The sequence below is a fragment of the Camellia sinensis genome, chromosome 15 (genome assembly GCF_055761805.1).
Source record: "Camellia sinensis isolate YWXY chromosome 15, ASM5576180v1, whole genome shotgun sequence".
NCBI classification, from domain to species: domain Eukaryota; kingdom Viridiplantae; phylum Streptophyta; class Magnoliopsida; order Ericales; family Theaceae; genus Camellia; species Camellia sinensis.
Window position 1 is genome coordinate 21,854,737 of NC_138975.1, and position 144,179 is coordinate 21,998,915.

Sequence of the window (144,179 nt, forward strand, 5' to 3'; positions counted from 1 at the left end):
AAATTTCTCTGATCCATCATAATGTTTATATGATGATAATTTTCATAGAATCCCATTGATTTATCTGTAAATTTCTCTGTTATTTAAAAATTATTTTTTTGCAGCAAGATTATGTGGAGAATTTTTTGAAAGTTTGCATTGAAAGAGAGGCTCAATCACAACCCTCTTTCAAATTAATAAACTCACAAAACACAAGTTACGACTTTGAGTATGTCAACAATGCTCCACAACAAGACAGTGATTCGTAAGTTTCATACAACATCTATAAATAAGATAATCTGATTTGCATATTTCTTAAAACTAACCATACCTATAATTTGTTTGCAGTCTGGATTGTGGCCTCTTTGTCTGCTATATAATGAAACAATATAGCAAGCATGAAACTATCAGCTCCAAATTGTCCACACAAGACATAAGGTTGATGAGGGCAGAACTCATGAGAGATTTGTGACCGAAGTTGGCCGGTCATGGACTGAACCAATTGAAATACCTCCATAAAAGGAACCAAAAATGTATTAGTGAAACTAGTGAAAGGAGGACAATGTACACATCCACATAGAGAAAATTGTCTCACATATATGTATATATCCACACAGTATTAAACATTCAATTCTTTGTTCATACATTGAAGGAGTGATGATGCTTGACATATATGTATATATCCTTTTTTGACTAATGTAAATTTCATACCTATCAATGGTTAAATATATATATATTTTTATTGTGATTGTCAACACAATCCACATAGAGAACAGAAAATAGAATTTCTGAGTTGTGAATTTCTCTGGGTTGAGTGATTTGGAGAAGGGAATTTCTCTAGGTTGGTGAGAAAAATTTCTCTAGCTTTGAGAAAAAATTCTGAGTTGAAGTGATTCTACGTAAATTCTTCCCTGGTCTAGAGAAATTTCAAAAGAGCTTAATTTTGTTTCTTGGTTATACTCAGTGTAATAATTTTGTGTATGCTCTGTCTGGTGTGCACATTTCTTGAAGTGAGTCCAGAAAAATTCTTCCCTGGTAAGAATTTCTCTGTGAAGTCTAGAGAAATTCTCTAGATTTCTCTACTTTAAACTTAGAGAAATTTCAACAAACACAATGCACACTGTAATTTTCAATGCTATTGGCAAATTTCTCTGGATGAATTGGACCTCACAAAACACGATGCAGATTTCAACAAACACAATGCCTATTGTAAATTTCTCTTCTACTGGCAAGCTTCTATGGATAAATTTGACAGATATGAAGTTACCAGAAATTCACAGAGAAATTTAACTCGTATTGTGCCAAAGAATGTGCCTATATGATCATGCAATCTGTAATGCACTTTGTTAGTACAAAACAATTATCAAATTCAAAAAACACAATCCACACAATACTTTCCTCTGCCATTATCAAATTTATGTGGATGAATTTAAAGTTTCAAAACACAATGCACAGAGAATTTTCTCTGCCATAAGAAAATTTCTCTGGATGAATTTGACAGGTATTACAAACCCACTGCCTATAGTATATATCAACAAACACAATGCACACTTTAACTAATATTGAAAAATTTCTCTGGATGATTTTGATTGATATTATTATATACACTGTCTAAAAAATATATTTCACAAAACAAAATACACAAAGTAATCATCAAATGTATTATTCAATCAATAAAATGTATTATCCTCAACTATTTAACAAAGGTTCCTTGCATGTCTTCTTATTATGGTGACCAATACTCTCACAACGACTACACTTAATCACCATTTTAAACTCTCCAGTAGAAGCAATTATGTTCTTCTTTGGCCTCCCAACTGGTCTCTTGCTCAATGGAGGTAAAATCATAGCATCTTCAATGCTACACACAGGTTATTCAGCAGTTGGAACTGGGCCAATCGAAAACGAGTATTCTTGACGATACATATTAGCATGAAAAAATGGTTCAATAAATGAATTCAAATTCTTTCCACTTCTAAAAATTGCAGCAACAGCATGTTAACATGGATACCCATTTATTTCCCATTTTCGACATGAACAAGTTCTCAACCCAAGATCAACCATAACTGAAGGAAAACAATGCACTTCAAAGACATTATTAGATGATAAACTCACATTCCATGTCCTCCCATCCAAGAAAGACTTCTCCAATACACTATCCATACGAGGACAGAGAACTTTATTCCATTTACTAGAGAGCAGCCTCCTATCAGACCTCATATTCATGATTTTCAACCATATCATGTCTACCAAATTTGTTATTGACAAGTGCCGAGCTTCTCGTATCCATGAATTGAATGACTCAGCAACATTTGAATACATTTCACCATAACGTTTCCTCTCAAAATATGCATCACTCCAATTTTCATACGGTAAACTTCTCAAGAAAACACTCGCAGTGTCTCATCCGTCACTTTTTAATTCATTTAACTTGAAATGAAATGATGCCTTTGTTGGCGCATATGCACATTCTAAAAACTTGGACACAATCGTCTTCCTAACCAAATTTGTGTTTCCACATGACAACTTATCCCTCAAATTTCTCTTTAGATGTTTAAGAAAAAATCCATGAAATCAGTTAGGGAAAAACCTAGCAATTCCTTCCACAATACCGCAATGTCGATCTGATATGAAACTTATCACCCTTTCTGATCCCAATACTCTACATCAATGTTTAAGGAACCAACACCAATTGTCTTTATTTTCAGCATCAACAACAGCAAAAACTAGAGGAAAAAAACCTACAAAACAAATAGGAACAAGCATATTAGATATACACATGCAGAGAAAATTAGAACAATAAACAACCAGAGAAATTTGACACTGCCAACATCCAGAGAAAATTCACTTAGTGACCAACTCTAGAGAAAATTCACACATTGGCAACATCTAGAGAAAATTGACTTAGTGACCAACTCCAGAGAAAATTCACACATTGGCAACATCCAGAGAAAATTGACTTAGTGACCAACTACAGAGAAAATTCACACAATCAGAATATCTAGAGAAAATACACTTAGTGACCAACTACAGAAATAATTCACACAATGATAACATCCAGAGAAAATTCACATACTGACCAAAATTCAGTGAAAATTTTCACTATGGCCACAACCACAGAAAATCCACACAGTGGCCAAAACCATAGAAAATTCAAGGTGTCAGAGAAAAATCGCATTCACTCAATTCTTACATGTATAGAAAATTCACATACTTAGATAAAATTAGATATATTTACAATTACCTTCATTTCCAACTTTTCCCGTTGCAGCAAGCATAACTCCTTTGTATCGTCCTTTCAAAAATGTTCCATCAAGAAAAAGCAATGACCGACAATATTTGAAACCAACAATGCATGCATGAAAAGCCACAAACACTCTTTTGAAACGCTTGTTATCTTCAAAATCTAACTCAAAACGACTACATGGATTGTTCTTCAATGCCTCATCAAAATACCACCGTAATTGATCGAATGACAAACAAGAATCTCCATATGTACTACGTTTTGCTTTTTCAACCCCCAACCAACCACAGTTATAACTGATTGAGACCCCATACTTGCTTTTCATTTCTTTGACAACATCCACTGGACGAGGTAAAGGTTTTGCACTTACCTCTTCAAGTATCAGTCCAGAAACTAAACTGGATGTCATCCTAGCATGTTTACAAGTACGAACCGCCACACCACATGTATGTTCATTGTTCAAAGTTCTTATGTAAAAGAACCCATTTGTTTTTTCAACTGAAGCATGTACACGCCACATATATCCCCTTGATTCTTTATATGCACATTCTGTCGTAACCCTCAGCTTTTCATTTTTAACATATGTAAACTGAAAGCCAACCTCAATAGCATACTTGCATAAAACAGTATGGAACTCAACCACACCACCCTCAAACTTTTGTCCAACACTTGTAATATTATTTCGTCAACCAGCTGACAATAACACCTTTTCTTGGTGAGAACAAAACTTAGAGAGTGAATTCCTTTCAATATCTACCAGCCTATCACATTCACCATCCACAACATCTACCCAATTAGATCTCACTTCATCCTCTTGATCAGAAGCACTACATCTAGTAACTGAAACATCAACTATATTGATGGGCCGTTGAACACACCAAAATTAAATACTAAACAACACCAAATTTAATCAGAATAATGGCAAGTTCAGATATCGATCCACAAGGACTATTGTGAAATTAAACTAATTTAATTGTCAAATTTTTAAATTAATTTTGAATAAAAGATTGATTGTTTATAACCTAATTTAATAACGAATAAATCAAACTAAGGAATTAAATTATCAATAATAAATGAAATTGAGTTTACTAAATTGGGGAAAAATCTTAGAGTAGAGAATTCACCACTAACCACATAATTAGGGTTTCCAATTGAAATCAATTATGCTATGGTTTGAACGGATTAATGCTTCGCAACTACAAGCTCAAAACATTTAACAAAAAGATCATCACATTCAATGTACGAGCACGAACCATCTCAAGTAATACGAATCGTTCACTCTAAACTAATGTAGTGATACGACTCATTCCTCGTAGCATGGTTCGTCTCATACCTTGAATGTGAAAGAATAGAAAACTCATGTATGGATAACATTCAACAATCACAGAAAGTCAAATATTTGAAGAGATAATGAAAAATATATATATGAACTTCTAAATCACCATACAATTGTTCAAATCTTTACATAGTTAAAAAAAAAAAAAAAACAAAATAATTACATGGCTAGGGTTTCATCAAAACCCTAAAAAATGAGACTAGCCACTCATGGAGGGGTGGAAGGAGGTAGATGGAGAAGAAACCACCATGGGAGACATCCTTGAAGCTTTGTGTTTCTCTTTCCTTCCAAACCCTAGCCTCTCTTTTTAGGTCAAAACAAGTTTCGAACCCTACCAAAGCCTTTTCCCTGCCTTTTTATACTTCTACTCACTGCCAAACAGATTTAAAACGTCGGTTTGACTTTTCCAGAAAAAGTCAACGCACATGCGGAAAAGTCAACTCTATCCAAATTCTGTCTTTTTGCCCATTTTATGCTCCGACGATGTACAACCTGATTGACATTCAACACACATAAAGTATACAGTTCGACCAGCAAGTGAAGTTAAGAGATTCTAATTAACGGCCTCAATAATGTACATTTCGGCCTTAATCACATCCCCCAACTTACTACTTGTTAGTCCTCAAGCAAGTAAAATTAAACAAAATTAAACAAAATCTATCTATTTCCTCTTTCGTGGGAAAACGGTTGCATTTAGCATGTGTAACAAGCCTTTAAACCACAAGGTTATCCCAAGTAGACGAGTAAAGTCTCGTGGAGGTTTCCAGAAATGATACCCACAAACATTAACATATTCATATATACTCAACAACAAATGACCACACTACTCCACCTAACAATCAACTTATGTGCCACTACAGTGTGATATTGAGACATCATGAGTCATTAAAGGCACAGTGGACAAGCATGAAGGAACCTATTGAGTCGAAACCACAATTCAGTTAATACAAAAGTAAAGTTTCCTATACTTGTGTATACTAGTAGACAAGTCATGAGTACCCTCGGTGTAAAGTGCAATCTCCATATTAGTTAACTATCCACTATAATAGCCCAGTGTAACTCATAATAACACCCAACATATACAGAAAAACTAACCTGTTGCAGCCACGATTCTCAATCTTTTTTTTTTCTTTTTTTCTTTTTATGACTGCAATGTCCTGATCCATTAATCAACCCATGTAGCAAGTTTTGGGCCAATGACTCCCAAATCAGACGGTTTTAGGGCATTAGGTGTAGAGACACCCCTACGGGCTTAATAACTCGAGTTGAAAACGCTACGAATCCGAACTAGTCATTCTTCTTATTTTTCCTTAACTGTGCAATATCCAAGTCCCTTAAGCTTCTAATTAACTCATGTAGCAAGTTTTGGGCCAATGACTCCCAAACCAGACGATTTTAGGGTATTAGGTGTAGAGACACCCCTACGAGGTTAATAACTCGAGTTAAAAAGGCTACGAACCCAAACAAGTCAAGTGGTTTTTTTTTTTTTTTTAAGAATCTTGGCTCCTCATTTATTCTTTTCTGCAACTCTAGCTATTATCAATGATGTACACCAGGGATTATAATAAAAAGATCACCGCTATGATAGTGTGTTCATGTGAATTAAGGCATACTCATGACAAATGTACTAATACCACAAACATAGACAACTCTCCTCGTGCAAACATGGCATGCAAGTATCTACCCAATAAACCTTTTTCATACAAGTGTGCTATGCTCTCTAATTAACATATGCAAATATCATCACTCTACTAGCAAAAAGTTACATCAAGTGAAGTAATGTAATCAAGTGAAACATGTATAAGCATGAATTATGAGCCAAATAGAAATGCACAAAAGAAAATATAGCCTTCATCCCCCAACTTAAATATGACATTGGCCTCAATGGAAAAGGAAAGAGAAATAAGAGAATATTACCAGAATTGTAGGTGCACATCCAGGTAGGCAGAGAGTAACATATGCATACTTCACACTTTGTTGTTGTTGTTGTTTTTTTTTTTTTTTTTTTTTGAAGAAAAGAAAGAACTAAAAATAAAAATAAAAATAAAAATAAAAGAGACAAAGCAATATACAGGCGGGTACTACGGAGAAGCTGGTGGTGGTGGTGCCGGGAAATGCTGGGCAAACAAGGCTTGCATCAAAGGGCGCATCTCGAAGGTGTCATCCTGACCCTATTGCCGGATGGCGAGGTTGTCAACGTGTAGCTGATCGAAGCGCGCCTGAGAATAGTCGCGATGCGCCTGAAAATCCGTGCGCAACTCCATGAGACTCTGGTGGTGATCACGAAGAGTACAGTGGACCTGATCCACAGAGTGCTGAAGCTGTAAGTACTCCTCGCGAGTCATGCAGAGTCGGTTCCCTTGGAGAGGCACGGGGGAACAGGATGAGCTGGGTGGTCATGTACGGGGTCCTGGGCCTCATCAACTGGGGCACCAACCGGCTGCGGGATACGAGATATGCTGTGCTGCCATTCCTGCTGGCCAAAAGTCGGATACCCTCTATCAATCTCCTCTTCCTCAGCAATGGGGAAGTGGTTCAGCTCAAACACAAGTGTCAACAAATTGGCGAAAGGTAGTGGCCAAGTCAGGTTCTGCATAGGATCAGGCCGAACTGCCTCACATAGAAATTCTGCAAATGTATCAAAATGAAATGCTCTAGTAGGACCTGATAGCCAAGCTGATACCCGTGTAAAACTCGCACAAACTCCAAACGGCATTCAGCTCGATGCCCAAGTGGAAAGACATTCTTATGGACCACGGAATCAAGGAAAAGCAAGCGGCTAGGTAGCTTGCTCCGCCGCAAGCATGTGAAAATGTTGTCACCGTGGACTCCCAGGAAGTATTGCTGGATGAGGCAATGTATGGATTATCGATCCTCAACTTCCGGGAAGGGCTGATATTCTGGTTTGGCGAAAAACTTTAACACTGTGGCAATCATGGATGAGGTGATGTGGACAACATGACCATCAATGTTAGAGAGCAGTCCAACCGCGGTGGGTGTCTCATGCAGGTTCTGGTAGAATAGTCGTACCAGATGAGGATAAGTGGGCGCTGTCACAGCGCAAATGCTCAACTGTTGCCGGAGTCGAAGCTGCTCAACGGCCCAAGTAGTGTCCTCGTCATGCTGGAAAAATTGCAAGTTGAACTGTGTGAGCTTGTAAAGAGGGCGTGAAGCCCACTCCGGCCGTGGCAAGTCACCCGGTGGTGGTAGCGAGGATGGTGGTGACGGTGGTGGTGGTAGTGCCGAAGAGGAGGCACCCCTGGCTTTTTTGGAGGCCCGAGCAGAGACACGGCGACTCATATCCTGCACACACCAACAATAAATACAGATACCCGTGAAATCAGCATGAGAATCAAATAAAATATGAAAGCACAACTTTGCCCACTAATGTACCACATGCAATTCACACTGTTTGTTTGTTTGTTTTTTTTTTTTTAATATATAAAAACGAAATTAATTAAATAAATGAAGTAAAATGACATTAAATTAAATTAACTAAACTATAAAATAAACTAAACTAAACTAAACTATAAAATAACTAAATTACAAAATAGACTAAAGTATAGAATAAAACAACCAAAACAAACATTTTATTTATTTATTTATTTTTTTAATTGAAGAGAAGAAAATTAAATAAAACTTCAGAAAATAAAATAAAATAAAAACTAAACTACTTAGTAATTATATGAACAATGACATCATAGAATAAGATAAAAATAAAATCACTAACTACACAAGTATAAGAAAAATAAAAATAAAACCAAATTTCACTAACTAATTAAACTAACCAGAATCACTACAAAGCAATTTAAACTAAACAAATATAACAAATAAAAAAAAAAAACTAAATTAGGATTATTGTTAGTACCATTATTTATGAGGTTTTTTTTTTTTTTTTGCCCGCACGTGCGCCATAAAGGGCCGCACGTGCGGTGCTCATCTTCCTCCTATGCCAAGTTGGGTTCTGGTTTTTTTTTTTTTTTTTTTGAACAAACTAATAAACATGCATTCTACAACTAAAGGAACACAAATAAAATTAAAAAATCATAATGACCACTAAAAATACTAAAAAGAAGTAAATTAGTCATGGCTAAGCATTTTTTTTTTTTTTAAGGATGAACACTAGATCAAAATAAAAAATAAAAACAAAATCAAAAACTTCACAAATTGATTCCTACATTCACAAATCTACGCAAAAGAAAAAATTACCTTGAAAAAATGGAGAAAGAGAGAAAAAGAATGGAGGTTCGCCGGAAAAAATGGTGGTCGCCGGAGTTTCATCGGACGGAGAGGGAAGTGGTGCCGGCGGTGAGATGATGGTGGTAAGGAAGAAGAAAGAAGAAGAAAAGGGAAGAAGAACAAGAAGAAGGAAGTGGGTTTGTGGGGTTAAGAGAGAGAGAGAGAGAGAGAGAGAGAGAGAGAGAGAGTGAGAGTGATTGGGAGAGAGTGAGTTGTGTTAGATAAGGTTTGTGTTTTTTTTTTTTTTTGGTGCACGAAAATAGAAAAAATAAATAAATGAAAATAAAAATAAATACTAAATAATAATAATAATAATAATAATAATAATAATAATAATAATAATAATAAGAAAACAAAACAATTTTTTTTTTTCGCACCATCCACGCACCTGCTTATTAAGCAGTGTGCAAACTCACAAATTCACAATTTCCTGCACGTGCGGGGCCCAGGCTGCACGTGCGGCGATACTCCTCCTCGCAGATTTATTTATTTATTTTTTATTTTTGAAAAATCGGCGTCCCGCACGTGCGAGAGTCAAGCCGCACGTGCGGCTTGGTCAACGCCCTTGCCCCCACACCTGCTTATTAAGCAGTATGCAAAGTTGTGTTTCACCAAAAGTCCCGCATGTGCGGCGATTTCTCCCCTTTTTTTTCTTTTTTTTTTTAAGTATAACCATTTTTTTCATTATTATTTATTTATTTTAAATTGAACAAGTATAACACTTTTTTTTTTTTAAACACAGAAAATAAACATGAAAGCATGCTTTTAAACACAGAAAATAAACATTTCTACCTTCAATTGACATCTGGAATAAATATAGCACAAAAGAACATACGGAATGCTCACTAAAGGTATAATCTTCACGCAAAAACCACGGGTACTACTTTTCTCCCTAATTGTGTTTGTAACTTTCCCTATTCTCCAACAGGGTGACAGACTAGGTTAATTCAGTATCCAAAATCGAGGCGCATAAAGCTACCTCAACCTATGGAGCTGTCATACAGAGTTCAAGCCGAGGTAATTTTGAAGCAATCTCCACACCCCTAGGTATTTAAACTAGACTCTAGTCTCGAAAATCCCAAACTTTTGTGTTCTAAGCTTTGCCATTCGAACTCTAGTTTCCACCGTCTCAGTTGGTCTCCTATGAACTCACTACAAACACAGTTAGGTGGCTATACCAAACTGTCAGATGCCGTTCGGGCACGGAAAACACCAAAGGAATTACACCTGTAGAGGATTTAAAGTCTCCTAAACGCAAGTAAAGCATAATGAGAATAAAGAAAAACATAATAGCATAGAAGGGAAAGAAAAGAAAACCAGAAATCAATCTATCAATCATAGTAAAATGGGTCCATCAAAGCAATGGACTTAATCATATCCCCATTCTCAATCCCCTTTATATATGGTTTCAATCTTTGGCCATTCACTTTGGATCTCGCACCACCCTCAAACTTTTGTCCAACACTTGTAATATTATTTCGCCAACCAGCTGACAATAACACATTTTCTTGGTGAGAACAAAACTTAGAGAGTGAATTCCTTTCAACATCTACCAGCCTATCACACTCACCATCCACAACATCTACCCAATTAGATCCCACTTAATCCTCTTGATCAGAAGTACTACATCTAGTAACTGAAACATCGACTATATCAACACCACGTGCACAAACAACCCTCAACATATTCAGAAAATCAGTATCATTTCGAACCATACAATTCGGATGGCCCACAATAGAATATGAAATACAAATCGTCTCAGGTTGCAAATTCTCCCATGTTTTACACAGAATGCCAACCAATTCCTCGAAATTCAATTCGTATGAAACATTAATGACAATAGTATCATTCACATATTTGCATAGCAACAACACTGCACTGTCCATCAAAACTGAAAGAAAAAAATAAGAAAAATAATTTATTCAACATAAAAACACTTCACAAGAACAACATAAAAGTCCAGAGAAATTTCTAATAATTATAATTTTCTCTAGATTCAAATAAAAGTCCAGGAACATTTACAAACTTATATTCACCTTCAAGATAACAAAAACAAAATCACAGAAAAATTAATGAATCCAGATAGAATCACAGAGAAACTTACTGCTAACTATTAAACACAATCATAGACAAAAAAACACACAGAAAATCTATTATAAAATTATAAGTTTCTTTGTGATTTTCACTGAAGTACAAGCTTACAATTTTCTTTGCGTCATTCTGCAATATTACACTCATATCAAAATTCAGAGAAATTTACAAACTCATATACACCTTCAAGATTCCCTAAAAACAGTGCACTGCCCATCTAAACTGAAAGAAAAAACACAAAAAATAACTTTTGCTCAGAGAAACAAAAATTTATATTCATTTTATACAAACTTATAATTTTCTCTGAACTATAAACTGAAAGTGAATAACAAACTTATAATTTTCTCTCAACTACAAATAAAAGTCCAGAAAAATTTAAGAACTTATATTCACTTTCTCAGATTCTATCTGCACTAGAAACTAATACTATGTCCATATGAACTTATAATTTTCTCTGTCATTTTTGTTCGATTATAATAACCAACTTACAATTTTTTCTGGACTATACCAACAAAAGTGCAGAGAATGAAATTTCTCTGGTTTAAACAAATTTTTCTGGTTTGAAAAAATACAGAACAAAACTTATCATTGATCAGCATGTTTATGAAAAACAGAGCACGAAAAATGAACTCTGATCAGCATGTTGATGAAAAACAGAGCATGAAAAATAAACTCTAAACATCAAAATCAACCACACTGTCAACACTCTTTGAAATTGATCAAAAAACAGAGAATGAAAAATTAATTCTAAAAATAAAAATCAACTCTATCAAGCTGGCCTCTGTCTAAAATTGATCAATAACAGCAAATGAAAAATCAACTCCAAAAATTATAAACAACTTCACTGAGCTAGTCTCTCTTTTAAATTGATCAAAACTGAAAACAAAAACCTAATGCAAAAATACACTCGAAAAACTAATATGAAATTAAAATCCTTACATAAAATTCAAAACAAAAATAAAAAATTCATGTGGAATCCTGTCACGACCCAAACCCGCCCTTGTAGGTTTAGTATCGTAACCGGCCAGTAATCCGTGGATTATCAAAGGCCTCTAAATAGATAAGCACAAGATAAGGGGCTGCGAAAGCAATTATACAAAACATATAGGGTCCAATGAGCTGTGATGACATACATGGGACAGAAGATTTCGAAACTTATATATATATGCACAAGCGTGTCGGTCGGAGGACCTCAATATTTACAAAACATTTACATAAGTGGAGTTCCCAAGACCTGACTTTACAAACATTCAGAAACTAGCATAGGTACAAAAACAGCCATGCAACTAGACTTCGATCGGAACCTCCTCGGGAGGCACAACGGTTGGCTGACAAAAACAGAAATGAAGGCCGTCAACTCTGGCCTTGGTCACGCGCTGACTCACCTACATACAAAATATAAACTGTGAGCTAAAGCCCAATAAATAATAACAGAGTAAAGGATTTAATGAATGATGTCCATCACAAAGTTAGAAATCAAATTCTTATCAGAAACAGATTTATAACCATCTTCATATTTAGATTTTGCATATAATCATACGTGGCACATCCATTAGCATTAACAAATCCGATGACCCATAAAGGGACAGCCTTGAAGGTATTCTGATAACTCGTGTGCACAGAGACGTTTTTGATGACCCATAAACGGACCTGATGACCCATAAAGGGACGCATATCATATGATGCTAAGGATGCCACGAATAACTTTTAGAATCTTGGATAACCATTCATTCATTTCAAACATAGCATGGCATTTCAGAGAACTAATCACTCCGTATCATAATATTCAGAAAATACTTAACATTAAATATAACTTTACAAAGTTATTACTCACAGATGATTGGTAGCCCTAACTAGATGGTAAGGCGACCCTTCACTTGTTCTGAGGTGCGTGACCTACATGAACACACATACGAACACACACTTGAAACACACGTTCGAATTGTACATAATTTATGTCGTTTGCTCTTAGTGTGTTTCTAACCCTTAACCCTCATTATGGAGTCTTAAACATGGCTTAGAATGCCTAGGATAGAATAAGGATGCAGGAATGCGTTGGAAAACATTTCTCAAGATTTGCTGAAAATAAGGTCCACGCTCGAGCGTGTCTTTCCTCGCTCGAGCGGACATGCAGACAACGAAGCTTCGCGCGAGCGCGAATTTCCTCGCTTGAGCATACTGTAAACTCATGAAAAGTGCTGAATGCATGATTTTCACGCTCGACGGGCGCTCGACCAACGCTCGAGCGTAAGACTCAGACCCTTGCTCGAGCTTGAATTCCCTCGCTCGAGCGGACTGCAAAACACAAGAACTTCTGGGTATATGCATTTCACGCTCGAGCATAAACATCGTCGCTCGAGTGGAGTGCACATACTCAGAGTGCACGCTCGAGCGTAGAGTTCGACGCTCGAGCGTGGATCAAATTTCTGAAAATTCCAGATTTGATCACCAAGCTCAAATTCGACCTTTGAAGCATCAAACTCAATTTTCTGGGCCCAAAACTTTGGAAAACACTTAAAAACTCATAGAACAACATGTTTAAAAGATCATTTCATGAAATCATGGCCCAAAAAGATATCAATTTTGCACAAACTCAACTTAAATTCAAAATCAATTTATGAACATCACATGCAAGAACCTCATTGAATCCAAACCCTCCAAAACATGACCAAACTTGATAATTTGATGGACAACAAGATGAATGACCATAATGTGAGTGAAATTAACACATGCATGGAGAAATTCCTGAAATAAATCTCTAAAATTCCATGAAACATGCATGCATGCATGAATTCATTCTTAATTCCCAACCTTTAATTCAATTCATACGTTAATTTGCCTACATAACTGATTTCAAGCATTAATCAACTAAATTACAAGGCTAGAGACTAACATTCTTACCTAAAGTTCTCAATTCCTTATGGTTAGAGATGTTCTTGAGCAAACCACCAAGGTCTCCTAGCAATTTCTCCCAATCCTCAAGCTTGATCCCAATTCCTTCCCTCTCTCACTCTCTTCCACATTTTCTTCCTCTCAAAGCTCAAGTGTGATGAAGAATGACTAAAGGAGGTGAGTAGGGCTCAATTAGCCTAATAAATGGTAATGGCTCACAAATAAACAAATGTCGTTATTTTAATCAAATTTAATCGTTCCGAACCGAATTTTAATTAAGCCTACCATAAAATTCTATAAATTCTAACTAGCACATAAATCAAGTCAATTTATGATTCGAATGCCGATAAAACTTTCAATTTGCAAACCGAAACTAAATCGTGAACAGATCTTTCTACACCTAACAGATATAAACACAACAATGCAACACACACACATGCATTTTAATTCAAGATTCAACTAAATTTCTAATTAGGCATAATTAACCATGGATTAGCGTTAATCAGAGGTTGGGGTTGTTACAGTTCCCTATCAAAACCATACATGATTCAACTCTACTGAAAAACCTACGCGATTAACATACTATAACACCTACACGATCGTCATAATCTCTATCGTAAAGTCTACTGCAACACTTGCAAAATCCCTACAAAATCTCCGACAAAATCTCTACCGTGAAATCAGTTTCCAAAATCTTACCGTGAAGTCAGCAGTTTGCCAAAATCCAAATGATCTTATGTTATCACGAGGGTAAATTAAGTATTTTATAACATAAAATAAAGTTGAGGGACCTTAGCCATCATAACATATTATTGTGTACCTCTCCTCCTATTAAAAGTTAGGGAGGGACCTTAGGCCAATTTTCCCTTAAAAAAATGTAAAATTAGTGTATAGAAAAATATTAGGAGTCTAAGCTGTACGGCCATACTATTTGCGCAACTGAATTGATGACAGTGTTGTTCGGCTCGTGGCGGCCATCACGGGTCCTGTGTTGATAATCTGAATCGTTCAATGTGTAGAACTCATTGAGTACTATATATCTGTAAGAAATCATGTTGATCGGATATCGATAGCTATTTGATCAGATTTTTTTTTTCAACTGTTAACTATAACACCATCCATTTTTTTATACAAATTGATTGATCATATAGTTAGCGATATCCGATCAATGTGATTTCTTACAGACATATAGTACTCGACAAGTTTTACACATTGAACGGTTCAGATTATTAAAACGGGACCCGTGATTGGCCCCCACGGGCCAAACAACAGTGTGTTAAAATTGTACCCCAACTGTGCAATTTTTCTAAAAAAACGCTGCCACAAACTCTGAACCGGTCAGACTGAGTTGTAATTTTATGGGTAAATTTTTTATTTATTATTTTTTTGATGAATAGTAATGACTTTTTAACTTTTTGAGTAACTTTTTGACTTTTTGACTTTTTTTGAATATCCCAAACCAGCCCCAAATTTAATTGTTAAAATATTTTTAGTAAATTTTACATAACGAAAATAAATAAATAATTTATATTAAAAATACGTTAAAAAGTTAATTTGTAAATTAAAAAAATTAAAATTTTGATATTTATTTTATTACAAGGATAAAATTCTAATATTTTTTACTAATTGTCTCCAAAAAAAATTATATTATATTTTTCACTAGTTTTATTCAAAATTTACTAATTGTTTAAAAATTAAAAAATCAATTTACATTCCAAATGAAATCTTAACAGGAAAATTGACGGATATTTTAAATTGAAACAAATTTAAATATTAAAATTTAAATTAAAAATATTAAAAATCCAATATTTATTTTGTTAAAATCATCAAACCAGTTATTCGAGAGGTTGTTCACCCGATTGCCGACTAATAATCATTTTTGATGAAATATTGGGGTCTTTTGGGAAGAAATTTTTTTTTTTACCTATTTTAGGTCACATTAACTCTTACATTTTTTACCTACAAAAAGACAAAATAGACTAAAAAAATCAAAAAAAATAACTTTTTATCAACTTCCCAAAACACCACATTAAGGCCTTGTTTGTCATAACTAAAAAAAATTAAAAAGTCAAAAAGTCACTATTATATTTAAGTTACATCATCTTATTTAAATCACATCACTTCAAACTCAATCCATACCCAATCCATATTTCATAAAAAGTCAAAAAATATACTTATTTAGACCATCCCAAACAAAAATATTTCTCTCAATTTGATGAAAAGTTTGTTGGACAATCTTCACTGTATTTAAATAGATTAAATTTTATTGTGTACTAAACAACAACAAGAATATAAAGAAATAAAGGAAATGAGAGAATTTGTTTGATTACAAAAATCAAACTAGAAATAAATAAATAAAAACAGATTTTATTTTGTTACAAAAACAAAATTAAAATCTGATTTAATAAACAAATAAAACAAAATAATAAATTAAACAACTTACTTGATTAATTTCTTCTAATAAATATCTGATCAAGTCCAGTGTTTGACACTGTATCCTTAAGACAGATTCGTCCTCTCCACGATGCTTTCAAAATGTGGACGTCTATCTCCCAGGATGAAATGATCAACTACAAACAATAGCAGCACTACAAATTGTTTGTCTAACGAACACACTAAGTGTTTATACTCTTTCTTTCAGAAATTAATGCAGCAATATAAAGAGAATGTTTGCAGAATTATGAAGGACGAAAATTAGAGATACAAAATCCAAATGAAGGATGTCCTATTTATAGATGGGTTGGTGGCTGCAGGTTTTGAATTAAACAGGTGCAAACCTGTTTGAACAGGTATGAAACCTGTTTGGTTTTGAATTTAAACAGATTTGAATCTGTTGGGTTCACAATTCAAACAGATAACAAAAACGGTAAGGGCCTTATTTGGATGTACAGTAAAAAACCGAACCAGTTTATGTCCGGATTAATTTGAATTCTGGATTTTATTTTACCAAAAAATAAAATTAAATTCAAATGTTTTTGACCCAAAAAGATAGGTATTGGGCCGAACAAGCCCAACCCAACCACACACCACGCACCCGCGCCCAAGCCCAGCCCAGCCCGCCCAGGCGGACGGCAGCGCGCACGTGTGTGGTGATTTTTGGGTCCAATGGGTCTAGACCATTTTGCCCATAACCTCCCTCTCTAAAACACTTGGGTACCCCTTGGGGCACATCCTAAGTTCCAATCCCATGCCTTATAAACTCACTCAAAACTTCCCACCAAATCGATGTGGGACAAGCCTTATTCAAACCTTTAAGGATTTTCCACCAAAACTCCATTTTCATGGAGCATACTTTGGCTTCAATTTTCCATTCACTCGGTAATAGTTTTGAGCAACCAAATATACCACGTGAATCACAACGCGGCATAGAACGCGTTACCACCTTGACCCGCGAAAATCGACGCACGGGGCCCACTTAAAAAATAGACCAAACTAAGGAAAAAATTCTGATTTTACCCAAAATTTTATAACCATTTCCAACAATCCCCCACATGAATGGAATTTGATGACAACGAAAATGCAACAATATACAGACTTTATCGAAAGAGTATAAGTCGAAAATATCTTGCATCAGGATAGGTAGCTTTCAGCCTTGAACCTTCCTTAGTGATAACCTATCGGATTTACTAGCTAACCAATTGGCGCGGTGCCTTGAATTGTTCAGCCATTTGTGTAAGCCAAGACAATAGATTTCACACAAAATATCTTCTAACACATTGTGGTTCTCACTGTTGTGTTTATTTTGGCCTTGAACACTCCTAATTTTCATGAGTGTTTCTAGAGAATTTAGCCTCTTCATTCTCATAGGATTGGCCCCAGTTCGACACTCATATAGGTGATTCTTATTGTAAGTATCTCTTTATACTTGTCTTGATTTTTATACCTAAATCAAGATATAAGTAATCATTAAAAGCAAAGTTTATCCTTATATCCCTGCATACAACATATGTTGCAGATATCACTCTCACCACAGGAATGGGTAGGGAATTTAAATCTCTTGGTGATTTCTGGCGAGCCATACATAACTTAGTTGTCCCTTTGAACTTAGTTCTTGGGATCTCCAGTCATAAAAGTAGGATTACCATTATGACGACTCTTATGTAATAGGCTTTAATCACATCCCCTTCGATGAACTATACACTAGCTCTTTTGTCAAACCTTTTGTTAAGGGATCCGCAATATTCTCTTTAGATTTTATATAATCTATTGAGATTATTCCATTTGACAACAACTGCCTAATGGTATTATGTCGACGACGAATATGTCGTGACTTACCGTTATACATATGATTTTGTGCCCTGCCTATTACAGATTGACTATCACAATGAATGAAAATAGTTGGCACAGGTTTTGGCCACATTAGAATGTCTTCTAAGAAGTGACGAAGCCATTCTGCTTCTTTTCCTGCTTTTTCTAAAGCAATGAACTCGAATTCCATTGTGGATCGCGCAATGCATGTTTGTTTCGTGGATTTCCAAGAAACAGCAGCGCCTCCTAGAGTAAAGACATATCCACTTGTGGATTTTGAATCTTTGGTATCCGATATCCAATTGGCATCACAATAGCCTTCGAGTACTGCTAGATATCGAGTAAAGTTTAAGCCATGATCACGGGTAAATCTTAGATATCTAAGAACCCGAATGATCGCTTTCCAATGGTCTTCTCCGGAGTTACTAGTGTACCTACTCAATTTACTGACAGTATAAGCTATATTAGGACGAGTGCAATTCATTAGGTACATTAGGCTTCCAATGATTTTGGAATATTTTAGCTGCGACACCGCATCACCTTTATTTTTCGATAAATAAAGACTGATGTCTGCAGGTGTTCTAACTACATTCATATCATCCTTGATAAATTTACCAAGAATTTCCTCAATATAATGAGATTGAGATAACGCATATTCGTCAGATGTTTTAGTAATTTTCATTCCTAATATAACATCTGCGACCCCCATATCTTTCATATCAAATCTTTTGTTAAGCATTTGCTTAGTTCATTTGATCATGTTTTGACTGCTTCTAATGATAAGCATGTCATTCACATAAAGACAAACTATGACATATCCTTGGTCGGTGTTTTTAACATAGACGCATTTGTCACATTCGTTTATCTTAAACCCATTAGTAAGCATAGCACGATCAAATTTTTCATGCCATTGCTTAGGCGCTTGTTTTAATCCATAAAGAGACTTTACAAGCCGACAAACTTTCTTTTCTTGCCCCGACACTACAAACCCTTCTGGTTGCTCCATATAGATCTCTTCATTTAGATCACCATTTAAGAAAGCTGTCTTAACATCCATTTGATGTATTTCTAAATTAAATAACGCTGCTATAGAAATAAGCATGCGAATGGAAGTTATTCTTGTCACAGGGGAATATGTGTCAAAATAGTCCAAACCTTCCTTTTGTCTGTAACCTTTAACTACAAGTCTTGCTTTATACTTGTCAATTGAACCATCTGCTTTCATTTTTCTCTTGAATATCCATTTATATCCAAGAGGTTTAGAACCTGGTGGAAGATCCACCAATTCCCACGTATGATTTTGCATAATGGATTCAATTTCATTATTAACAGCCTCTTTCCACAAAGGTGCTTCAGGACCTGTCATTGCTGCCTTAAAGCTTCAAGGTACATTTTCTAACAAGTATGTCAGAAAATCTGGACCAAAGGATTTTGATGTTCTCGCTCTCTTACTTCGTCTTGGTTCATCATCAGTTAAATCCTGTTGGTCGAAACCATTACTAGTCTCTTGTGTTTGATTGTCATTCGTCTCTTGACTTTGTGTACAATCATAAGTTCTTTTATGTGAACTTAATTCATATCCTTTCTTATAAGGAAAAACATGTTCAAAAAACACAGCATTCCTTGACTCTATAATAGTGTTCACATTTATATAAGGTGTTTTTAATTTATAAGTCAGAAACCGATATGCACTACTATTTTGAGCATAACCAATAAACACACAGTCCATTGTTTTTGGTTCTATTTTAGTCTTTTTCGGAACCGGAACTTCAACTTTTTTCAAACACCCCCACACTTTTAAATATTTGTAGAAAAGTGGTCGACCTTTTCACAATTCATAAGTAGTGTTGTTGGTTTTCTTGTGGGATATTCTGTTAAGAACATAATTAACAGACAATATTGATTCCCCTCACAAGTTCTGCGGTAAGTCTGAACTTAGTAACATGCATTCATCATTTCTTTAAAGGTTCTATTCTTTCTTTCAACGATTCTATTTTGCTATGGAGAATAAGGTGCTGTAATTTAGTGAATAATGCTATGTTATGCATAAAATTCATTTAAAGGTGCATCATATTCACCACCCCTATCACTTCTAACCGTTTTAATGGTTTTATGAAGTTGATTTTCAATTTCAGTTTTGTATAGTTTAAACATTTCCAAGGCTTCATCTTTACTTCTAAGTAAGTATACATAATAATATCTTGTGCAATCATCGATAAATGTTATGAAAGATTTCTTGTCTCCTCTAGTTTGAATAAATTTAAGATCACACACATCAGTATGAATTAATTCTAGAGGTTTGATTTTTCTTTCAACCGATTTAAATAGAGCCTTAGTTAGTTTCGCTTCTACACAAATCTCACATTTGTGATTAGGATCAACTTCAAACTTTGGTATATAATCTAAACTAATTAATTTACGCAAAGTATCAAAATTTACATGTCTTAATCTACCATGTCATAAATTTGACTCAAGAATATAAGCAAAAGATGTGTTATTCTTATTAATATCAAGTTTTGGTACAACCGTCATTACATTCAATTTGAAGAGACCATTACTTATGTATCCCTTACTAACATACATACCACTCTTTGTTAATACAAATTTATCAAACTCAAATATAAGCCTAAAACCATTTTTACTTAACAAAGAACCAGAAACTAAATTCTTTCGGATGTCTGGTACATGCAGCACGTTGTTAAGGGTCAGTTCCTTCCCCGATGTCATCTTCAAGACTACTTTCCCTTGTCCAGCCACAGCAGAAGTAGATGAATTTCTCATAAATAATTGCTCACCATTTGCAGCCTCATTATATGTAGTGAACATCTTCTTGTCCGCACAAACGTGACTAGTTGCTCCTGTGTCAACCCACCATTCCTTGTGATTTCCAACTAAATTAGCCTCAGACACCACAGCAGAGAAATTGATGTCATTTATCCCATCAAAGATGTAATCAAGTTCTGCCATATTGGCTTGATTGGTAGTCTTCTTGCTTGTACTTCCGCGATCCTTCTTAGGGTAGCGGCAATCAGAGGCTCGATGTCTAGTCTTGCCACAGTTATAGCATTTTCCTTTGAAATTCTTATTGTCATTGTTGTCGCCTTGTTTAGAACCATCTCCAGCAAACTTCCTCTTTTTGTTATGTGGTTTGGGCACATGTTCAACCGCATTAGCTTTGGACTCAATGAGATTTTTACCATTTCTCCTTTCAGCCTTACGGTTATCTTCCTCAATTCTTAGTCTTACAATCAATTCATCCATGGTCATCTCCTTGCGTTTATGTTTTAAATAATCTTTGAAATCTGTCCAAGCCGGTGGTAATTTTTTCACTAACGCAGCGACTTGGAAAGACTCGCTCAAAGACATACCCTCAGCATGAATATCATGCAAAATTAATTGAAAATTTTGAACTTGAGAAATTACTGTTTGGGAGTCTACCATAACGAAGTCCAGAAATTTACTGACAACAAATTTCTTTGTGCCAACATCCTCTATCTTGTAGTTTTTCTCCAAAGAATCCCACAATTCTTTTGTTGTTTTTAGAGGGTTGTAAACATTATACAGCATGTTGTCAAGGCCATTAAGGATGTAGTTTCTGCACAAAAAATCAGAATGTTTCCAAGCATCTATAACGGTAACAACTTGCCAATCACTTTCATCCTCTCTAAATACTGGAACCTCTTCACGGAGAAATCAGGCAAGATTCAGAGTTAAAAGATAAAACAGCATTTTCTACTGCCATCTCTTGAACTCGGTGCCATTAAATTTTTCTAATTTTTCTCCATGATTTATAGGAACTTGAACATGATGCTGGATAGGGGCTAGAGTCGTTGTAACAATCGGATTTGGAGTACTACTTTCAGCAACCATAATATCTAATTGAAAAAAATCAGAAAAAACCAAAACCAAATTAATTTTCTAGTTACTAAAACCAGAAAATAAATTATAACACAAAATAATTTTACTTTTCTTGTTATTAAAACTAGAAAAATAAAATACCACAATAATTTTCTATATCACAAATTAATATTTTGAAATTATTAATGACAGCAATATATTACTACTAATTGTCAAAGAAAATAAACAGTATATTACTACTATTTGTCAAACAGTATATGATTACTATTTGTATTTTTCAACCAGAATATCATTTTGTAAAAAGCACAGAAAATAAATACAATGAAGACACCAGAAAAAAAAAATATTTTGTCTTAAGATTGTTGGACAATCTTCGTTGTATTAAAAATAAATAATGTTTGTGTACTTAACAACAAACAGAAGAAATAAAGAAATGAGAGAGATTGTTTGATTACAAAAATCAAACCAGTAAAGAAAATAAAATAAAACAATTGATTCTTATTTTGTTACAAAAACAAAATCAAAATCTGATAAAAATAAATAAATAAAATAGAAAGTAAATTAATTACTAACCTTATGTATTTATTGAACAAAATTCTGATCAAGTCTAGTGTTTAACACTGTATCCTTAAGACAGATTCGTCCTCTCCACGATACTTTCAAATTACGGACGTCTATCTCTCAGGATAAAACGATCAACAGCGAATAATAGCAGCACTACAAATTATTCACACAACGAACACACTTAATATTTACACTCTTTCTCACAGGAAAAATTATGCAGCAAAATGCTAAGAGCAATAACATAATTTAGTACGAAAATATTGACTAAAAAACCAAATGAAGGACTAGTCTATTTATAAGTGTAACAACCCTCACTTTGCCTTAGTCATACTCACATGCATTTATATGATTTTGTCTTGTTAATTTGCATTCGTGAAATCCTGTTTTGTTTTATCTAAGTGTTGTTGCATGCTTTGTTCCTTGTTTGGTGTGTGTTTAGCCGAGGCCATGATAAGCCTAGGTCACACCTTTGAACCTCTTACACCTAGGACCATCCTAAATCTTTGATCCCTGCACCTGGTGATCTTGTTCCTAGACTGGTATGACCTAGACCGAGGTGTGGCACATCTAGGCCGAGGTGTGGCATAGTTAGGCCAAGTGTTATCCTTCCTAGCCAAGATCATTGAGACCTTACTTGCCGAAGCCTATGTCTTGATCCAAGGGCATTACCTGTCGGAGTGCCCATGTCACCTTACTTGTTATATACACTTTGTCTTACACATGTCTTGTCTTTCAATCACCTTTTTGAGGAAACCCAATCCGGAGGTGCCACGTGTCCCAGCAGAGGGTTAAGTCTGCTGGCAGTAGAGAAAACATATCATTTTGTCATATCTTTTGCATGGTAGAGAGAGAAGCTCTAGGAAGAGAGGAAGAAGAGTTCTTGAGAGAGAAGTAGATTTCTAAGCTTGATCCTTAGAGTCTAAACCGTTTGATCCGAGTGTTGAGGTTAGATTATTGATTCACTCTTGTTAATCTTTATGTTTATTCGATCGCATTGCATGATCTAGCATGATTCATGAGCCATGCATTGGTTTAAAGTTGTTTTAGAAAGAGAAAATGGTGTTCTTGTGTTCTTGAAGAAAAACCATGTTTTGATCCGAAAGTTTGTATCAAGATCCATGTTTTTATATTTGTTTTCATAAGATCTTCAAGTATGGGTACCCAGGTCCATGTTTTTGAACTCATAGCATGAAATCTCAAATTTTGTGGTAACAAGTTATGATTTTAGCATTCATGTTTTTTATGTTCTTCATGTGCTTTAAGGAAGGAAATCCAGATTTCCAGACTTCACCTTTCCCTAGGTGTGGTCACTTAGACCACTCTTGCCTAGATCTCACACTTAAGCCAAGCATCGTATCTCACCTTGGCCTACCTTGCATGATCACTTGCACCATTAGTCTATCTTGCATGAACACCTCGGCAGACAGCCGTTCGCCGAAGTCTTAGTAACCACACCTCGGCCAAGAGGTGTGGGACCTCGGCAAAGACCTGGTTGGTACCCAGCATGTTTTTCCTGAGATGAAAAACAGTGTTTTAACTTCCAGCATGTTTTGTTTTGACTTGACCTAGTCTTGAAGGAAATGTCGGGATCATTTGCATTCATGTAAGGCTTGTCTTGAGAGTGCATTTCATATCCATCTTTGAGCATTCTTTCTTGTTTTCTTGAAGTGCATTCAGTAGACTTTGTCATGTGTTTGTAGGACTTGGACCTTTGCTTTAACCCCGACGTCTGAAGAGCTATGTGAGTGGTATTTTTAATAAAGTTATGTTATAAAGTTTTGATAAAGCCTTGATTCGTTTTGGAAAAAGTATTTGATCAAGTATGAATGATTGTCCCTAGTTTTGTATCACGTATTATATTTGTTTTGATGACATTCTGGGAAAGTCCTTAGTGCCAGGGGATTATAATGCAACTGCATCCTTGTTTTCTCGCTGACGGTTTTCCGCGTGGGTTTGTTTGTCCGGAATGTCATCCTTTGGTATTATGTAGATATTATTAACATCCAAGAAGCTTTGAAGATTTGATAGATGAACTTGATTCATTCCTTTGATTTGTAAAGTTATGATATGTATTGTTTTGGAAAAGATCCCGGACATTATTCATTCAAACCTTTATTACTTATACCATTCACTGAGTATCCAAGCTCACCCTCTCCTTATATATATGTAGGTGTCAAGCAAGAGGGTGGTGATGCCTAGATGTGTTTTGCAAGTTGTATTCGGATTCATTTTTCTAGCATCTTGAAGATTATGCTTCTTAACTTTGTATTTCATGTATTTTGTATATGTCGGCTTGAGAAGCCTTTTGATCAAAATATGTACCTTATTTTATTTGTGTTCAAGTTATAAAACTATGTTAAGATGTATGTCATTTCCTTTGATCTATGCACAGCTCTTATGGACTACTTAGATTTAAATTTATTGCTTCCGCACATGTAAGTCCCATATATATACTCTGATTGTGTGTGAATCTTTGTAAGTTGGCCTTTGGTAATCTCGGATTACTGGCCATCACGGCACCATTCTACTAGGGGCGGAATGGGATCGTGACAATAAGTGCGATGGTGCCTTTTAGATTTGAATTCAACAGGTATAGAACATGTTCGGTTTAAATTAAACAGATACATATCTGTTTGAATTTAAATTAAACAGGTAAGGGTTTTGAACTGAATCTGTTCAGACATATTTGAAATCTGTACAGAAATATGCAAATTTTTCAACCAAAATTTGAATTTAAACGGTCAGAATTTATTTTCCAAAAAATTAAAAAATAAATTCAAATATTTTTTGCCCAAAAAGATAAGTATTGGGCCAGACAAGCCCAGGCCCAACCCAGCCCGCCCAGACAGATGATAGCGGCGGCGTGCGCATGTGTATATTTTTGGGTCCAATGGGTCTAGCCCATAACCTCTCCCTTCTACAAACTTGTGGTGCCCATTGGGGCCCTCCCCAAGTTGCAAACTCAAGTTTTATAAACCCACAATAGTTTTCCCACCAAACCAATGTGGGACAAACCTTTAATTTAAACATTTAAGGAATTTCCACCAAAACTCCATTTCTATGGAGCTCACTTTGACTTCAATTTCTCATTCACTCGATAATGGTTTTGAGCAACCAAATATACTACGTGAATCACAACGTGATATAGAACGCGTTACCACTTAGACCCGCCAACTTTGACACAGGGATCCCACCTAAAAATAGACCAAAGTTAAGGAAGAATCTGTTTTTACAAAACCATTTCTAACAATAACAACATTGAGGCTTCAACTAAGTAAAATAGTTCATTAACCTTTTTTCTCTTCATCATTTTCCGTCTTATCTTTGTCTTCTCCAATCTTCAATCCTTCAACACAACCCTCCTCCTCTCTTATCTCCGCAACTTCCGCCTTCTTTTCCGTATCACCGCCGCCCTTCTTAGCTACACATTCCTTGATCGCCACCACCATATCGAACGATTCGCCACCATTTGGCCACAAATCATCATCTGTAGATGAAATTGAGGCAGCGTGTGAGCCCACTTCAGAGGCAAGTTTGAGGAATGCTTCGCGGATGGATTCAGGTGGAAGCACAGAGTCTTCGAGGACGGCATCCTCCAAGCGTGGTGGTTGAATCTTATCTAACAAACCCTCTTCAACCTCCCTTGTTGCCTCCATCAACTCAAAACCCTAACGCTAACCAAATAGCGAACATGATAGAGAAGATGAACTACAATGTCACCACCATAGACTTGTGTTGTGTTATTATATTATACAGTAAATTACATTTTGCCCCTTGTTTCATACTTTCTATCGCCTTGGATTTCTAATTTTTTGAGTTAATTACACTTCTTATCTATATAGTTTGACTTAAATTTCATTTTTGTTCTTATAATTTCAATTTGAACAATTTGATGCATTTTAAATCTAGTTTCAATTTGGCTGTTTTGTCTAAATTATAACTTAAAATTAATAATTTTATAACACTTGTCAATTTTCTAAAGTATACACATAGATAAAATTCATAAAAATTTAGACATAATGACCAAATTAAATCTAAATTTAAAGTATAAAGATCAAATTGTTCAATTTAAAATTATACGGATTAAAATGAAATTTAACTCAAATTAAAGATGGTGAAAAGTGTAATTAACCTTCTTTTTTTTTTTTTTCTTAACTAAAAATGTCACATGACATAAAATACATATATTAAAATTTTATCACTCAAAATTCAAAATTTAAAATTCTATGTGGGCTAAGATTATTTTTTGCACTGTGTCGATGCTTGTGAAATACTCGCGCAACCAAGCAAATTTTCAATAAAGTTCATACTACTGTTGCTGATTTTTCTAAAAGTTGCATGTCCTTGTTCAAGATTTTCGTCAAATAAATCGAAGGGTGGGTTTGCAACCTGGTGAATTTGGTAAAATGGATTGCATCAATGAATGGTTATTTTAAGGTGAATTTTGTTGGGGGCGATTTTTGGTCAACATCGGATGATTGGGGCTAGTATAGTTGTTCGGGACCATGTGGACGCGGTGATTGCATCTTTTTCTGAGAAACTTCTGTAATGGACGGAGGTTGAAGGTGCTGAGGCATATGCGCTCTTGAAGGTGGTGATTTTTGCAGCAGAATTAGGAGTATGGGATGTCTATAAAGCCCCTTAAGACAGGTGAGTTTTCTTTCTCCGCTTTTGGACACATTCTGCTAGAGGCTTCTAAGAAATGTGGATTTCACCGAGTGTGCTTCACACATATAAACTGACTTGGGAATAAGGTATCTCATCATTTGGCTCGAATGACTGTCACGCTACCTGGTTTGACTGTTTGGATGGAAGACGTTCCGCCAGCTCTGTCCTGCTCATTGTTTTTGAATTGTTATCTTGAGTTTGTTATGGCGCCGTTTGAAAACCCAGGTTTGGGGCTAAAATAGTGTCAAATACCAAAAAAGCCAAATAACCCCACGGCCTCAACAGGTGATAAATGATAATTTTGCCCCTACCAATTTTGAGAAAACATGAATGTCTTAGGTTAAGGACAAATTTGTCATTTTAGTCTTAAACATGTTTTTCAATACAACAATCAACCAAACATTTAACCTAACTTTCCAAATACAAAAACTAAAATAACTTATTAAAATAATTAAATAGCCAAACAAGGCCTATTACACATTCAAAAAAAAAAAAAGCATAAACCAAAATCCATAATTTAAAACTCAAATTTTAATCTCTCTATCACTCCTCTGCAGCAATTGGATGTTTGTAATTTTAAATATATTTTTTCCTTAAGTAGATAATATGGTTGGTGGATCCACATATTTCACTTCTCACGTAATTTTAAATATATTTTTTCTTTGATGATGTATTTGGTTAGGAGATTTAAGAATGAATTTGGAAAAAAAAATAGAAAAGGTGAGTGAAATGTGAATAAAATATATCTAAATTTCACCTAATTTCACACATATTTTTTCTTTTCCTTTCTAAATTCCCTAACTAAACACAGCATAAATAGATAATATTGTTGATTAGATTAAGCACATGCACGATCACAATAATCCATGCAGGTAGCCTTTTAAAGGATTGAACATGAAAACTCACTTTTTTTTCTGTTTTTTTTTTCTTTGGAGGATTCATGTTCAATTCTCACAAGAAACAAAATGTGAGCTTATGACACTAATTCAAAATTTATTCAAAAAGCCTTATACACAATGACAGTGAGGCCTGTCGTAAAAATATATATGTATGATCATAGCATTGTGGTAATGCTATTATTGCAGAATTTACATGAGTGCACAACAAAAGACTACAGTGGAGTATCATGTGCCATTTCCAGAATTGAGCACAAGTTCAGTTAACATTCTGCAATATATATCATAAAAAAGAGACCAATTACCAATAACATTCTAAAGATTGAATCTATCATTGAAGAGGAGGTCAACAAATAATACCAACAAAATTAGGACACAAAACCACCTTCCAAATAAAATCACATTTTCAAATAAATCACAATTTGACAAGTACACACGGGAAATGAAACAATCACAACTTCAATGGGGTTAAAAACAAATCAAATATAGATCTTTTTGATGCACTAATAATACACATATTGGAGCTGAATAACCCTCCTTAAATAATAATTATTTGTTATAACTACTGCATAATGAATGGGGAGATGTTAAATGACAACTGTATCTGCAATCCAAGTAACAGAGTAGAGTAGCTTCCTTAGCATTCACAACCTGTAGATCTCGGCTGCCGTCCTCCACCAGCGACATCAATGGTGTCAGGAAGATATCTTTCACAATCCCCCCCCCCCCCAAAAAAAAAAAAAAGAAAAAAAAATTAGTATTCCATAAATAAATTGTGCATCTCACAAAACATTATACCTGTGGGGAATTTTTTAACATGTTCAGACTTGCACCAAAGAGCTATGCAAAATGGTCACTATTGAAACTTGAAGATTCACTTGTGCTCATGCTAATCGATATGTTCTCATGAAGGACACTCAATTGTAAATATGTTAGGACCTAAGGTTTTTTTTTTTTTTTTCTTTTTCCTTTTTTTTCGAGTTCCAAGTGCCTAAGAACTCGTAAAAATCAAAAGAAGTTTCCCATTGTAACTCATAATTCCCCATAGGTTTAAAAAGCATACAGTGAAGGCACAAAAAAACTAGTGTTCTAACCAGAACAAAAAAAACACATGTTTCAAACTGTTTATAGGATTCAGAAATGCAGAGAACAATTTCTACAAGAACAAATTGTTGACCAAAAATTTGCAATAAACATCAACTGCAAAGTTGCTGACAGACGATAAAGTAGCTGCAATGCACAACGGGCAGGCTACACAACTTTGGTACACTGCAACCCCACCCCGTGTGTGCGCACATGCACGCATGCATGCATGACACTCTGACTTCAAAGACTACAACATTCTGCTGAAATCACTGTTCTGCTTGTGCTGAGTCCCAATAACGAAGGGCAAGATTGGTTTCTCAATAATTTCACTCAAAATGTGCATAAAACAGATCGAACAATTAGGTTGCACAAGAATACTCACAGTTCTTCTTCAGGTTCATTCTTAAGAGCATTTTTGGCTATACACTGGAAAGCAGCATCCACATTGAACCCTTCTTTTGCAGAGGTCTCAAAGTAGGGTATGTTTCCCTTGGAGGCACACCATGCCCTTGCTTTCTTTTCAGAAACCTGAAATCAAAAAGAAGGCCCATATGCACACAGGATTAGTAGCAAGAACAGTTATTACATACATCTCAAAAAACCAACAGAGAAGCCTCCCTCTAATGAGAGAATAAAAGCATGCCAAAAGGGAGAGAGAAATCAACTTACCACCCGACTATTGCCACTATCAACATCTATCTTATTCCCCAATACAACAAAGGGAAAGTTCTCAGGGTCAGATGGGCTGGCCTGAACATCAAAGCATAGAAAAAGACAAAAATGAAAATAAAAAAGGCAAAGAAAGAAGAAGTCAAAAACAAAACAAAAAGAAGAAAAAAGTCAGTCACTGGTTCTGTAAAATTTGAAATAATCTCAGTAGCCAGCAGAGCAAAAATTACCTGAATCAGAAACTCCTCCCGCCAGTTGTTGAGATTGTCAAAGGATTTCATGACATTAACATCATACACGAGGACACAACAGTCTGCCCCACGGTAAAAAGCCACACCAAGGCTTTGGAACCTTTCTTGTCCAGCTGTATCCCATATCTGAAAAAATAAAGACAAGGTGCCAGCTTGAAAAGATTATGAGTGAACACATCCCCACATCTAACCTCAAGAACAAAAAACTTGCCAGGTCTTTCAAGCATCTTTGCACGTAGCACATCTACTAAATGTGTTCATTCACGTATTGCCATTTTAAATACAAAACATGAAATGAATTAAAAGTTCAGCTAAATGGCATCTAAGTCATCCTCTCCTTTTCTTTTCTTTTTTACTATTGCATCCATGTAGAACTTGAAGAAATCTATCACAAACACAAAAAGCCTATACAGCAGGCTCAACTATTTTAATTGATGATATGAAAAACATGATTGCTAGACATCATTCATTGTGATAAACAGCAGATGCATTCATTGGTCAACTTGCAAAGGAAATTAAGGAAATTATACAAAATGATCCATGAATCCTAAGATGTAAAGTCGCACCTGTAATGTGAACAACCTATCTTCAAACTGAACTTCTTTTGTCAAGAAATCAGCTCCAATTGTAGCCTTGTACTGATTGCTAAACTTACGATTCACATACCTAATCACAAAAATTAAAATTACAATACACCAAACAAATCATTCATTTAAAAATAAAAATTACTTAAGATAAAGAGATTCGAGAATACTGGTTCATCAGAGATGTCTTTCCAACCCTATCAAAACATCCCAAAAAAAATCCAGTTAGTACAGAATTCTATGCGCTTTACCAAACAAAGAAATATATCAGAATTCATTAAAATTTAAGGGTTTAGCATTCGGAAATTAATCCCATTGCTTTTGAGATCAAAATGCCATTTATTTTTCACTCAAAATAAACATAAACAACCATTTAATCTGAGGTATTCAGTGTTAGCATATTCGGGGAACAAAATTTCTCTTACAAAATGAAATTTTTCTCAAAATTCAAGGCAGAAACCACATTGATTTTTCCTTTCAAGCCAAACGACGCTTAGATTCCTAAAATTGCTCCGTTTCCGACGAATGGATAGAATAGACGCATTTTTCAGAACCTCAGATATCATCATCATGTTTGGGACTCGAGAAAACCAAAACCACCACTCTCAATTGATACCAAAAAGAAATAGAATTTTGATTATAATTTTCCAAAATACATTACAGTTTTTTTTCTTTTTTGTTAATTTTCTTTTCGTTTTCTGAGCAACCAAACGGACGGAGATCGGAAAACTTACCCGCTGTCGCCGAGGATTATGACCTTGAGAAGCATACGTCTTCGAGAAGCCATAATTGATTGATAGAGAGATGGATCAGAAAGAGAAAAGCTAAAAGCTAAGAAAATTTTTGAAATTTTAGGGATTTTGAAAGATGAGAAAAGGCCTCCCTTTTAAGAGAGACAGAGAAATTCTCTTTCCAGTTTCTGCGGGGGGAGGAGAATCAAACGACAGCGGACCGCCGGCCCAACCCGAATATCATTTTATAGTATCAAAGGGCCATGACTGTTCTGCCCCTTCGCTTTGGCTCAAATTTGCAGTTGAGCCCTCGTCGTCACACACTCTTTCCCTTATGAAAAATTCTGCATACATAAAATTCATACAAAAAAAACTTAATAAGAATGATATGAGAATAATTCATCCTCTATGGTATTTAGAGAAGAAAAAGATCGCCATTATAACTTTGATGGGTTATTTACATGAAAACTCTTTAAATTATTAAAAAATATTATTTTGACTCTTGGATTATAAAAGCGTACAAATGGATCCCTTATATTATTGAGAACTATCGCTTTATTCTTTAAACTATAAAAACATACAAGTAAATTCCTAAACTATTGACGTGTTTTATTTTGACCACTTCCAATAGGAGTGTCAAATTAGTACGTTTCCAATAATTTATGGGACCTATTTATACGCTTTTATAGTTTAGAGAGTGAAGTGATACTTTTCAATAATTTCGGAGATCCATTTGTACACTTTCATAATTTAAGAAATCAAAATAATACTTTTCAATAGTTTAAGAAGTTTTCATGTAAATAACCCTGACGAAACGTAATAAAATGATCATACATTATTATAACATATATTTTTATATTTATCATTATTAAAAAATGATCATTTAATAAGAGAACTTAAAAAATTATTATTTCATATCATTTTAGAATTATTTTGAAAATTAGTTATTTTAGTTTTCTTTTTAACTTATACGAAAAGACATGCGAAAAAGTAAAGAAAATAATTAATTTTTTAATAATAATTTTTTAACTAAAATAGCCCATTGCCAAATTTACCCATAATGAACCAAATAAAACATTGGTGTTGTGTACAAATCAACAAACATTACAAATCAATAACAAAAATTTTGTACTTTTAACTTTTTGTAATATTATATGCACAAAAAAATATTATATCTGATGAATCCACAAAGAATAAAAGATTACACGTTAATTTTTCTGTGCATTTTCTCTTTACATGTAATTTTTATTTATTTATTTACGTTAAGTATACACATTTTGTTCATTCAAGAAGTCAAATAAATATGTAATGTAAATTTAAATTTAACCATACGCATTTTATTTATTACTATGATATTTTCAAACTCCATAATATTATCCTTTTGCTTAATGGTTTTGCCCATGATGCATAAATATTATTGACATTCGTAGCAATGTCACAATCACATGTTGACCCCCTTAAATATGAAAATTGCACGATTACATCCCCTTTTAAAAAAGATTTGCAAAGGTGAAAATTATACATGTTTATAGTTGAGGGCATAAAATATATACATTCATAAATGAGTGGAGTAAAATAATGTTCGCTAATAGTTGAGGGATCTTGGTGTAAATAACCCTGGGGACTAATAATAGTGAATATGACAAATATTTTATATTTCGTTATGCATAATAAGATGATCTGTGATGCTCTAGCGATGACAATTCCTGGAAAATTGAAAGAATTCAACAATCCAGCCTTGCATGTTGCAAACACAAGTAATGTTGGTGACAGCCTGGATTTGGTCAAACACATGATCAATCACAAAGTCAGTCACTACCATTCTGTAATTATTTTAGCCTTTGAAATAGAATCCATCCCAGATCTACAAAATTTGAAATCATCAAATACAACTTTACAAAAATAATAATAATCATGGTGTCAACCATTGAACTGAATTCTTTACAAGGACGTATACACAATACTAGAACATGAAAAGTGGGAAAGAACAACAACATAGCATGATAGCAAGCGGGAAAAATAGGTTCAAATCCAATTGGACACAATATTTCCGTATTTTTTTAGATTTCTATGTGAAGAAAGACATTTTGAATGATTTGAATCAGGGACACTTGATCGCTTACTCCCCCTTTCGAAAGGGGGGCAGCTTTTCAAGAAGAGATGGCAAAGAATCTTTAAATAATCTTTTTACCTCGTTGAGTTCATTGTTTTCGAGAATTTCAAGCATGATATTCTTCCTTTTCTTCCATTTTCCATCTCATGAAATTTGATGATGTTCATTGCTTCAGCTTTTCTCTCGAGTGGTTTGTAGAACTTCACTGCTCGAGACAGATTGGCGAAGATCATTATCACTGGTAGGTCCACTGCTTTCACAATTGTTGTGTCTCTGGCTTTCTAGTGCCAACCTTTCGAATTTCTTCAAATCGTCTTTGTAATTGGAATTGGAATTGGAAATAGAATTGTCATAATCTGAGCTTTCATGGGATTCGTAGAAACTGCTCTCTCCAGGTGTCATACCATCATTTAGATCATCCAGAGGCATGTTTCCTTCTAAAGCTCGGACTACCTGCATCAAGGATATTAACATGAAGATTTCAGTTTCATAAAAAACTTCAAATTCTGAAAACATATTTCAACACTCGTTGAACCTTTGAAATCACTAGAAATCAAATGCAACATTTTATCCAAAACCAACAGAAGAACAGAAGCATGTCTGGACATCTCAAAGAAATTGGATTTTCCAATTGCATTTTCTATAACTCTATGTACAAACCCGATAAGATGAGTGGGACTGTTTGGGAGACAGAAAGCCATCCTTAAAATCATAGACCAAAAATGTAATTTGAGGATTTCAAAGAATCCTCAACCTCTATACCATGAAATTTAAAAGCTTCAAGTTTGTCTAATTGTGTCATTTCAGCTGATAGAAATGTAGCTTTCAGTACTATGTAAAACACAATAAAGTCATTTAATTCTCACCGAGCATCCAACCCAGCCTTATGCAATTACGAATAGTATATGCGAGAGCCCTAGAGATCATGCTAAAAAATGGCAATCTGTTTAAATGTTAAATTGGGTTATATGTAATTGAAGAGAGAAACATTGTTTCAAATAGGAATAGCGGAGATACCTGGCTCATTCGTGGACGGCGTCGTGAAAAATGACGCACACAAACAGCAGCACAAGCAACCATGCGAGTCATCTCATTGGAGTCATAGTCTTTCTCCAACCTTGGATCAACAATAATATCGAAGTTCCCACCCTCCAAAGCTTGTCTGAGCAAAGGCCTTGCCTGGAATTGTCATACAAAAATGTTTGCATTCACAAAAAGCCAATTATTGGGAGAAAAAGAAGTCAAATTGTAACTGTTAAGTCACCAATTATCCCCAAAAGTTAGGTTGTTAGGAAATGAGCCCAACAATGTATATCAAGCTATCCAACACAACACCCTCCCTCCCAACAATGTATATCAAGCTATCCAATATCCTCCCTCACGTGCTATCCTGTCTGGCACGTAAAGAGACAAACAAAGAACCAAACAGAAGAAGTAAATAACCAAACAGGGACAGAATACAAAATGACAACGAAGAGACTTGAACCCAAGAGACCTCTCTCAACTTGAGCTCTGATACCACGTTTAGTCACCAATTATCCCAAAAGCTTATGTTGCTAGGAAATGGGCCCAACAATATATACATCAAGCTATCCTACATCCAACATTCATGCACAAACCTAGAACTAGAAAAATGAATCTTGATATCCTTTCCTTTTCACGTGCAAGCATGTGGACAAATGACTTCATCAAGTCGTGTTTTTAGACACTTTCCTCTCTTTTTTTTTAACTCCAAGCTAATATAGCCAGATGTTAGTCTATACCCAATTATCCTTCCCAGATTTTAATTGACTTGTTAGCTTTGGGCAATGGTTTTCATAGACGGGGGGAAAATCTGATGCCAAACAATCATATATTCCCAACTAAACATATCCCAACCACATCCATCAGCAACACAATCTTATTGTTCCTCTCAGTTATCTTTCTTTGAATTATTGCCAATCATGTCTTCTCTCTCAACAATGTGCATTCCAGAATATATCATAAGATCCAAATACAGCAATAATATATATATATATACATAAGGTTGTTCTTGTTCCAATTGACCCTTCACTAACATTCAAGTAAATGTTCAATTGCTAGAAAGTATTTCACTAGTGATGAAAAGAAACTCACCCAGTCAACAATGTTATCATCATCCACAAACTGAGCTTTATCAATAGGTCGTTTTCCAGTGATCAACTCTAGAAGCACGACTCCAAAGGAGAACACATCTGACTTGTCAGTGAGTTTTCCAGAAAGAGCATACTCTGGAGCTAAATAACTGCAAGTGGTGAGTACGCATGTGAATCAGAAGAAATGTAGGATCAAATGAAGATACTATGATACTCACAAGAAATAATAAATAAAAAGAAGTTGCTGCTCAAGACCATTTTCACTTATTGAAACATCAAAATCCCCAGAACTACACAGCATGGCAGATAAACATTTCCAGTGGACATGTATTAGTCAAATGTCTTACCCAAAAGTTCCCATGATACGTGTGGAAATATGAGTACCAGCTTCAAGATTTAACCTTGCAAGTCCAAAATCGGCAACCTGAAAAAAAGATTTGAGTAAACAAATTAAATGTACCTTGAGTAAAAAAGATTAAAATGTAGTGTGACCACTGAACACCACATTGAAAAGAATTATTCTAAATTTTCAAATATGACCACATTAGAGAATAAAACAATAAATTGTAGCTTTTTCCATGTCCAGTGGAATTAACAGCAAACTATGCTCCATTGAATACAAAGACCATTATAAGTCACCTCAGGCAGGAGGTTTTGGTTTTCAAGTCAGCTGAGCGGCAGAATAGTTGCCCTTCACAGTTGTAATGTTTCATTGTTCTTAGCTATGTAAAAGAGAAAATAGAAACGTGTCCCTTTTCTTATGGAATTCAGAATGAGGGTTCACTTCTTTCAAAGTGCACTAGCATCAGGCAAAAATCCAGATCTAAGATGTTCTGAAACATTGATGTATCAATTTGATGAAGAAAGCCAACCCTGGTGATTGGATTAAGGTTTGCAATACAGATATTCAATCCTGTAATACATGTAGATTTATTTATAATCACACAAAGTTTTATAAGTTGGAACTTCAATTTTAAAATGCCACCATTTTCAACAATTACATGCACCTGCCATCAAATGGATATTAAGAACCAAATGAAATGATCTAAGTTTTCAAAATTCGTGATGCAGTCAAGAGCCCCAGTTCAGTTTAATCAAAAGCCTCTGCTTCAACAACAACAGGAGTATATTTACTGGTGTGAATCAGAGATGAGCAGATTGAAGGAGGAAGTATCCAAGTACAAAACAGAACTTGAAGATTTGCGACTCGTCATACAATTGGAAAAAGATGCAAATGAACTCAAGCAAAAGGGGAAGTTCAAAGATGACGAAAAGGAAACTCTTCAACAAGAAGCTAAAGAAACAGAACAAAGCACATTTGAAGAACATTTATCTGAGGAGCATTTACATGCCTTTACCATCGCTCAGGGAGAAGTAAAGGAAAAGAAGAAAAATATGCTCTACAACATTACGGTGGAAATTGAGATTCCTGGATCAAAACGAACAACATTAAATGCAATCCTTGATACCGGAGCCACCACCTGTGTTGTTGATTCAGATTCAGTACCAGAAGATGCTTTGGAAGACAATTCTTACACCGTGGAATTCAATGGAATTAATTCACGGTCTAAAGCAAACAAGAAACTCAAGGGAGGCAAGATGTATATTGGGGATAACTGGTTTCGTATTCCTTATACATACAGTTTTCCCTTTCATCTTGGAGGACGTATTCAAATGATTATAGGCTGCAACTTCATTCGATCTATGTATGGTGGTGTCAGGATTGAAGGCGATAGTGTCACATTCTATAAGAATGTTATTACCATACAAACTCGGCAGTCTGTCAACCTCCTTGAAGAAGCCCAATATGAAGATGATGAGTTAATCATAGATCACTACTATGATCATCCCGAAGAATGGATTTTTCATTCAGTACCAGGATCCAGTTTCAAAGAAAGATACCCCAAGGTGATAAAGCAATTACACACTGGAGGAATCATAGGAGAAGACCCTATGAAGTTATGGGGACAGAATCATATCACCTGCAAATTGGATCTGAAAAATCCAGATTTTATCATTGATGATAAACCGATGAAACATATCACACCAGCAATGAAGCAAAGCTTTCAGAAGCACATCAATCAATTACTGGAATTAAAAGTGATTCGGCCAAGTAAAAGCAGACACAGGACTACAGCTTTCATAGTCCAGTCAGGTACATATGTTGATCCTATAACCAAAGAAGAAAAACGAGGGAAGGAGAGGATGGTTTGTAATTACAAACGTCTTAACGATAACACCCACAAGGATCAATATAGTCTGCCCGGGATAAATACGATTATGGCAAAAATTGGCCATAATAATATTTATTCTAAATTTGATCTCAAGAGTGGATTCCATCAAGTGGCCATGCATCCAGATTCCATTGATTGGACTGCATTCTGGACCCCTCTTGGTCTCTATGAATGGCTAGTCATGCCATTTGGCCTGAAGAACGCTCCTGCCGTTTTTCAGAGAAAAATGGATAATTGCTTCAAAGGCACGGAAGAATACATCGCAGTCTATATTGATGATATATTAGTATTCTCCCCTGATGAAAAGAGTCATGCTAATCACATACAGACAATGATAAGTATTTGCCAGAAGCATGGGCTCATTCTAAGCCCAACGAAGATGAAGATAGCCGAAGCCCAAATGGACTTCTTGGGCTCAACAATAGGCCATGGTGAAATAAAACTCCAGCCTCATATAATTTCCAAAGTGGCTGATTTTTCTGAGGAAACTTTGAAAGAAACAAAGGGCCTAAGATCATGGTTAGGTCTATTAAATTATGCGCGGGCTTATATTAAGGATATGGGCCGACTTCTCAGCCCCTTATATTCGAAGGTAAGTCCAAAAGGAGAAAGGAGATTAAATTCTCAAGATTGGGCCTTGATCCGACAAATAAAAGCCCAAATTCGTAAGCTTCCAAGCCTGTCTATTCCCCCTGAAGATTGTGTAATCGTTCTTGAAGTTGATGGATGTATGGAAGGATGGGGTGGCATATGCAAGTGGAAGGCAGCATCAAAGGACCCTCACTCTACTGAACGCATATGTTCCTATGCAAGTGGAAAATTCAACCCAATCAAATCAACCATTGATGCAGAAATCCATGCTTGCATTAATTCTCTGGAAGCATTCAAGATATTCTATCTTGATAAGAAGCAGTTAACATTAAGAACAGATTGTCAAGCTATTATTAGCTTCTTCAACAAAACTGCTAACCATAAGCCGTCTAGGTCTAGGTGGCTTGTTTTTACTGATTACATTACTGGTCTTGGTATTGATGTAAAATTAGAACATATTAGTGGCTCTGATAATGTTCTTGCAGATGCACTATCAAGATTAGTTTTCTCACTCTGTTATGCAACAGAATGGCCAGCCGAGGAGGATATGGAAGGTATGGGGGTTCAAGCAGGCCTTCTGCAACTCGAAGAACTTATCCTCCAATGTCAGGAGAAGAAAGGAGCAGACTCGCACAGACTGAACCATCTAACCGATGGATTGATCCAGCGTTTCATCCCCTTGCTGCAGACTATCAAGCAACCTTGCAGAGATATGAAGATCATCTCACCTATGATTCTGGCATGTCCTTCAATGAATTCACAACCATACAAGGAGACCTCGCAAGCGCAGAGGATGAGGCTATCCAACAAGCAAGAGTGGCCATACAACAACTTGTTAAGATCCAACAGTTCAAACTCGAGGCATTTGCTCGAATGGCCGTCAGTGACAACACCTACAGTGACAACTTCCCCGCTGTCCATCAACAAACACAAGAGCTCAAAGAAATTGACGGGGAGTTATTCGACCTTATCCTACTAATGCGTCACTATCGCATTTAGGAAGTCATGGTGGGCCCCTCCTGTAAATTATTATGAATAATAATGTCAAAACCTCTCTCTCACTTCAATCACTACTCGGATTCCCGAGAAAAGCTGTTGAGAAAAAGGTTTGTCGTCTAGTGTTTGTAATAAAATATTTGAGTCTTTTTATCTCGAATATGGGAGTTGTCCATATCTTGATAAAAGTAGTTTGTCGTTTATTTGCATTATTGAGTCTTTTTATCTCGAATATGGGAGTTGTCCATATCTTGATAAAAGAAGTTTGCATTATTGAGTCTTTTTATCTCGAATATGGGAATTGTCCATATCTTGATAAAAGTGGTAAACGTGGCATGTTTGAATAATGTGATGATGAGGCCCCCTTGTGCACTCAGCATTATTAACAAGCCCCTTTACCTCACCTATAAATAAGTAGTGAAGTCTGAAGCTCAAATCATCAAGAGAAGTTCGAAAAACTAAACTTGAGAATTTGAGAAGTTTGAAGATAGCTTTCCGCATTTGTACTCTGCAAAGTTTGTAACTATACCAACGCAACACCAACACCACCCGTCAGATATGATTCAAATAACAACGAGGTCATGCACGACTCTGATGATGACAGTTCCGTCCAAAATGAACTGACAAATCGACAGGAAACTATTGCTGCTGGATGGGAAGAAGATTCCCTTTCTTCTCTTTCTCCCTGTACATTTCGACTCATTACCGATGATGACGGAGCAGATAGTGAAGCTGATGATAATCAGATTCTTTACCCTTTAGGGTATAATCCTGATTATGAACCTGACCCTCAAACACCCACTGATTACCCACAGTCTACCTGGGTCAATCCGTTTGCCGCCCAACCAGCAAAACCATCCATTTTTACTGGTTTAACGGAAGGTGGTGAGATACCTGAAGAATTCAGGAAAGTTGCCACAACTTTTCCCAAATTTGCAGAAGCGACAAAAATTCAACAGGATACCATGGAAGCTATTGAATTCGCTGCCGCTTATGAGATGATGACAGAAGATTTTGGCAACACTGAATTACAAGAGGATTCTTCTGAATCTTCTCAAGACAGGCAAAAACAGAAGAAAAAGCAAAAGAAGGAGAAGCAAAATTCAACCCAATCAAATCAACCATTGATGCAGAAATCCATGCTTGCATTAATTCTCTGGAAGCATTCAAGATATTCTATCATTTTTCTCTGAAAAACGGCAGGAGCGTTCTTCAGGCCAAATGGCATGACTAGCCATTCATAGAGACCAAGAGTGGGCCTTGATCCGACAAATAAAAGCCCAAATTCGTAAGCTTCCAAGCCTGTCTATTCCCCCTGAAGATTGTGTAATTGTTCTTGAAGTTGATGGATGTATGGAAGGATGGGGTGGCATATGCAAGTGGAAGGCAGCATCAAAGGACCCTCACTCTACTGAACGCATATGTTCCTATGCAAGTGGAAAATTCAACCCAATCAAATCAACCATTGATGCAGAAATCCATGCTTGCATTAATTCTCTGGAAGCATTCAAGATATTCTATCTTGATAAGAAGCAGTTAACATTAAGAACAGATTGTCAAGCTATTATTAGCTTCTTCAACAAAACTGCTAACCATAAGCCGTCTAGGTCTAGGTGGCTTGTTTTTACTGATTACATTACTGGTCTTGGTATTGATGTAAAAAAAATTGCACCTGTCTGATGCATTGCAGAGGGTAAGTTCCACCATTCATTCTTTGGATCTCTTCGAAAATTGCTGAACCTTGGTACTCCATTCCCATATGCCGGTCTTTGGGAAATAGAAATAGCAGTCTGACCAGTAGCTGGTGGGTAACCTGGAGGACCCATCATAGAATCTTGAGGGGGTTGATAGTTGGACACAGCCGTTGAAGAAGATGAAAGCAGATATTCTGACTTGTTTCTTTTGGAATGTTTTTCAATTATCTGTTCAATCTTCCGGATTTGAGGGTACTCTGTTTCCAACTCCTGTTCTTCCAACATCGCGATAACACCCACAAGGATCAATATAGTCTGCCCGGGATAAATACGATTATGGCAAAAATTGGCCATAGTAATATTTATGATAAATAGCAGGCACATATGGTCGGATAGCCCCAAGATCTGGATTAGCTCTACACCATGGAATTGATGTCGGTGCAGGAGTAATCGATCCAGATTACAGAGATGAGGTAAAGGTCCTTTTATTTAATCATGATAAAAGTGAACCTTTTGTTATTCAACCTGGTGACCGAATTGCACAAATAATTTTTGAAGAAGTAGCGTACCCACGCATGGTTCAAAAGGATGCTCGCAACCTTCGTGATATTCGCAATTTACGTGGAAAATATCATCAAGGTTTTGGAAGTACTGGTAAGGGAGTTGCTTTGGAGCAACAAGGTTGGGATTCTGATCCTGATCTTACCCAACCCAGTCATACAATCGCGATGTTGGAAGAACAGGAGTTGGAAACAGAGTACCCTCAAATCCGGAAGATTGAACAGATAATTGAAAAACATTCCAAAAGAAACAAGTCAGAATATCTGCTTTCATCTTCTTCAACGGCTGTGTCCAACTATCAACCCCCTCAAGATTCTATGATGGGTCCTCCAGGTTACCCACCAGCTACTGGTCAGACTGCTATTTCTATTTCCCAAAGACCGGCATATGGGAATGGAGTACCAAGGTTCAGCAATTTTCGAAGAGATCCAAAGAATGAATGGTGGAACTTACCCTCTGCAATGCATCAGACAGGTGCAATTTTTGTAATTCCACACCCTCTTGGAAAATTCGACGACGTTTTCATGCGATGGGAATCAATTACAAAGATTCATGTAGCCATGCAAGGTTTTACGGAGGTTCGAAATAAAATTATGTTTATCGAAAATCTCCTCGGAGAAACGGAGAAGCTCATGTGGACTCAATGGCGTATGGCTTACACAACGGAGTATGAAGCCCTTGTTGCCTCAGGAGATGGAGATGAAGGAACGCAAAATATCATCTCTCAAATGCGCACTGTATTTACCCTTGAAGACCCTTATCAAGGTTCTACTTTGATGCAAGAAGAAGCATATAGAGACCTTGAAAGACTTTCGTGTAAAGATGTTAAGGATATCATAAAATTTCTGAATGATTACCTACATCTGGCCACACGAACAGGAAGGTTATTTGTCCGAGAAGAATTATCAGAAAAGCTATGGACAAAAATGCCAGGAGATCTTGGAGAAAGAATAAAGAAGGCGTTCAGTGAGCGATACCCTGGAAACATCATTGGTGTCGGTCCAAGAATTCTTTTCTCCTACAAATACTTGGAAGCCGAATGCAAGAATGCGGCTTTCCAGAAGAGTCTTCGGAATCTTGATTTTTGTAAAGAGATTCCTATTCCAGGATACTACAAGGAAACTGAGAAGAAGAAGTATGGACTTCGAAAGGCCACCACATACAAGGGAAAACCACATCCTTCCCATGTAAGGATTGATAAAAGAAAATATTTGCAAAAGACGAAAAGCTGCAAATGTTATCTTTGTGGAGAAGAAGGCCACTACGCTCGTGATTGTGATAAAGAAAAGAAGAATGTCAAACCATCCTCTCCTTCCCTCGTTTTTCTTCTTTGGTTATAGGATCAACATATGTACCTGACTGGACTATGAAAGCTGTAGTCCTGTGTCTGCTTTTACTTGGCCGAATCACTTTTAATTCCAGTAATTGATTGATGTGCTTCCTAAATGCGATAGTGACGCATTAGTAGGATAAGGTCGAATAACTCCCCGTCAATTTCTTTGAGCTCTTGTGTTTGTTGATGGACAGCGGGGAAGTTGTCACTGTAGGTGTTGTCACTGACGGCCATTCGAGCAAATGCCTCGAGTTTGAACTGTTGGATCTTAACAAGTTGTTGTATGGCCACTCTTGCTTGTTGGATAGCCTCATCCTCTGCTCTTGCGAGGTCTCCTTGTATGGTTGTGAATTCATTGAAGGACATGCCAGAATCATAGGTGAGATGATCTTCATATCTCTGCAAGGTTGCTTGATAGTCTGCAGCAAGGGGATGAAACGCTGGATCAATCCATCGGTTAGATGGTTCAGTCTGTGCGAGTCTGCTCCTTTCTTCTCCTGACATTGGAGGATAAGTTCTTCGAGTTGCAGAAGGCCTGCTTGAACCCCCATACCTTCCATATCCTCCTCGGCTGGCCATTCTGACTGGACTATGAAAGCTGTAGTCCTGTGTCTGCTTTTACTTGGCCGAATCACTTTTAATTCCAGTAATTGATTGATGTGCTTCTGAAAGCTTTGCTTCATTGCTGGTGTGATATGTTTCATCGGTTTATCATCAATGATAAAACTAATCTTGATAGTGCATCTGCAAGAACATTATCAGAGCCACTAATATGTTCTAATTTTACATCAATACCAAGACCAGTAATGTAATCAGTGCTTCATTGCTGGTGTGATATGTTTCATCGGTTTATCATCAATGATAAAATCTGGATTTTTCAGATCCAATTTGCAGGTGATATGATTCTGTCCCCATAACTTCATAGGGTCTTCTCCTATGATTCCTCCAGTGTGTAATTGCTTTATCACCTTGGGGTATCTTTCTTTGAAACTGGATCCTGGTACTGAATGAAAAATCCATTCTTCGGGATGATCATAGTAGTGATCTATGATTAACTCATCATCTTCATATTGGGCTTCTTCAAGGAGGTTGACAGACTGCCGAGTTTGTATGGTAATAACATTCTTATAGAATGTGACACTATCGCCTTCAATCCTGACACCACCATACATAGATCGAATGAAGTTGCAGCCTATAATCATTTGAATACGTCCTCCAAGATGAAAGGGAAAACTGTATGTATAAGGAATACGAAACCAGTTATCCCCAATATACATCTTGCCTCCCTTGAGTTTCTTGTTTGCTTTAGACCGTGAATTAATTCCATTGAATTCCACGGTGTAAGAATTGTCTTCCAAAGCATCTTCTGGTACTGAATCTGAATCAACAACACAGGTGGTGGCTCCGGTATCAAGGATTGCATTTAATGTTGTTCGTTTTGATCCAACTATCCTCTATAGCCAAAACTTGAAAAGCTCACTCTTGGCCCGAAGGAAAAATCAAAAGAACCTAAAGGAGTTCTTAAGGTTCACCGGAATCCTTATAAACTCTTGCAAGAAGAAATTGACAAGGCCAAGCTAAAATGATGTCCAGAAGTGGCTCATCCAGGACAGTTACTCTTCCCAGAGTAACAGATCGACCCCAGCAAACAGCAGCAACCCCAGGAGCACCTCTCGTTGAAGATCAAATCCGCGAATACCGACAAAGCCAAAGAGCAAGATTTGTGCGAGAAAGGAAGGCGAAGAAACTATTCCAAAGATTTCGAGGAAGACAGCCAACCTCAAACAGTAGCTGGTGGGTAACCTGGAGGACCCATCATAGAATCTTGAGGGGGTTGATAGTTGGACACAGCCGTTGAAGAAGATGAAAGCAGATATTCTGACTTGTTTCTTTTGGAATGTTTTTCAATTATCTGTTCAATCTTCCGGATTTGAGGGTACTCTGTTTCCAACTCCTGTTCTTCCAACATCGCGATTGTATGACTGGGTTGGGTAAGATCAGGATCAGAATCCCAACCTTGTTGCTCCAAAGCAACTCCCTTACCAGTACTTCCAAAACCTTGATGATATTTTCCACGTAAATTGCGAATATCACGAAGGTTGCGAGCATCCTTTTGAACCATGCGTGGGTACGCTACTTCTTCAAAAATTATTTGTGCAATTCGGTCACCAGGTTGAATAACAAAAGGTTCACTTTTATCATGATTAAATAAAAGGACCTTTACCTCATCTCTGTAATCTGGATCGATTACTCCTGCACCGACATCAATTCCATGGTGTAGAGCTGTCGTCTAGTGTTTGTAATAAAATATTTGAGTCTTTTTATCTCGAATATGGGAGTTGTCCATATCTTGATAAAAGTAGTTTGTCGTTTATTTGCATTATTGAGTCTTTTTATCTCGAATATGGGAGTTGTCCATATCTTGATAAAAGTAGTTTGTCGTTTATTTGCATTATTGAGTCTTTTTATCTCGAATATGGGAGTTGTCCATATCTTGATAAAAGAAGTTTGCATTATTGAGTCTTTTTATCTCGAATATGGGAATTGTCCATATCTTGATAAAAGTGGTAAACGTGGCATGTTTGAATAATGTGATGATGAGGCCCCCTTGTGCACTCAGCATTATTAACAAGCCCCTTTACCTCACCTATAAATAAGTAGACCCATACCTTCCATATCCTCCTCGGCTGGCCATTCTGTTTCTTTAGCTTCTTGTTGAAGAGTTTCCTTTTCGTCATCTTTGAACTTCCCCTTTTGCTTGAGTTCATTTGCATCTTTTTCCAATTGTATGACGAGTCGCAAATCTTCAAGTTCTGTTTTGTACTTGGATACTTCCTCCTTCAATCTGCTCATCTCTGATTCACACCAGTAAATATACTCCTGTTGTTGTTGAAGCAGAGGCTTTTGATTAAACTGAACTGGGGCTCTTGACTGCATCACGAATTTTGAAAATTTGAAATATGGAACAGCACATAGAGCACATGTAATTGCATTACATTTTGGACAGAATGCTCTTGACTGAGCTGTCAGATCTCTTCGGCATGTTGTGCAGTCAGGTCTTCTATCTGGTGGCAGGGGTTTTTCTTGCTCCCAAGTATGTATACAATGATATACTTCTGGAGAGACTTGCTTTTGTGCACGAAATCCGCCTGCTTCTCCAAGCAAATATTTACTAGAGTCTTCATGAAGCATATATATTGTTTCAATACTTCCACCAATTTGTTCTGTGTCATCGATGCCTTCTGAGACAGAATAGATGGCATCTGTTCATCCTCTTTGTAATTCCACACCCTCTTGGAAAATTCGACGACGTTTTCATGCGATGGGAATCAATTACAAAGATTCATGTAGCCATGCAAGGTTTTATCATGTCCAACTTGTACTACAAACCAGAGGCTATGAAGCATGGCAGAACGGTGAGGCAAACCTTCTTGTTACAAGAGGCATGGTGGGTTGTCATTTGAATCATATCTGACGGGTGGTGTTGGTGTTGCGTTGGTATAGTTACCAAAATGATAAATAGCTCAGACTAGTTAGTATATTTTTATTTCGAACCTCCGTAAAACCTTGCATGGCTACATGAATCTTTGTAATTGATTCCCATCGCATGAAAACGTCGTCGAATTTTCCAAGAGGGTGTGGAATTGCCCAACCAGCAAAACCATCCATTTTTACTGGTTTAACGGAAGGTGGTGAGATATCTGATTATCATCAGCTTCACTATCTGCTCCGTCTTCATCGGTAATGAGTCGAAATGTACAGGGAGAAAGAGAAGAAAGGGGATTGATGAGTGAGTTCTGCTACAAGATCTCGGACTTCCTGTTTTGTTAAAGGCTTTTGGGCTAGAAGAAAAGAAGTGAGATTTACAACTTCCTTTTGTTATTCAACCTGGTGACCGAATTGCACAAATAATTTTTGAAGAAGTAGCGTACCCACGCATGGTTCAAAAAAATTTGAGAAGTTTGAAGATAGCTTTCCGCATTTGTACTCTGCAAAGTTTGTAATATAAGGTCTGAATTTTCTTTAGTTCTTAATTCTTATCCTTGTATTTGAACTTTTAATTACGATCCTATTTTGGTATCAGAGCTAGTTGATATGGCTATTGTAGCGTAAACCACTAATCAGGGTAGTAAGGCCTCTGTTGTTTATGATTAATTATGCTTTCTTGAAAATTTTACTTATATATTTGAAAATTATCTGTATGCCAGGGCAAAAGTAACCGTATATTAACCAAGGCAAAGGCTATTGATGACTTGAACAGCTTCAAATTCCTTATATTCTTCCTCAGGGTAGCAATTTTTGCAAATTACTCGCTTCTCCTTCTTTTGCTTTTTCTTCTGTTTTTGCCTGTCTTGAGAAGATTCAGAAGAATCCTCTTGTAATTTTCGATAAACATAATTTTATTTCGAACCTCCGTAAAACCTTGCATGGCTACATGAATCTTTGTAATTGATTCCCATCGCATGAAAACGTCGTCGAATTTTCCAAGAGGGTGTGGAATTACAAAAATTGCACCTGTCTGATGCATTGCAGAGGGTAAGTTCCACCATTCATTCTTTGGATCTCTTCGAAAATTGCTGAACCTTGGTACTCCATTCCCATATGCCGGTCTTTGGGAAATAGAAATAGCAGTCTGACCAGTAGCTGGTGGGTAACCTGGAGGACCCATCATAGAATCTTGAGGGGGTTGATAGTTGGACACAGCCGTTGAAGAAGATGAAAGCAGATATTCTGACTTGTTTCTTTTGGAATGTTTTTCAATTATCTGTTCAATCTTCCGGATTTGAGGGTACTCTGTTTCCAACTCCTGTTCTTCCAACATCGCGATTGTATGACTGGGTTGGGTAAGATCAGGATCAGAATCCCAACCTTGTTGCTCCAAAGCAACTCCCTTACCAGTACTTCCAAAACCTTGATGATATTTTCCACGTAAATTGCGAATATCACGAAGGTTGCGAGCATCCTTTTGAACCATGCGTGGGTACGCTACTTCTTCAAAAATTATTTGTGCAATTCGGTCACTTGATTGGATAATCGAACACAAAGTTCAATTATGGTGTTGTTCTGTCGGATTAGAACTCGGTTGCTTTCTGAGATTCCTGCTGCTTTGCCCGTGGATTGTGATAATCCAATCGCGGGTTCCTCGATCTCTTCTGTTGCCTTTAGTGCTGTGAGGTAGAAAAGATTATCTTTGCTGCTGGTCATCCAAGCACAACCTGCTTGAGTTGCTGGAGTATAGCTTCTACGGAATCAATCTTTTCTTGCACCTTCTGTAGTAGTTCAATAGCTTGTTTTTCAGCGTTTCGGGATTGATGAGTGAGTTCTGCTACAAGATCTCGGACTTCCTGTTTTGTTAAAGGCTTTTGGGCTAGAAGAAAAGAAGTGAGATTTACAACTTCCTTTTCAAGCCGAATAACCTTTGTCTGAAGTTTCTCTAAGGAACTTTTTAGTAATTGGTTTTCAGTTACAAGATTACGAGATTCTTTCAAAGAGACTTTACTTAACAAACAGACTCTATCATAAATTACAGCAATATTATGAGCTAGTTCTTTGGAAGATGGCTTTTCAATTGATGCAAGATCAAGGTAGTTCAGGCGTGAAGTTTCAGATTTCTCATACCATTCTTTAATGTTTTGTTCCCATATATTTGTCATAATCTATATACTGGTCTGGGTAAAAATATACTAACTAGTCTGAGCTAGAAACTGAGACACTTGATTGGATAATCGAACACAAAGTTCAATTATGGTGTTGTTCTGTCGGATTAGAACTCGGTTGCTTTCTGAGATTCCTGCTGCTTTGCCCGTGGATTGTGATAATCCAATCGCGGGTTCCTCGATCTCTTCTGTTGCCTTTAGTGCTGTGAGGTAGAAAAGATTATCTTTGCTGCTGGTCATCCAAGCACAACCTGCTTGAGTTGCTGGAGTATAGCTTCTACGGAGTCAATCTCATCTTGCCTCCCTTGAGTTTCTTGTTTGCTTTAGACCGTGAATTAATTCCATTGAATTCCACGGTGTAAGAATTGTCTTCCAAAGCATCTTCTGGTACTGAATCTGAATCAACAACACAGGTGGTGGCTCCGGTATCAAGGATTGCATTTAATGTTGTTCGTTTTGATCCAGGAATCTCAATTTCCATCGTAATGTTGTAGAGCATATTTTTCTTCTTTTCCTTTACTTCTCCCTGAGCGATGGTAAAGGCATGTAAATGCTCCTCAGATAAATGTTAGGAATAGCAGTCTGACCAGTAGCTGGTGGGTAACCTGGAGGACCCATCATAGAATCTTGAGGGGGTTGATAGTTGGACACAGCCGTTGAAGAAGATGAAAGCAGATATTCTGACTAGTCATGCCATTTGGCCTGAAGAACGCTCCTGCCGTTTTTCAGAGAAAAATGGATAATTGCTTCAAAGGCACGGAAGAATACATCGCAGTCTATATTGATGATATATTAGTATTCTCCCCTGATGAAAAGAGTCATGCTAATCACATACAGACAATGATAAGTATTTGCCAGAAGCATGGGCTCATTCTAAGCCCAACGAAGATGAAGATAGCCCAAGCCCAAATGGACTTCTTGGGCTCAACAATAGGCCATGGTGAAATAAAACTCCAGCCTCATATAATTTCTTTTATCTCGAATATGGGAATTGTCCATATCTTGATAAAAGTGGTAAACGTGGCATGTTTGAATAATGTGATGATGAGGCCCCCTTGTGCACTCAGCATTATTAACAAGCCCCTTTACCTCACCTATAAATAAGTAGTGAAGTCTGAAGCTCAAATCATCAAGAGAAGTTCGAAAAACTAAACTTGAGAATTTGAGAAGTTTGAAGATAGCTTTCCGCATTTGTACTCTGCAAAGTTTGGCCCAATCTTGAGAATTTAATCTCCTTTCTCCTTTTGGACTTACCTTCGAATATAAGGGGCTGAGAAGTCGGCCCATATCCCATCACATACAGACAATGATAAGTATTTGCCAGAAGCATGGGCTCATTCTAAGCCCAACGAAGATGAAGATAGCCCAAGCCCAAATGGACTTCTTGGGCTCAACAATAGGCCATGGTGAAATAAAACTCCAGCCTCATATAATTTCCAAAGCAAATTTGGGAAAAGTTGTGGCAACTTTCCTGAATTCTTCGGGTATCTCACCACCTTCCGTTAAACCAGTAAAAATGGATGGTTTTGCTGGTTGGGCGGCAAACGGATTGACCCAGGTAGACTGTGGGTAATCAGTGGGTGTTTGAGGGTCAGGTTCATAATCAGGATTATACCCTAAAGGGTAAAGAATCTGATTATCATCAGCTTCACTATCTGCTCCGTCTTCATCGGTAATGAGTCGAAATGTACAGGGAGAAAGAGAAGAAAGGGAATCTTCTTCCCATCCAGCAGCAATAGTTTCCTGTCGATTTGTCAGTTCATTTTGGACGGAATTGTCATCATCAGAGTCGTGCATGACCTCGTTGTCATTTGAATCATATCTGACGGGTGGTGTTGGTGTTGCGTTGGTATAGCCGAATGCAATATATACATCTTGGTGTTGTCCAAATACGGCTCCAGGTCCTCCATCGAATAGAACAAGGAACTATGGCATTAGTTGTTCTACGAGACACACGATGGCGAGGAGACCAATCTACTTTTGCCTCTATGGAAGTGGATTTAACAAAAGGAATCCAAATGGTGTATATAGTCCCTAACACCATGATGACAATTGCGGATTTCTATAATCATGTCCAACTTGTACTACAAACCAGAGGCTATGAAGCATGGCAGAACGGTGAGGCAAACCTTCTTGTTACAAGAGGCATGGTGGGAAGATTATCAAATACTCCTAATGTCGGCTTTGCATATGAAATCCAAGGAGTAACGGATTTTCTTACCTCCAAGGGTGTAAAAGCAATTGCTGGTGAACGAGTTTCAACAGAAGGATTAAGAGGTTTAAACTGGGTTGTTAAGCCTCCAGTTCGAAGGATTATTGCTCAACAACCAACAACAGTGCAAACACGGAACCTGCCAGGAGGAAATGTAAGTTATCATTTTGGTAACTATACCAACGCAACACCAACACCACCCGTCAGATATGATTCAAATGACAACGAGGTCATGCACGACTCTGATGATGACAATTCCGTCCAAAATGAACTGACAAATCGACAGGAAACTATTGCTGCTGGATGGGAAGAAGATTCCCTTTCTTCTCTTTCTCCCTGTACATTTCGACTCATTACCGATGAAGACGGAGCAGATAGTGAAGCTGATGATAATCAGATTCTTTACCCTTTAGGGTATAATCCTGATTATGAACCTGACCCTCAAACACCCACTGATTACCCACAGTCTACCTGGGTCAATCCGTTTGCCGCCCAACCAGCAAAACCATCCATTTTTACTGGTTTAACGGAAGGTGGTGAGATACCCGAAGAATTCAGGAAAGTTGCCACAACTTTTCCCAAATTTGCAGAAGCGACAAAAATTCAACAGGATACCATGGAAGCTATTGAATTCGCTGCCGCTTATGAGATGATGACAGAAGATTTTGGCAACACTGAATTACAAGAGGATTCTTCTGAATCTTCTCAAGACAGGCAAAAACAGAAGAAAAAGCAAAAGAAGGAGAAGCGAGTAATTTGCAAAAATTGCTACCCTGAGGAAGAATATAAGGAATTTGAAGCTGTTCAAGTCATCAAGCTTTTACCACATGCTCGTATTCCTTTCAGAGCAACAGTTGGATCAGTTGGCTATGATCTATCCTCTATAGCCAAATATGTCATACCACCCCAGGAAAGATTACTAATCTCTACCGGAATCGCCCTGGAAATATTACCAGGCACATATGGTCGGATAGCCCCAAGATCTGGATTAGCTCTACACCATGGAATTGATGTCGGTGCAGGAGTAATCGATCCAGATTACAGAGATGAGGTAAAGGTCCTTTTATTTAATCATGATAAAAGTGAACCTTTTGTTATTCAACCTGGTGACCGAATTGCACAAATAATTTTTGAAGAAGTAGCGTACCCACGCATGGTTCAAAAGGATGCTCGCAACCTTCGTGATATTCGCAATTTACGTGGAAAATATCATCAAGGTTTTGGAAGTACTGGTAAGGGAGTTGCTTTGGAGCAACAAGGTTGGGATTCTGATCCTGATCTTACCCAACCCAGTCATACAATCGCGATGTTGGAAGAACAGGAGTTGGAAACAGAGTACCCTCAAATCCGGAAGATTGAACAGATAATTGAAAAACATTCCAAAAGAAACAAGTCAGAATATCTGCTTTCATCTTCTTCAACGGCTGTGTCCAACTATCAACCCCCTCAAGATTCTATGATGGGTCCTCCAGGTTACCCACCAGCTACTGGTCAGACTGCTATTTCTATTTCCCAAAGACCGGCATATGGGAATGGAGTACCAAGGTTCAGCAATTTTCGAAGAGATCCAAAGAATGAATGGTGGAACTTACCCTCTGCAATGCATCAGACAGGTGCAATTTTTGTAATTCCACACCCTCTTGGAAAATTCGACGACGTTTTCATGCGATGGGAATCAATTACAAAGATTCATGTAGCCATGCAAGGTTTTACGGAGGTTCGAAATAAAATTATGTTTATCGAAAATCTCCTCGGAGAAACGGAGAAGCTCATGTGGACTCAATGGCGTATGGCTTACACAACGGAGTATGAAGCCCTTGTTGCCTCAGGAGATGGAGATGAAGGAACGCAAAATATCATCTCTCAAATGCGCACTGTATTTACCCTTGAAGACCCTTATCAAGGTTCTACTTTGATGCAAGAAGAAGCATATAGAGACCTTGAAAGACTTTCGTGTAAAGATGTTAAGGATATCATAAAATTTCTGAATGATTACCTACATCTGGCCACACGAACAGGAAGGTTATTTGTCCGAGAAGAATTATCAGAAAAGCTATGGACAAAAATGCCAGGAGATCTTGGAGAAAGAATAAAGAAGGCGTTCAGTGAGCGATACCCTGGAAACATCATTGGTGTCGGTCCAAGAATTCTTTTCTCCTACAAATACTTGGAAGCCGAATGCAAGAATGCGGCTTTCCAGAAGAGTCTTCGGAATCTTGATTTTTGTAAAGAGATTCCTATTCCAGGATACTACAAGGAAACTGAGAAGAAGAAGTATGGACTTCGAAAGGCCACCACATACAAGGGAAAACCACATCCTTCCCATGTAAGGATTGATAAAAGAAAATATTTGCAAAAGACGAAAAGCTGCAAATGTTATCTTTGTGGAGAAGAAGGCCACTACGCTCGTGATTGTGATAAAGAAAAGAAGAATGTTAAACGAGTGGCTCTGTTTGAAAACATTGAAGTCCCAGAAGATTATGAAGTTGTTTCTGTTCATCCAGAAGAAGAAGATTCAGATGCCATCTATTCTGTCTCAGAAGGCATCGATGACACAGAACAAATTGGTGGAAGTATTGAAACAATATATATGCTTCATGAAGACTCTAGTAAATATTTGCTTGGAGAAGCAGGCGGATTTCGTGCACAAAAGCAAGTCTCTCCAGAAGTATATCATTGTATACATACTTGGGAGCAAGAAAAACCCCTGCCACCAGATAGAAGACCTGACTGCACAACATGCCGAAGAGATCTGACAGCCCAGTCAAGAGCATTCTGTCCAAAATGTAATGCAATTACATGTGCTCTATGTGCTGTTCCATATTTCAAATTTTCAAAATTCGTGATGCAGTCAAGAGCCCCAGTTCAGTTTAATCAAAAGCCTCTGCTTCAACAACAACAGGAGTATATTTACTGGTGTGAATCAGAGATGAGCAGATTGAAGGAGGAAGTATCCAAGTACAAAACAGAACTTGAAGATTTGCGACTCGTCATACAATTGGAAAAAGATGCAAATGAACTCAAGCAAAAGGGGAAGTTCAAAGATGACGAAAAGGAAACTCTTCAACAAGAAGCTAAAGAAACAGAACAAAGCACATTTGAAGAACATTTATCTGAGGAGCATTTACATGCCTTTACCATCGCTCAGGGAGAAGTAAAGGAAAAGAAGAAAAATATGCTCTACAACATTACGGTGGAAATTGAGATTCCTGGATCAAAACGAACAACATTAAATGCAATCCTTGATACCGGAGCCACCACCTGTGTTGTTGATTCAGATTCAGTACCAGAAGATGCTTTGGAAGACAATTCTTACACCGTGGAATTCAATGGAATTAATTCACGGTCTAAAGCAAACAAGAAACTCAAGGGAGGCAAGATGTATATTGGGGATAACTGGTTTCGTATTCCTTATACATACAGTTTTCCCTTTCATCTTGGAGGACGTATTCAAATGATTATAGGCTGCAACTTCATTCGATCTATGTATGGTGGTGTCAGGATTGAAGGCGATAGTGTCACATTCTATAAGAATGTTATTACCATACAAACTCGGCAGTCTGTCAACCTCCTTGAAGAAGCCCAATATGAAGATGATGAGTTAATCATAGATCACTACTATGATCATCCCGAAGAATGGATTTTTCATTCAGTACCAGGATCCAGTTTCAAAGAAAGATACCCCAAGGTGATAAAGCAATTACACACTGGAGGAATCATAGGAGAAGACCCTATGAAGTTATGGGGACAGAATCATATCACCTGCAAATTGGATCTGAAAAATCCAGATTTTATCATTGATGATAAACCGATGAAACATATCACACCAGCAATGAAGCAAAGCTTTCAGAAGCACATCAATCAATTACTGGAATTAAAAGTGATTCGGCCAAGTAAAAGCAGACACAGGACTACAGCTTTCATAGTCCAGTCAGAATGGCCAGCCGAGGAGGATATGGAAGGTATGGGGGTTCAAGCAGGCCTTCTGCAACTCGAAGAACTTATCCTCCAATGTCAGGAGAAGAAAGGAGCAGACTCGCACAGACTGAACCATCTAACCGATGGATTGATCCAGCGTTTCATCCCCTTGCTGCAGACTATCAAGCAACCTTGCAGAGATATGAAGATCATCTCACCTATGATTCTGGCATGTCCTTCAATGAATTCACAACCATACAAGGAGACCTCGCAAGAGCAGAGGATGAGGCTATCCAACAAGCAAGAGTGGCCATACAACAACTTGTTAAGATCCAACAGTTCAAACTCGAGGCATTTGCTCGAATGGCCGTCAGTGACAACACCTACAGTGACAACTTCCCCGCTGTCCATCAACAAACACAAGAGCTCAAAGAAATTGACGGGGAGTTATTCGACCTTATCCTACTAATGCGTCACTATCGCATTTAGGAAGTCATGGTGGGCCCCTCCTGTAAATTATTATGAATAATAATGTCAAAACCTCTCTCTCACTTCAATCACTACTCGGATTCCCGAGAAAAGCTGTTGAGAAAAAGGTTTGTCGTCTAGTGTTTGTAATAAAATATTTGAGTCTTTTTATCTCGAATATGGGAGTTGTCCATATCTTGATAAAAGTAGTTTGTCGTTTATTTGCATTATTGAGTCTTTTTATCTCGAATATGGGAGTTGTCCATATCTTGATAAAAGTAGTTTGTCGTTTATTTGCATTATTGAGTCTTTTTATCTCGAATATGGGAGTTGTCCATATCTTGATAAAAGAAGTTTGCATTATTGAGTCTTTTTATCTCGAATATGGGAATTGTCCATATCTTGATAAAAGTGGTAAACGTGGCATGTTTGAATAATGTGATGATGAGGCCCCCTTGTGCACTCAGCATTATTAACAAGCCCCTTTACCTCACCTATAAATAAGTAGTGAAGTCTGAAGCTCAAATCATCAAGAGAAGTTCGAAAAACTAAACTTGAGAATTTGAGAAGTTTGAAGATAGCTTTCCGCATTTGTACTCTGCAAAGTTTGTAATATAAGGTCTGAATTTTCTTTAGTTCTTAATTCTTATCCTTGTATTTGAACTTTTAATTACGATCCTATTTTCAAAATTCGTGATGCAGTCAAGAGCCCCAGTTCAGTTTAATCAAAAGCCTCTGCTTCAACAACAACAGGAGTATATTTACTGGTGTGAATCAGAGATGAGCAGATTGAAGGAGGAAGTATCCAAGTACAAAACAGAACTTGAAGATTTGCGACTCGTCATACAATTGGAAAAAGATGCAAATGAACTCAAGCAAAAGGGGAAGTTCAAAGATGACGAAAAGGAAACTCTTCAACAAGAAGCTAAAGAAACAGAACAAAGCACATTTGATGAAGATCATCTCACCTATGATTCTGGCATGTCCTTCAATGAATTCACAACCATACAAGGAGACCTCGCAAGAGCAGAGGATGAGGCTATCCAACAAGCAAGAGTGGCCATACAACAACTTGTTAAGATCCAACAGTTCAAACTCGAGGCATTTGCTCGAATGGCCGTCAGTGACAACACCTACAGTGACAACTTCCCCGCTGTCCAGCAACAAACACAAGAGCTCAAAGAAATTGACGGGGAGTTATTCGACCTTATCCTACTAATGCGTCACTATCGCATTTAGGAAGTCATGGTGGGCCCCTCCTGTAAATTATTATGAATAATAATGTCAAAACCTCTCTCTCACTTCAATCACTACTCGGATTCCCGAGAAAAGCTGTTGAGAAAAAGGTTTGTCGCAAACTTCTTTTATCAAGATATGGACAACTCCCATATTCGAGATAAAAAGACTCAATAATGCAAATAAACGACAAACTAGTAATATTTATTCTAAATTTGATCTCAAGAGTGGATTCCATCAAGTGGCCATGCATCCAGATTCCATTGATTGGACTGCATTCTGGTCCCCTCTTGGTCTCTATGAATGGCTAGTTATTTCCAGGGCGATTCCGGTAGAGATTAGTCTTTCAGCTTGTTTGTTTGCTTCAAGAGAGCGAATATCACGAAGGTTGCGAGCATCCTTTTGAACCATGCGTGGGTACGCTACTTCTTCAAAAATTATTTGTGCAATTCGGTCACCAGGTTGAATAACAAAAGGTTCACTTTTATCATGATTAAATAAAAGGACCTTTACCTCATCTCTGTAATCTGGATCGATTACTCCTGCACCGACATCAATTCCATGGTGTAGAGCTAATCCAGATCTTGGGGCTATCCGACCATATGTGCCTGGTAATATTTCCAGGGCGATTCCGGTAGAGATTAGTAATCTTTCCTGGGGTGGTATGACATATTTGGCTATAGAGGATAGATCATAGCCAACTGACCCAACTGTTGCTCTGAAAGGAATACGAGCATGTGGTCAAAGAGCAAGATTTGTGCGAGAAAGGAAGGCGAAGAAACTATTCCAAAGATTTCGAGGAAGACAGCCAACCTCAAACACCTTGGAACAGCAGATAGCACCAGAAACACAGCTCCAGCTGTCAATGGCGGAACGAGCAAATAATTTTATTTCGAACCTCCGTAAAACCTTGCATGGCTACATGAATCTTTGTAATTGATTCCCATCGCATGAAAACGTCGTCGAATTTTCCAAGGGGGTGTGGAATTACAAAAATTGCACCTGTCTGATGCATTGCAGAGGGTAAGTTCCACCATTCATTCTTTGGATCTCTTCGAAAGAACTAGCTCATAATATTGCTGTAATTTATGATAGAGTCTGTTTGTTAAGTAAAGTCTCTTTGAAAGAATCTCGTAATCTTGTAACTGAAAACCAATTACTAAAAAGTTCCTTAGAGAAACTTCAGACAAAGGTTATTCGGCTTGAAAAGGAAGTTGTAAATCTCACTTCTTTTCTTCTAGCCCAAAAGCCTTTAACAAAACAGGAAGTCCGAGATCTTGTAGCAGAACTCACTCATCAATCCCGAAACGCTGAAAAACAAGCTATTGAACTACTACGGAAGGTGCAAGAAAAACAACTTCATAATCTTCTGGGACTTCAATGTTTTCACTCTGTTATGCAACAGAATGGCCAGCCGAGGAGGATATGGAAGGTATGGGGGTTCAAGCAGGCCTTCTGCAACTCGAAGAACTTATCCTCCAATGTCAGGAGAAGAAAGGAGCAGACTCGCACAGACTGAACCATCTAACCGATGGATTGATCCAGCGTTTCATCCCCTTGCTGCAGACTATCAAGCAACCTTGCAGAGATATGAAGATCATCTCACCTATGATTCTGGCATGTCCTTCAATGAATTCACAACCATACAAGGAGACCTCGCAAGAGCAGAGGATGAGGCTATCCAACAAGCAAGAGTGGCCATACAACAACTTGTTAAGATCCAACAGTTTCCTGTCGATTTGTCAGTTCATTTTGGACGGAATTGTCATCATCAGAGTCGTGCATGACCTCGTTGTCATTTGAATCATATCTGACGGGTGGTGTTGGTGTTGCGTTGGTATAGTTACCAAAATGATAACTTACATTTCCTCCTGGCAGGTTCCGTGTTTGCACTGTTGTTGGGAAAAGCTATGGACAAAAATGCCAGGAGATCTTGGAGAAAGAATAAAGAAGGCGTTCAGTGAGCGATACCCTGGAAACATCATTGGTGTCGGTCCAAGAATTCTTTTCTCCTACAAATACTTGGAAGCCGAATGCAAGAATGCGGCTTTCCAGAAGAGTCTTCGGAATCTTGGTGTTGTCCAAATACGGCTCCAGGTCCTCCATCGAATAGAACAAGGAACTATGGCATTAGTTGTTCTACGAGACACACGATGGCGAGGAGACCAATCTACTTTTGCCTCCATGGAAGTGGATTTAACCCAAATGGTGTATATAGTCCCTAACACCATGATGACAATTGCGGATTTCTATAATCATGTCCAACTTGTACTACAAACCAGAGGCTATGAAGCATGGCAGAACGGTGAGGCAAACCTTCTTGTTACAAGAGGCATGGTGGGAAGATTATCAAATACTCCTAATGTCGGCTTTGCATATGAAATCCAAGGAGTGACGGATTTTCTTACCTCCAAGGGTGTAAAAGCAATTGCTGGTGAACGAGTTTCAACAGAAGGATTAAGAGGTTTAAACTGGGTTGTTAAGCCTCCAGTTCGAAGGATTATTGCTCAACAACCAACAACAGTGCAAACACGGAACCTGCCAGGAGGAAATTTGAGAAGTTTGAAGATAGCTTTCCGCATTTGTACTCTGCAAAATTTGTAATATAAGGTCTGAATTTTCTTTAGTTCTTAATTCTTATCCTTGTATTTGAACTTTTAATTACGATCCTATTTTGGTATCAGAGCTAGTTGATATGGCGGTTGGCTGTCTTCCTCGAAATCTTTGGAATAGTTTCTTCGCCTTCCTTTCTCAAACACCTTGGAACAGCAGATAGCACCAGAAACACAGCTCCAGCTGTCAATGGCGGAACGAGCAAATATTGCCCCTGCAGAAGTCCTTTATCGATCTAGACGAGATGATGCTCATCATCGTGTCTATATCCATAGATCAGAAGAAACAATACTTTGTGTTGGTGACACACAAATAGAAAGGGCATTCATTCAAGAGGAAAGCTTTGACCAGCTCCAGCGTAGCCGAATGCAATATATACATCTTGGTGTTGTCCAAATACGGCTCCAGGTCCTCCATCGAATAGAACAAGGAACTATGGCATTAGTAAATACAGTGCGCATTTGAGAGATGATATTTTGCGTTCCTTCATCTCCATCTCCTGAGGCAACAAGGGCTTCATACTCCGTTGTGTAAGCCATACGCCATTGAGTCCACATGAGCTTCTCCGTTTCTCCGAGGAGATTTTCGATAAACATAATTTTATTTCGAACCTCCGTAAAACCTTGCATGGCTACATGAATCTTTGTAATTGATTCCCATCGCATGAAAACGTCGTCGAATTTTCCAAGAGGGTGTGGAATTACAAAAATTGCACCTGTCTGATGCATTGCAGAGGGTAAGTTCCACCATTCATTCTTTGGATCTCTTCGAAAATTGCTGAACCTTGGTACTCCATTCCCATATGCCGGTCTTTGGGAAATAGAAATAGCAGTCTGACCAGTAGCTGGTGGGTAACCTGGAGGACCCATCATAGAATCTTGAGGGGGTTGATAGTTGGACACAGCCGTTGAAGAAGATGAAAGCAGATATTCTGACTTGTTTCTTTTGGAATGTTTTTCAATTATCTGTTCAATCTTCCGGATTTGAGGGTACTCTGTTTCCAACTCCTGTTCTTCCAACATCGCGATTGTATGACTGGGTTGGGTAAGATCAGGATCAGAATCCCAACCTTGTTGCTCCAAAGCAACTCCCTTACCAGTACTTCCAAAACCTTGATGATATTTTCCACGTAAATTGCGAATATCACGAAGGTTGCGAGCATCCTTTTGAACCATGCGTGGGTACGCTACTTCTTCAAAAATTATTTGTGCAATTTGGGCTTGGGCTATCTTCATCTTCGTTGGGCTTAGAATGAGCCCATGCTTCTGGCAAATACTTATCATTGTCTGTATGTGATTAGCATGACTCTTTTCATCAGGGGAGAATACTAATATATCATCAATATAGACTGCGATGTATTCTTCCGTGCCTTTGAAGCAATTATCCATTTTTCTCTGAAAAACGGCAGGAGCGTTCTTCAGGCCAAATGGCATGACTAGCCATTCATAGAGACCAAGAGGGGTCCAGAATGCAGTCCAATCAATGGAATCTGGATGCATGGCCACTTGATGGAATCCACTCTTGAGATCAAATTTAGAATAAATATTACTATGGCCAATTTTTGCCATAATCGTATTTATCCCGGGCAGACTATATTGATCCTTGTGGGTGTTATCGTTAAGACGTTTGTAATTACAAACCATCCTCTCCTTCCCTCGTTTTTCTTCTTTGGTTATAGGATCAACATATGTACCTGACTGGACTATGAAAGCTGTAGTCCTGTGTCTGCTTTTACTTGGCCGAATCACTTTTAATTCCAGTAATTGATTGATAAAAGTGGCAACCCTTTGGTTTATTGTAACATACCTCAAGTTCAATGTATTTGAAACCAACAAAACAAGAATGTTGAGGATGATGAGAATGCCATTATTAAGATGAAAGTTGTATTAACCAAATTGTTCTTGTGGGGCTCATCTGCCGCTTTGGTTTTGATCTTCGTTCACTAACCTTTTATTGGCATGTTTTGATTTGGCTAATTTTGTTTCTCTGGAATGCATCCCTTCTGTCACTAGGCTTGCTTTCCTCTTGAAATTTTGTGTCTTTCACAGAAAATAAAAGAGAGGGTTATATTTTATAATTTGAATATGCCTACAGAAGTCCACGGTAACATGTCTTTGAGCTGTCTTAGGGATGAGGAGATGGAGGGAACCAAAATTATGTTCAATGTATCTACCAATGAATGTCAGCTCAGTTAGTATGATGGTGACATGGTTGGAGTCTTTAATGAAGTTCCTATATACCAGTTCACAAATGCCCCCAAACCACCAACCCACCCAGGAAAAAGAGAAACAACCCAGACAGATAGATATATAAAACTCACTGGAAATAGCATGAGTATATTGAAAACTAGCTCTACAAATACATTAAACATATTCTGTCAATTTTACCTTAGCTTCAAAATTGTAATCAAGAAGAATATTGGCAGCCTTAATGTCACGATGTATGATCTTGGGCTGACCTGAAGAAATAGTTGGTGTTAAAATGATTGAACTTCTGATGCCAATGCCTTCAATCAGAAAAGAACAAGTAATTATGGTTACAAGGAAGATGGCATTGAAAACTCACAGTCCTCGTGCAAATATGTCAATCCTCTTGCAGAGCCTATAGCAATTTTCATCCTATTTGCCCAGCTTAGAGGCTGTCTTCCCTTTCCTGCAATGTTTTAATAATAAGACCGTACTCATAAAAGGAAAGATTAGAACTTAAAAAAAATTACTTGCCATGATGAACCCACAGCCTAAAAAATGGAAACAGTAGGAGATAAAAAAAATTAAAATCAGCATAACTGCTTTACTAAAAATTTAAATGAAAACTTAAAAAGAAAGAATGAATAATTTCTAGTCATTCAAAATGCTATTTACTATCCCCATAGAGTACATACCATTTAGCAGCAAAATAATAGGCAAAGGGATATGAGCTTGATAGACGACTCTACGTAAAAAAATAATTAATAAAATGTAACTGTGAGAACCATGTACCACCATGACGTGAGATTAAACAATGAATTATGTACTCATGATCTAAACTCAAGAGGGGAAAATACACAAAAGCCAAAAAAACAAGGGAATTCCAGGAAATGGCACGCCAGAAAGGTCCACCAACATAAGGCCATGAACCCACCAAACTTAGTTGAATGAGCATGACCAACTCTAGTTTACACGTTTGATAATTCTAATTACTGAAACTTCCTGTTCTCATGAATAATATTCCAAATACATTAAAGACGACAGCTAACTCAGAAAATAGGCATTTTGCCAGCAATATTGCATCCTTGTGTTTGATCAATTTTGTTGTGCCACGAGCAGAGAAGTTTGAGAATTTGAGGGGCTGCACAGATCTGCTTTGCAAGATTTTCTTGTAGCAAGAGATCAATTTCTTTTCAGCATATTATAGTTAGCAATTTACCAGCACAGTTGAGAAAGCAAAGTAATCATATCACCCTAACCCTAAGAGCTCACCATGTAAATGAAACTGCAATGTATTGTTTGGAACAAACTCATAAACCAGCATTCTCTGAGCCCCAGAAATGCAATATCCAACCAGTGAAACAAGATGCCTATGATGAACACGACTAATGGTTTCAACCTCGGCCTGAAATTCGCGCTCCCCCTGCCCACTTCCAACTTTTAGCTGCTTAACTGCAACCTCTTTCCCATTTGGAAGTATTCCTTTGTGGACATAACCAAAACCACCTTGACCAAGAAGGTTGGCATTGGAGAAACCTTCTGTTGCCTGTGCTAATTCTTCGTATGTGAATGTGGTCTTTGAGAAACCCAGAACCATGCCAGGGGATGGCGATGGGGAAACATGAGTGGGCTTTGGCAGCATTGCAACCATATTATCTGTTGGTGCAGGAACTTTCTGTTGCGATTTTAGGAGTGAACCACCAGAAGGTTCAGCTAGAGAAAGCAACAAACAATCACAAAATTGAATTAGCAAAGACGAGTCAAAAATTAGAATAAGTATAAACAAGAATAGATGGAAGAAATTTTAAATAAGATATCTCATTTCAATGATCATCTAAATGTCCACGTAGGTCCATCAATCTCTTTTCCTCAGTTGAAGCACCAAAACTACTTTATCTTTTTCCTACCTTCCAATTAGGATGAAAGTTATTATCTCAACACACGCCACTTTTTTCAGACTTGCATTTTCAAATTGAGCTTTCATTCTAAGGTTATACTAGTACGTATTCTTCTGACCCTGCAAAAACATTGGCAACAAAAACTGGCCACTAGTTACAGAGCTCTGTTAAGGCATCAAAGAAGCAAAACAGCCCATATAACCTGCCAGGGATGAAGCAATGCTGGTAAAAACCTACCTTCCCCTCTTACACAAGCTCCATAGATAAAACAGCATGAATACTAATGGCTATGTGGTGGTGAAAAGCTGTTGACATATTAAGGAGTTTTTAATTACTCCCATAATTTGATACCCACTTTTTGGACTAACTATAAGTTTCATAATCTTGTTCTCTGCTACAAGACTCAACATTAAATCTCAGTCTGTGAGGCAAACCTTTGTGCTACTACCAGACTGTCACCAACATCCCTGAAGAACCTTTTAAAATATCCAGGTTCAGTATTAAAACACCATCCTCTCAAACTCCTTGCTCAGCTTTGCTTTCTAGATAATTGGTTTTAAATCCCCTCAAAACCAAGTAATTACAATATAAACTTTACAGGTAATAAAACAAACAGCTTTGTTAATGAGAAAGTGATTGTCAATGTTTCAAGAGTACCACATTCCAATTTTCCTTATTCTAGCCACCCATCAGTGTCTTTTCAGCACATGTCATGCCTCCATTACAGTTTGATCATTTTGGGTTTTTTTTTATTATTGTGTTTGGATTAAGGATTTGAGATGTGAAGAAACAGTATTCGTGCTGTTGACCCAAATAGATTGGCAAGCCTGAGTTGAGTTAAATACATTTTTTATCATATAAATTGCAAGAGATATATTTCTTTATGATTTTCCATAACCAAGGGGAAAAGAGAAACTTGTTTGTAGATGGTCAGGACAAATGGTTATATTATTATATATGGTGGCTGGTTGACTTGGTTTGAGGCTTATGAACTGTCCTGTTCAGTGATGTCTGTGACACTTGAAATTAGGTTTCTTAAGGTGATGATGTCTTGAGAGCACTAACCAAAAGGCCACATAAAAGCAATGGGTCTTACTTATGCTGTTATAAGTTTGTTTATATGGCTCATGATTATAAATGTAAATGGTGATTCTCAATTATCTCAACCCATTTTAATTCTCAATTACCTCAACCCATGTTAATTCTGATCTCCTTGTCTCCTATCATTACCCTTGGGTCATGTTCGTCTAGGTGGACATGACCTTGGCATTGGACTAATAATCCACCAAAATGCATATTCTGATGTTTGGCTAAAAAAGTTAAGGTCTAGACTCATAGTATCCCCCATCTTGGGGGGACTATTGAATCACAGGAGGGGGGTGAGACACAAAATGGAGGACTAAGGATAGGTTCGGACCAATTAATTAAATTGCAAAATTGATAAGGTTTTCTCAATCCCTCCTCATAATCTTGAGACAATCCAAACATAGGATATGATACACAATACAAAAAGATTGATAATCCTAGAACTAGTCCTAAGAATGCTAATCTCATCTAATCCAATCTGCCCCAAACAAACATGGCCTTAACATAACTAGTGTCAATCTTCTTAACTGGTGCATTAATTCATCTTAATCAATTATCGCATTTTATCTTCAATAGGTGTATCAAAAAAAAATTATTTTTGAGGGCTTATTTTGGTAAGTTGGAAATTTTAACTAAAAAGCCAAAAACCCACTAAAAAAAGTCAACTTTCTCTCTATTTTTTGAACGTCATTCCAAAACAACCCTAAATCTTAACTGAGAAATATTACTCAAGCCATCTCAAAATCAACTAAAATCTATAATTAAGGGTGTTGGCTTTCCAGCAAAGATCCTACCCTTTCTATGAAGTGAGTATCATATAAAATCCAAATAAGCCAATTTAAAATATATAATATACTAAAATTAATGATCTTTACCCTATTAAATTATTGCGAAAGTTTAAAATTAAGAGCCAACTCATTCAACTGCTCAACTTCAATAAACAATTATCAATCCCACTTATTAAATTAATCAATTAATTAAACACATAGAGAATTGTTAAATGTTAATATCAATAGTTTCACAACATATTAAAATCTCACCTTTGAGACCTTGTGAAAGTGAACCAGACAAGTCGATCTTCCTCCTCTTATACCAGAAGAACAAAAGCCCCACACCCAGAAGCACAATTGCACCACCGATCCCAATACCCACCCCAAGGGCAACTAATGTAGGGTTTCCACGCGGCGGCGGAGGCAACTCAGTCGCCGGAGTGGCGGAAGCGGTGGCGTTGGTGGTGGTGTTTGTGGTAGTGGTGTTAGACATTTGATCTCGCCGGATACCTAAAGTGTGTCAGATTTCCGGCTAGATCGATCGATTGTCAGATGCTGAGAGAAGAGAAGAGAAAGACTGGTAGAGACACTGGAATGGAAAGTCTAAGGTAAAGAGAGTGATGGTACTTGGCGGCAGGAAGTGACGTTGTTTTGGTTGCTACTAGTTTGGTTGTTAGAAATTTTTGGCTTGACAATGGGTTATTTTGAGGGATAAAAAAAAAATATAATTAATTTATTGACTTATTAATTTATTTTAATTATTTTTTTTATTATTTTTTTAATTTAAAAAAAAATCAATAATCTAACTTTCCTTTCTTACTTCCTAAAACAAAGCCAATATCACCACTACTATCATCTTCCAATGCATGTGGAGTCTGTTTATCATTTTGGATTTTGATTAGACAAGAGGTGTTGGAATTTCTCTATCTCTCTCTCTCTTGGTCAGCAATTAGGAAAGTTAGATATTTTCTTTGGTGGGAAAGGGAGAATTTTTGGCGTTTAAAGATTCTTGATTTCACATGAGAAAAATGGACCAAGAATTATGATTTTAAAAATAAATAATAATATTATAAATAAGTTATTAAATATTTTATATAATATTATTTATTTTTATTTAGGGTCCTTAAAAATACTCAAAAATTAGTTGTTTATATATTTTGAATGATTTTTCAATCTCAGTATACGAATATGATATTTAACTAATTTAATTTTGTTTGTATAAACAATTTACTTGATAAATCCTATGTATTGAATAGCTTGAATTATCAAGTTGGCCTCAAGAATGGCTCACAAAAAACAAACAACACTATCCAATCCTAAATTGGGGAGCGTGTTGTGCTTAAAGGCATAGTACGGTGCTACGAGACCCATAGGGCCTTGTCCTGAGCTAATATTATTGATTCGAATTGTTCATACGATAGGGTTTATCAAGTAGATTATCAATAAAAAAATTTAATTAATTGAATATCTATAACCTTAAAACCCAACCACATTTAATTTTTTAAAAATAAACGGCTAACATAATTTTGATAATTTATTTTAAAATAATTACGACTTGATCATAGGATTATACATATTCAATTAACTTATGTTTTTTATGAATAATATGTTTAACGAACCTTATATATGAACAATTTAAATTATCAAAACAACCTCGAGACACATCTCTATTAGGCAGAGCACACCCCCTTATCCATCCAATCCACCTCACTGAAGCCTTGTTGTAAAAAATGTATCACAAAATTTAATCCACAAATAAAATGTCTGTTATGAATCCAACCCCAAGACTCGAGACACATTCAAGTTTACCGTTCGAGAAATGTGATCCATACTGTCTCTTTCTCTTCTTATACCAAAGGAACAAAAAGCCCAGACCTTGAAGCAGAAATGCCCCACCGATCGATCCCAGACAGCAGCCAATGCAAGTAGTGTTACTATGCGGCGGAGCCATCGAATTTTCACTCCCCCAGCAAGTCTACCATCGTTATGTGAGTCAACAGATTAAGCATGTTTTGAAATTGAACTTTTTAATAATTTTTTATAAAAAGACATGGCAATAATAGTAAAAAAAATTATTCAAAAAATCAAAGAACTATGCAGAAAAATTAAAGATTTTATTTTCTTTTTATTTTTTATACTTTTTTTTTTGTAAAAAGTCAAAAACTCAATCATCTCAAATATGGGGTGAAAAAAAAAAAACATATTTTAGTCAAAAAATTAAAAAAATTGCACCGAGTTATGGGCCGGAGCTAAAGCTACGATAGCCCGGTCCTCAACCATCTAGGCACCACGCCAGTTAAAGGTGCCTCCAAGGCCTTGACCGCACGGTTTAGAGCTTAGTCTTAAGACAAACCAAGGTGTTGACAAGGAAGAAAGTCGAGCTAAATGTAGCTCGGCCTTTGACCCTCTTGCAGATATGGTTATCACAACTCTACCTAGTGTAGCATAGAGCCAGAGAAGCTCGGTTGGCTGTAGTACCAACCAAGATAAAAGACTCGTGCCATCTCACTTGGCTTGCAGTGACGAGGATGTTTTAAGGATAAGCATTATCCTTAGATATGAGACTCCTGGGAAGATTCTGTCAAGGAGAATTAGAGTATTGCTAGGATTATACCAGGCGGAATCTATAAAAACTCATGACAGGACTTATGCACAAGTATTGCAATTCTTACTCTCAATTACACAGAATTTTTGTATTTATTGTCTATTCGCTGACTTAGGCATCAAAGAGGTTTCCGGCACACCCCGCCAGCTAGCTCGCGTTTGTATTTTTAAGTAGTAAAGCGACGACGTTTAGAGTGCAAACTTGATCAACAAGATTATACGAGAAAATTATTCTGTGCTCGTACAAAAAGACATGGCAATAATAGTAAAAAAAATTATTAAAAAAATCAAAGAACTATGAAGAAAAGTTAAAGATTTTATTTTCTCTTTATGTTTTGTACGTTTTTTTTTTTTTTTTTTGTAAAAAGTCAAAAACTCAATCATCCCAAATATAGGGTGAAAAAAATTCATATTTGAGTCAAAAAATCAAAAAGTTAGTTGGGATAAACTTTTTTAACTTGGTTTTTTTGCTATTTTAGTATGACTAAAAAAGTTATATTTAGGATAATTTTTTATTTATTTTTTTATAATTGATTTGATAATTATAAGAGAAAATGTGAAATGATTATGGTTTGAATATTTTATCTTATTAGCATTTTATCTTATTGATTTGATAAAATATGACATTTTATCTTATTAGTTCAATTAACCTATTTATCTTTTTATTAGCTAAGTTAACCCCAATCCAAATGTCAAATGGGACTTAAATAGTCTGTTTCCAAACTAATCCTAAGCACGTTTTTATAGTGATTTTTTTACTTTTAATTAAAATTTTAACTTCCCAACAATCTTGAACTTGCATTAACTGATTGGGTTGATATCGGAATCGACGAAGGAAACACAAAACTTTCATACAACGACTAGGGTGTCATAGAATAAGAGTCGGGTGATGGAGGTACCAAACTTCTACCTGGTCGTTGAAGGCACCAAACTTCTATACGGCTGTGGGGAAGAAAGGTATTTTTTAGGTGCATTAAGCCCTTCACGAATTTTTTTAGGAAAATGAATGAGACACTCTTTTTGAAGGACCCTCATAATTTTCATAGTGATTCATACTATTTATGATGTGTGGGGTTTATTTATATATGTGTGGAATCCACATTATGACTGGTGTAGATCACTATGAAGGTTGTGGGGGTCCTCCAAAAATGGGGTCTATATCATTACTCAATTTTTTAAGCCCTTCAATGCAGATTCCTAAAAAAATAAATAGTAAATTTCATAAATATTAATAATTATAATTATAATTTTTTTTTGAATCTGTAGTAAATTTTTAATTATACCATTGATCCGTAATTTTTTCAAATTTTTTTTTTAAAAACGATGTTTCCACATTTTACAAAATAATATGTAAAAAGTAAATCAAATAGAAAGTAATTTTTTATTTTTATATATTAATTAAATTTTTATTAATTTTTTATTGGCTTTATAATTTTTTAATTAAAATATGCAATTGCCAAACTCTACTGAGGATAATCATGTCCCCATTTGACTTCGTACGTATGGAATAGAGCGAACAAGAGGGGTTAGAATCCAAATCCTCGGTGCCCCTTTCCTGCTGTACAACCCTGTAGCCCCCCAAAACGACATCGTTTTGGGGTTTTTTTGTTTTTTTTTTTATTTTCTTTTTCTTATTTCTCTTCCGTCTGTGTTTGGTCTTCTGCAGAACAGAAAAGGGAGGGGAGGAGAGGAGAGGAGAGGGGAGGGGAGAAGAAGAAGGGTTCAGAGTGTTGGCGACGGCGAGGATTTGGTCTGCGGCTTCCAGTCTCGGCTCGGATTCTCTAGCTTGGGTCACGGCCGGCGAGGAGCTTCTCGGCGATGAGGAGGGTCACGGTCGGTGATGAGGAGCCTCTCGGCGATGAGGAGCCACCGCTCTCCTGCTGCTGATGCCGCCGTGAGGGGAGGAGCTTCTCGGCTTCCATTGCTGTCTCACTCTCTCTCTGCTTTCACTCTCTCTCTCTTCTCCCTTCCTCTCTCTCTTCTTCCCCTTCCCTCCCCTCCCCTCTGGTTTCTGTTCTGTAGAAGACCAAACATAGACGGAAGAAAAAGAAGAAAAAGAAAAGAAAAACAAAAAACAAAAAAAAAAAAAAAAACCCAAAACGACGTCGTTTTGGGGGGCTACAGGGTTGTATGGCAGGAAAGGGGCACCGAGGATCCGGATTCAGAGGGGTTAAGCATCACCTGCAAGCCACATTCCGTCATTACACAATTCACAATGTGGTTGACAATTTACTTTAGGAAAAATTGTATTTTACGCTATGTTTGGTTGAGAGATTTGGAGAGAGATTGGTAAAAAGAAAGGGAAAAGGTGTGTGAAACTAGGTGAAATATAAATATTTTATTCACATTTCACCTATCTTTTTCATTTCTCTTTCTAAATCCTTTCTCAAATCCCTCAATCAAACATAACATTAGTGAAACCGTGTGGTGTTTGGAAAGGTGTTCTAAATATATTTTTACTCATCGATTTGAGTATCGGGTTTGTTTTGAGTTTTTAAATTATAATTTTATACTTATTTTTTTTAAAAAAAAATTAGGTAGAAAAATTTGGCTAACCGGACGTCTGGTCAATTGATCAGAACAGTGTTTCATTTTATTTTTTATTTTTATTTTTATTTTTTTTGTACCTATTATTTTTATATTGTAAATAAAAAATATTTTCATTTTTTTTTTTTTAATTTTTATATGAGCTTTGAATATAATTTTGATTGTATGTTTGGTTACGAGTTGAAAGTTTTTTAATCAAATAATTTTTCTAATTTCAAAAACTCAAAACTTCCTAAAAAACTCAAGGGTGTTTTGGAAAGTTGGTAAAAAATTGACTTTTGACTTTTTACAAAGCTTTTTAACTTTTTGAAAAGTGATTTGAAAAGTTGGTAAAAAGCTGACTTTTTGCTTTTTAATTTAATATTTATTTATGGTATAAATCAAATTAAAATGACCAAAATACCCTTACCCAACATAAGAAATTTATTTTTTTTTATTTTTTTTCATAGGCCCTAATTTGTAATTTTACACATGCATTTTTAGCACTTGCCAAACCAATTTTCTGGCGTTTTTGGCACTTGTATTTTTGGACATTTTGTCCAAAAACGTGGCTTTTTGCTATGTTCCCAAAATGGCACTCAATTTAAAACTCACAATCAAATAAATTTTTCACACTCAAATCATAATTTCAAAACTCACAAACTCAAAATACAATTCTATTCTCAAATTATATTTAAAAAACCCTATCAAATGCTAGTTATATTTTTATGAAAGTACAATTCTCCTATGTGTATGAATTTTTTTTTTTTTTTTTTGTACTTTATGTAGTTCTTCTTGTATGTCAAAGTTGCAAACAAAAAAAAAATCATTTATAGTGTAATTTTTTTCCAACTAGTCCATGTATTTGAAATTTATCCATTATTTTAGTACTACTCGTTGTGTAATTTTAACGATATTTTAAATTAATAGTTATTAATTTAAATTATAAATTAAATTTTTTGCGTTAAAATTTTAAAAAAATAATGGGCAAGTTATCAATTAATAAATAGAATGAAATGTTCAACTAATATTTTGATTGTTTCACCTGAAAAGATTTTCGAATGAAAAATATTTTTTATAGAAAATGTTTTTAAAAAATATATATATTTTGTTTGTGTAGGAGAGGATTCAAGAAAGGAGTTGGAAAATTCGAAGATCTTCGAAGATCCTTGAAGAACAACTTCGAATTCTCTAGAAGAAATGTGAGAGGCTTAGATTCTTCAATGGTCTCAACTCAAGAACACAAGAGTAAAGGAGATGATGGAGATAAGAGATTGGGTGAAGAAGAAGGCAAAATGGCTAGAGAATAGAATAATGGCAAGGCTCTCCCATTGATCTCCCACTTTCACTCTCAAGGTTGATAATGGAGAAGGGAAATTAGTTCTTTCCCAAGAGTTAAAAATCTCCAAAATCCATCCCTGGTAAAGCTATGGGTGGGTGCTATTTATAGGCACCTCATGATGTAGGATGGAGCCCATGTGCAAGGCACATGGGGAATATTCTCTCTAACCACCTTGTCCGAGAAGGTGACCTCTCCGAGGATGAGACCTCTCCGAGGATGAGGAAAACCCCGAAGAGGAGATCAACCTCTCGGCGAACACTTCTTCTTAGCCACACCTAACCAATGATCCCCAATCATCTTAAAGGGTCAGGGGTAGTCACAGAGGACGTCCTGCCGCAAAATATTGCCGAGTCTCATGGACCCCCCGAGGTCGTGCCACCTTGACCCGGGTATAGGCTAGTTTAACCGAAGAGTGAATTTATCTCCACTCACCGTCCTCGGGATCGGGTCCTTTGTTCGAACTCCATTACGCCCATGGTTCTGGTGCGTAGATCCCGGAAAGCTCCGAGCCCGCAAGTGTTCTGGGACTCATTAACGGAGCGACTTCTAGATTGCGTTTGAATCCGTTCGAAGCCAGGTGTTTCGGATCTCTAGATTCGTGGATCCGAATCCTTTCGAGTCCGAGTGCCTCGGATCTCTAGGCTTGCTTAATACCCTTTTGAGTCCGGGCTCGAGTAAGTCTCTAGGTTCGTGGATCCGAACCCTTTCGAGGCTTAGAGCGATTCAGCCCGTTTGATGGCGATAAATCCGGGCCCACCAATCTTGGACGTGCGATAAATTCGGACCCACCAATCTTGGACTATTGGGCCTAATTAATTTAGTGGGCTTAAATTAGCTCCTCTTACATTTGCCCCTTGCGTGTATGAGAAATTTAAATTTCTCAGACATGCATACTGTCATTTCTTCGACCCTGCTTTGCATCACGTTCCCCAAAAAAAAAAAAAAAAAAAAAACATGTTGTCACGACAGAGCCTATGGATAAAGTTGATGACGCACTTCAATTTACAGAAAAAATTGACAAGCAAAAAAATTTTTTTTTTTGTACTCTTTTTTTTTTTTTTTTTTTTTACAAACAAGGCTCACACGTGTCCTTCTTTTTTTTTTTTTTTTTGCAAACACAACGGACCAATTACACAAATACACATATTCAGAATATTCTGAGGGTATATTCAAAGGATAATGCTTCTCTTTTCTATTTAAGGAAAGGGTCCCAAACCCTAAACCTTACAAACTTTGCACAGCCGCCACACTATTTCTGATCCTGCTCTCTCTCTCTCTACAGAGACCAACCCAGCGTTTTTCTTCTCCTTCAAGCAGCTTTCCTTCTCCTTCTTCAAGCAGCTCTGCTTCGGGTTTGCTCACTGCCGACTGCTGCAATTCTAGACACGCCGATACCATCCCAACTCTGACTGCCGCAGGTGTCGCGGCCCAGCCACCACCTTGTTCCAGCTCTGACGACCAGCACCGACATGAACCTCTCTGCACAGTCACAACTCTGCGACATCCCCAGCAACATCACTGCAACTTTCGGCCTCGGCTGCCCAGCACCGACCACCGTTAGCTCCTCTCTGCCCCGACTTTGCCTTCTGCCCCGGCTGTTCAGCGCCACCCACAGACGTCGCCCACTCAACGCGTCGTGTGTGGTTTGCACCGTAGCTCTAGGCACCGCCGGCAACGCGACCCGAGCTGTCGTTACTGCACACCAACACCGGCACAACTCGCAATTGATTCCCGTGGCCACTGGTTTTCTTTCTCATCTTATATATATATGGCTTATGATGTATATATATATATAATATTTTATTTTATTATATATATATGTTATTTTATTTTATTTTATTTTTTGCTTCGAATCTGCTGGTGCTTCGTTTTTTTTTCTTTTACTTTGCTGCTTGACAAACTTTGGGCAAATATATATATATATATTGATTATCATATATATATATTTTTTGTTTAGAGCTCGGATTACCCACATTAGCCTTGGCTTGTGCACAATCAATCGCTGCTTCCGGCTTCAGCTTATCCGACGTTGACCACGCACGTTCGCCCTCTCAACGCAACGTGTGTGGTCTTGCCCAAGCCTAGCCCAGTCTTGTTGATTACAGTCTGTAAACCTCTCTGATTTCAGCTTAAATTTCCAGTATCGGCTTCGGACTTCACCTCTCTAACTGCCCAAATTTGTAAGTATGACATTCGACCCCCTCTTCCGAATATAAATATATTTAAATATATATAAATATATTTTTGTGGCAATGTAGAGGGCTCAAGCAATCTGATGAAAATAAAAATAAAATAAATAAAAAAAAACTGAATCTGAATATGGACTCAATTTTTGTGGCAATCCCAATGATATTTTTTTAGCTCAAACACCATGATTTTGGCCATATGGAAACATGCACTAGCACTTGAAACCTTATTGAGGTGCTTGGCTTGAACATAATTTGTTGAACTTTATCACCGAGGAAAGGCCGAATATAACTTGTTGACTAGTATTTGAGCTCCATTTTTGATATGGAGAGAGAAAACCATGGACTTATGAATATGGACTTTGGAAAGGACATTCTTGTAATTTGCATAATGATCCATTGAATCTTGCTACTGATAAGCAATGTAATATACTTCGGATCTCGGGCCTGAAATTTACTATTGAACTTCACTCTGTCCAAATTTTGAGCCCCGTATAAATTGGACCTTTAATATGGAACATAGTGACTTTAAGAAATTGACCCGATTGAACTTCATCATGAAGCGACCTATGACATTGCACCTCTTATTGATGATAGAAGACGAAAATCTATATGTTGATGATGCACCAATTGGTATTAAAATTTGTTAAGCTTGAAGAATATCCGAGAAAATGAATTGTTGATGACGTCCGAAGTTGAATTTGTTGATAAACCCATCATGTTGCATGTAACAATATTCTGAATTTTAATACAGTCAACTCTTTAATATTTATACCGGTTATTTCAGCCATATGTCTTCTCAAAAGAAACCCGTAGCTCCGGGGTCATCAGAACCGGCTCTCATGAAAGAGAGGGATGTACCTCCGGCATCTGAGTGGAGGAAATCTCCTTATTTTGGTCGGAAGGACCCCTTCTGGCGGGCGGCTACCTCCACCACTTCTCTTCTATCTCCGAAGGGGGCTCCATTATGTCTCACTGAGGACACTGACTCTGGACACGAGGCCCTCATTTCTCCTTCCTTGGTGCTACGCTTTCGGATTGAGCGAGGGGACTTTCCATACAGTTATCCTCAGTTCAAGGCCTTCTCAAACCCTCCTTTTGGTTGGCAGGAGTGGGTCGATGATGTTCTCTCGGACAAGAGCTTCTGTCAGCGGCTTCAAGAGGCCCGCCTATTGATCCCAGTGAAAATATCTCGATCCCTATCCATCCGTCGCAACAATGCTAGCCTGGAAGCCATGGCTCTTCGGTGGAGCACCGAGACACACACCTTTATACTTGGCCAGCACGAGATGGGGCCCACCCTTGAGGATGTGTTCATGTTGCTGCGTCTGGAAGTGACCGGCCCTGATGCCTTCGACCCTGAGCAGACACCCCCCGAAGATGATTCTTTGATCCAATCTCTGAAGCTAAATCTTCAAACTTGTGGTCGGTGGAGTTCCGTTTTTGATGGTTCAGCGAGGAGGACTAGTCGAGTAAGGACGGACCGTGCCTCCTATACTGCATGGATCCGCCACTTCTTCAAAGATCTTCAGCCCTTGGCCAGAGATGCTGACCCTAACTCTCGGGAGTATGAGGTCGGTCCGATGTATGACTCCAGGCTCTATTTCTTGGGATTTCTGGCTTGCTTCCTTTCATTCTTCATTCTTCCGAGCACGCCTCCGGATTCCCTCAATCCTTTCGTCTTCCCCTTGGCAGTCAGGCTCTTCAGAGGAGATCGGATCCCTTTGGCTTCCCTATTTCTTGGGAATCTCTATTATCAGCTAGATCTACTACATCGAGATATGGTTCGCTCCGTGGGTCGATATGAGCCTGCCTCCTTTATTCACAGCCAGTTCCTGCTTTGTTTCTTCTTCGAGAGGTTCCCAAAATTTGCCCCTGCTCCGACTGTATTCGAGGCGGAGGTTCTTCGGGAGATAGTGGATAAAGATGGCATCCCCGTGCTCGATACTGATGGGTCTCGGACATTTGAGAAAGCGAAGTCTTGCCAGCCGTTGATTACACGTTGGTCACGTACCATTTCCACCTTATCCTTGAATACTCTAGTGGATGATCCCCGACGCTTTGTAGCACGGCCGTATGTATGCCCGCCTGTGGGTGTGGCCACACCGCTTATCTATCATGGTTCCTCCCGCTCGGTGTCCTTTCCTTTGCCGAAGAACATCCCTGCACCCTTTGTTGATATGCTGATTATGATCCGTCCGAGTTCATTACCGGTATGGCATGAGGAAGGCGTTGATAGTGCCGTTTATAGGCCTGACCGCGTAGCATGTCAATTCGAGTTTGATCAATGTGCCCCGGGGCCAGCACCTCCTTTATTATCATTTTCAGCTAGCTACGGGCGCTTCAGTCGCGGGCTTGTACACACCGTGCTTCCCATATCCGGCTCTTTGACGATGCCAGGCTTGAGTCGAGTAGGGGGTTTCACCCCCTCTTTCAGGCGGTATTGGCAGAAGAATATCGATGCGTTTATTGCATTTGTCCAGAGCAGACCGACCGTATGTTTGCCTCCGCCGATTTATAAGAAGGATTCTTCTCTTCGGCTACCCGAGAGCCGAAAATCTGACTACATGTACGAGAGTTTCTTCACCTCATCTGCTCCAACTGACCCTTCTGCTCGGGCATCTGCTTCTAGCTTGGCAATTACTTCTCCGGAGCCAGTCCCTTTGAATAAGGCCTCTGGTCCTCGGACGACCCGCCTTAAGAAGATGGCTCACAAGAGGACTTCTGATGCCAGTCCTTCCGCTCGTCGCCTTTCCAAAAGACTTCATGAGGTACCCGAAATTTTTGGTTTGAAGCTACTTTCCTTTTTGCGACTATACCTTCTAAAATGAAAACTTTTATTTGCCCATGTTGTGTAGGATCCTACGGTTGTTGACGTTCTCAGTACCGTGGCTCCTGGCCATGCTGTCTCCCCCAGGCCGGACTCAGACTTGGACGACACCCTCCCTTTGTCTGCAAGACTTGTGAAGATGCGCACCTCTCGTATAGCAGTTATAGATGATGACGATGATGAGGCTGAGTCCTCCGACCATTTTTGTGACCTTATTCCACGCATGCGTCGTCACTGCCCTACCGTAGCTGAGGAGGAGCGCTATCTTGGTGACGAGGTTATTGGGGCTCACCGTTCTGATGTTGAGATTACTGGAGGGACTGATGCCACAGAAATTGATGTCGTAGGCCATGCTTCTAGAAGCAATGTAGAGACGAGGTGCGCCTCTGGGAATGGTGTGGAGGTGGATGTGCTAGAAATCTCTGAGACTCGCTCTGGCACTTATGGTGATTCTCATCTTCAGGCCCTCCTTCCTTCTTCAGGGATGACTGCTACTGTTCAGGCTTCGTCAGACATTGAGATCGATCAGGTGCTCTCTATACGGCCAAGTGACCTTGCTGATGCTAGGAGTCCTTCAGTTGCTCCGGCTTTGCATATTGATTCTCCCTCTGGTAATCTTTCTTTCTGAAGTTTGTCATTTACTTCTATCTGTGAGAAATCTTTACTCAAATGGCTTTCCTGTTCCCTACCTCTAATAAGGCTTCCTTATCTTTTCTTCAGTGTTAGCTGCTACCGGGGTCCTGCCTTCACCTGCCTCAGACTCTGCTCCAGTGTTAGCTGCTACCGGGGTCCCGTCTTCACCTGCCCCGGACTCTACTCCGACTCTCTTTGTAACTCCTCACGGTTCTCCTTCTCAAGGGGGAACACCTGCCTTTGAGATGACTGCCAGAGGTTCTTCATCGCCAGTGCCTTCGAATATTTTGGATTTGAATCTCAGTGATTTCCACATTGATAGTGATGTTTTTGGTCTTTTCCCTTATCGTTCGGCATTCTCAGGCTCGGGACCTCTGCCGGGAGTTACCCCTCCGGGTGGTTCATCTAACCCGATAGACATTGGGGAGATTCCTGAGACTAGCAGCTTTCCGGCCCCAATTCCTCCTTCAGCTTCTGGCAAAGTATCATTTCTCCATTATTGGGTAGCTCCTGAGTTTGCTTCAGTTCTACAGCTTGTGCATTCAAGTTACCCGGAGACCTTTGCTTCATTTGCTTGCCAGTGTCCACTCATTCAGACTGCTCTTCTCGAGTCTTTTGCCACTATCTTATATAGCTTGGACAGGCAACGGTTGTGTGACCTTAATGGGAAAGTAGTCGAGACAGCGTATCAGGGGATCTCTGACATGGAGCGTCACCAAGTGGACTTATCATGGCTTCGGAAGCGCCTGGATATAGCTTCGAACGCCAGTCATCGGCTGGAACTTATGTCTGTGCTTGTCTCTTATCGCACCTCTATAGATGAGATAAAGGCAACTCTTCGTGAACTTGAGTCGGGTTATGCTCGGGCCTTGGAGACTTTAGAGGCACACTCTACTGTTTGTCCTCCAGATGTAGATGTGACGGGCAGCTTCTTCGAGGGTGTCTTTAGGAAAGATTGAGTTTTTTTTTTTATCATTACTTTCTTGCCCCTTTCGATAAAAATGTTTTATCTAGGACAATGCAATGAAATGACAAAATTTTTGTTGTTTGGATATTTTCGCATTGTTTTCTCATTCTACTTGATAAAATATTTATTTCGAATGATACAATGGAAAGAACAATCATATGCACATGTTTATAAAAGCTGAAATATTCTCATTAGTTCTTCAACTTTCTTGACAAAAGTATAATAGATTCACTGTAAGTGATGGGATAAAACATACACCATAGAGAAAACCAGCTTCTTCATAACGTAAGGGAAATACAACTTTTAGACAAAGTAAGAAAGTGAAAATGAATTTCAACATAGATGAGTCCAACTATGGGTAGTAATGCTTGATAAACTTTGCATTGAGCGGGCCAGTTCGGAAGCCGTCTTCAACCCTTACAAGTTTGTAGTACCCGCTTGAGCTCGCCTGAACCACCTTGTAGGGCCCTTCCCATTTTGGAGAAAACTTGGGCAAAGGCTGTCCTCGCATGATTGGGTCTACAATCTTCCATACTAGATCACCTTCTTCAAACTTCCTTGGTATCACAGTCTGGTTATAGGCTCGGGCGATGGACTCATGATACCTTTCCATGACTTTGGCAGCTCTGTCATGCTTTTCCTCTAATGCTTCCAATCTGGTGGTTCGAGGCTCCAATACCATCCCCGAGGCGAGAGCCATTCGAGCAGATGGCGTTTCCAACTCTATAGGTAACACTGCCTCGGACCCATACACAAGGGAGTAAGGAGCTGCTTGAGTTGGCTTTCTCTTCGAAGTGCGATACGCCCATAGGGCTACTATCAACTGTTCGGACCAAGTCCCCCCAAACTCATCCATCATCTTGCTCAGAATCCTTATCAGTGTCTTGTTTGTGGCTTCCGCTTGCCCGTTCCCTTTTGGATAGTAGGGTGTGGATTTGTGATGCTTCACTTGGTAAGTCTCTAGGAGGCTCTTCACATATTTGTTTATGAAGGGAGTGCCGTTATCCGAGAGGATGGTGTTTGGTACTCCAAATCGGCAAATGATATTCTCCTTGATGAAATTCGCAACTGCAGGCCCCGTAGCGTTCTTCAGAGGAATTGCTTCGACCCACTTTGTACTCAATTCTGTGGCTGCGAGAATCCACTTATACCCCTTAGAAGATGTGGAGATGGGCCCTATCAGATCAAAAGCCCAGGTATGGAACGGCCATGGCGTTCGGATACTATGCAGGTCTACAGCTGGAGCATGGATCAAATTTCCGTGTTTCTGACAAGTCTGGCACCTCTTCACGTGATGGGATGCATCTGACTCCATGGTCAGCCAGTAATACCCAAGGTGTATAAGTTGCTCGAACAGCCGAGCCCCTCCTTGATGTTCAATCTCGTGGGCTCTTCCGAGGACTAGATCTGACTCCTCCTTGGAGAGACATCTCAGGGGAGTGCCCTCAATACTTCTTCTATACAGCTTGTCCTGATCAAGAAAGTACCGCCTCGCTCTCCTCTTGAGGTGTGCAATGTCCCTCGGGCTCTCAGGTAGTGTTCCCTCTTTGAGATAGTCAATGTAGACTTGCCTCCAGTCAGGGGTATCAATTTCAAAGCAACTCTCATCCTCCCGGATGTATGACTGACACTTGGGGCATTCCTTCTGTAATTGATTCGAGTCCTTCTCCATCTCGGGCCAATAATAACCTTGTCTTTGGATTCTTCTATACAGACTGATATCCCCATCCTCGCAAGACTTTTCATGGATCTGTTGTAGTCGGAAGCTTGCTTCTTGTTGGCCAATACACCGGGCTAGGAATCCGGTACCTCCTCGGAAGTAAAGTTCACCTTGAATAATTGTGAATTGGGCAAGCTTGGCCATAGTCAATTTTCCAACTTTGCTTCTGAGTTGTTCGAGGACTTCTCCTCTCTAGTCCTCCGGAAGGCCTTTGTTTTCGGGTATTATTGAAGGTTCTGTTCTCTTCTTGATAACAATTGTTGCCTCTTCCTCTGGAATGTCAACTCTTGCCCCTAATGTTGCGAGGGCATCTGAAAACTTGTTGTCGAAGCGAGGCACATGCTCTATTTCGACCTTCTGAAATTTGTCAAGAAGCCTTTGGACTGTTGTTCGATATGTGGCCAAGGCAGGCTCCTTTAAGACGAACTGTCCTGAAACTTGCTTCACTATCAGCTTTGAGTCCCCCCGGATCCGAATCTTCTTGATACTGTGCTTCTCAGCTACTATCAAGCCTAAAATAAGAGCCTCATTCTCGGCTTCGTTATTCGAACAATGGAAATCCAGTTTATAAGACAAATATAACTTTTCCCCACTTTTGCTTGTAAGGACTATCCCGGTTCCTCCCTTCCCTCCGGCTGCTGCTCCGTCAAAGCTCAATGTCCAGAAGCTTTCCTCGGAAGCCATAGCTGCGTGCACCTCTCCTCTTAATTCTTCATTCACTGGTTCATAGTCACCACTTGGAAATTGGGCAAGGAGATCAGCTAAGGCTTGGCTTTTGATCGCCTTGGGGGCTACACATGTGATCTCGAATTCACCCAGTGCTAACAACCATCTTGCCACTTTCCCGGTTAGAGCAGGCTTGCTGAGGAGGTATCGGATTGGATCACTTCTAGTAACAATCTGAATCTGATGTGCTAGGAAGTAATGTCTGAGCTTTTGGGCAGTGAATACCAAAACTAAACATTGTCTCTCTACTGGAGTATATCGGACTTCTGCTCCTCGAATCTTCCGACTGATGTAATACACCGGGCGTTTTACTCCATCTACATCTTGGACCAATAATGCCCCTATGGACTTGGGGGTTGAAGTTAGGTACAACATTAGAGGCACCCCGGGCTGCGGGGCTATCATGGTCTGAGGCGAGGTCAAGGCCGCCTTGATTCTCTCAAAGGCCTTTTGGTGCTCTTGGTTCCACTCGAACTTGGCATCTCCTTTTAACAAAGAGCCGAAAGGCGCAGAGATCTCTGCCAGTGCTGGGATAAACCTCCGAATATAAGACACCTTCCCGAGGAACTTCTTTAACTCCTTCTGAGAATTTGGGGGAGGCATTGCTTTGATAGACTTGACCTTGTCTTCATCTGCCTCAATACCATGCCTATGTACAAGAAACCCGAGGAACTTCCCGGCCGTCACCCCGAAAGCACATTTGAGAAGATTCATCCTCATTTTGAATTCCTGGCACCTCTTGAATACCTTCTTAAGGTCTCAGAGATGGTCTTCTTCTTTCTTGGATTTTACCACTAGATCATCAACATAATCTTCCACCTCATGATGGATCATGTCATGAAAGATTGCAGTCATAGCCCTTTGGTAAGTTGCACCGGCATTCTTGAGTCCGAAAGGCATGACTGTATAGAAGAAGTTTCCGAGAGGTGTTCTAAAAGCAGTCTTTTCTGCGTCCTCTTCAGCCATCTTAATCTGATTGTATCCACTGAATCCATCCATGAGTGAGAACATCTGGTGTCCCGAGGTAGTATCTACGAGGGTGTCAATGTGAGGAAGAGGGAATTCATCATTCGGGCAAGATTTGTTCAAATCTCGAAAGTCTACACATACTCTGATTTGGCCATTCTTCTTCTTTACTGGCACGATGTTTGCTAACCACGTGGGGTACTGTATTGGCCGGATGAAACCAGCCTGTTGAAGTTTTTCAATCTCCTTCTTAATCTTCTCTTTGAGATCTGGATGATATTTTCGAGCAGTTTGCTTAGTTGGCTTGGAGTTTGGAAACACATCAAGATAGTGGGAGACTAGGTGAGGATCTAGTCCGGGCATTTCCTTATATGACCAAGCAAGCACATCTGAGTATCGGCTAATCAACTTTAACAACTGTTCCCGCTTCTCTGGGCTAAGGCTCGAACTTATGAATACCGACTGTAACAACCCTCATACTGATTACTGATTAATGACTGATTGATTACCGATTACTGCTAAACGGAACTGATAATGACTGATAACTGACTGATAATTGAACTGATTAAAGTACTGAACTGACTGACCGAACTTTAAACTGAATTAAATGAATACATCTGTTTGAATTGCATTCTATCTGTTTGACTGTATGATTATCTGTTCATGCTTATATGTTTAGACTGCTAATTGAAGGCCTTATCGGCGGCCGAATCCGGAATCGATTGATGTTTAATGATCCTTAGAATTAATGTGATTTTATAGTATAATTATCTGAAAACTGATTAGGTATGATTAAATTAGATTAAATTAAGCTAATTAAAGAGTTGGACTTAATTACCGTTTTGACCTTGAGTGGGCCACTACCTCTATACCTTGAGCTCATTATACTTGATCCAAGAACATTTCATCAGCCATTTCTCATTGTGCCTAGCCGACCTTAGAGAGAGAGAGACTTGAGGAGTTGATTTCATCTCAATTTTGCTTGTAGAATTGCTTGGTAATTGAAGAAATTGTTGAAGTGATTGCATATTGAGCTCCCTTCTTGAACTACAAGACTAAAGGTAGCTCCATTGTCTTCTTGTCCATGTTTTGTGTTGATTGTTGCATGATTCATGCTTCATTGTAGAACTAAGTCATGTTTTGGTTCATTGTGGTTGAATTGAAGCTCAATCTTTGCATGCATGTACATAAATTGAACTTTTGAGGTTGTGGTTCATCATACCTCACATGCATGTCCATCTTTTGGTCATACTCCATGAGTTCATCTTGGTTTTGACGGCTTGAGCTCTTTTGAAACAGCATTAAAGCTTTGAAAATGATTTAAGATCATGCATGTCATGTTTGAAGATTGTTCTTGAAAATGATTTGAAATTGGTTTGAAATTGGGTTTGAATTAAACACCCTTGGGCTTTGATTTCTCAAATTGCGCTTTGAAACATGATATCCTATGTGTTTTTAAATGTTTTCCAGAAAATGGGCCCAAGAGGATTGGTTTTGATGCTTTTGAGCTTGGTTTTGGACCTGGAGCTCGAATCTGGGATTTCCAGATTTCAGTCGTCCGCTCGAGCGGGGGAAGTGCCGCTCGAGCGGGAAAATCGAGCTTCCAGCATCTTGCACTGTTTTACAGTCCGCTCGAGCGGAGTATTGGGCGCTCGAGCGGAGTCATGTCTCAAGCTCGAGCGGGCGTCGAGCGGGGATTTCACCCATCCAGTACTTTTACAGTACGCTCGAGTGGGAAAGTTTGCGCTCGAGCGTGTACCTTTGTTTGCCTGTACGCTCGAGCGGGGAAACCTGAGCTCGAGCGGGACTCTGTTTTTCTGAAAATCCTGAAAATGCTTTTAAATGTGCATTTTTGCATCCTCATCCCATCCTAGGCATTCTTAGGCCTAGTTTAAGGCATTTAGATGAGGATATCGTTGTAGAACACACCAAGGCAAATTAGGGATTAAGTTATGATATTGCCCAACTGTGTAGCTTAGTGTGTGTTCAACCTGTGAACTGTGTAGGGTTGGCAACTGGGGAGACACGCTCTAGCATACTGTAGCCCAGAACTCTGTGAGTAACAATTGTGTAAAGATATGTTCAACTGATTATCTTTTGAATACTGAACTGAACTGTTTACTGAACTGGTATTATTTACTGAATGAATGTATGTCCTTTATTTCTGAACTGTACTGTGGCATCCTTAGTACCTACTGTTTACTGTTACTGTTACTGCGACAGAATTCTCTGTCGGTTCCCTCGTGGAACCACTACTGTTTACTGACTGATGGCCATCATTACTGTTCGGTCTTTTAAGACCTACTGTTACTGTTATGCTAATGGATGTACCACATATGACTGTTTACTGTACTGAACAACTGAAATACTGGTTGAATTGAACTGTTTTCATTACTGTAAGGACATTCATTCTAAACCCCTTTACGCATTATGTTATTCACTGGGCTTTAGCTCACTGCTCATATATATATGTAGGTGTACAGGCACCAGATCGGAGCTAGGAGCGTCAGGGTAACTCCAGTTTTGTCAAGCCAGCCTTTGTGCCTCACTGCGAGGTTCCGAGTTGCCATGCTATGGCTTGGGGGTGTTTTGTTTGTTTTTCCCCCGCCTGTCTCCATACTGTCTGACTGTTCTGTATAGACTGACTGTTACCGTACCGTTATCAAGGGATTAGGTCCCTGTACTGTGTGATTGTAAATTTTGTATAGACCGTACTGTTTTGTACAGACGGAATGCTTTCTGTACTGTTTATGTATGAATGCATGAAAAATCTTTTTGGCTTACAGACTGTCACAGCTCATTGGACATTGTTTAATTACTGTATTGGCTTCCGCCAGGCCCTGTACTCTGTTTTACTGTATTACTGTTAAGCAGGCCTTCGGTAATCTCGGATTACTGGCCGGTTACGGTACTAAACCCATAGGGCCGGGTTTGGGTCGTGACACCGACCTTGGTGTATCTTGTCCATCACTCAAATCTATTTCAATAAGTTGTTCAGGCTGAGGCTTCGGCCCATCTTGCATGCATTCTGGAGCCACTTCAGGCTTTATTACTATATCATTGTCAGGAGGCTCTTCTTTTGACTCGGAGTCAGTGACTGAAGAAACCGACTCCCCGCACCTTCATAAATAGTACACCATCTTGCCTCCTTCTCGAACTTTCATCACCTTCCGAGGAATAGGCGGACTTTCTGGTCTAGACGTCGCCCGCTTACTTGATTCTGCCATCGACTCCTTGTCATCTTTGATATCCTCCCAACGAGGAATTTTGACCCATCGAGGCTTAGAGGTGGTGGGAACTTCTTCGACAGCCAATTTAGTGAAGTAGATGGCATCAGAATAATGAGCTTCATGGATCTCAAAAGGCCTTTCTGTAGCCTGAATTGTCACCGTCTTCTTTCCCCATTTAGCTTTAACACACTGATGATAACTCGATGGTACAGCCCCATATCTATGCATCCAGGTCCTCCCTAGAATGATGTGATAATTTGCCTCAGAATCGATAATATGGAACTTGGTGGCCAAGCGAATCTCTCAAACGGCTAAATCAACTGTTACGCATCCGATAGTAACTCTCCTTTCTCCACCGAAGCCAGTGATGACTATCGGCTGCTTCACAATGCGTTCTTCAGAGATTCTGGCTTTTTCTAGAGTAGCACGAGTCATAATGTTGATAGAGGCTCCACTATCTAGAAAGGCCCTTTTGAACTCAACCCCGTTAATAAAAACAGTCACATAAAGCGGGCAATTGTGAGAAAAAGGATACTTCCGATCAGCCTCGGAGAAAGTAATGGCACTAGATTGCTCTTTTGCCTTCCTCGGGATAGACCCCTCAGTCGACATGCATTCCTCATGGTGTGCCTCGGCTATATTAATGATAGACTTGGTGATTTCCGTTCTTGCCTCCCTGGAAAGTCCAAGCTGGTCAAAGAACTGCTTGAACTTTACACAGTCTTGCAGGGTTTTGGCATAGTGATCTGGATCTTTTTCCACTCTTGGAGGCTCGTAGTTAACCATCTCCTCGGTCTCCTCAAAATAAGATGCCACATAAACATGGTGTCCTCCTCTTCCATAGTATTCTTCTCCTCCTTCTGGATCAAAGGGATCTTCGCCATGAGTCATAAATGTTCTGCCCTCTGGATCGAGAGCACTTCCATAGTAAACTTGCTCACCCTCTGGCTCGAGGATGTCGTCCAGATAACAGTCATCGTCATCGAGATTAGCGATAGCCTCGATCATTGGGCCTTCATAAGCTATCATAGCAACATTCTGGCCCTTGTCTCGGTGTTGAGGATATGGTTGTTCTCGGATGTCTTGAGTCCCTCGCTTTTTGAACCTCAATTCGTCTACCTCGACTTTATCTCTGAAGATTTTCCTGAGAGTCCAACACTTCTCTGTCGGATGTTTCAATGTACGATGGTAGACACAAAAGTCAGGGCTCTCACGGTCCTTTTTTGATGGCATTTCTTCAACATAAGGCAATTTTAGCTCTCCGTCAGCCACCCATTCCTTAACTAGAGCTTTTACTTCCTCGATTCCACATGGATAAGAAACATTCCCCTTTTCACCATTATATTGCTTCCTCTTCTGGCCTCTATGACCTCCTCATTGAGAATTTCGGGTATCTGGGGCAGAGGCAGCAGCAACGATAGGTCCACGAGACGACTTGAAACTAGTCTTGTAACTGGCTTTAAATCCGGACTCCTGAGCCTAAGGAATGCTAATGTTCCGAGCTGCTTCTATTAATGCCGAGAAGGTGGGTAGCTTGTGATTAACTAGAAACATTTTGTACCTGCTCAATGCCCCTTCTAGACAAATTTGAACCAGATAACTCTCCTCAACTGCTTCATGACAATCCACAGCCTTGTCCTGAAACCTTTTGACGTAGTCAAGGATGTCTTCACTTTCTTGTTACTTCTCTTTACACAATGTAAGTGTGGTCACCTTCTCCGCCACTTGAAAGAACTTGGAGTGGAATTTGTTAACCATTTCCTCCCACATCGGACAGAGTTTAGGGCCAAATTAACATACCAACTATATGCTCGGTCAATGAGGGACTTAGAGAATTCTCTCAGTCGGAGGACGTGGTTTGAACCATGAATACCCAGTGTCTCAATGAATCGCACAACATGTTCTCGGGCATTTCCTTGTTTGCCGTCGAACTTGATGAACTTCGGCATTGTATACCCCTCAGGGTATGGATAGCTCAGCATCTCAATGGGGTAAAGCGGCTTGACGTCTGGATCAGGCAAAGAAGGTAAGGTCCTCTTGCCCCGTTCGAGATCGAACATGGCCTGCACATCGGCGAGAGTGAGAAACTGTTGAGGGAGAGAGTTTGATGGTGGTATTCCCGGGACTTGGCTTATGTACCCGAAGACTGAGCTAGGGGCGTCTTGGCCATTCTGGTGCTGCGAATTCATCATTGGTGAGGACATTTGATGATACTGGCCATCAACGCCTATAGACAAGCCAGTTGGTGATGGGATATTGAATTGAGGCCCATAGAGTCCACCGCACGGCGCCGCTATACCGGGTTGTGCTTGCAGATTTGTTGTCGGCACCAAAGGAGGCCCGCTTGGTGCTTGGGTAACATTTATTGGTGGCGTAACAAGATTAGGTACGGGCAGAGCTCCCTTTTGCGCCATCATGCTCCTTATGTTTTCCTGGACACCAACAGTCGTTGGAGTGCCATTCATTACACCAGAAACTCCCCTAGTCACCATTGGATCTTGGCTCGGCACGCCATGGAGCCCGGGCATTGGCAAACTGCTGCCGCCTACTGTGGTTTGAGCATGTGTTACTGTGGCTGTGTTGCCATGAGCCATAGGCTGATTGGGGCCTGCTTCTCCTTGGATTTGATTTTGCGCTCCGGCGGGAATAACTCCACCACCCGTTTGATTTCCGTTTGGCGCCGGTGCAAAATTAGAACTCATCACTAACATGGTGTGAGTGAGATTCTGAAGAGTGGTAAGAATCTCTTGCTGAGTATTTTGAAGTCCTTGAATGGCTTCAAGCAAAAGTGGTTGATCTGGAGCCATGGTTCTGTCATCACCACCATTAGAGGATCCTTGTTGGTGAACTTCATCTTCTCCCGCCATCCTTGTTGGAGTTGTGTGGATTCCAGATCTCGTTGAGACCATTAACCAATCCGCCTCCCCAACAGAGTCGCCAAAATGTAGGAGAGGGTTCAAGAAAGGAGTTGGAAAATTCGAAGATCTTCGAAGATCCTTGAAGAACAACTTCTAATTCTCTAGAAGAAATGTGAGAGGCTTAGATTCTTCAATGGTCTCAACTCAAGAACACAAGAGTAAAGGAGATGATGGAGATAAGAGATTGGGTGAAGAAGAAGGCAAAATGGCTAGAGAATAGAATAATGGCAAGGCTCTCCCATTGATCTCCCACTTTCACTCTCAAGGTTGATAATGGAGAAGGGAAATTAGTTCTTTCCCAAGAGTTAAAAATCTCCAAAATCCATCCCTTGTAAAGCTATGGGTGGGTGCTATTTATAGGCACCTCATGATGTAGGATGGAGCCCATGTGCAAGGCACATGGGGAATATTCTCTCTAACCACCTTGTCCGAGAAGGTGACCTCTCCGAGGATGAGACCTCTCCGAGGATGAGGAAAACCCCGAAGAGGAGATCAACCTCTCGGCGAACCCTTCTTCTTAGCCACACCTAACCAATGATCCCCAATCATCCCAAAGGGTCAGGGGTAGTCCCAGAGGACGTCCTGCCGCAAAATATTGCCGAGTCTCATGGACCCCCCGAGGTCGTGCCACCTCGACCCGGGTATAAGCTAGTTTAACCGAAGAGTGAATTTATCTCCACTCACCGTCCTCGGGATCGGGTCCTTTGTTCGAACTCCATTACGCCCATGGTTCTGGTGCGTAGATCCCGGAAAGCTCCGAGCCCGCAAGTGTTCTGGGACTCATTAACGGAGCGACTTCTAGATTGCGTTTGAATCCGTTCGAAGCCAGGTGTTTCGGATCTCTAGATTCGTGGATCCGAATCCTTTCGAGTCCGAGTGCCTCGGATCTCTAGGCTTGCTTAATACCCTTTTGAGTCCGGGCTCGAGTAAGTCTCTAGGTTCGTGGATCCGAACCCTTTCGAGGCTTAGAGCGATTCAACCCGTTTGATGGCGATAAATCTGGGCCCACCAATCTTGGACGTGTGATAAATTCGGACCCACCAATCTTGGACTATTGGGCCTAATTAATTTAGTGGGTTTAAATTAGCTCCTCTTACAGTTTGTATATTTAAAACTAAGGATAAATTACACTTTATCCTCTTTGTATTTAGTTATTTTTTACACTGGCCTTTAAAGTTCATTGTCTTTCCACTTTTACCCTTAATGTTTCAATTTTTTTCCTCAATTTACTCATAAAACTAATTTATATCTAAAATTAGACAGAAATTGATACGTTGATAGCCAATGTGATATAAAAATATGTTTTTTTTATATATAACCAACACCTCTAATACAAACTCAAATATTAATATAATAATATATTTTTTCTATGTTATGTGATAGTTAATGTGGTATTTTATGTCTAATTTTAAACTAAAGATAGTTTTAAAATTAAATTGGAAAAAGTTTAAAACATGAAAGGGCAAAAGTAAGAAATAACAAATTTGAATGGCTAAAGTAATAAAATAACCAAACATAAAAGGGACAAAGTGTATTTTGATGGAAATGGTTATAAATTCTGGGTAAAACCAGAATTTTATCTTAAGTTCGGTCTATTTTTTAGGTGGGCCCCCTGCGTCGATTTTCACAGGTCAAAGTGGTAACGCGTTCTATGCCGCGTTGTGATTCACGTGGTATATTTGGTTGCTCAAAACCATTACCGAGTGAATGGGAAATTGAAACCAAAGTGTGCTCCATGGAAATGGAGTTTTGGTGGAAATTCCTTAAGATTGTAAAATGGCTTGTCCCACATTGATTTGGTGAGAAGTTTTGAATGGGTTTATAAGGCTTGGGTTTGGTACTTGGGGTGTGCCCCAAGGGGTACCCAAGTGTTTTAGAGGGAGAGGTTATGGGCAAAATGGGCTAGACCCATTGGACCCAAAAATCACCACGACGCGAGCGCGTGCCGCCGCCGTCAGGCTGGCCTGGGCCTAGGCTTGGGCACGGGTGTGTGGTTGGGCTTGTTTGGCCTAATATTAATCTTTTTGGGTCAAAAATATTTGAATTTAATTTTATTTTTGGTAAAATAAAATTCATAATTCAAAATTAAACTGGTTTGGTTTTACTGTACATCCAAACATGGCCCTTCCCGATTTTAAACCGGAATTAAACTGGTCCGGATTTACTGTACACCCAAACAGGGCCCTTTCCATTTTTGTTATCTGTTTGAATTGTAATCCAACAGATTCAAATATGTTTGAATTCAAAATCAACAGGTTTCATACCTATTCAATTCAAAACCTATAGCCACCATTATATCTATAAATAGGACAGCCCTCATTTGGATTTTGGAACTCTAATTTTCGTCCTTCATAATTCTGCAAATATCCTCTTCATTTTGCTGCATTATTTTCTTATCAGAGAGAGTATAAACACTTAGTGTGTTCGTTAGGCAAACAACTTGTAGTGCTGCTATTGTTTGTAGTAGATCATTTTATCTTGGGAGATAGACGTCCAAATTCTGAAAGTACCGTGGAGAGGACGAATCTGTCTTAAGGATACAGTGTCAAACACTGGACTTGATCAAATTATAATTCGAAGAAATTAAATCAAGTAAGTTATTTAATTTATTTTCAGTGTTATTATTATTTATTTAAATCAGATTTTAATTTTGTTTTTTGTAACAAAATAAAGTCTGTTTTTATTTATTTATTTTTATTTTGAGTTTGATTTTTGTAATCAAACAAATTCTCTCATTTCCTTTATTTCTTTTTATTCTGGTTGTTGTTTAGTACACAACAGAATGTAATTTATTTAAATACAGTGAAAATTGTCCAACATATTTTACCCTTAAAACTAATGTATTAATACTTGTATTAATGGTGATGAGGTGGTGACAGTAGGACGAAGGTGGAGTTGGTGGGGTGGAGATAGTAATGGCGGTGGTTGTAGTAGTGGTGACAATAGTGGTCATGATAATATGGTGGTGGAGGTGATTGTTGTGGTGATAATATAGTGATATTAATAAGATTTTAATTTGAAAAACGTTTATTGTTTTTTAAGAATGAAAAATATTTTACATTTAAATAGGCTTATTTTTCCTATACTATGAAAAATATATATATATATTTTTGTAAACTTTAATTTTTTGTTACATCAAATATCAAAAAATACAAAAAAAAATATATTTTAAAAAATATTTTTCACTTAAATCAAACCAACCATAAAAATAATAAGGGTAAATTATAAATACACCCCTTAATATTTGCTTAAAGTATAGATTGTCTCATGCGATTTGAAAAATTACAAATACTCCCTTACTAAAAAAATTTATTTAACAGAATTAATTAAACAAATAAAATTCATAATTGCTCTCCTATACAATAATAAAATTACCTAAATTATTAATTGAAACATATTTCTAACATCATTAAAAGCAATTAATTAATATGATAATTTATTAATAAAATGGGCGATTTATTATGAAATTAAAAATCTCATAAGGTGAAATGTAATTTTCAAAACTATAAAAGGCAATTTATATTTTAATCAAGCAATTTATTTATAATTTACCCAAATAAAAAATAATTTTTGTGCAGCAATACTAGAAGCATAGATGCAAATCAGATAATAGGATACAAATATGCTCAACCCATTTCACCCAAGATGATAATGCAGGTAAGCTCAAGCCTTTCTGTAATTCTAAAATTTTAGGAGCTGTGAAAAGTATTAGTGCTTTCAAAGCTCCTGGTAAGGATGGTATCCAGGCTATTTTTTATCAAAGCTATTAGGTCATGTTTGATTCACAATATTAATAGTGAAGTATTAATAGTCCTAGTAAATTAGTGTGGTATTCACTATCCAATTGGATTAATATCCATTGGATTAATAATCCCACCTCTACCCTATTACTAATAATCCTACAAATTTGTTGGATTAATTATCCATTGGATTAATAATCCTAAACAAAAATGTTAAAACAAATATAGGATAATTGGGCCCACGGATTAATAATCCTAATCCCACACTCTAATCCACCCAATCAAACATGCCCTTCGAGTACTGTTGGCTCTTCAGTGTGTGATTTTGTCTAAACTTGTTTCATGAACAATAATGTCCCTGCTACTGTCAATGAAACCCTTATTGTTCTGATCCCTAAAGTGGAGAATCCTGAAACCATTAAACAATTCAGACCCGGCAGCCTATGCAATGTCAGTTACAAAATCATAACCAAGCTCATTGTGGGTAGAATTAGGCCTCTCTTTGATAATTTGATCAGCCCTAACCAAAGTAGTTTCATTCCTAGAATAAACACCACTGATAATATTATCATTACCCAGGAGATTTTACATACGCTAAGGTATAAACAAGGTAAGAGAGGTGGTATAGTGTTTAAAATTAATCTAGAAAAGGCTTATGATAGACTTTCTTGAGGATTTGTTAGAGAAACCCTTCTTGAATTCAAGCTTAATGATAAATGGATCAATTTAATCATGAGTTGTGTTTCTAACAGTCACTCCTCCAGCCTTTGGAATGGTGAAGTCATGGATGGTATACAGAAGAAAAGGGGTCTCAGACAAGGAGACCCCCTATCACCTCACTTGTTTGTGCTTTGTATGAAAAGACTGTCCAATATGATTAACTATAAAGTCCAAAAGGGATCCTCGAAAGGTCTCCAGGCCTCTAATAATAGCCCTCCTTTATCTCACTTGTTCTTTGTTGATGATCGTATATTCTTTGCTCATGCTGACCATAAAAACTGTGATACCATTATGGAGGTCATTTCTGATTTTTGTGAGATCTCTGGCCAAAAAGTTATCCATACTAAATCTAAACTTTTTGCCTCACCCGACATCCATACAAATTTGGCTAAGTCTCTTAGCTCTCACTGTGGCATTCCCCTAGCCCAAGACCTTGGTAAGCACCTTGGCTCTCCCCTTCTTCACAGCAGAATCGCCAAGAATATTTTCAATGATATCCTTACCATGATGAAAACTTGATTGACTAGGTGGAAGACTAAGTCCCTTAACCTGGCTAGTAGAACAACTTTTATCCAATTCGTTACCTTAGCCATCCCCACGTATAATATGCAAACCATGGAGCTTCCTAGGAAGATTTGTGATGAGATTGATAAAATTAATCGTAACTTCTTTTGGGGTGATTCTGAGACTCATAAGAAAGTCCATTTGGTCAATTGGGACAGTGTGTGTAAAAGTAAAGCCGAGGGAGGCCTGGGTATTAAAAAAGCTAGAGCTCAAAATGTTGTCTTGTTAACCAAACTGGGGTGGAAATTCCTGACCAAGAGCAATAGACTTTGGTGTAGAGTGCTTCATTCCAAATATTTGAATCACAACAGTTTTTACTCTTGGCCTATGAAGAAGAAATCTTCTCACACTTGGAGGAGTATGTGCAAATATAGAGATGTCCTTAGAAAAAGGTATTAAATGGACTGTGGATAATGGGGAGGATATCTCTCTCTAGAGAGATTGATGACGTGGTAAACTCCTTCTTTGTCAACTTAATAATTCCTATCCTATAAATGATTCTGACAAGGTTAGCTCACTCTTGGATGAAGCAGGCAACTGGGACACTGATAAGATTACCACCTTGATTAACCAACAGAATCTTCAAGCTATTCTCACTACTTTCTAGGCCCAATTTTGTTTCTTGTTCTGATACTCCTGCCTAGTCTGTTTCTTCTTGTGGTGTCTTTACTACTGCTTCTACTTATAAATTCATTACCAATGATAACACTAACTTGGATGACAGGGACTGGAAATGGATTTGGAAAGTTAAAATTCCCCAAAAATTAAAATGTTTCCTTTGGCTTGTCTTGAAAGAGCGTCTACTAACCAATCATTTGTGACTTGTGAGGAATATGTCTCAAACATATCTATGTCCTAGATGTGGGCAGTTTAGTGGGAACATGAGTCATCTCTTACGGAATTGTCTCATGTCCAAAGAAAACACTGAATCTTTAAAAAATATATTAAATATCAACAAAAAAAATAAAAATTTAGTATATTTTTTCATATTTTTGTGTATTTATTAATTTTTTAAAATATTTTTTCATAAATATTTTATTATTTAGATACATCTAAGTAAGGTGCATTTAAAAAAATAAATAAATAAATTACTTAAAATTTTAAAAATATTTACTAAAAATAAAAAAATTTAATTTTCAAAAAAATTGACTTTAGAATACTAAAAATTAAAATTTTTTTTTTTATTTTTTTTTAATTAAAAAAAAATCAATAAACTAACTTTCCGTTCTTTACTTCCTAAAACAAGCCAATATCAACACTAGTATCATCTTCCAGTGCATGTGGAGTCTGTTTGCCAAATTGTCATTTTGGATTTGGATAAAGACAAGAGGTGCTGGAATTTCTCTCTGTCTCTCTCTCATGGCCAGCAATTAGGAAAGTTGGATATTTTCTTTGGTGGGAAAGGGGGATTTGGTGTTTAAAGATTCTTGATTTCACATGAGAAAAATGGACTAAGAATTATGATTTTAAAAATAAATAATAATATTATAAATAAATTATTAAATATTTTATATAATATTATTTATTTTTATTTAGGGACCTTAAAATTACTCAAAAATTAATTGTCTATACATTTTGGATGATTTTGCCATCTCAGTATGCCTTCGTTTGGCAACTTGGGTTGCGTTAGATTTGGGATTATTTTAACCACACAAAGATAAAATATAATTTTTAGTTTAATAAGATAAAATATCACATCTAACCTATAATTATTATATTCTTTCTCTTACAAGAAGTCAAAAAAACAAAAAAACCTATCTGAAACGAGACTTTTTAACTCCAAGCTAAAAAAGTCAAAAAATTAAAAAGTCAACTCATTTTCCAAATGAACTCTATATGAATATGATATTTAACTAATTTAATTTTGTTTGCATAAACAATTTACTTGGTGGATTTTACGAAATGAATGACTTGAATTATCAAGTTAGCCTCAAGGTTAGCTCACAAAAAACAAACTACACTATCCAATCCTAAATTGGGGAGCGTGTTGTGCTTATTAGGCATAGCACGGTGTTGTGAGGCCTAGGGAGCCTTGTCCCGAGCTGATATCATTTATTCGAACTGTTCATATTGTAAGATTTGTTGAGTAGATCATCCATAAAAAAAAAAAATAATTGATTGAATATCTATATCCTTAAAACTCGACCACATTTGTTTTAAAAAAAATAAACGGTCAACATAATTTTGATAATTTATTTTAAAACAATTACAACTTGATCATACATATCCGATTAACTTTTTTTTTTTATAAATAAAATGTTCAATGAACCTTATATATAAATAATTTAAATTATCAAAATAAACTCGTGACACATCTCCATTAGTCATGGCACACCCCCTTGTCCATCCAATCCACCTAACCGAAGCCTTCTTGTAAAAAATGTGTCACAAAATTTAATCCACAAATAAAATGTGTGTTACACTCCCCGGGGCTCACGACACATTAAAGTTTACTATTCGAGAAATGTGATCCATACTGTCTCTTCCTCTTCTTATACCAAAAGGAACAAAAAACCCAGGCCTTCAAGCAAATATGTCTCACCGATCGATCCAAGACAACAGCCAATGCAAGTAGTGTTACTATGCAGTGGAGCCCCCGAATTTTCACTCCCTCGGCAAGTCTACCATCGTTATGTGAGTCAGCAGATTAAGCATGTTTTGGAAATTGATTTTTTTAAAGTAATTTTTTAATTTTTTATAAAAGACATGGCAATAATAGTAGTAAAAAAATTATTAAAAAAATTTAAAAATCAAATAATTATGCAAAAAAATCAAAAAAAAATTTCTCTTCATTTTTTTTTACGTTTTTTCGTAAAAATTTAAAAAATCAATCATCCCGAATATGAGATGAAAAATCTCATATTTTAGCTAAAAAATCAAAACGTTATTTGCAATAAGTTTTTTTAGCTTAATTTTTTTTGCTATTTTAATATGACTAAAAAAGTTCGATTTAGGATAAATTTTTGATTTTTTTATAGTTTTTTTTTTATCAAGGAATTGTGATTTTTTTTATAGTTGATTTGATAGTTGTTTGAAAAAATATGAAGTAATTATAATTTGAATGTGATATTATATTTTATTGTCTAAATTAGCTTATTTTATTTCTTTATTGGCTAAGTTAACCCCAACTCATATGTCAAACGGAGCTTAAAACAGTCTATTTCTAAACTAATCCTTAGCACGATTATAGTGATTTTTTTACTTTTAATTAAAAAATTTAACTTCCCAACAAACTTGAACTTCCATTAACTGATTGGGTTGGTCTCGGAATCGGCGAAGGAAATACAAAACTTTCATCCGACAAATGTGGTGTCATTCGGGCGATGGAGGCACCAAACTTCTATACCGCCGTGGGGAAGAAAGGCCCCTTTTAGGTGCTTTATCTAAGCCCGAGGAAAAAATTTCTTCAATTTTTTAAGAAAAATTCCACTTCAATGCAGATTTCTAAACAAATAAATAGTAAATTTTATAAACATTAATAATTTAAATTATAATTTTTTTCTTATGAATCTGTAATAAATTCTTCATTATACCATTGCTCTGTAATTTTTTCATTTTTTTATTTAAAAATGACATTTTCACATTTTACAAAATAATATATAAAGAGTAGATCGAATAGAAAGTAATTTTTTATTTTTATATATTAATTAGACTTTTATTAATTTTGTAAAAACTAGATCGAATAGAAAGTAATTTTTTATTTTTATATATTAATTAAACTTTTATTAATTTTGTAATGATTTTATAATTTTTTAATTAAAATATGCCATTTGCCAAACTATACCTAGGATAATCATATCCTCAGATTTGACTGCATACGTATGAGCAAGAGGGGTTAAGCACGGCGTGCAGGCCACATTGCGTAATTACACAATTCACAAGATGTGGTTGACAATTTATCTTAGGGAAAAAAATTATATTTTGATGAAGGTGCAATTCTTCTATGTGTATGATAGTAAATTTATTTTTGGACTTGATGTAATTCTTCTTGTATGTTAAAGTTGCGCAACACAAAAAAAAAAAAAAAAAAAAAAAAAAAAAAAATCATTTGTAATGCAATTTTTTTCCAACTAGTTCATGTATTTGCAATTTATCCATTATTTTAGTACTACTAGTTGTGTTATTTTAACGAGATTTTAAATTAATAATTATTAATTTAAATCATAGATTATATTTTTTGCGTTACAAATTTTTAAAAATAATGGGCAAGCTATCAATTAATAAATAGAATGAAATATTCAACTAATATTTTGTTTGTTTCACCTGAAAAGATTTTCGAATAAAAAGATTTTTTATAGAAAATATTTTTTTTTTGCATATTTAAAACTAAGAATAAATTACACTTTTTCCTCTTTATGTTTAGTTATTTTTTACATTGGCCCTTAAAGTTTATTTTCTTCTACTTTGACCCTTAATGTTTCAATTTTTGTTTTCTCAATTTACTCATAAAACCAACTTATGTCTAAAATTAGACAGAAATTGACGCATTGATAGCCAATGTGATATAAAAATATGCTTTTTATATATAACCAATAACTCTAATACAAACTCAAATATTAATATAATAATATATATTTTTTATGTTATGTGATAGTTAATGTGGTATTTTATGTCTAATTTTAAACATAAGATAGTTTTAAAATTAAATTGGAAAAAATTTAAAACATGAAAGGGAAAAAGTAAGAAATAACAAATTTGAAAGGCTAAAGTAATGAAATGGCCAAACATAAAAGTGACAAAGTGTAATTTATCCTTAAAACTAATGTATTGTATTAATGGTAATGAGGTGGTGAGAGTGGAACGAAGGTGGAGTTGGTGGGTTGGAGGTAGTAATGGTGGTGGTTGTAATAGTGGTGACAATAGTGGTCATGATGATATGGTGGTGGACATGATTGTTGCGGTGATAATATGGTGACATTAATAAGATTTTAATTTACAAAACGTTTATTTTTTTTTAAGAATGAAAAATATTTTACATTTAAATAGGCTTATTTTTCCTATATTACGAAAAATATTTTTTTTGTAAACTTTCATTTTTTGTTACATCAAATATCAAAAAATACAAAAAATATATATATATTTAAAAAAAATATTTTTCACTTAAATCAAACCAACCATAAAAATAATAAGGTAAACTACAAATACATCTCCCGATATTTGCTTAAAGCACAGATTATTCCTGTGATTTGAAAAATTACAAATACTCTCTTATTAAAAAAATTCATTCAACAAAATTAATTAAAAAAATAAAATTAATAATTGTTCTCCTATACAATAATAAAATTACCTAGATTGTTAATTGAAATATATTTATAACATCATTAAAAATTATTAATTAATTTGATAATTTATTAATAAAATGGGCGATTTGTTATGAAATTAAAAATCTCAGAAGGTGAAATATAATTCTCAGAACTATAAGGGGCGATTTAGGCTTGTTTTGACATCCCTAAAAAAGTTAAAAAGTCAAAAAGTCACTATCTTATTTAAGTCATATCACCACTTCAAATTTAACTCATATTTCATAAAAAGTCAAAAAATACACTTATTTAGATCATCTCAAACCACCCATTATATTTCAATCAAACAGTGTATTTATAATTTATCAAAATAAAAAATAATTTTTGCGCAGCAATACTAGACGCCTAGATGCAAATTAGATACGGAAAATGTGTGAGAGCACTAATTAGTGCTATCACTACCCACTGTCACAGTGCTGTTATGCTTTTTTTTTTTTAAAAAAAAAAAATAGAAGCCAACTCATTAGTGCTAGGTTAGAATACTATTTTTAGTGGTCTCTATTATTCCTGATCAGATAGAATAATGTTTTAGAGCACTAAATTGGGAGCTCTGGAGCATCACTAATGATGTGGCACAGTGACCCCCACCAAAGTGATGTGATGTTTTGGCTTAAGTTTGTTTGTTTTTTTTTTTTTTAAGCTCATTAGAGCTATTAGTGGTAAAAAAATTAGTGAGATGAATCACCGCTCTGATCAGATAATAGGATACACGTGTCCCCACAAGTGCAACTCCCTTTGTGATAATTTTTGCCCTTTGTGAGATATTTCGTTGAGAATTTGTGTGTGGTTACTTTAATGCTTATGCTGGCTCCACCAAATAGGATATTGTAGGCCAGTATATTTGATAATCTTTCTAATTTATTATTTTTGTTTATAAAAAAATAATAATATAAAAATTATATTTATTTTTGTTAAAATGTAAAAATTTAATACCTATTCTCATGTGAATATTAATTTTTTTCACAAATTAAAAATATTTAAAGAAATCTTTTAATTGGTTGAACAAAATTAAAAATTTTGACACGATAATATATAATATTTTTAAATTCTCATTTTTCGCATCAGACAAGTAATTTAGCATATAAGTGGTGTATAATGATTTATAATAGCATTATTGAAATGAATGAATGTCTTATATTATGCAATATCCACACCTATCATTGTAGCATTACTCTTCCCTTAATTTTAACAATTAATTTAAATGAATAGTTGGACAAAAGGAAAAAAAAAAAAAACAATTGTTATTGTTATTATTATTATTTAAAGTTTAGTCTTATGACTTCTCACTTGAATAATCTCTTGTATAAAGAGGTTTTTATGATTTTTTATCATTATAATATAATGAGTGATAATGGGTATAAAATAAAATAAATTAAAGAAAGGGGTTGTGGATAGCTAATTTAACAATGCCTAATTGATATGTATCATACTATCTGCAATTCAGTATCTTTTCTTTTATCAAATTTAAATTTGATGAAAATTCTACTCCAACATTGCCATCAATTTAATATCAAATTGAGAATGGCTAAAGCTTTTCATCAAATTGAGGATGAGTGAAGCTTTTCATCAAATTATTAAAAATAGCCGTCACTTGACAACCGGCAATTTACACTAGCCGGTTGATTGGCTGGATATCCGCGCCGATCGACTGGTGATTTAATGAAAGATTAAAATCTTCCGTTGGAACGTACGATATCAGATAAAACTTTTACTCAAATTTAATAGGAAAAAAAAAAAAATAACGTTGGAGATATTCTCACAATATACTATTCAAGTATTATGAATTAATACTTTACAACATAAATCAAGATTACTTAGAAATAATTAATTCTTAAAGTTATAGGAAAAAACTAAATACATATAAAGAGAGTAAAACCTGCACGTAAATATGGAAGTTAAATTATTGACTTGGTTAATGGACTAACACCATTCATTCACTGCATAAAATTATGTCCTAAATTACATAGACAGAGGTGAAAAAATAAAAAAATAGAAATAAGAATGAAAAATAATAAAGTTAATAAAATAATGCAGGTGCATGTTTCACGTGCCACCAAACATGCCGTTTATGCGAGGGAAATGGGTGGATTCACGGTTTGTTGATTATGCCAAGACTAATGCTATGCATAAAAGGACAAAATATATAATTAAACCGAAAAATTATTTATTTGAATGAATGATTAGATAATCGATTGAATGACAAGATAACAACTGTGATTGACAAGATAACAATCACGATAAACAAGTTCTGACCGATCGACCACCAGTCATTTGGTCGGTCATCCGAATGAACAATTTCTATCTCTGTTTCTGTTTTTGGTATTCTATGTGCATAATATTATTGTCATGCTAAAGGAATAGTAGGCTCTAGACATTAGAATAGCATGCTCATTAAATTTGGTATTAAATTTTGAATTTTTTTAATATAGTTTTGATATATTAGCGTAAAATGTAAAAGATGATAATCATCAAATTAATAGGTTGATGAAACATTAGATGAAATTTAAAATTTAGTACGTTAATTCAACCAACATAACAACTGATCAATGGGCAAATGCTATTTTTTGTTTTTTGGGTTAAAATTTATAAAAAGACAAAATAAATTAAAATAGTCAATAAAACAAAATGTTACATCAAATTTATAATCATTTCACTTTTTTTTCTTACAAATATCACATCTAATTACAAAATCCTCTTTTCAAACACAAATATTTTAACCTACTAAAATAGTCAAAAATTAAAATAACCTACTAAAATAATCGAGGCCAATAAATAACACATTCTCTACATCATCCAAAGTTTCATTATCTACTAAAAAAAAATATTATCTCTTAAATGCATTTTCAAAACTACGTATTCAAAATTTTTACTTATAAATTTATCTAAAAGTATCAATGTATAGTTTGGATTTATTGTATGTATGAATTCCACAATAATTAAATTTGAATCACATGTTCTTATCATGAGTAAATTTCTTTACTATTTTGTGGATAAGTAGTTTTTCTCTTTTTAAATTTGGCTTTATCATAAGTTATAAAGTTTTTATTATTTTCAAACTCGCAAATTTATTTTGAAAATAAAATATTTTTATTAAATAAATTTTACTTGGTACATAAGGATTATCATTTGGTCTAAAAATTTGCGGCTTGATAAGTTTTTACTTGGCTCAAGCCTGTACCTAAAGTCAGGTCAAGTTGCGCCATATAAAGTTTGTGATTTGAAGCCTAACCAGTTAACCTATCAAAAAATAAACAAATAAGAAAACCAAGAATATAAGGCTATCTCAACTATTAGGCTAAGGTGATAAGATGAGCCAACCTGTTGTCTTGTGAAAGGTGATCCGCTATTAGGCCCGTCAATGAAAAGAATCATTTGTGGAGAGGCTTGAGCTTAGCTTGGCAGGAGCTCGTTCGAATTCGATTGGTTAAATTTTTTTTTATGATTGAGTTCGTACTTGAGCCTATTAAATTTTTAATAAACAAATCCAAATATTATAAAACTTGACTCGTTTACTGGCTCGTTTAATATTTATTATTTATATATTATATAATATAAAAATAAGATAAATATGTTATTTATATATTAAAAAAATATAAATGCAAATAAAATTTAACTATAGATAGTACATGTATATAATAGTGGTAGTAAATATTATTATTTTGGTAAAATATTGACTTTTTTTTAGTATATTTATATATAATTGTATAATCAAAGTTTTAATTGTAACTTTAGTCTCATATGCAAGTATGAATTTATAATTTTTTTGGCTCATTAAGGTTTGTGAACAACGTTAGGATCCTCTAGAGTGATCCTCCTAAAGTGATCTCCTAAAGTGAATGAGATGGACCCGACACGTGTCCCACTAATGGAATCAAGGGTTGAGATTAATCTTTACGAAAACGACGTCGTTTTGGTGAAAAAAAAAAAACAAAAAAAAGTGAACAGAATGAGAAAGAAGCTGTAGACTATACCATCATCATGGATTTTGATCCGTGAAATCAAAATAAATAAAAAAAGAAGATTAAATTGATTCGATAATAAGATTGATTCAGATTTGTATCATCATCAAAAGATTGAAGAAAAAATGTGAACAGAATGAGAAAGAGGCTTCAAATTGTATCATTATCATGGATTTTGATCTGTGAGATCTAAATAAATAAAAAAGAAGATCAAATCGATTCAATAATAAAATTGATTCAGATATGTATCATCATCATTATCAAAAGATTGAAGAAAAAACGTGAACAAAATGAGAAAGAGGTTTCAAAATATTAAATTGATTCGTCGATAATAAGACTGATTCAGATTTGTATCATCATCATCATCAAAAGATTGATTCAGATATGTATTTCTATATGCTTATATGTATTTTTACATATATCATCATCAAAATTAAAATGAGAGTATGTATTTTTATATGCATATATGTATACTTACAGACCCCATATCATCATCATCATCAAAATCAAAATGAGCAACATAATTAGCAGATCCGGTCAATGAACATGGAGATCGGCGGAGGAGGTCTTTCAGATCTCCGCAGTAGCGGAGAAGCCATGCCTGTAACAGGGCTAACTTGAACAAGGGCTGTTTTCATCATCATCATCAAGGGCTGACTTTAACAGATCTCCCCCCTTCAAGGCCTTATTAGAAAGCCAACCATCACTAATATTCAACTGTTAGATTTCAAGAGGACATGAAAGAACAAGGAAAGAACAAAACAAAATCAAAGCCTTGGTCCCTTCTCTCTCTCTCTAACTCTCTCCAGAACAGAGTGAAAGTGAACCCAGTCATTTGATTTTTTTTTTTTAAAAAAATTCCCCCACCAAAACGACGTCGTTTTGGTGAGGGATTAATCTTAACCCTTAATTCCATTAGTGGGACACATGTAGAGCCCATCTCACTCACTTTAGGAGATCACTCCAGAGGATCCTAACGATTGTGAACAGGCTTGAGCTTGGGTCAAGCCTAAGCCAACTCGGCTCGAGCTTGGTTTATTAAATTTTTATCGAGCTTGAGTTTGAGTTCGAGTTAATTAAAATCTTAATAAACAAGCCAAAATATACTAAAGCTCGGCTCGGCTCGTTTGCAGTCTTACCTGCCATGCTTTCATGTTTGTCCGAGGCAAGTTTGTTGAATAAGACTTAAGCCTAAAGTTTTGACTTGCAACTTAGATATGAACGAGTTTAAGCACCGTTTTAATAAAATTTGCCAAATTTGACCTTGCATGAATGTATATGATATTTTTAATTTTATCATTACTCTTATATGTACTTACCATATTTTATACACTAGAATGATTTAAATAAGTATAATTTTTGATTTTTTAAGAAAAAATGTGTAGAAAAAGTAAATAGTGATGTGACCTAAAAAAATAAAATGATAAAAGTATGCTAATATCCAACATGCCAAAAAAACATTAACAATTATCTTTACATAAAAACATTTTGTCTACTCTAATACAAATAGATAGAAAACGAAAAAATAAATAATAAAAAAAGAGTAGGTTATTTTAGTCTAAAAATTGGATTCACTTTTTATATTTAATGATGTAGTAAATTATTATAATATATAACACAACTCTCTTATGTCTTCTTTAATCATCATCCAATAATCTATTGTACACATTTTTTGAATATTAAAAATGAATCTAAAAAGTAGCAAAAAAATGTAAATTACAAATACATTTCATAAGATTCACTTAAAATACAAATTGTTCCTTATGATTATGGAAATTCTGTTCCGCCCTTTAAATTTCTAATCGCGTAACAAATGACACATTTATTAATAAATCATTAAGTAATTAACAGTTTTTAATGATATTAAAAATATATTTTATATTAAATATTTGACAATTTTATTATTATATAGGAGAGTAATTAGGAAATTTATTTTTTCTATTAATTATGTTAAATAAAAAATTCATACAAAGGGATATTTATAATTCCAAAATTACAGGTGACAAACTATATTTTAAGCAAACTTAGGGTTGATTTGAGAATAAGTTATTTTAGTAATTTTTTGATTTTTCGAATAAAATATGAGGTGAAAAAATTAGTATGTTTTTAAGTTTTTACAAAAAATAAATATATAAAAAATAGAGAGAAAAGAAAATTTTTAACTTTTTACATAGTTTTTTTACTTTAGGTTGTTTGTCAATAAGTTAAAATATTTAAAAAATAAATAAAAAGCACTATAAATTATCATAATTTTTATTTTTATTTTTATATCTTTTTGTAAACAATAAAAAAAACCTGATTAAAATAGTAGTTAATTTCCAAACAAGATGGAAAAAAATGGAAAATAACAGTGCAATGGTGATAGTAAAAAAAATTACAAAACCATGAAGAAGAATGGCATTGTTGACGCCACATTTAAACCATCCAGTTCGAAAGTAACACGTGGTGGCAAACGGTATTTCGTGTTATTTGATGTGACAGTGAAGAATTCCACATTCGAAGAATTCCACATGAGCTGCGAATGCAAGTCTTCAACCAACAAATACGATAAGCAACATGTAAGAGACAAGTGAAAAATGAGTTAACACTGAGCAATTACTAGCATTATGGCCTTAAGAAGTAGCGAGAATGAAAGAGATCATGGTGAAAGATAACCGTCTAACTATTTCGAATGCGCCAAGAGAATGTTATAAATAAATGGAGGCAAAGACTGAATAGACCCCTGACCAAATCCAGATTTTACATCTTTGTCAATTTTATTTATTTTTAAATTTCTACACTTTACTTTTATCTACTACACTTACCGTTCATATGAGTAGATTAACATTGTAATCCTAGAACCCAACTGGTTTAAAAGTTTCGAAATTATCCTTACTAAAGGTAAACATTTTGTAATTATTTATTTAGTTAATCAGTTGCAATTTCTGGCTAGTCTTTTCCTCTCATTCTGTTATGAATTTAAGTTAAAGTTTTAGTTCATCTTTTCAATATAAAACAGTAAAATTCTCTTCGTTGAAGCTAAGAGAATCTTAACAAAACCGTTTGATAAAAATTGTCATTTATTATCTGTACAGATTTTTTAAATCCTTATTGATACGCTTAAATTACACTTCTAACATTTAAAATATAAAAAATAGCCCATAGATATTTTAATTATTAAAGTATATAATTTTTTTTTATTGATTTGTAAATTTTTTTAATTGTTAATTCCCAAACTAATAATAATAATAATAAAAAAGTGAACGAGGTGACGCTAGGGTCGCACTTGGTAATCGGTATATTATTATTGAGAAGGAACTATGCTTATATTTGTTGGGAGTGCAAAATAAATTTGATAAATAGAAACACAACCCAAACAAAAGGAGAGTTTCCTGGGAATATGTACTCACTGTTTGTTTGTTTAAATTTCCAAAAATGAAGAGAGGATTTCATTTCCTTCCTCTCCCAAATCTTTTTACAGAGACCTGTCTTCCCAAAATAACCGTCTTTTCTCTCTCCAACACCCAAACAAACAAACCAACCTACCATCACTAGTACTCTCGGCAGTTGAAACTTGGAGAGAGAGAGAGAGGCGCAAATCGACAATTCGATTTTTTATTTTCGTTGATTGAATTTTCGATTTTGTTCTGGGTTTTGATTGATCGGGTTTGACCTAGTTATTTTATTTGCATTATTTTCGCTTCAATTGATTGATGCGATCGTTTCAATATGAGAATGTACAGTGTTCATTTTGTTGTTCGAGAATCTGATTGTATTGATTGGAAGAGAATTGAGGGTTATAGGGAGGAACATTGATTATTATGTATGTTTGATGAGTTTTGTGGTGTGAAAGATTGAATCTTGGGGTCCGAAATGAGCACCCAAAAGCCGGCTGTGACGGTTCGGGACCTGGCTGAGGAAGCCAAGAAGCGGATTGTTTATCTGATCATATGCGTGGTTGGGTTGTCTTATCTCATGTCCTGTAAGTTCTGGGTTTTTGGTTTCACTGAACTTTGTTGCAGATTCATCATACTTTTTATTGATTAATGGTGAAGATTCATCTTTTTTAATTGGTTCAATTGGGTTATTTATTCTGGATTTTGAATTTGATTGTTGTGTTCATTTGGTTGATGGTAATTTATTCATCATGTCTATTGGATTATTCAATTTTGTGCCATTTCTAGTATAGCTTAAAGAACATTCTGGTAATCTTGTAAATTCCCAACTCTGAAATTGATTGCACTGTGGTTTCCCTTTTCATTGAATTTTTTTTTTCTTTCTTCGTGTCTGAAGGCAGTTTGCAAGGATCTTTTATCTATGTCTTGGCTGTTTAATTATCAGTGTTAAGTGTTTAAGAGCTTGTTTAGTACATGATGTACATCGAATTCTGTTCTTTTATTTTTTTAGCAAGAGAAAAAAAGCTCAAGATATACATTGCATGAGAAGAACAACATGCTTTGTCCTCTTTTTGATAACGAAGTCTATTTATTTCATCCATGAAAGCCATTGACTTCCATTCTTAAATGAATGATCAAGTTATGTTGGCTTTTATTAGTGGGAGTTTTCAGAGGCCAACTGTTAATGGTGGACCGTGGAAGCATATGTGCCTTTGTTACTAATCTGTCTGATGTAACTCATGCTGTATTTTATCTATCAGGAAGAGGAAAATTCTCCTTCATTATTCCCCCTTGAGATACAACATGAACAAAATAAAGTTGGTTGTCTTAAGGCTGGTCATGTTTCTTTTTATTTATTTATTTATTTATTTTATCATAACTTTGCAACTTATTACCCCATTCGTGTTTCAGGGACAAGCTCCTCAGTCTGGGTGAATTTGCCTGCTGCTGCCTTCTTAATAATCACCCTTCGATATTTTTCTCTGGATTTTGAGATGCGGAGGAAAGCTGCAGTATACAACAGCAACAGCAAAATAACCTCACCAAATATTTATTCTCAAAAGAAACCTCTTGAAGGTCCTAAAGCTGTATTTGAGAAATCTGACTGGAGAAGGAAAGTGAATTCTCCTGTTGTTGAGGATGCAATAGATCATTTCAATAGCCATCTAGTGTCTGAGTGGGTGACAGATCTGTGGTACTCTCGCATCACTCCTGATAGACAAGGTCCAGAGGAGTTGGTGCAGATCATAAATGGTGTTCTTGGAGAAATTTCATCTCGCATGAGGAATGTAAATCTCATAGATCTGCTGACAAGGTTCTAATTTCAGAGGTTTCCCTTACATATTTTTTTGACTTTGGGTTATGTTTTCTTTGGTAGTGCATTTATGAGAAAACATTTTTCCTGGGATAATGCAGGGACATAATTAAACTTTTCTGCACACACTTGGAGCTTTTTCGTGCAAGTCAGGCGAAGATTGAGAAGAAAAAGCCCGGATCTCTGACTTTTGAACGTCGAGATGTGGAACTAAAATTTGCACTGGCTGCAGATAACAAATTGCACCCTGCTCTGTTTTCTGCTGAAGCTGAGCACAAGGTTGTTCACATCATTTCTTGACCTCTATATGATAAGTTTGTAATTCTGCAGATCTTTCTCCCAAAGTATTTCTAATGCCTTCATCATGGTCCCAATGCCTTGTTTGTTCTGAATACTTACAGGTACTTCAGTATTTGATGGACAGTCTGATATCTTTGGCATTCAAGCCTGAGGATTTACAATGCTCCTTGTTCCGCTTCATTGTTAGAGAGCTTCTTGCTTGTGCAGTAATGCGACCTGTACTAAACTTAGCTAGCCCAAGGTAAATAACCTTTTTGTGTGTGTGTGTGGTTTTGCCATGTTCTTTCGCTGTTATTTATTTTCTTTGATGGTGGTGTCAGGTTTATTAATGAAAGGATTGAATCTCTAGTTACTTCTTTAAGCAAAGCTAATAAAGGAGCAGCAACTGCACAAATGGCATCTCAATCCAAATCAAATGGGTCTTCAAGGATTTCCTCTGATCATTTTTCTTGCCTTTTAGATCCTTCTGTTAAGGGTGTTGAGCTTGTGCAATTTAAGAAGGATCAATCTGAAACTGCTCAACAGAAGTCTCCAACAGACCATGTGAATGGAACACTTCTTTCAAAGGATCCATTGCTTTCCATGGATACCAGATCGACCCATTCTTGGAGTTCTTTGCCATCAGATCCCCAAACTGATGATGGAAGAGGTATTCAACGACACCACTCTGGAGAAGAATGGGGTGATATGTTAGATAAGATGTCTCGTAGAAAGACTGAAGCCCTTGCACCTGAGCATTTTGAAAACATGTGGACTAAAGGGAGAAACTACAGGAGGAAGGGAGGTTCTAATCAAGTTATCGAGCCAGACACAAAAAGTTTTTCACCAACACTAAAAAAAGCAGATAATTCGAAGGCATTGTCCTGGCAGAAAGAAAAGGGTGGTGCAACCAAGATTAATTTCCCTGAGAGCAATGCTGTTCATTCTAGATGTAATGATCAGCCCGTGGCAGATAAGTTGTGCCCCCGTAATAATTTGAATGTATCAAGTCAGACTTCCGTTAGTTCATATGTAGAAGATGATGAGGATAATCTCATGCATTTGGAGAAAGTTGAATCAGAGAGCACTAGTTCTTGTACATGTGAAGATGAAGAAACTAGCTGTGTGACTGGTCTCGATTCTCCTGGCACTAGAGTATGGGATGGTAAAAATAATAGAAATATTTCTGTCACAAACATTCATCATCCACTTGAAAGTTATGAAGGTCGTAAGACAAGAAAGACAGGTAAAGGGCATGTTCACTCTAGATTACATAAGGGACAGTCCGGGAGGAAAAGATCTAGATTAAGCAATCAGAAGGGGCTTGTCTGGCACGAAGTTGAGAGAACAAGCTTCTTATCGGGTGATGGACAGGATATCCTGAATTCTTCTAAAGAATATGTGAAATCTGAGGACTCTGGTGATGATTATGAGGCAGAAATGTTGGGCCGAATTTGCAGTGGAGCAACTGCTTTATCTGCATCCTTGGCTACCATACCTGGAAATCATAAGTTGGCTGTCAATAATGCTCAGAAAGACTCATTGTTGGCAGATTCTTTTTTTAAGTTAAGATGTGAGGTACTTAACATAATGCTTATTACTTTCTTTTTGTTACATCATGCTTTAAATTTCCTGATATGCTGAAACATGTAAGGATGTAATATCATTTCCCGTTGCAGGTATTGGGTGCCAATATTGTGAAGAGTGGCTCTACAACATTTGCTGTTTATTCCATATCTGTTACGGATATAAATAATAATAACTGGTCTATCAAAAGAAGGTGCTCAAGATACTGCCTTAAATTTCTGGATTTTTCCTTCATTCATCTTCTCTTGTCTTATTCACCTTTTATGTCCTCATGTGTGCAATGTTGAAATTTATTGTACTGGTTGTACAATGATGCTTTACAATCATTAGCTTCCCAGGATTTTTTTTATAACTTAATTTTATTGATGCTTAATATAGGTTTCGGCATTTTGAGGAACTCCATCGACGTCTTAAGGAGTTTCCAGAGTATAATCTTCACTTGCCGCCCAAACATTTTCTGTCCACAGGTCTAGACGTTCCCATCATTCAAGAACGGTGTAAATTGCTTGACCAGTATTTGAAGGTCATACATTTACTTGAAATTCTTCTTGTTTTAATCTTTTCTTCTTCTTTTTGGAGGGTGGATTTCACACTTAGAAAATGTGTTCATGTATGTTTTACTGAAGTGTAGTTTGGTTGGCTTCTACTTGCCCACTATTACTTGGAAAGATTAACTTGGTACCACTGGACAAGTGGGCAACAAGGCCAGTAGTAGTATTTTCCTTCTCAATATTCTCTTCCATTACTAGAAAAGCCCTTTGTCATGGAACAAATTTATTGACTATTTGATCAAGCCCCAATCAATGTGGAGAATATGAGAATGAATAATCTTACTGGTCAATTGAGAGTGCATATATTTCATCTCCTAACAGATCAAATTGGTTCAAAAAGAACATTCATCTTGGAAAGGATGGAGTAATATATAATTATATAGGTCTGCAAACTCCACATCTTTTCTTACTGAAAAACTTCATCTTTGCTCACTGCACAATTCCTTGTAACATTGCTGAGTGTGGTTTGCTTGTCAGAAATAAGTTCACTTCCATATTAGTACTCGATATGTGATGTAATGCATTTTGTTGGTGTTGATATGTTTTCTTGTTTCTTCTGTTATCACTTTTTTCATGACTCATTTATATTTTCCGTTCCTCAGAGGCTTCTTCAGCTTCCAACTATTTCAGGATCAATTGAAGTTTGGGACTTCCTGAGTGTTGATTCCCAGGTTTGTTATTTCCTTTTTTATAAATATTTTTTCTTTTGTAGTTGTTGGGAAAAAAGTCACATCACTCTTGTTTCATGGAGAAATTTCTGATTTTTTGTTTCGTTTTGTTTTGCATAATGCAGACATATATATTCTCAAATTCTATTTCTATCATTGAGACATTGTCAGGTAAATCATGTTTCTTGCCAGCATTTTTAACGTACTTCATTTCTCTTTTTTCGCTTGAACTATTTTGACATTATTGTCTCATACTGCTATCAAATTTTCTAGTTAACCCAGTTAATACACCACATGAAAGAAGTAAAGAGGCTCAAACTGCTCTTCGGACTGCAGAACCCCTATCCTCGTGGAGGGAACAACAAAATGCTGAAAGCAAGGAATCTGCATCACCAGTGAAGCATAATTTTGTTGCACATGAGTCAAAATTGAACAGAAAAGCTGCAGTTCATTCTCCACAAAAAAGGTCTGCAAAAGAATTTGGAAAGCCATTTGAGGATTCTGGTAGTGACTCTGATAATGTGAACCAGAGAAATATATCTCCAAACAGAACATCCATAAAGGGAAGTGAAGGTGATAATTTACAAGTGTCACCTCAGTCACTTATTGATGCTTCTACCGACCCAACACTCCCTTCTGAGGTAATTGCTATCTATCTGTTATCTACCCTGCACAAGTTTCTTTACTGATATTCGACTTTTGGAATTGCCTTACCTTTTTTATGGTCACTTGATACAAAGTGCTGTAGTGATATGACCAATTTTCTAGGTGAATTGTTCTTATTCTGGTTCGTAGTATGTGGCACCCTTCCTGTTTATGCTCTGTATGCGTTTTGTAATCTTTGTTTATTTAATGCAGTGGGTACCGCCAAATTTAAGTGTCCCCATATTAGATTTGGTTGACGTTATTTTCCAGGTCAATGACGGTGGATGGATCAGGTATTTGATATGTATAATTGTTAAATTATGTCTAAAATCGTTTTGATTTTGGAATTTGACAAGCTCTTATCCAAATGTCATCTGTTTTCCCGATTTTCTTGATGTTTACTTTCTAGTGCATTACAGGCGGAAGGCTTTTTGGGTGGCCAAACAGGTATTACAATTGGGAATGGGTGATGCCTTTGACGATTGGTTGATTGAGAAAATCCAGCTTTTGCGTAGGGGAACAGTGGTTGCTTCAGGGATCAGGCGGGTTGAACAGGTGCAAGCAATATGCCCGTTAATCTTTTGCTTATTCAAATGAACTCTGCCATGCTTGAAGTTCTTGATACCAAGTAGCATGAAACAGGATTGGGGTTTTCAGCTGGTCTTAACTCTAATTTTGCAATTCCTAAGAATCATAACTATATTTTGGTTGTACTCGCTCAATTTAAACAAATTATCCAATAGTTTTAATTTAATTTATTTTTTGAGATCATTAAGATTAGCACGAGGGAGGGAGCATCATCACATGGTTTCATGTTATTTCCTTGTTGCACAAAGCATACTTATGCCCTCATCAATTTTTACTAGTACGATTGACATTCACCATGATTGCTCTTTTACTTTGGCTGGTTACAATATCTTCGACAGATTTAACCCTGATACTAAGTGAGCATTTGGGGACAATCTAAAAAATCCAAAATGTTGGTTGTTATCAGCTAAAAAAGCCAAATGTCACATCAACTTTTTCACTCACAAAAAAACATGTTTTTTAGCAACTTCTGAATACATTACATTTTTTAGCTTCTAAAAAAAAGCCAAAAACGCACTACAAATTCCAACCCCCATAACTTTTTTCTCTCTCCAACGTCAGTTGATGTAAGCTAAAAGTAATATGTTGGACATATATTTGCTTCGAAGCATACTTCTAAATGAGGGTTAACCATGAGGTGTGGTTGGTATTTTTTTGCTATTTTTGAGTAAAGAAGTGGCACAAGAGCCTCGAATCTGACTCAATCATTAGTTTGTTTCCATTGAAGAGCATATGGTTTTTCGTTGGTATACTAATGGGGAGAATATGCTTGTTTTCTGGAAATCTTTTATGACAGAAGTGTCAATTGCTTCCCTGACATTTCCCGTCTAATTCTTGTGTGTCATATAGATACTTTGGCCTGATGGAATATTCCTAACAAAGCATCCAAAACGACAGCGACCAAACCCCTCTGGGACCACACCACAAAGTTCGCCTAAAGTTCAACCTCTCACACCTATATCTTCACCTAAGAAAGAGGATACCCAACAGTTGGATGAGCAGCAACAAATGGAAGCTGAGCGGCGTGCAAAATTAGTACATGAACTAATGATCGGTAATATTACTTGTCCAATGGATTTCCTGCTCATTAATGGCATTGAAGCAACGTTGTTTTGTATTGAAATTCCAATTGCAATTCTTGGATAATGTAAACAAAACTATTTTTTTTTTTTCTTTTTTTTTCTTCTAACATAGATAATGCACCGGCTGCCATTGTGGGTCTTGTCGGTCGGAAGGAGTATGAACAATGTGCAAAGGATCTCTACTACTTTCTTCAGGTGATTTTCATGATGGGAAACAACCTTAGTCTGTTTAATCTATCTGATAATTTATCATGTCATGTCTTGCAGTCGGTTGTATTATCTCTCCAATTAAACAGAATAGGATTGTTCATTTTTATTTTATTTATTTATTTATTTTTGTGTTTTACTATGTTTGAAGTGACTTCCCATAATTGCATTCCTGCACTTGTGTCTTGTATTCATTGAAAGTTTGACGACCATTCAATGTACCCAAAAAAAAAAAGAAAGTACTTTAACCTAAATGCACGTATACCCGAAAAATCCAATCCATGATTTTTTTATTTTTTTGATGATGAGGAACCTCCCCAAGGTAGGGCCACATTGGACAGACCCTTATAGAGTAAACCCCAGATACCTACAATCAACCACACACCACAGGTATCAGTTAAGCCTGGTAGACACTAGCGAGAGTCAAACTTAGGATGCCCGAGTTTGCAGTTCATCCCAAGGGCCAACCCTTTTGCCACTAGGCTACGCATGAATATTGGTCCTCCCGTCATTGAATTTCAATCGAAATACATAAACAATATTTCTCCTCCTCCCCCCTCTCTTCCTATGTTTTTGTTTTTGAATAAAAGAAAGTATGTACATTTTGTACGCATGCCAATCTCATTAGTTTGACTTGATCTGTGCAAATGATAAAACTTTTTCCCAGTTGGTTATATATTCCATTTTGTTGCTCTCTTGCTTGTGCAGTCGTCTGTGTGTTTGAAGCACTTTGCTTTTGACCTTCTTGAGCTGCTGCTCCTGTCAGCATTCCCGGAGATGAATTATGTCTTCAAACAGTTGCGTGAAGAGAAGGAGAAGTTTGGGGAATTCAGACCTGTTTGATGTGGTATTATGTCTTTGATCACATATTGAGAGCAATTTTTATATATTTGTTTTCCTTTCTTCTCCCTTTTTTTTTTTTTTTTTTTTTTTTTTTTTGTTTCCTATTTGAGGTACATAGTTTGGTGAAGGTATATGTTTCTTGTGTCACTGCATCTACCTGCAACGTGGAAATTGAGTTTTTGATTTGAATTGGTGGAGCCATGCTCATTAGGTTGAACTTGGGTCCGATTTGTAACTAGCTTTTTATTTTGCTATCGTGAGGAAATTACGTGTAAATCTCCGGGCTGGTATAGATATGAGGAAGTTGTCTTCTATATCATTGTAATGTTATGATAACTTTTTTTTTTTTTAATTATTTATTTTTAAAGTCTTGCAGCAAATGTGTTCTCAGCTTTCCTGGAATGTGTAGTTTTTGAAGTTGCCTTTACTGGTTTTGCAACTGCTTTTAAAGTGTGCATATTAGGACTTCATTTGCCCTTTTATTTTGTCTTTTGTCTGTTTTTTAGAAAACATTATTATATTTAAAACAAAATTGTGTTCCCAAATTTTTTTCCAAAGAAAGCCCAAGAAAGAATAAAGTAGACAATTGATTGGGAAGATATCTAACATTAGCACTATGTTTGGATTACATGATAAGTTGGAAAGTTACTGTACGGGGAGCAAATATTCCGGCGTGCCCGTATTCCTTTCTTCCGAGTTCCGTCGATATCTGATCACCTGCGAGCAAATAACGGTGAGCTACCCGGCGGTGTGTGGCCGGAAACACCCTCCGACGGTCAAATTAGCACACACCTTAGAGGGAATAGAGAGAAGGAAGAGAGTGTTTGAGTGTAAGGATTTTCTTACAGAGATGTTCGTATGTCGCGTATGGGGGGCGCAGACATGCTTATATACCTTCTGAGCCCCATATCCACTCCCTGTCATCTCCTGACACGTGGCTCTGCTATCCCATCTGTCAGCATAAACCATGCCATTCATCACCTGCTCTCAACTGCCTGTCAGCACAGCCGGAGCTCGGCAGCCGAGCTGCCCTACCTCGGTCGTACCATGCTTCATACCTTAAGCGCCTAACCGGATAAAGAAATGAAGGACCGGGCTAGGCGGCATCTCGGCAAAGCCTAGCCCGGGCTCCTCCTTTGGTCGGCCTTCTCGTCGGTCAATCAACTACCTCGGCTGACCGCGCCTTTCCGAGCGCCGGTCTCTCGGTCTGTCTGGTTTCGACTATCCTCGGACCGAGCATCCTGGTCTGACCGGTCACTTCCTGGCCAAGCAGCTTCTGCACGGTCCGGGGCAGCACACACTCAGTCCAAACTCTGCCCGGCCCAAGTTCTGGTAGCCCATCTCCGGGTGAACAGTCGATCATCTCGGCCCAATTCTTTGCTGGGCCCTCAACTTGCTCGGTCTATACCTCGGCCCAACACCGGATCATAAATCACCCTCTCAGTTACTAATATGAGTTGTAAAAAAATTGACATTTTTCTACTTTTCACCACTTTTATGAAAAGTTTACTATTTTTTTTCTCTTCACTTTTTATCATTTTCGTCTTAAACAAATTCAGCCACAAAGCCTCTCAATAGAAATGGACTATGGAAACAAAATAATATTCTTAAATTTGCACATAGACATTATCCTTGTCGTCTCAAGAAACTTCTATGCATCTTAGCCTCATCAAGTTTTCCAAGTTGACACCGAACAATCCCTACCAATTGGAGAATAATAATACACCAAACATGAACTTTCTTCATGACATGACTTGACTTGACTAGTTGTCTTACTAGTGACATGACTTGACTTGACTAGTTGTCTTACTAGTGGCTGGCTTGGTAGGAAAGGAAAAATATTATCCAAAAAAATATGGTCTTATTTATTTGGCGGATTAAATTGGATGTGATTGTTAATAAGAGAATGGTAAGTAAAGAAATTGTTAATGTGTGAATTGTTAATGAGGAGATTAGGTGAAAGCGTATTTGTTTGGATGATATAGTGTTGAAAATGGTTAGTGATGAGATTGTTAAATTATAGATTATCAAAAAAAAAAGGATTGTTAAATTATTTTTGTAAAAAATTTAAAAAATAATTTATATATTAAAAAAATATCCAAAACAAATATATATATATATATATATATATTTACAAAAAATAACAAGTTGCAATTGCACAAAAAAAAAAAGAAAAAGAAAAAGAGCATTGCTCCGGTCAACCGGCCGAACGTCCAAGAGGATGTCCAGACAGGCGACGGAATAAACCCAATCCACTCATTATTTTCTTAATCCCACGCTTTTTTTAGCCAAGTTAATCCTCCTATTAAGGGGGTTACTAAGCTACTCACACTAGTAAGCTGACATCCCAAATCAACACCAAACATCTTGTAGGTGGGATCCATATTTTGTATTTAAAATTGGGAGAATTACAATTGTTAATTTTTTTTTTATTATAAAAAAGTGATAAATATTATAAATATTAACAATTAAAATTATAGAATATTTCACCAATGTATAACAATTTTTCAAAGCACCCCTGAATAACAATTTTTTCTTTAAATTTTCTATACATACACATCTAAAATATAATCTAATTGAACGAATAGATTGACATTAGAACTATTCTCCCCCTACCGACTTAGGTGGAGATATCAACCATATCCGCCAAAGTTCGACACTTTAAATGTTTGTCCCTCGACAAAGTCTTTGTCAACATATCTGAAATATTATCATCTGTGTGAACCTTTTCAAGTTGTAATAACTTTGAATCTAACACATCACGAATCCAATGGTATCTCACATCAATGTGTTTCGATCTCGAATGAAAAGTAGAATTTTTACTCAAGTGAATAGCACTTTGACTATCACAATAAATCACATACTTTTCTTGCTTCAAACCCAATTCTTGCAAAAATTTCTTCAGCCATAACTCTTCTTTGCAAGCTTCCGTAATGGTAATAAATTCAGCTTCGGTAGTTGAGAGAGCAACACATTTTTGTAATTTAGATTTCCATGCCACAGCTCCCCCTGCAAAAGTCATCAAATACCCCGAAGTAGATTTCCTAGAATCAACATCACTAGCCATGTCAGAATCTGTGAACCCATCAAGCATCGGTTTACCATCCCCAAAACACAAACACACCTTCGAAGTCCTTCGAAGATACCTTAGAATCCATTTTACCACTGCCCAATGTTCTTTACCCGGATTAGAGAGAAAACGACTCACCACACCAACGGTGTGAGCAATATCCGGCCTTGTACAAACCATGGCATACATCAAAGAACCAACTGCTGAAGCATAAGGAACTTTCAACATCTCTTCTATGTCTTTCTCACTTGTAGGACATTGATTCGAACTAAGTTTGAAGTGACCCGCAAGCGGACAACCAACCGGCTTTGCTTTATTCATGTTGAACCTCTCAAGAACTTTCTCAATGTAGCTTTCTTAAGACAACCAAATCAGCCCCTCTTTGCGATCACGAACAATTTTCATACCAAGAATTTGGTTTGCCGGCCCCAAATCTTTCATAGCAAAAGACTTGCTTAACTTCAATTTCAACCTGTTTATCATGGTAGAATCTTGACCCACAATTAACATGTCATCAACATAAAGCAAAAGAATAATAAATTTGCCATCCGAAAATTTTTTCACAAACACACAATGGTCCGAAGTGGTTTTAGAAAAACCATTATTCATCATGAAGGAGTCAAATTTTTTGTACCATTGCCGCGGGGCTTGCTTGAGTCCATACAAACTTTTCTTCAATTTGCAAACAAATTTCTCTTTCCCTTTCTCTACAAAACCTTTCTGTTGCTCCATATAAATTTCTTCTTCAAGATCACCATGAAGAAATGCGGTCTTCACATCAAGTTGCTCAACTTCAAGGTTCATACTTGCAGCCATGCCAAGTACAACCCAAATAGAAGACATCTTTACAACATGTGAGAAAATCTCGTCAAAATCAATACCTTTCTTTTGTCCAAAGCCTTTCACAACAAGACGTGCTTTGTACCTCAGATTCTTGCCATCATTCTTCAATTTGAAGACCCACTTATTTTTTAGAATTTTCCTCCCCTTAGGCAACTTTACTAAGTCATAGATGTGATTTTTAAGTAAGGAGTTCATCTCCTCTTCCATGGCCTTTTTCCAATCACCTTTCTTTGCATGCTCAATTGCTTCTTGGTAGCTCTCCGGCTCCCCTTGATCAGAAATCAACACAAATTCATTGGAAGGATACTTTCTTGAAGGTTGTCAGTCCCTTGTAGATTTTCTTAACTCAAGTTGTGGTGGCGGTTCTTGAGTTGGATGCTCTTCCTCAATTTCTGGCTCAACTTCATTAGGATTAGCATCATCTTCTACATCTTCAATGGGTGGCTGCACATCTCCCCCATTTTCATCATCAACTGAAGATGAAGGAGATGGATCCATGTCAATGAGATCACTAGTTTTTGGCTCCGGTTGATCACCTTTGCCAAAGTCTTCAATTGTTTGGTCTTCAAGAAACACAACATCACGGCTTCGAATGATTTTCTTGTCGACCGGATCCCACAATCTATACCCAAATTCATCACGCCCATAGCCAAGAAAAATACATTATCTTGACTTGCTATCAAGCTTGGACCTCTCATCGTTTGGAATGTGAACAAAAACTCGGCAACCAAACACTCTCAAGTGCTCATAAGATACATCTTTACCGGTCCAAACTCTTTCTGGAACATCACCATTCAAAGGATAGGAATGAGACAAATTGATCACATCAACCGTTGTCTTCAATGCCTCACCCCAAAAGGATCTTGGCAATTTAGCTTGTGAAAGCAAACACCTTGTTTTTTCCACAATGGTGCGGTTCATCCTCTCGGCAACTCCATTTTGTTGAGGAGTCTTCTTAACTGTCTTTTGATGCCGAATACTTTGGCTGCGACAATACTCATCAAATGGCCCAATGTATTCACCACCATTGTCTGATCGGATGCACTTCAATTTCTGCCCTGTTTCTCTTTCAACCATGGCCTGAAAATGCTTAAATACTTCTAGAACTTGATCTTTAGTTTTTAGTAAAAAAGCCCAAACTTTCCTTGAATAATCATCAATGAAAGTAACAAAATAAAGTGCACCACCATGTGTTCTAACTTTTAAAGGACCACAAACATCCAAATGAATCAACTCCAAAACATTTTCTTTTCTAGAAGCAACATTCTTATGAAAAGAAACTCTATGTTGTTTACCCGCCAAACAATGAACACAAGTTTTGAGATGTGTACCTTTCAAACCGGGTAGAAGCTCTTTCTTGAACAAAACTTGCAGCCCCTTTTCACTCATATGGCCAAGCCGCTTGTGCCACAATTCGGTAGAAGTATCATCTTGAAGTGCATTGACAACACCTTTATAAATTTTTCCTTGCATCGAATAAAGTGTATGAGTCTTCTTACACTTAGCCACCACCAAGGAACCCTTTGTGAACTTCCATATTCCATCACCAAATTTGTTGTTGTAGCCTTTATCATCTAGCTTCCCGGTAGAGATCAAATTGAGGCGAATGTCGGGAACATGCCTCACATCTTTAAGCAACAACTTGTAGCCCAAATTTGTTTCCAAGCAAACATCACCCATACCAATAATCTTGGACAAACCTTCATTACCCATTCGAACAGAACCATAATCTCCTTCGGTGTAAGTAGTGAAGAAATCAACTCGAGAAGTCACATGAAAAGAAGCACCAGAATCAATCACCCAATTGCTCTCTTGGCCCACAAAATTGATACAATCATCTTCACAAACGACCATGAGATCACCATTGGTAGTAACTGCCGTTGTGTCTTCTTGGTTCTTGTCCACACTTTTGTCACGCCTTTTCTCCTTATTCTTGAGCTTTCGGCATTCTCGCTTCATGTGCCATTACTCATGGCAATAATGGCACTCAATGTTTTTCTTTGAAAAAAAACCATCTTTCGATTTATCACGGCTTTGATCACGACCATGAAGAGTCTTACTCCTCCCCCTTGTTTTGCTTTGGCCTCTCACAACGAATGCTTCCGAATGAGAGGAACCCGCTGATTTTCTTCTGGTTTCTTTATTCAACAGGCTACTAGTGACTTGGCCCATTGTGACAACTCCATCAGGTGCCGAATTACTAACCGTCACAACCAAAGTCTTCCAACTTTCAGGCAAATAACTGAGTAGCATCAAAGCCTGCAACTCATCATCAAAAACAATTTTCATAGAAGCAAGTTGGTTAACAATACTCTTTATTTCATTCAGATGTTTCGGAATAGGGCTGCCCTCCTTATATTTTAAATTAACCAACTTACGAAACAGAAAGGCTTTATTTGTGGCTGATTTCCTATCATAAAGGCTCTCTAATTTTTTCCATAAATCATGTGCTGAAGTTTCAGTAGCAACATGATGAAACACACTGTCATCAATCCATTGACGGATAACACCAACGGCTTTTCGATTAAGCCTATTCCATTCATCATCTTTCATACTCTCAGGTTTGCCACTATCACCCTCAATGGGTCCATACAAATCTTTACAAAAATAATAGGTCATCCATTTTAGTTTTTCAAGTTACCCAATTACTTCCATTGAAGCTAGACATACGACCCACATTCCCCTCAATTGATTTACACAAATAAATAAACCCAAATAAACCGTAAGCTCTGATACCAGTTGTTGGGGAAAATATGTGATTCTCTACAAGTAAATCAATCAATGGGAATAAAAACTAATGCGAAAAAATTAAATTAAAAGCAACACAAGAATTTTTACGTGGTTCCCTCAATGTGAGGTACGTCCACGGGATCGAAATCCGATTCCACTATCAACCAAATAAGTTCCAAACGATTACAAACGAGACACTAATGGTCTCACAAAACCACCCTTAGGTGAATTCTAAATAATCACAAATAAGTAAGAGGAAAGACCTCACCAAATAGATGAACCAAAATCTTCAGAACCAAAGTTGATGAAGACCCAAAATAACGAACCAAATCAAACGCACAATGGCTGCCGAAACCAATCCATTGACTTGAATTCAAGCACCGTGACTTAGAACCAAAAAATCACCAAAGATGAAATAATTGGCACGAACCCCAAAAACGTTATAGCAGCCGCACTTTTCTTTTGGGGAAAAATAATACACCAACAAGAAAATTATATTGTGAATCTAGGGTTTTGTAATCAAACCCTAATTGTTTCTAAATTGGATTGGGTCTTCTCAAATAGAATATATAAAAATATATTATACCTAAATCAACCCAAATTAAAATTTTTTAACAAACCAATTAGGTCCCACACTCCAATAAGGACGTATACCCAACAAGAACAACCATGATTAACTAATACTGCTAATAAAAACGCAACAATAACAACTTCAAACCTCCTAAATTGGGTGAATCTCAGTTTTATCCCCCAAATGAAGTCATATGATTTATATATTAGAATCTTACTTTGGGGATTCACAGTGAATGAAACGATATGATTTTTAATTCTTTTAAATCCTTTAGAAATCACAATATATCTCATTAAAGCCTAAGAAGAATGGAAATTCAAAGCAAAATTCTGATCCTTTCCTATCAAAAAACTGAAATCAACTACACATCAAAAGAATGACATTTTCATTTCATATCAATTTTTTTAAGGAAAATTACAAAAAAAAAAAGGGAAAAGAATTCGACTCTCGTAACAAAATAAATCTTAAATTTTTAATTTTATCAATTAAAAATCTAAACAATTTTTTTTATTTTCGTGGTAAAACTAGTATTTGTGATTAAACTTGATGAAAAAAAATATTTTAGAGTGGACCAAGATACAGAGCCCAGCCCCAAATGAGAGTGGTGACCCGTGAATCTTAGGGCTCCAACCCGGCCCTTCATTATTCGGATCGAATCTATGGAAAAAGCGCGGGAAAATTGAAAATGCGAGCGAGGAGAACATATATATGGAAGAATCACAATTGGAAGATACAAATCAAAAAATGGAAGAGCAAAGCGAGCTCAAATTCCCAGCTTTCCCATTCAGACCCTACTCGATTCAGATCGATTTCATGAACTCTCTCTATCAATCTCTCGACAGAGGAGGCATATCCATGCTCGAAAGCCCCACTGGTATAGTCCCCCCCCCTCTCTCTCTCTCTCGATTGAATTTGATTTTTTATACACAATTTTCGCTACAGGGACTGGGAAGACACTCAGTATCATATGCAGCGCTCTGCAATGGCTCATCGATCGAAAGCAGAATCAAAATCCTGAATCCAATGCCCATTCCAATCAGAATCGAACATCTGGTTCAGACGATGAACCTGATTGGATGAGAAACTTCATTGCGAACAAAGACAATCAAGTAGATCAAGAGAAGACGACAAATAAAAAGAAGAAGAAACAAGGAATTATGTCTATGAAACTAGATAAGCGAAGAGATGGGGAAATTTTTGGAGAAGATGAGGATGTTTGTAAGGTAAAGGAGAAAATTGATGGAGAGGACGAGTTTTTAGTAGAAGATTACGAGAGTGAAGAGGAAGGTGGTGTTGGAAGCGGGCAATGTAAGAGGAAAGCTAGTGGAGTTTCGATTAGTTCATCGAGTGAGGATGAAGGTGAGGAAGATGATGGTTTTGATGACGAAGATGAGGCACGGTTAAAGATTTATTTTTGCAGTCGGACGCATTCCCAGCTTTCGCAGTTCGTAAAGGAGTTGCGAAAGACTGTGTTAGCTAGTCAGTTGAAGGTTGTGTGCTTGGGTTCTAGGAAGAATTTATGCATCAATGAAGGTACACAGATCATTGTATTGAATAATTATAAGTATAAGAGTTTGTTTTATGTAGAATTCAGTTTTGAAATTTTGTTCCAGAGGTTTTGAAGCTTGGGAACTCCACTCGGATTAGTGAGCGGTGCTTGGAGCTTCAAAAGAATATCAAAGATGATGTTTCCAAAATGAAGGTAGGTATGATGATGGCTGCTTTCCCGAACCTTGTATTCATCTTGTGAAGCATGATTTCGGGCTAATTTGGCCTGCATTTGCTTTCCTTTCATCATTAATACCTTAATGATTTCATGGTTTTGGAGATGCAAATTATTGTGTTAACTTGATAGACAATATCACTCCAAAATCACAATTAAAAGTACAATGATTGCTGAGGTTGCAACAATTAGAACAAGAGATCAATCCTATTGCTTGCTTATTAACTTTCACATAATTCATCAATTTGGTTAATACTGCTAACCTTTGACCCATATATATTCTTCATATTGGTTGCTAAATGCTAAGCAATACCTCCATCTCTTTGGTGATTTTTTTATTCTGTTTATTCATAATAGATGATCTAGTTAATAGTATATTGTGATTCTCTTTGATATCTAAATTGACCAATAGGGATGGTAATAATAGTGTTAATTCAGATACCAATAGGGATGGTAAAGGAGAATTTATATTATTACCATCCCTATTGGTCAATTCAGATACCAAAGCGAATTTATATTATTACCATCCCTATTGGTCAATCCAAATACCAATAGGGATGGTAATAATAGTTAATAGTAGTGTTGTAATGTTTTCATTCATATTGAGAAATTCTCCTTTTAAGTTAAATGCTATAAACTTTCAAACTGAATTGGTAGGGTAGAGTTGAATGATGAAAGATCAATTTTGTCTGTTGAATTTCTATAAGAATTCAGATATTAAGAACAACCATTTGCTTAAATTCAAGTATCCATTCCAGTTGAACCAGAAATGTGTTTCGTAGAGTAGCCATTGAAGGCCTTTCAATGCATTTTTGTTGCTTTCCAGTTCAGTACTACTATTTTGTGTTTATGGGGAACTAAAGCGATGGTGTTGATGTGTAGAATTTAGGTGGTGGAGGAAGAATACGCCGGACTAAGGTTTCTTCTGGATGTCCAATGCTTCGGAAATACAAGCTACAAACACAGTTTAGGAGTGAGATCTATCAACAGGGGGCATTGGATATTGAAGACCTTGTTCTCCTTGGAAGCAGGATTGGAACTTGTCCTTATTATGGTTCCCGAAGCGTGGTCCCTGCAGCTGATCTTGTTGTTCTTCCCTATCAGTCTCTTCTTTCAAAATCATCACGTGAATCACTTGGTTTGAATCTAAAGAATAATATCGTTATAATAGATGAGGCTCACAATCTAGCTGACTCTCTTGTCAGCATGTACAACTCAAAAATTACTTGGTCACAGGTATAAAAATATTACCCTTTTTTTCATGATGGCTTCTTTATTTACTTATTTTTTATTTTTTTTCATTCTTGACTTAAATGACTATAGTGTCTGATAATTTTCAGTAGCAAGCTTAAATTCTTAATAATGATTATTGGGGAATTTTGGTAAAAGTAAAATCATCAAAAGTGTATGACTCTTGATCTTTCTTCGCTACAGTTGGAGCGTGTACATTCTCAACTAGGAAGGTATTTCGAACGATTCCACAATTTATTAGGACCTGGCAATCGAAGATATATTCAAACTCTTATGGTTCTCACTCGGGCTTTTCTCCAAATTTTACATCCTGAGAATAGTACGAGTTACACTGATTCTTGCCCTGATGCTGATGGATTTTCTGGAGCAAAAAGTGCCAATGATTGTTCCATGGCCATTAATGAATTCTTATTTTCTCTCAATATTGACAACATAAATTTGGTTAAATTGGTACGGTATATCAAGGAAAGCAATATCATTCACAAGGTGAATGCTTTTTCTTACTCTTTATGTGACATTGAATGCCATTCAACATTTTCTTTCTTCTGAATTCTCTGGGTTTAGTTTCACGTTATATTTGATGTCTCAGGTCAGTGGCTATGGAGATAAAGCGGCTAACTTGTGTAATAGCTCAAAACTCACAGATGGAGATGAAAGCAATGAGGGAAGCAGTTTAACTGATTTTCAAGCGTTAGTTGATATGTTGTTTTCTTTGACAAATAACCATGGTGATGGTAAAATAATTATTTCGACAAGACCAGCATGCTCTGGGCAGGAGGGAGGATACCTTAAATATGTGATGCTCACAGGGGAAAAGATCTTTTCTGAGGTTTGCTAAAAATTTCTGATTTTAATGTTATTATGATCAGTAGACGAGGTTTTTCTACTCTGATAATGTAATAACATTTATTCATTTGATAGATTGTGGATCAAGCACATGCTATCATTTTGGCTGGGGGAACTCTACAACCTATAGAGGAAACAAGGGAGCGACTCTTTCCGTGGTTAAAACCAGATCAGTTGCATTTCTTTTCATGCAGTCATATAGTCCCTCCTGAGAGCATTTTGCCAATTGTTGTTTCTTGTGGGCCCTCTCGTCAATCCTTTGATTTTAGCTACAGCTCCAGAAGTTCGCCAATCATGGTGAATACATTGAATCCTTCTTTCATAAAATTTGCAGGCACTTTTTTCTCACAGTGGTAAAAATTTCTCACTGATAACTATTCATTCTTTCAGTGGGCTCATTGTGTATTATAGAGTTTTCTAAGGATTTCTTGTTGCCGTATCATCAATTGCTCTACTTGGATATTTTTACTTGAATCTTTGAAGGCATAATTTCAACCAATTGAAATTCAATTTTCTGTTGTTAATCTTATAATTCAGAAAAGTTATGCGTGCTTTGGTTTTCTTCTAGATTTTCTCCCTTGAATAGATGGCTGACAAAGTATGTCCATGTGCTTGAAATTACAGATAGAGGAGCTAGGTCTTCTACTTTGCAATTTGGTGACTCTGGTTCCTGAAGGAATTGTTGTGTTCTTCTCTTCGTTTGATTATGAAGGACAAGTCTATGATGCATGGAAGGCTTCAGGCATCCTTGCAAGGATTACCAAGAAAAAGCATGTATTCAGAGAGCCGAGAAGAAACACAAATGTGGAAGTTGTCCTAAAGGAATACAAAAATGCAATTGATGCATTGTCTGGTGAGGATCTAAAAGCAGATCCAGCACCTCACAACGGTGCAGTTCTATTAGCAGTGGTGGGTGGGAAGATTTCGGAAGGTATCAACTTCAGTGATGGGATGGGTCGATGCATAGTTATGGTTGGACTTCCATACCCTAGCCCATCTGACATTGAGTTGATCGAGAGGGTGAAACATATTGAGGCTCTTGGCGACACAAATCCAAGTAATAATACCCCTGAATTTTATGAATGTTGTTACAATGGAGATGCTAAAGCTGGGTTTGGCATCCTGAGAAGTTGCAAGCGCAGAGGAAAAGAGTATTATGAAAATCTTTGCATGAAAGCTGTAAATCAATCAATTGGTACGTGCTAACTCCCATTGATTATTTGCAACACTACATAGCTTGGGTAAATTTCCCACTCAAAGAGAGAAAAAGTTCGATAGATCGTATTTTTTCTTTACTATTGCCTCTGATCCAGAAAAATAGTCCCATGTTTTTACAATGACAAAAAATAGTAGCAAAAACTTTTCAAAAATAAGACGTGAATTTGATGTGTTGTTTTGAGTGGATTTGTAGGATGATCTAGGTTAAATACCAGTTGTGTTGACCTACCAATGTGTGCAATTACAATATGTAAAGAGGGTTGTGCTATTTTTTATTTTTTCCCTGAAATATCTTTGCCTGTTTTTCTTCTTCTTGACTGGTCTATTCTAGGTAGAGCAGTTCGACATATAAATGATTACGCAGCAATCTTGTTGGTTGATGCACGATATGCTGCTGATTCCTCGAAAAGGAATTTCTCCCACCCGAGCAACAAGCTTCCCCAGTGGATTAAAGGTCGTCTTGTTTCTAAGACCAACAACTATGGAGAAGTCCATAGGCTTCTGCACCAGTTCTTCAAATTCAACAAAAAGAGAGGGGTTCAGTAGAAAGTCTTACCAGAGAAGTTACTTAAGTTCAACAGAGAATACATTTTACTAACACACAAATCAACGGACCTCACTGTTATTTGTTGGCTACATACTCGACATTCTTTGATGGAGGCTTGCAGTAGTTCTAAGAAGATAGCAGAAGTGCAGATGAAATATTGGACCTGTTTCGTGCATCTTCTTGCAAGTTGAAAGTTGATAATTAGAAAGTTCAAGCTAAATCCACATATTCTTCTACTTTTCAATAATCATTTTATTTTTAAAGCTTATTTAAGCTATTTGTACCTCATAAATTGTAATTAGAAGCAACTATGATATATTCTTCATGTTAAACAGTATAGTTATGAAGAAAAAACTGTTTTCTTCTATATTAACACATTGCGATTAATGCAACAGATCTAAATTTGAACTACTCTGCTTGTATAAGATTTACTCTCTCTCTTTCTCTCTCTCTCACACACACACACACACACACACACACAAGGTTTGTCATTATCATTAAAGACAGTAGAAGCAAAGTAGCTGCTTCACCTGTAGCCACTGTCCAAGAGCCAGCACCGAATGGTTCTCATGCCTTTGAAGCCCTTGTTTTACGGGTAAGTGTAGGTGCATGCTTTCTGAACAACCGTTTAACGACCTCCCAAATGAAGCATGGACCGCATCTGGATTGCAAGGTCTCAAATAGAATGTTTTGAAATCCAGACAGTTGAGCAAATCAAAAACAGACCAATGTCACTGATCTAATCTTTCTAATCTTTGGGTCAATCAGAATCTGATTGTGACGTCATAATTATTTAAAAAGTAAATAAATTAATATTTATGCATTTCTTATGAGTGTTTATTTTAGTTTAAATGTTTTAAAATCTTATATGCACGGTTTTTATGGAAAGAAATTGTATTTATTTTTAAGGCGCAAAAAACAAGTTTGGTTTTCAATTCTAGTTGCCAACTTTCTAATAGTATTTTCAATGACTGATCGAACCGGAAGATTAAATTGGGTCTAGTTTGAAAAGGTTTTAACAAAATAGGTTGGTTTTATAAAGTGAATCAGTTCAATAGATTATTCAGACTGTAGAGAGAACCGATCAACAATCCAACCTAGTCTAGTTTGATTTTTAAAACATTGTTCAATTACATCAAAACTCCTGCAACTTTAAACTAAGTGTCAAAGTCACCTTTGGACTTGTCTAGTAAGTTACAAATAAGGTAGACCAGTTTTGGTATAACCTTTTGTTTAATATAATGTCATGTTTTGCAATTTGGCATATCAGTTCTCTTACAGTACACAGAGGCCATGCTTGTTTGGGTGGATATGAGCTTGGAATTGGACTAATAATCCAATAAGGCCATGTTTGTTTTGGCGGACTGGATTAGCATTCCCATGATTAATAGTCCTAGGATTACGAATTCGTTGGATTATGTATCCTATCTTAACTAATAGTCAAGTTTAAAATAATTAGTCCCTACTTCAATTGTTTAACCAAACATCGGATTAATAATTTTATTGGACTATTAGTCCAATCCCAAGCTCATGTCCACCCAAACAAACATGGCCTAAAATTATTAATCCGATGTTTGGTTAAACAATTGAAGTACGGATTAATTATTTTAAACTTGACTATTAGTTAAGATAGAATACATAATCCAACGGATTGGTAGTCCTAGGACTATTATTAGTCATGGAAATACTAATCCAGTCCGCCCAAACAAACATGGCCAGAGGAGTTTATTAGTGCAATTTATCGAGTTGCTTATAATTTTTTATTTTGAAAATTTGTGTCAGAGTATTTAGTATAGTCGGGTTCATTGGTGCAATTTGTGTCAAAAATAACTTAAATAAACTAATTATTGAGAAGCGGGAGGAGAGATGCTCTGGACTTCTGCTTTTTTTTTTTTTTTGGTTAGAAACTGTAACAAACAAGTCCCAAGAGAGTAGAGTTGGTGGCATGATTTCAACATAGTAACTGCAAGGAAAGTAACTTCAATGTTCAGAAATCATATCCTCCTTATCCTTGATTTTTCTCAATCAATTATCCCTATTTTCCAACCAATTTTGGTACCCAGTACCAATCTCTTGAAATTAGGGGACCGCACAGCTTGTCCATATAAATGCATTGACAAACAAACAAACTTACAGTTCCTACAATGTGGAAGATAAGTCTCACCCTACTGGATTGCACCCCCCAAAAGTCCATATGATTAATTAAGGTCCCAAATTACATTTTGTTTTGTGAAAGCCTTTTTTGAGTTTTAAAATATGAGGCATGCTAGTATACATAATTTGATGAAATTATAATAATAGTATCATATCAAGTGTCTAAATTGCAATCTATTTTTTATGGACTCGGATACAAGTGTCCGGAGTAGGTGCACTTTTAGAGGTCAAATCTCAAATTAAAGGATATGTAGACTTGATAAAAAATTAATTGAAATAAAATGGTGTTATGCATAAACAGATAATGTCAAAAAGCAAATATATAAGTGTCTGATGAAAAGTATTAGACATATGTTTCACAGAGTGTTGACTGTCAGACAAGAATATTTAATTTATTTTGAAGAATTTCATGTAACATAGATTGTATTTAAAGAGACTGTGGACTCTTTAATCATAAATTGAGTAGGGTCAAAAATGGCTAATCATAATCAAGTAGTGGTTGAAAGCAAAGATTGCCACAATAAACTTTCACTAACCAACATTACTTTAGCTTTTTCTCTTAATCAATGCCAATACCCTTTCAACAACAGACAGTCAAAATGAAACATCCTTAATCATTGGATTTCTAATTTTTTTTAAACTAAGATAAAATGCTAACGAGAGTGACTCTAGTAGGGATGAAGGACAGTTCAGTTGGGTCGGTGTTGAGAAAAAATTCACACAGATCTAAACCCTTTGTTTTGTTGATTGAGAAACCAAAACTGATCATGTGTTATCGTTCAGTGATTGTTTTTTAGTTTAGTGTAAAGGACGGATTCCCGAGAACTTTTTGCTAAAACATATAGAATCGTACATTGAAAAAAAAAAAATGAAGAGAAAGGGTAAAAACTGCTCTATAAATACCTCATACCATCCCTAACCTTTTTTACAAAGAGCATTGATAGAAACCCCTCCAATCACCACCCCCACCACCTCCACACACACGTGGCGGGTGGTGATTGAAGGAGAAGGAAAAAAAAGAAAAAGCAAAAGAAAAAGTAGCTAATCAAAAAAGAGAGGGGGTCAAAGGGGATGGGGAGAAAGGGGGTCCTAAACATTTTTGTTTTACAAAAGGTGTAGTAGTGGTTACTTAATCCTAAAAGAGTTTAAATATAAAAGTACTAATATAGAATGTTTCTGTTGTTCGATTTTGAGCGGGCGGTTGGTTCGGTTCTATTGATTTTTTTTTATAGCCCTAGCCTTCTAGGCATTATTTAATAGAGAGAGAGAGAGAGAGAGAGCAAAATAGAAAAATGGAAGTAGAAGCCAAAGCAGGAGACATTAATGTCCCTCTAAAATCCATTGCCTTCAATCCAAAGGAAAAATGGGAGTGGAAGCCAAAGCAGAAGACATTAATGTCCCCCCAAAATCCATGGCCTTCAATCTGAAGGAAAGTGGGAGAAACTGTATATTGGAAGCTCTCTTAGCTGTATATTGGAAGCAACATCTCTGGAGAGTAAGAAGCCAAACAAGCTGAAGCAGTTATCTGTTGCTGCTGCAAACTTAAAAGACAGAGACACACAATATTCCTTGTAAACAAACACGACTGGAATCCACAAAATGCTGCTAAGAAACACTTTTTACAAGACCAAGACGTTCTTTCACAAAACCCTCCAAAACCTCAAGTCATTTCTCTTTGGGGGATACAAAAAGCTACCCAAAACCCGTCCTCTCAACCCCTTATATAGCGGCAATGGCAATCCAAACTTGCAGCAATTAGATCAGTTCAACAGGGACTTCTCCGAGCAGTGGCAATCTGGTAATGATAAGGTGATGAAGAGCAAAGAGCTGATGAATGAGGCAGATACTACTAGTGTAAGCTTCACGAAATTTGAAGACCGGAATGCTCTGAAGAGCGAATGCAAAGTGAGGGAAAAGGAAGAGAAGAAGAGAGGAAGCATCAGTCAAGGTAGAGGAGAGGCATGTTCACAAATTGGCAATGGAGGAGGAGGGGGTTATATGTTGGCAGAGAAGATGAGAGAGTTAGAGATGATGGATATGAATGATGTGGACCATGTGTTGGACATAGAAGAGGTGCTCCACAACTACTCGCGCCTTACGTGCCCAGTTTACCTTGACATTGTTGACAACTTTTTCATGGATATGTACTCAGAGTTCCTCATTCCAAAGCCCTCTGTCACCAGTACCAATTCATCACGGAGACTCGGCCCTTTGAAGCTCTAGACACTGCTGCCAATGGTTTCTTCCATGTGCATACATATAAATCTCTATGTCCCTCTTGATTTCTTTTTTCTTATCCTCTGTGTGTTGTCTGTTTGTGTACATGTACTGTGGTTCTGTTTTTCAATTCCGTAATCCCCTCTCTGCACTTGTTAATTGCTATGGTGTATTCCTACCAATAATTTAACTATGTGAGATATGGACTTCATCTGTCTCTTTTCCTTGTGGGTTATTTTAGATTTCTTGAACTCGTGTTACTTTGTCTGCATTTTTCGTTAGTGTTTTTAATCTTACGCTTTCTAACATTTTCTGTAGAAAATGTTTTCCTATGTTTGGTTGCAACCTTGAAACTAATGTGCTAGTGATTGTATTATTAGTGGTGTTGGTGGTAGTGGTGGGGTGGCGGAGGTGGGGTTGGTGGAGGTCATGTGGTGGCATTGGTTAGACTTTTAGACATGAAAACGTTTTCTATCTTCAAAAGTGAATATGTTTTCTACCCTAATAAACTTGTTTCTGTTGATGATGGAAAAGTTGTACCAATCACCAGAAAATGTGAAAAATATTTTCTGCCAAAACAACAGAGCTTAAATGTATTTTTGTGCATAAATCAACAAGAAGAACCTCATAATCCAATGAAAAATCCCACATCCAAACACATCATGAAAAACCCCACATCCAAACACATCTTTTTCTTACAAGAGAATTTTATTTTATTTTTTAATACTAATTTGGATGAACCAATTTACAGCTTATGAGAAACTTCTACCATTTCTAACCTGTAATGAACAATTACACCAGCATATGATTGCTATAGTATGTACAAACTACAAAAGTTCAACAAATCCCAAATTTGAGTTTCCAAAACATTCCAAACTATATTTCATAGACTGAAATAGTAAGAGTGAATGAACAATGTCATCTAGCAAACAACTCAAACCATCTTAGGACTGGCTGAACAAGTGGCATAGCTCATACCTTTCTCAGGCCACCTTCGAACAACTGATCCGAACCTGACCCATTGGCCCAGTCAGCAGTCCAAGATTGGAAAGCTTCATCATTGCCCGAGCAAAGTCCCGTCCAAACAAGGAATCATCTGAAGCGTATGCTCTAACCCAAGCTTCAGTTTTTTCCTCTGCTGTTAGCTGCTGATCGACATAGAGGATTCCTTTAGATTCCAGCAGACCACGGTAATATAGTGAGCCAAAACCTGATCCCCGTCCTTGATAGTCCATCTCCACTCCTGGCTCCTGTGATGAGGAAGATCGTGACGCTGAGCCATCATCAGAAGATGGCGATAACAATGGTGAAGGTGATAATGATGTGTGGCTGTCATTGCATTTTGATCTTAGGAGATCGAGGAATTGGGGGTCTAGAGTTGGGTCTGGCTCATCGGTGCCACCAAAGTTGTAAAGCCGGTTGAGGATGAATCTGCAGTGAATTGTTCCAATGCTGTGTGCACCTGCTCAGAAAATGGAACAGAAGAACCTAGTTAGGTGTAACTATCTTTCTTCACCCTTTCATCATGATCATCTAGAAAATGAAAATTTTCAATTTCTTTACTTTTTTTCTGAGTTTTCTGAGAAACCAAACAGAGAAATCCATCATAAATAACCCAATTTGAATTGCAATAACAATAGAGAAAAAAGTTGAGGGCTCAAACCAATTGACAAATAACAACAATCATGCAAAAACTAAAGACATGCATTGAAAACTGAAAACTAGAGATTTCTTTTCCTTGAGAAAACTATGAAGAAAAGAAAGAAAGTGAGAAAGGGAAAATTTTAATACCCAAGAGACTGACTGTTTCTCTTTCATTGAATCCCCTTGACGCAAAGGATGCGATGATTTGTGGGAGATCGTTCTGGGGATTAGGAAGCTCATATGTTGCAACTTCTGAGAAAGAAAGAGTGCTGTCTCTCCTACCAGTTTGCAGAGGGTAGAATGGGCCACCAGCCTGAAATTCAAGATTTAGACCTAAATAGGATAACAAACCAAAGAGAGAGAGAGAGAGAGAGAGAGAGCGAGATTTACCAGAACAACACTTTCTCTAGCACCCAAAACAAGAATATCAGCACAAGAAACTACTCCTGGGCAAGCTTCTTCGAGCTGTGACTTGATCATATCGATTAGATCAAAGCCCTTCAAGGTTTCATTGGGAGGAGACTCTTTCTCACTGTCAATTCCATCAACGGCATCCAGTAAAACCGAGGCGTCACACCCCTGTAACAACATATTGATTAGAAAATAACCCAAATCACAATCAGACATAAACATCATGAACCCAATGTGGACCAAGAACGTATTTCACAAAGTTGCAGAGAAATTAAAGAAAATAAAAAAAACAAAAAACAAAAGTAGTGCAAGAAAACAAACTCAAAGCCAGAGAGTTTGCAAGAATAATTATAAAAATAGGATAGAAGCCGCAAAACCCTAAACAGATGGTGAGCATACCAACAAACCCAGATCAATATCAAGAATGAAGAACAACCCAAATCACAATCAGACACAAACATCATGAACCCAAGTCTAAGAATGTATTTCACAAAGTTGCAGAGAAATTTAAAACAAAAAGTACTGCATCAAAAAAAAAAAAAAAAAGTCGGAGAGTTTGTAAGAACAATTATCAGAATCGGATAGAAGCCACAAAACCCAGCATAACAACAAACCCAGATCAATATCAAGAATTAAGAACAAGAAATTTCACCTCAATGAAACAATCATGGAAGACGAGCCGCAATAGTGCAGGAGCGACATCAGAGCGGACCTCGTAGAGACTGCGAACCTTTGATCGGATGATTTTCTCGGCTTGGGGGCAAGATTTGCTGTAGAAATCATATTCGAGTGGCCTGGGATTGCCAATGTCTTCGGGCTTCTTGGCAATTTTGGAGAAGAAGATGGAACGAGACATTGATGGAGCTACGAGAATTGAAGGGGAATCGGATGGAGAGTGAGTGATGGTTCGAAAACCCTTCTTGGTTTCGGCATTTTCTTTCTTCAGAGAGATCAATAGACACAATAGGAACACTAGAAAGCTCAGTTTCCTCATCAAATCCATGTGCAACACTAGAAACCTCTCTCTGTTTCTCTCTCTCTCTACTCTGTTTTCTGATATTTGCTCTCTTCCGGTAGAGAGTTAGTTGGGAATATAAACGAATTGAGCGGGAAAATATGTGATCATAACATAACCGTTGGATTTGGTAATTGATCATCATCACATGATTTGAGAATATGCTGTTTTAGTATTAGCTTGTTACAAATTTAAACAACCTCTAGTCTTTTGTCAAGTCATGTTAATGTTTATAAATAATTTTTTTTTAAAAATTAGGCCTTATTTGGTTTGTTTTTGAGAAATAAATTTTGGAATTTTTTTTTTAAAATTTTGTTTGATTTAGTGATTTTGGAAATTTTTTTTCCAAAATCACTCTCTCTCCTATATATCAATCAATCACTTTTTTTTTCTCTCCTCTCTCTTTTTCAATCACTTTTTCTCTCACATACATCTACTTAACTACAACAAAATATCAAATTATCCCAAACTCCCATACTCCAAAACTATTTCCAAAATATACAACCAAACAAATTAAAAAATTTTTCTAAACTCTTTCTCCAATTTTTTTTTAAAAAATTTATCTCCCAAAACTAAACCGAACACACCCTTAGTGTTTTAAAAATTGACCCATACATATTATTAACGAGTTGATGTGTATAGAAAGGTGTTTATTAATATTATTTGATATTGACCAATCTATATACTAAGGAAGGGAAAGGTTTTGAATCTGATGGGACTTTTGTCCTATGTGTCAAAATGTAAACTATTAGATTGATCCAATTCAAGGGCTAAAAATATAAATTGAATCAAAGGCTAAGAGGATTTGTATTCTAAGATGCCATAGAGATAGAAAGAGTTTCAAATTTTGAAACTGTATCTACATCGGCCCCTCAATGCCTCTTTTCGTCTCATCTTTACTCTCTCTTCCTCTCAGCCATCTTCTCAGCCTCTCGTTCTCAAGACTCCCTTCATCATGGCAACCATCTCCTCCCGTAGAATCTGTTTTAGGGCTTTCACCGTTTCTGGAAGACAAAAAAACAGGTCAGAAGAAAAAGCCATGAGGCAGAGAATAATGTACCATGGGTGTTCTGTATAAAGAGATCCCATAGTGGAGGCTAAGAGGGGAGGAGATCACAAATATGTATTTTAATTTATTCTTTTTTAATTTTTTTATAATCTTTGTCAATCTTCAAAGTGATCTCAATTTGTTAATGTTTAATGTTAACAAACTATTTAATTTTATTCGAAACCCCTGTTTTATTTATTCACTACTGTATTTTTATCTTCATTTTATTTTTATTTTAGCCACTTGATTTTTTATTAAAACAAAAATTCCCCCTTTCCATTTGCATAAAAGAGAAGATGAGCAATGAAGCAAAATAGGACTAGTAAGTAGTGGAAAAATTGGGAGTGGAAGGAACTTTGGAGCAGTGGCCAAAAATGTAGTTCATGATAAAAGTAGTACTGCTAAAACTTTTTATTTTTATTTTTTATAATTTGTTTCAACCATCTGGTCACTTTTTTCTATAAGTTTGGTCACTTTTTTCCATAAGTTTGGCCTTCTTTTATTGGTTTTCTTTATCTTTTTTGTCTAAAGTGTATTGTGGGAGTCTCAGTAGCTTTATTGTGAGTGGTTTTGGTGGATGTCAGAGCAGTGGGTATTCAGTGAGTATTTAAATAGAATGAATGTCTTAGCATCATTTAATGAAGTGGGTATTCAATGATCATACAGTTTTTATCTTCTTCTAAAATACCTTTTTCTCTATTTATTTGTTTGATGTCAAAATTTAAACCTTAGAATCATATCCTTCTATTTATTTTTGTTGTGAGTTGGGTGTTGCCTTTTTTGAATTGATCATGACATGTATGGAGCTTTTGTTTCAACAATGTGATTATGACAGTGGATTCAACTTCTTTATATTGTTGTCTATTCGAAAATGTTGAGTTTAACGCTTATATAATTGAGTTTTGGTTTCTTTTGTGAAACACCTACACCTTATTATCATTTTTTGTGGAGTTGGATTACTTAAAGCTCCGTTTTTAATTTTGAAGGGACATTTGTCTATGTTATTTTGGATGGTGATGATTTTTTCAATCTAATAGCTTAGATAGCTTTGATAGGACGTTTGTCTATCTCTTACAAGTTACAATTCATTTGGACGACACAGATGATTCAGTTTAACAATGAATGATTAGATCTGTGAACCGCAGTTGCTGCTCATCCCATTTGAAATCTATTTCAGCGTCTCTGTTGTATCATCTCTTCCTGTTTCTCTCTTGCTCTCTCTTTAACGGACCACCATCGCAGGTAATGCCACTTCTCTCTTTATGATTGAAATGATTTCTATCAAAGCTTACCTATTTCAGCATCTCTACACTGACATGGTTTCGGTTTTGATTTTGATTATGAAATGGGTGTCTATGGTTTCGGTTTTACGACGCCCCTTCTCTATGATTGAATATAGTCCCTCTCTATGATTAAAATGGTTTCTATGAATGCTCGCTTCATTTGGGCATCTTTATGACACATGGTTTCAATTATGATTTTGATTTTCAAAAGGGTTTCTATGATTGCGATTTTGATTTTGATATGGACTTCAAATCTCTGTATTTCGGTATTTAAATGGTTTCTTGCATCCCTACAACGACATGGTTTCGGCTTTAATTTTGATTTTGAAATGGGTTTCTATGATTTCTGTTTTGATTTTGAAATGGGTTTGTATGATTTCGATTTTAATTTTGAAATAGGTTTTTGAATCTCTGTATTTCGGTATTTATGTATTTCTACATCTGTATGTCTGTGGCTCTATATTTTGGTTTTGAAATAGGTTTCTATGAAATGGTTTTCAGGGCTTAATGAAATGGGTTTTAGGCTGTGTTTGGTTTCATGTGTTTGCTAACTACATTAAATTGTAAGTTTTGACATTCAAACTATTTGGTGTTCTATTTTGGGGCAACAAAATGTTCTACTTGCTAACTCAAAGAATCCAGTAATCATAAACATTTAGTGACAATTATGATTTTTTCACTTCCTTTAATTTTTCTTTTTTGTTTTCGAATTAGAAGGTATTTCCTGTTGGGGAATATTCAAAATGGGTTTTCAAATTTATAGTTTATTTTTGAGTGTTTTCAAAACCTTCCATGTTTTTCTTTGGAAAACATGAAATAAGCTTGGGGCTTTATCCTACATCGGAAAGAGGGGAAAATATTCCTTTGAATATGGTATTATGGGATGAATGCTAGTGTACATGCACTCACATCGCAAGGATGGTGCTTTGCACCTTCCGCACACGCGCGCGTGTGGCGTGGGCTGTGTGGCGTTTGATAACGCACTTTGCATTTAGAACGGACGCATTGGCGTCATGAGGGCGATGGCGTGGATCCAACGTGGCATGGGTGATGTGGAATACAGCCAACTCCATATGGCTGTGACGTGGCGTCCGTTGGCGTTGAGTCAACCAACCGATCGAACGGTTGTATGTCCGATCTAGAGCGATTTGATCTTAGCCGTTGATTGGAGATGCGCGCAATCATATGGACGAGATGGCACCCGATCTTGATCAGGTGTGATTAGTCAAGGCGTCTATTCGGTGTGAGAATGATCTGCACCATAGATTGTTGATCCAATGATCAGATCTGATCGGATGCGATCAAGGGACATGACCATTCAATAAGATCCATCAAGGCCTATAAATAGGCTGCGAAATCAGCTATTTCATTCTATCCACAAAAAATTTAAAAGCATTCCTGCAATTCTCTCTCTCTTTCCCTTTTGATTTTGAGTTTTCGATCAAGAGTTTCTTAAGCAATTTTTACTTTTCTTATTGGTAATCAAGTTCTGCAGATTTGATTTTCAATGTCTTGGTTTTCTTGATTATGTCAAGAGTATTCTCATCTACTGTCGTCAGTAAAAATGCCAATAGACTTGATCTTTAGATCAGGCTTCATTATATCCTGGAGGCGAATTTGTTGTAACCTCTTGCACACCTTTTGGTGGGTGCAAACATTGGCTTTAGGAAAACGACTAAGTAACGCGACTTGAAGTATCATATTTCTGTTCTACATAGACAAGTTCATGGCCAAGATTTGAAGACTCGAAGACCACCAATTGAAGAATTCAAGACGAATTGTTCCAACACTTCCTACTATTTTCTTTTTCCTTTAAAATGAGCGATTTTTGCATTACATGTCCATGGTGTGCCAACCTCTTAAACAATCTCGGTGTTCATATTAATTCAAATCATAGACAACATCAATATCCAATTTGAGGCCTAATTTTTACTTAGTATATCTAATTTCTCCATTATGAAATGTTTTGTATCATATTTTACAGGTGGATTGTCACGACCTAAATCCGCCCCTATAGTTTACAGTCGTAACCGACTAGTAATCCGAGATTACCAAAGGCATTCCTGTACAAATCAAAATAATTCGGGCTAACAGAAGCTTAATATAAAAATATATATAACAAGTAGTCCAATGAGCTGTGATTCTATATGAAATAACACATGCACATAATGTTAATTTACCCACCCTGTATTACATACATCACATCTTGTACAAAAACATTTATCTACATATACACATATCTCAAAATATCAACATCATGATCAAAACTTGACAACGGTCTTCTTGACCTAGCCTCAATTCGGAGGCACCAAAACAAACTCCAAAGGCTTTAAACGGTGGCTTGGTTAAAGAATTCCTTCTAGGCTTGCTCTTCATGACGCTCACCTAAACATATATATACACACAGTGAGCTAAAGCTCAGTGAATAACATTAAAGTAAATAGGTTAGCAAACGAATTCCATACATGTCATATACATAAAACAGATCATGACAAATCAGTCTCATATCTGAACATAATAATGGTACATCTAATAGAACATATCATATCATCTTCCGACTAGAGTAATCAGTTCCGGATATCGATTAAACATATCACCACTTTGTCAAGTGGCTAACGAGATCTCATAATCATATATATGTCATGGACCCACATTAACATGCTATCCCTCATGACTTGGGACCATTTTTTGGATGCCATAGTAGATTTGAAAATAGGACATTCGTTCACGAAAGCAAATATTATTCCAAAACATAACTTATCCAATAGCATTTCAAATACAATTCATATGAACATACCTTTATAGAAATGTTACTCGCAGTGCTTGGTTGGATGATATACTTCAAGTTCAACCTACAGACACATAACCAAGCACATCATCTCAAAATTACGTGTCAATCATTTAGTCAGTTTTTAACCTTATTCATTTTGTTTGTTATTCATTCGTTTGGTTATTCCTATACTTCATTTGATTTCTTTTATGTTCATGGAATGCAAATGCATATGAAAAACACTTGAAAACCATGCAAATGGAGGCCTAGAAGTTGGAAAAACGAAAAGAAAACAAATCCAGGACCACCCAAAAAACCACACGTGCGGGAGCCCTGGCCGCACTTACGGAAATGTCACCACACGTGCAATTTTTTGCAGAACATAATTCGGAATAGGAGAAGTTGGGCCGCACGTGCGGGGCCTCAGGCCGCACGTGCGGTCTGGGCAAAAATGCAGTCCAAAAATCTATACAAGTGTTGACACTCATCTGTTTCAAAATCCAACTCTAAATCCATGTATTCCAAAGCCCAAAATTCATAAAAACATGTTGAAAGAACAATTTCTAACTTCAAACAAAACTTAAATTTCTATTGAAAGATCCAAAAACCTTGAGTTTAAATTGTAAAGTTAAAAACTATGCAAATTTTGAGTTCCAACTCAAAATCCATGGAGTTTCTTCTCCATTTCAAGAATCATGCAATAGATCAAGTATATGAACAAGAATTCCATGAAATCATGCCATATATGTTGATAAATGTAACTAGTTCCTACAATTCATCCCTTTTAAGGTTTATGAGTTCACATCATCAAGTTACACTCTTAAATCCCTAATCATATATGATTTCTTCTTTAATTTAACCCAAATTCTAAAGGATTATGAGTTTAATGTCTCAAATTCATGAAATAAGGGAAGAATTCCTCTCTTAAGTGAGCAAATTTGATGAAGATCAAGGCCTGTCTTCCAAGGTTCCCTATGCTCTCATTCGTCTTCCTTGTTTCTTTATTTCTCTAGAACTCTCTTGCTTTAGCAAGATATTTCTTTCCTTTTGTTGAGTCTAAGTCCCAAATAAAACTTTTATATGTATATATATATAAACATATATAATATTAATTAAATCCAATTAATTCATTCTGAATCGAATTTTTACAAAACTTCTCGTTAAGTCCTAAAAATTATGCTGATCACAAATATGTCCTTAGTTTTGGTTTCTGGCGCCTCTAAGACCTTCAATTTTCAGTTTAAAGTTATAATTTCAATAGGTTTTCTTACAATCAACAGATATAAATCCAAATCCTTCTAATTCACATTATTAGACATGCAATTTCACATCAAACACATAATCAATTAGCATATAACAATGCAATTAGATAATTATTTAATCAAATACATGTCCGGGTCGTTACATGGATGATACCGGGAAATGGTAAAAATTCTTTTACCTATCAACGACTTTCCATATATATACAGGTTCAATTTATTCGAGAATGAAATGTTAGCATTGTAATCCACGATGAGCGGGACCTTAATGTCATCTGTGTTCATTGGGTAAGTCCACTTATCAAACTTCGCTGCTTATTAAATTTATTTACTTTTATTATGTTAATAAATTTTATTTTTTTTTCAAAAGGAAAAAGAAAAGGCTAAGGTGTCTTAACAAAAAAGAAAATGAAAGCTACGGAGGAATAAAAACACAAAATGTACCGCAAATGGTACGTGTACGGGCAAAGAAAAATCACGTACTTGTTAATAAAGAAATCCAATGAGGAAGATGATCAGCACCACCACGCAATCGCTAGCTGCAAGACAAAACACCCCTAGTCGTAGTCGGGGGCCCTCCGACGCCCAAGTCAGTCCTCCAATATTATCAAAATATTTAATAGACTAATTCATAGAGAGAAATTGTGTACCTTAACCCATGAGGGTGTTGCCTATTTATAATATCTAGTGACTTACTTAGAAAGTAATTTGAATGTTCTAGAAGTCGTATCCCAAACAATCTTCGGCTATGAAGGACTTCTATATCGATAAGATTTCATATCCTGATGAGTTTTGCACAACATAAAACACTAATGCAGTGTTTGATAAGAATTTGATAACTTTCATACACATGATAATTAATAATTACGCCACGTGGCAGTGTCAGGACCCATATAATTCCTATAGTTATTTTTATTCCCTCTTAATTGCCCCCAAGCTTTCATTCTCTTTGAACCTAGTAAAAGAGTGGAAGCTTTCTGTTGTTCTGATAAAAATAGTTCTGTAATAATGCCTAGATAAAACCATACATGGGTGCTAGGGCTTATTCCAAAATGCATGACTCTATTAGAACTTATTTCGAAAATACTTAGCCTTGCTAAAACTTATTCCAAGAATGTCTAACCTTGTTAGGACTTATTCCGAAAATGCCTAGCCTTGCTAGGACTTATTCTAAGAATGCCTAACATCGTTAGGACTTATTCTGAAAATGCCTTTTTAGGACTTAATCCAAGAATGCCTAACCTCGTTAAAACTTATTCTGAAAATGCCTAGTCTTGCTAGGACTTATTCCAAGAATGCCTAACCTCGTTAGGACTTATTCCGAAAATACCTAATCTCATTAGGGCTTATTCCAAGTACGCCTAGTCTTGTTAGAAACTACCAAAACACCAACTTTCTTATTGGCAAGCAAAACCCGCTCGGCAAGGAATTCCGCTGTTGGACAAACCACCAACTTACTCTACAAAAATTTTCAAAGTTGGTCAAACCTGCAAACCCATTTTGCCAAGCAAAACCCGCTCGACAAAGATTTTTCAAGTTGGTCAAACCTGCCAACCTACTTTGCTGAGAAAAACCCGTTTTACAAAGATTTTCAAAGTTGGTCAAACCTGCCAACCTACTTCACCAAGCAAAACCCACTCGACAAAGATTTTTCAAGTTAGTTAAACCTGCCAACCTACTTTGCTGAGCAAAACCTGCTCTACAAAGATTTTCAAAGTTGGTCAAACCTGCCAACCTACTTCACCAAGCAAAACCCGCTCGACAAAGATTTTTCAAGTTGGTCAAACCTGTCAACCTACTTTGCTCGACAAAATTTTCAAAGTTGGTCAAACTTTCCAATCTACTTCACCAAGCAAAACCCGTTCGACAAAGATTTTTCAAGTTAGTCAAACCTGCCAACCTGCTTTATTTGACAAAGATTTTTAAAATTGGTCAAACCTGCCAATCTACTTCACCAAGTAAAACCCGCTCAATAAAGATTTTTTAAGTTGGTTAAACCTGCCAACTTATGTTTTGCCCAAACTAGCTTGGCAAAGAGATAAAATTTGTAACCAAAGGGTAGCGTAATTCATATTGCCCCCATGATCCATAAAGCGCGAACTCCATCTCAGCATATTTGACCCAAATAATAGTCTTCATCCACGTTTGGTATAAAAAATCACATTTTTCAGATAATAAAAATTTGATATAATAATTTGATTTTCCATGTATTTGTGGTTGGAATAATAATGCATAAACTCCATGCTCCATAGATAATCAAATTTGACATAATGTATAAAATCTATGCTCGGTAGAATAATAATTGATAATAATACCTCCATGTCCAACATGATAATGCATAAAACCCATACGTCGTAGATCATAAAAATCCGATATAATGCATAAGATTTATGCTCCGCAGCATAATAACTGATAATCATGCCTCCATGTCCAAAATAATAATACAAAAATCTTACTCCACAGAACTGCTTTGTTCTCTCATTGAATCAGGTTTGGCGCTCAAATAAAATTAGTGATGTTAGGCTATAGTCCTGCTCGATGTGACCCAAATTAAATTCAGGGGCAATCAAATCGCATCCACGAAGCTTACGCATTGTCCCACTAGCAAAGCTGCTACAGCATCATTATGGACTTGTTGCTTTACATGGCTTGGGAATATGTCCCTTAGCCAATTTAATACTCTTTCCTGATTCATTGAATGGTTAAAAATAGATACATCCAAACAAATAATACCATATGAACAAATCTCTTTCAACTTGAATTTAAAAAGTTTTCTGCCATAACTTGTTCTAATGTATCTTCGTGTTGATAATTGTGAATTCATCTTCTTTGTAAGATTTAGTCGATTCCCATAGATGGCGCCAATTGTACGGGCAAAGAAAAATCATGTACTTGTTAATAAAGAAATCCAACAAAGAAGATGATCAGCACCACCACGCGATTGCTAGCTGCAAGACAAAACACCCCTAGCCGTAGCCGGGGGCCCTCCGACGCCCAAGTCAGTCCTCCAATATTATCAAAATATTTAATAGACTAATTCATAGAGAGAAATTGCGTACCTCAACCCATGAGGGTGTTGCCTATTTATAATATCCAGTGACTTACTTAGAAAGTAATTTGAATGTTCTAGAAGTCGTATCCCAAACAATCTTCGGCTGTGAAGGACTTCTATATCGATAAGATCTCATATCCTGATGAGTTTTGCACAACATAAAACACTAATGCAGTGTTTGATAAGAATTTGACAACTGTCATACACATGATAATTAATAATTACGCCACGTGGCAGTGTCAGGACCCATATAATTCCTATAGTTATTTTTATTCCCTCTCAGTATGGTTCTTCAATCATTACTTTTTGAGTTTATTTTTGGAATATTTAGCAAGTAAAGCAATCACTACGGAATGTGTATATTTTGGAGCATGCATAAACTATTTTATTGTAAAGTTTCTAAAGATGAGCATGGTTTTTTTCTACAAAATAATTGTATAAATTTAATCTATAATTTTTTCTTATAAACTGAAAGTGTATTTTTTTAGTTATTATGGTCCATTTCTTATTCTCTCTCTCTCTCTCTCTCTCTCTCTCTCTCTCTCTCTTTTGTGATTGGCAGCAGTAGGCATTGACAGGTATGCTTTTTTGGTGTTTAAAACTTACTGTGCATATATCTTTGCTTATACTCTACAAAATTGAAGACTCTTATGAAATAGTATTAATCGAGTGTGGCATAGTTTTTCTATAAAATTTTGTAGTGCTTCCAATATCAAGTAATCCATTATATTGTCATTGTTAACTTAGTTTTAGTTGCCAAATCCTTGGACACATTATTTGGAGTTTGGATTTACAGAAAAAACAAGAAGCATGAAGGAAGAAGTGGAGATGAAGATGGGAACATGGTGGATACATCTATTTTGGATTGGAAAAATTAGTTTTTGCTTGCTTAGATGGAAATTGTCATTACTCAGTTTCATTTTGCATATTCTGATTTGAA

At 36.8% G+C, this 144,179-nt stretch overlaps 7 protein-coding genes across 7 annotated transcripts; 4 read left to right on the forward strand and 3 right to left on the reverse strand.

The window, feature by feature from the left end:
- Nucleotides 1-28,401: 28,401 nt before the first annotated feature.
- Nucleotides 28,402-31,743, reverse strand: LOC114308484 (ras-related protein Rab7). Its single transcript, XM_082909138.1, has 7 exons — nucleotides 31,340-31,743; nucleotides 30,776-30,802; nucleotides 30,588-30,687; nucleotides 30,001-30,147; nucleotides 29,771-29,851; nucleotides 29,484-29,629; nucleotides 28,402-28,722 (listed from the first exon to the last, which is right to left on the reverse strand). Exons 1-7 carry the CDS (start codon nucleotides 31,390-31,392, stop codon nucleotides 28,653-28,655), a joined length of 624 nt encoding a protein of 207 aa, XP_082765264.1. The 5' UTR covers nucleotides 31,393-31,743; the 3' UTR covers nucleotides 28,402-28,652.
- Nucleotides 31,744-33,157: 1,414 nt separating this feature from the next.
- On the reverse strand, nucleotides 33,158-65,871 carry LOC114308477 (proline-rich receptor-like protein kinase PERK1). The gene is made up of 8 exons (XM_028254062.2): nucleotides 65,287-65,871; nucleotides 62,535-62,975; nucleotides 61,642-61,728; nucleotides 61,464-61,534; nucleotides 35,911-35,987; nucleotides 35,565-35,712; nucleotides 34,467-34,628; nucleotides 33,158-33,902 (listed from the first exon to the last, which is right to left on the reverse strand). The coding sequence occupies exons 1-8, from the start codon at nucleotides 65,507-65,509 to the stop codon at nucleotides 33,621-33,623; spliced, it is 1,491 nt and encodes a 496-aa protein (XP_028109863.1). The 5' UTR covers nucleotides 65,510-65,871; the 3' UTR covers nucleotides 33,158-33,620.
- An 11,111-nt stretch (nucleotides 65,872-76,982) lies between these two features.
- On the forward strand, nucleotides 76,983-78,181 carry LOC145813363 (uncharacterized). The gene is made up of 2 exons (XM_082908654.1): nucleotides 76,983-77,115; nucleotides 77,225-78,181. The coding sequence occupies exons 1-2, from the start codon at nucleotides 76,989-76,991 to the stop codon at nucleotides 78,094-78,096; spliced, it is 999 nt and encodes a 332-aa protein (XP_082764780.1). The 5' UTR covers nucleotides 76,983-76,988; the 3' UTR covers nucleotides 78,097-78,181.
- Nucleotides 78,182-105,203: 27,022 nt separating this feature from the next.
- On the forward strand, nucleotides 105,204-113,967 carry LOC114308464 (phox (PX) domain-containing protein). The gene is made up of 15 exons (XM_028254051.2): nucleotides 105,204-105,908; nucleotides 106,735-107,137; nucleotides 107,239-107,416; nucleotides 107,539-107,678; nucleotides 107,758-108,994; nucleotides 109,096-109,196; nucleotides 109,382-109,526; nucleotides 110,157-110,225; nucleotides 110,348-110,393; nucleotides 110,496-110,863; nucleotides 111,081-111,160; nucleotides 111,287-111,422; nucleotides 112,305-112,509; nucleotides 112,650-112,732; nucleotides 113,453-113,967. The coding sequence occupies exons 1-15, from the start codon at nucleotides 105,800-105,802 to the stop codon at nucleotides 113,585-113,587; spliced, it is 3,435 nt and encodes a 1,144-aa protein (XP_028109852.2). The 5' UTR covers nucleotides 105,204-105,799; the 3' UTR covers nucleotides 113,588-113,967.
- A 7,527-nt stretch (nucleotides 113,968-121,494) lies between these two features.
- LOC114308443 (RAD3-like DNA-binding helicase protein) lies at nucleotides 121,495-126,797 on the forward strand. Its single transcript, XM_028254035.2, has 9 exons — nucleotides 121,495-121,675; nucleotides 121,744-122,334; nucleotides 122,415-122,503; nucleotides 123,407-123,760; nucleotides 123,959-124,261; nucleotides 124,365-124,604; nucleotides 124,697-124,918; nucleotides 125,246-125,816; nucleotides 126,171-126,797. Exons 1-9 carry the CDS (start codon nucleotides 121,510-121,512, stop codon nucleotides 126,383-126,385), a joined length of 2,751 nt encoding a protein of 916 aa, XP_028109836.2. The 5' UTR covers nucleotides 121,495-121,509; the 3' UTR covers nucleotides 126,386-126,797.
- Nucleotides 126,798-129,832: 3,035 nt separating this feature from the next.
- On the forward strand, nucleotides 129,833-130,980 carry LOC114308455 (uncharacterized). The gene has a single exon (XM_028254043.2). It carries the CDS (start codon nucleotides 130,140-130,142, stop codon nucleotides 130,761-130,763), a length of 624 nt encoding a protein of 207 aa, XP_028109844.2. The 5' UTR covers nucleotides 129,833-130,139; the 3' UTR covers nucleotides 130,764-130,980.
- A 466-nt stretch (nucleotides 130,981-131,446) lies between these two features.
- Nucleotides 131,447-133,910, reverse strand: LOC114307561 (putative Peroxidase 48). The gene is made up of 4 exons (XM_028252959.2): nucleotides 133,465-133,910; nucleotides 132,792-132,980; nucleotides 132,549-132,714; nucleotides 131,447-132,219 (listed from the first exon to the last, which is right to left on the reverse strand). The coding sequence occupies exons 1-4, from the start codon at nucleotides 133,813-133,815 to the stop codon at nucleotides 131,741-131,743; spliced, it is 1,185 nt and encodes a 394-aa protein (XP_028108760.2). The 5' UTR covers nucleotides 133,816-133,910; the 3' UTR covers nucleotides 131,447-131,740.
- Between the last annotated feature and the right edge of the window lie 10,269 nt (nucleotides 133,911-144,179).

Excerpts from the sequence above, each read along its gene's own strand:
- LOC114308484 (XM_082909138.1), bottom strand. The coding sequence starts at position 31,392 with ATGGCTTCTCGAAGACGTATGCTTCTCAAGGTCATAATCCTCGGCGAC. Across the intron at positions 30,148-30,587 it reads ATAGGTTGTTCACATTACAG|ATATGGGATACAGCTGGACA; the intron begins GTGCGACTTTAC and ends TTATTTTTTCAG. Across the intron at positions 28,723-29,483 it reads AATGAACCTGAAGAAGAACT|ATATCTTCCTGACACCATTG; the intron begins GTGAGTATTCTT and ends GGATTGTGAAAG.
- LOC114308477 (XM_028254062.2), bottom strand. The coding sequence starts at position 65,509 with ATGTCTAACACCACTACCACAAACACCACCACCAACGCCACCGCTTCC. Across the intron at positions 35,988-61,463 it reads ATTACAATTTTGAAGCTAAG|GTTGCCGATTTTGGACTTGC; the intron begins GTAAAATTGACA and ends TCTTTTTTTCAG. Across the intron at positions 34,629-35,564 it reads ATGATAACATTGTTGACTGG|GCAAGGCCTTTGCTCAGACA; the intron begins GTGAGTTTCTTT and ends TGACAATTCCAG.
- LOC145813363 (XM_082908654.1), top strand. The coding sequence starts at position 76,989 with ATGACTGCTACTGTTCAGGCTTCGTCAGACATTGAGATCGATCAGGTG. Across the intron at positions 77,116-77,224 it reads GCATATTGATTCTCCCTCTG|TGTTAGCTGCTACCGGGGTC; the intron begins GTAATCTTTCTT and ends TCTTTTCTTCAG.
- LOC114308464 (XM_028254051.2), top strand. The coding sequence starts at position 105,800 with ATGAGCACCCAAAAGCCGGCTGTGACGGTTCGGGACCTGGCTGAGGAA. Across the intron at positions 109,527-110,156 it reads TGCTTGACCAGTATTTGAAG|AGGCTTCTTCAGCTTCCAAC; the intron begins GTCATACATTTA and ends TCCGTTCCTCAG. Across the intron at positions 110,226-110,347 it reads TCCTGAGTGTTGATTCCCAG|ACATATATATTCTCAAATTC; the intron begins GTTTGTTATTTC and ends TGCATAATGCAG.
- LOC114308443 (XM_028254035.2), top strand. The coding sequence starts at position 121,510 with ATGGAAGAATCACAATTGGAAGATACAAATCAAAAAATGGAAGAGCAA. Across the intron at positions 122,504-123,406 it reads ATGATGTTTCCAAAATGAAG|AATTTAGGTGGTGGAGGAAG; the intron begins GTAGGTATGATG and ends GTTGATGTGTAG. Across the intron at positions 125,817-126,170 it reads AGCTGTAAATCAATCAATTG|GTAGAGCAGTTCGACATATA; the intron begins GTACGTGCTAAC and ends GGTCTATTCTAG.
- LOC114308455 (XM_028254043.2), top strand. The coding sequence starts at position 130,140 with ATGCTGCTAAGAAACACTTTTTACAAGACCAAGACGTTCTTTCACAAA.
- LOC114307561 (XM_028252959.2), bottom strand. The coding sequence starts at position 133,815 with ATGGATTTGATGAGGAAACTGAGCTTTCTAGTGTTCCTATTGTGTCTA. Across the intron at positions 132,715-132,791 it reads CTAGAGAAAGTGTTGTTCTG|GCTGGTGGCCCATTCTACCC; the intron begins GTAAATCTCGCT and ends CTTGAATTTCAG. Across the intron at positions 132,220-132,548 it reads AGAAACAGTCAGTCTCTTGG|GTGCACACAGCATTGGAACA; the intron begins GTATTAAAATTT and ends TTTTCTGAGCAG.